The sequence below is a fragment of the Apteryx mantelli genome, chromosome 2 (genome assembly GCF_036417845.1).
Source record: "Apteryx mantelli isolate bAptMan1 chromosome 2, bAptMan1.hap1, whole genome shotgun sequence".
NCBI classification, from domain to species: domain Eukaryota; kingdom Metazoa; phylum Chordata; class Aves; order Apterygiformes; family Apterygidae; genus Apteryx; species Apteryx mantelli.
In genome coordinates this window covers 34,114,956-34,259,134 of record NC_089979.1, presented here as the reverse complement: position 1 = coordinate 34,259,134, position 144,179 = coordinate 34,114,956, and the positions used below count along the sequence as shown (strand labels likewise).

Sequence of the window (144,179 nt, the reverse complement as noted above, 5' to 3'; positions counted from 1 at the left end):
GCATTCAGTTATCTTCAGGCTGGTATATCACTGACTGATATAGAAATGTGAGGGTGGAACAGTGTCTCATAGCTAATGAAGGGTAAATAAAACAACAACCAAAGATTTTTCTCTCTCTTTTTTTTTTTGAAAAAAAGCATCTGTTGCAACATTTAATTCCCTCTCTTTTCCTTAGATTGAATTCCTTAGGGAATCCAAGGAATTTCTGTGTTTGGGTCATAGTTAATAGCAACTTAAAGGGATGATTTGAGACATGCACATTTATATCAGGCTGAAAAATATGCATATATGCATTTACTATTATTTCCAGTGCTATCCACCATAAGGTAATAAACCTTTAAAGATGTGTCAGGCAGTGCTGTGTATAGCTTAAAAGGATTAGTTTAAACAAGCACCCAAAACTTCAGACTTCTCTGAAGTCAGAACTTTTGACCTTTTTTTTTTAACTTTAGTAGACTCTAAAGAAGGGTTAGTTAAGACACATTTATCACATCCTCATATAACGACTCTTTTATTTTTAAATTAAAAGGAATGATATAGCATGTCTCAAGTATCAAAACATATTTAAATGATGACATTAACTTCTCTGTTGGTGAGGGGCACACACTGTGTTATGTCTGCATGTTTTCTGTAAAATTAACAGCTATCTTTCCTAAAGCTGTTATCTGAGTGTGACAGTGTGCTCCTTTCCCCCCATGATGTGCTCTCTTCCCCTCAACCTGACCTCCCTGTAAACAGCACGTATGCAGGAGCTAATTGAGCACAAGCCAACTAAGGCCCATCTAGCATGCAAATATGACTATGAGTCAATCATCCCCCCCCCCCCCCCCCATAAATAGGGGGCAGCCCAGAGCCCATGGAGCTCTCCTGCACAGCAGCGGGCTGCACTGCAGAACCTCCCCTTGAGCAGGGACGCCTCTCAAGGTTACTCCTCGAGGTTGAGAGATTCCTTACCTGCGACAGATCCTCGGTAAGTGATTAATAGCATGCTGAACTTTTGCGAACTTCGCAAAACTTTCCTGAGTTATATCTCTGATTAATTGCACACATAATTCCTTAGACATAAACCATTGATCAAGTCTGGGACTAAGACTGGATTCAGCCGCACCTAGGCTCCTCTCCGAAGGAGTTTAGAAAGCAAGGGGGTCCAGTCTGAACCTCGTGACTCAACGGGAGGGTCTCCGTTGCACACGCATCTGACCCTGTCCTTCACGCAGTAAATAACTGAGTGAACCTTGCCAATCGAACCTCATTAAATCGTTCTTATTTACGACTGAACTTTGTTAAATCGCTGTCTTACTGCAATAAACATAGTGCTGCTTCCCTCTTACGAGTGAAGTGCATCACTCCTTTCGTGACACTGAGTGAAGGAGAAGAATAATAAGTATATGGAAGTCTTATCCCTCTTAGGCTTTATCATCTTCAGAATTAAAACTGTGATCTATGTTACTATATGTAATAAAGTAAGGGGCTGTTGGAGCATTTTCATAGGAACACCAGGGTATTGCAATACTGGTGGAGAACCCCCAAGGCCAGTACCCTGTTTCTAACTGGTTGCAAGAATTCCTGGCAAGGTATATGGCCATACAAAGTAATGGCCACAATACTTTTCTGTGGCATTTCTATGGCCACACAAAGGTAATACCATAACACTATCATTCAGTTTCCTTTCCTCTCTTTTGGAGATCTGAAAAGGACGTCTTGCCATTCCCTATTTCTCAATGTTAAGCCCCATCATGCTCGGGGTGCTATCACTACACTTGCTTACAGGTTTCATAGTATTTTACAAGATGGATTAAAGGAGACTAGCTTTATCTCTTCTCCTCCCCCCACCCCCTTAGTCTCTTACTACAGGTAAAATTTTTGCGCCTACTAAATCCCTCATCCTTTGTGTATGGGGAAAAATCAAAACCTTTCATAAAGCAATCCTTTAGCCATAATTAATAATTTGTGCCTCAAATTTTCTATTCTGAAATTCAGAATAGAAATTAAATTGGCAAATACATACAGTATGGATTTTTTTTCCTCATTGAACTGTAGAAACAGATTGAAATGTTTTTTAATAATTTTTCAGGAACACTATTTTAAACTAGCAGCTTATAGTATTGCCAACATATTTCAGAAGCTGAAATGAATACTTTTTCTTTGTTTATCTCACTTAACAACACTGTTAAAAAGACTGGTTGTATAAAACTGTGTAAAACCTAACATCTTTCTTGCCAGTAAATTCAGGTTTGACCCTTTGAAAAGCTTCCTAGTTGCTCATTGTGCTCTGTAGAGAAAAAGAAATAAAATCAGTAACTTTTTTGTCAAAGGCATTTCATGCAAAAAAGCTACCAAAGTGAGGTATAGTTTCAAATATCTCAGCTGCTTGTTTTGCTGTCATAGGCAGCAGCATCTTCCAAATGGAAACAGATTTGACTAATTATCAGCTACAGCCAACCCAGGCAATTGATACGTTTTCAAGTATCAGTTTTAAGTATTAAGTTTTAAGTGTTAGAAAGCAACTGGAAATGTAGGAAGGACTCCCTCATAAAACATGTGCTATGTCTCAAAACTGGGTACAGGGATAAGGAAAGAGAGAGAATTTCGTTTTAAGGCAGAGAAGAAATTGAAATCTCAGAGGAGCTTCAGTCTTTAACAATAAGGACCTTTACAGGACATGACAGCACTAGGCTGTAGAAGCTGAAGAGTCTCTCCTACAAATGAATGGGATGACAGAAGTACTAAGCAAAATCCTCACTGTCCAGCGGAATCACAACAGTGTGGGGATTTTTTTTTTTTTTTTTACAATTTCATCACAGTGTTACAAGTCTGTGTTTTCAGAAATGCTTTTTATCTTTTAAAAATGTGTCTAGGGATAAAATTGACTCTGAGTTCTCTAATGCATCAAGCCATTCTATTCTTACCAATATCAAAATCTTTAAAATCATGGTAAAGGGAAAGCTTTCGCAATAAGGAGCACTGTAGGAAAAGTTCTCAAGGGTACCCAAAAAGATACATACTTGTGCCTCCAGTTGCCTTCTCAAGGACATTTGCCCTGTGTCCACAGCAGGAATCTGTTTCCCAGTGGCCAGTGTTACCCCAAAACCCCTCCATGGCATACAGAACACATGGGAGCTAGGAGAATTTGAAATACACTGGCAATGTCATGAAGACAGTCTAGGTTTGCATATGTCTCAGGCTACTTTTGCAAACCAATGTGCCTTAGGTATGTCTTATCAACAGTCTTCTGAGGCTGTTTATTCAATCCAAACCAAGGAGTCTTTTGAAAGCCTGTCCCTTCTAAAACAGATTCATAGATTCTTTGGTGACAGCCATTGGCAGGGACCAGCTGATTGTCTAACATACGTGATGAAATGTCTTGAGGAGTGCAAAGGCAAAGAACCTTACTACAGAAACTCTGCATCAAGACTATGCCTTTTGTTGAGAACTACAATGCCTCTTCTCAGACATGGTGAAAGACCTCAGCACTGTAGCCTCATTAGGATTTTTTTTTAGTGTATTTAGATAGCAACAATGTATATTCAATTTATGACCTTTTTTTTTTCTCTCTCTTTTTTAATGCAGATTCAGGAACTGTGAGTCAGAAGTTGGTCTCCTATGTAGGTTCTGATAGGCAGTGTTGAAATCATCCTTTAACCTGCTTTAGAAACAAGTAAATAATCCACCCTTTTAAAAACTCTAAAGCATATTTTTCTGACCCTGTAACTCCTTTCTGAATCCTCTCCAATTGATAAAGGTTTCTCTTGAAATGTGGTTACAATGCTGGGCACTGTGTTGAACCTTTGCTATATTTGACTCTAGTGTTTCTAATACATTCAAATGCCTTATTCCTAGCATTTCTGGGCATAACATTTGAAGTATTCCTTTTTGTTACTGTCATCTTTATTTACATTTCATAAGTTGCCAGTTTGTATTTATTTCCTGTATTACCCACGCGTTGCGTATTGGAGGGATGGGGAGTTTTGTTTTCTTGTGGTTTTCACTTCTACTCAACAGGTACAGATTTTAAACTAAAAATGCTTTCATTCTCTTGCATATGTTAAAATGTTTTCAGATAATTCCCCTTTATTATTCACAGTTATGCATTTATATTTTCCTCCTCTTTAATCTTGTGTGTGTACTCCTTCATGATAAAGCCTACTACTTTCCCATCCTATGACTTCCCTCCATAATGACTTCCTGAGGAATCATTCTACATATTAGCAAAGACTGTAACGCAGGTGTGTGCCTTGTAAACACTGCACTGTGAAGGAAAATAGATACATTTCCAAATAACACTTTCTGTCATATTTGCACCAAGGAAAGCAGGATGAATTCCTTTATTACACTCAGAAGGCAGTATATGAAAGTATTAATGGTATCCCTTGTAATTTTTTTATACAGTAATGTTCCTTGGTATAAATTTGTTCTTGTAGGAAAAAAAAAATCAGTGTCTGAAACATACTACAGAAAAAATAAAGTTTAAATTCAGAGAATTTCAATGTACCTCACTATCAAAATTCCAAGTCTATACAAGCAAGGTGAATTTTGGCAGGCTTTGTTTTTGTAACAGAGATGTTATCTAGGTGTTTCTGTAAAACTTAAAAGCAGTATTTGTAGAGACCCCAGCAAATTTATATGCTTAACTGTAGGTCTTCTTCCCTGAGCAGCTCTATACATCAGACAATCTGAAATGCAAATTTGGGATTCTTTTTCTATTACTGAGAATTAGTAGTTTTGCATGCAGATGCATCTATTGGACATCATTTAAGCGCCAGATTCTGTATTCCTTGTATATGTGCTTTGCTCATACATACACAAAAATCTACTTAAACTTAGGTTCTGGTTCAAATGCAGCAGCATTAAAACAGCTTGTTATAGAAAACAATAACACAGCTGCATATTGGTGGTCTTATTCAGCTGCTCTTATCATTCTGGACTCTACCTTGCTATACAGGTACCAATACCAATTGTCCAAACAGACCCTGTAAACCAGTGGGACTATGTTACGACCAGTATGAGGAATGGAGATAAAAGCAAGCCAGTACCTTGCACCTGCAGGACATTATATAGGATTTTCTTTTACACATAGAAAGCCTTCATTTTTCAGGGAAACTGGAATGCATCCAGCATACTAAATTAATGTTTTACTATTTCTCTTTAGAGCCTTGAGATAGACTCTTTCTTGAAAGGCTAAATGTGACATTCATTTTAATATTGTTTACTTAATTCACAATGGGTTATTGCCAGAGAAGCAAGACTTGCATGGGAGGATTTTTTTTTTCTAAATATAAAGAACCCTGCATTCTTGAGAGGTATTGTTGGAAAGTTGGAAATGGTTATGAAATACTAAGTCTGTGGAATTTAATTGAAATATTTCCACAGATTGCATAGGGCCCAGGTTTTCTTTTTTTTTTTTTTATTCACCTTGAGTTATGTTTCATTTTTCTAAAAAATAGTAATCATTTTTCCACCTTAAAGAAAGGGAAATAGAAATGAAGGGTTAATTTCTCACTGGCGAACATGAAATTGAGGCTTCTTATTACATCCATCTGGACCCATTATCAGGAACGTACATGCCAGAAAACCCTGTGTGTTATAAAACAAGAGCACTCTGCCTCTACTTTACTCATCTCTCAGTAAGCTGTTTTACAGTTCTCAGTCAAATGTCACTAAAAGTAAGCAATATAACTCTTCTCTGATGCTTGTCTCTCTCCTGCATTTCTTCTCCAGAAAGAAAAGCAAGCCGATTCATGCCCTTGCCAATTCTTTTTACTTTCTGCTAGTGTTATTACTTATACATCTGTTGTATGACGTTTCCAAAGTATTCACTACCATCAGGGCACACTGCCCCTGCCTAAGTCTCTGCAGAGACTGTCCTAGCTTTAGGGACTGCCCAGCTCTGGAAGGTGCTCATAATCCTCCTTGTCAACTGGCAAGAATATCATGAACAAATTATTTCTTTTCTGATCAGAAAAGCTCTTGACATGTCTGGGGAAGGGATCATCCCTTCTTAATTCAAACACACAGTAGGCCAACTCTAAATACACTAACTACCAAGGTCGTGTCAAATGCCATTCCTGAGCAAATTAAGGCCACAATGAAAACCTAAATGCCATCACATTTTTTTTCATCTTCTGCTCCAAGGTTTAGATGAATTTCTTCAGCTTTGCTTTCTTTATGATATTTGCACTAAATACAGACGCATTTAAAATAAACAGACAAAAAATCCCTGTCTAAACAAGAAGATCTTTACATGTGTCCTGTCTTAGGAGAGATTAAAAAAACCAGCATGTTTTCTCATGTTACTTATTGCTTTTCTAATAATCATGCAAGGCATGATAGTGAAGAGCACTGCTAAAAGACCTACATAAGATGACATCACCCAAATCTCATACCGAGTCAGAATCCACTCTAGGATCCTTTGCTCCAGGACTGCAGACATTAGACTGTGGTGCTACAACTGCTGTTACCATAGCTACATGCAGGACTAGTCCCTGTTACTTAAACAACATACTGTTGGTTTTATGAACATTATTGTTCTTTATGTCTTGGCTTGTACTGTGATTTCATCACAGCTCTCATTGCTCTTGAAGGAATATTTGATTGGGGGATTCAGTCTTCCCCTTTCTTACTATATGAACTTGTAGATTTCCCCCCCCCCCGAGTTTTTATTTTATGCAATATTGAACTTTTAGCAATCAATATAACTTCATGAATTGTATTTCTAGCTGACTGGCAATGGGCTGTAATTTAGTTGTGAATTATATATTAGGCAACTGTAGCAACAATGGAAAGAGCATACTCTTTACTTAAAAATATGGAAGAATATGTGCATAAATATAGTCATATCCGATCTGATTCTTCTATTATAAAAGCAGAATTAGGAGGCATTATTATCTTTTACAGCTTAAAAAAGCTTTATCTGTGCTTTGATGGATGAACTTTCATAGTTGCTCTTTGTAGAAGATAAGCACTGCAAGACACACTAGACTTGCAGAATTTTACTTTACACAACATTGTTCATCACTTATTAAATTACTGTCTCAAATAATTCATGTTCATTTACTCCCAAACCACATTATCTACATTCATGTTCACATTGTTGTGTGAAGTTAAACAAAACCCCTCAAAAACTATCCCCCTAGATCCATTATTTATGATTACAAGGACCATCATAAACAATAATAAGTCTATGAAGAATATTCAATCAAAATATTTCAGTTCTCCAGGAGTTATTTAATATGGAAGCAATATCACAGTGCATTTGAGGTACTGAAGGTTTGAACTCTAATTCTGGCTGCAATCTATCTTGAGATTATATACAGATGGTATCATAAAGAGTTTCTGACCTCAGTAGGAATTTTTGCATTTATAGTACATATACTTACGTTAACTATATTCAAATATCTGTAGCACCAAAATGCAAATAGCCCCGTACAGACATCAAGAAGCTTTTTTCAAGATTTACTAATGGTTAGTAACCGATTACTTGCTTCTCTATAGATTTGCTTTGAGTGTATCATCTGTTACTGAGAGAAATATCATGAATAAACCTAACAGAGGCATTAGTTTAACTAATCAGGCAGGCAAGAGTTTGAATGCTTGAAAAAAGGGGACCAGACACCAGGCTAATGGGAATTGTTTAACCTGCCTATTAGGAAAAATAGATGTACATCAAAAATTATGAGAAGATATGGTAACTTTTGTGAAAAGTAGTGTAGAAAAACAAATATCTTTTCTCTTAGAAAGGAAGGAAAGAAAACCAGAATGGTCATAATGCAATTAATGGAATAAACTGAAGTTCACTAAAGTATACTGCTCTTTTTCCTTTGATTCTTCATCATCCTTGAATAAAAGCATGCTGTTGTTCAGCTGGTATATGTTTTCCCTTGTTAGGCCAGACAAAACTTAATTCTGATAGTCTGCGCTGCTTTGCTTACCAGAGTACTACTGAACAGAGGAAGTGTTTCAGCACAGCAAGTACAGAATAATAGGGTCTTTTCTTTCCTTTGATTTGTAACCCTGAGGCTTCATCCTTACAGGAATCTCTTACCATTACCTGATGATTTCAAGATACCGCTGAATCCGCAACTATTCCTGTCCTAATTATATATTTGTTTAAACTTCTCTTGATAAAAGAATGGGAAAAATGTCACAAATTTACTAGTAAGGGGCTGATTTTATTATTCCTTTATGCATTTTATTTTTAAAAACTATTATCATACATCTAAGCCTGCTGCAAAGCTGCTGCTGCAGTTAGAGAGACTTGCAGAATTTTGCCCTGGGGCTTTGCAGAGCGCAAGGGGTTGTGGTGCCAGTGGAAGAGTAAACTGGCCCTTTAAGCAAGCTTATCGTGAAACGCCATATTTTCCCCAGAACACTGTAGAAAGTTTAGCTATTGATTAAGTACTTTTCCTCTTGTATTTTTTTTTAATCTACTTGTTTTACTCTTAAAATCTTATTGTAGTTCCAAGCTCCTACTCTCAGTTCTCATTGAATAACCACTGAATAGCATAACATCAAAAGCCTTACTTGACTGTGAGTACCAATGCTATAAATCTGCAAATCTTGGTAGTTAGCAAACTGGCATGAAGGATAAAAAAATCAATGCTTGGATGCCTATTCTATAAGCTGAAAATCAATGCAGTCTTTGTGTATGCTAATGTATCATAAATAGGGAATAAAATATAAAAGTTCAAAATCATGTGACTTTTATTATTGATTACCAGCTGACTAGGAGCCAGTGGGAAAATTAAATAACTGATTATAAGAAAAGATAAAATATACTCAATCTCTGGTTTGCTTTCTACATAATGAATTACATTTTAAATAACCAGACACTGTATTTTACTTGTGGTTTAATTTCCTATACTTGGAGCAGAGGGGCTGGCAGTAAGCTGTGGTCAAATCTGTACCACTGTATACATGGTTGTAAAAACCTCTTTTCTGTTGGAGAAGGGGAAGGAGGAAATATCATACACCTAATATTTCCTTCCAAACTGAATCTAACATCCAGCTATCTTAGAAAAAAGCCAAAGACAGGAGTCAAAACATACCTAACTTTGAAACCTTTCTGTCTCTGAGGGAAAAGTTTGCTTAAGACCCCTCTTTATTCACAGACTTCAGGGTGGACAGTTCTGTGATAAAGGAGTTAAACAATATACGTGCCATCACCCAAAGTTAAAAAGCATTTCATTTGAGGCTTGAGATCACCTCAGCAAACATACACTACTGGAAATGAGTTTTTTTCCAGATTTCTACAACTGATGAACAGCTTGAGGATTTTTTACTGAGGTAAATTTTGCAATGCCTTCATTTCTCTATCATCACAGAAGTTTACATGACTGACTTGCCCTGGAACTAATAAAGCCTGAGGGCAAACTGACATTGGATTTTCATTGGAGATCTGGACATGATTTATCATCTTAAGAACAGGCTTTAAAAAGTATGGTGCTTAAGTCAATCAAACAATTTTGTTTAACTTTGAACATGTTTAAATCATAGAACACTGCTTATGTCAAACCAGAAAATACATGGTACAAAGCAAATATTGTATTGCAGTATATTGAGGAGTCTGAACCACTCACGTTCTCAATTTCTTGCATACAGTATGAACTTTTAAAAGCAAGGAAGAAGCAAAGCAAGCACAGATCCATTTCACTTCCTTACCAAAATTACCAGTTTGTGGATTGTACTATGGAGAACACTAAATACTTCAGTGCACTGTGAGGCATGTTTGCCAAGGCAGTCTGACAACTATTTACCAGGCGTGATTGTGGGTAACACATAAGTACATGAGAAACATGCTCTTCTTATGTCCCGGTCAAATGCAAAACTGCTGCATTACATGGTTTTGGAGTTTCTTTGTTTCTGTAAAATAACAGTGACAACTGATGTATTTAGTCAACAAATGAGCCTGGAAATGCACAAGGGAAGAAGGATTTTTTTTTTTTTTCTTTTACATAAACTTTAGTCAATCATCTGCATTTTTTTGATATCTCTTTGATTTTTCTATCTTTCAAATATAGTCACTTATTTTTAATAGAATGTTTGTCTCCCAGTAGAAAGCCAGACTGAAGGATGACTAACTTGTTGGGTTTAGCTGCAAGGTTAGACCTTGATCCAATAGCACAAGTGTAACCTGCATAGTTGTAAGAAGGTTTGTGAAACATTGTCAGCCACTTGGGTGGATCTGGTAATGCGTATCTTCAAATCCACAGAGTGAAATAAGAAGCCATATTCTTAGCCTTAAACATGCTTAGAGACATAAAATGAGGATGGATAAAAATTGCTGCAGTCCTTTGGAGGGTCTCAGATTTTCCACAAAAAAAAAAATCCTTTAAGAATGCTTCTGATTGCATCTCTTTTTTAATCAAGAGCTAGTCTGATTTTTTTTTAATCTTAAAGATTAAAGTATTTGTCCTTAAAAACTTTTTTTTCCATTTAGATTTTTTCTTGATTTTTAAAGAACTACTAACAATGGAGATTTTCAGTAATTAAAGTATGTTCAAAAAAAAACCAACCAACCATTTTCTCAGGTAAAATGAAATCCTGTATTCTGTACTGCATGCTTTCATTAAAATGAATTGTGTTAACATTGAAAAGTAGTTCTCTAGATAAAAACAAAACAATAGCAGGAAAATGCCTTTATTTTGAACTGTTTTCTGGAAAAATCAGTTCATGCTGTTAATCACACTTTATACTCACTACTGTCTTCATTCAATGTAAAAGTGATTGCTCGGTGTATTTTCAGTAATGTCTTCTTCATGGTAAAGCATTACTGTGGGGTGAGATTATGTTTACTAGATAATTAAATATTGACTGAATCTTTAGGTAGCTCTGATCCTTGTTACAAATATTATTCAGTAGTATGAATTATGCTATTACCAGGGCTGCCACATCTTGGAATTCCTTAATTCAGCTTCACCTTGGTTTTCACAGCTACTTACTCATACTGCAAAACCATACCTTTAGGATCCCCCAACAAACATGCTTTTAGCAACTTAGCAAATTATATTATCCTATAACTTCTATTTGTAGAAGCATACTGATATATTTATAAAAGTGCATGCTCTTTGGCTGGTATCTGTTGGTATTTATGCAGAGGAGGAGTTAGTGGGTATACTGACCCCCCTCTTCCCATGTTCCCTCAGTGCATTTGGGGTCAACGGGAATTGGCTTGTGCATTCTTGTATTGGAACTGTTTCTTAGTCCCTTTTGCCACTTGAATGTGCTTCAGAGTATATTAATCATTGTCCTGATTCAAAAAGCAAGCAGACCCTCAATGAATGTGTCTTTCATGTATAACCGACCTTGTTGATAAACACAGACAGATTTTACAAGCTTGGCGTTAACAGTTCAGTGAGAGCAGGCCAACAGCAATATTTGAGCTTCTCTCAAATTGCCTCTCTGTCTTGGAGGCAGCTTCTCATAAACACACAAAATTAATTTATTACCTCAGTATTCTCTTCTGTGCTGTCTAGGATTTCTAAATCATCTGAGAATGGTTTGCTAAACCCACTACTTGTTGTGTTGACCAGCAGGGATACTGGTACATATTATGCATAAACAAGTAGCTTTTCTAGGTTCGCAGTATAGGAGGTGCTGCTCTTCCAAGGCAGTAACTCAGCATTGAGGTGAGAACTGCTGTGTGAGTGAGAGCAAACAGGCAGCAAGATTTATTCTGCCAGGGACTGTCAACAGTGTCTCACTGTTTCCTTGTACGCTGTCATTTGTCTCTTGCTTTCTGCTTACACTGCTAAGTGTTGAGGGCCAGAAGCTGCCTATTTATTTCTTGCGTAGGTATGGGTGCTCAGTGCAGACTTGATCCGTGACAGAGATTGCTAATTGCCATGGACTGGAAATAATAATTATAACGAAAGAAGAACTCCTTAAGCAGATGGATCTGATATCATAAGACAATAGGTCTTTCCTGAACTTGTAGCAGATCTGCAGGCTGCAAGCTAATGACAACAAACTATGCTACATAGGTGGAGCTGTATAGAGTGCACAGTCTTTAAGTTTAAAAGCATAGGGCTCTTCAATCTGAGGCCTATGTTGATTTTATTATTATTATTATTATTATTATTATTATTATTTTCTCTTTGTCAACACTGTCAAAGAGCAGTTGTCAGGCTGCTCTGTTCTGCAAAGGCTGTCATCATTACACACACCAACTCCATACATTGAAAACTTCCTTTTTACATATTTCTTTAATAATGCCAGAAGAAGACATTGTCAGACTCCAGAAGAGATCTCTTTAGCAGGGTTTTGAATAAAAAAGAAGAGTTAGTATTAATATGGTAAAAGAAATTCCTAAGACAAGTTAGAAAATTTTAAATGTACAATTTTTGCTTCTCATTAGTTAATCATATAAGAAAGCAGCATTTACTGTCCCCAGCAGGTGTAGGTTATAATTGGCTTAATTTTTAAGAAACAGATTCTGAAACAAAATTACTTAGAGCTAGTGATCATCACAGATCTAATCACCCACTTTTCAATGATAAGCTGAGTTTCTTTGACTGTCTTCTGTAATATAATTATAGAGGACCAAAAATGTTTCCTTTTTATGTATAATGAAAAAGAGAAGGAAACATTTTGTCCTACAAGACATACTTCATACCTGATATGTTTCTGGGCCTGAGGATAGGACAAGCCAACAAACAACAAATGATATTCGCTAGCCAGAGTGTGACTCTTCAAGGCAGCTACCGTGAGCATTTTAAGGTGTTCCCCGTGAGATGCACACTTCCCTCTGTCTTTGTACCTAGGTACTGTTATAAGTCTTGCACAGGGGTCTGTAGTACACTGAATATTTTATAGGCTTAATGCATGAGGAAAAAAATGTGTGGGATACTTTTAGTCCTTTCTCTTTTCACTGTACTCCTCTGTAAGAGGAGCTGAGCCTTAACTCAGAGCTTACTAGAAAAGTTAACTGAGAGAACCTATGCAAACAATATATTTAGTGTGGGTGTCTACCATATGATATCACACAGTTTCCATTAACATAGCTATCAAGAAAACTAATGTAGGCTGATTTCTTTTTCATTTTCTAACATCACTTCCAAACTTCAGCTTTGGCACCTCAAGCAAGTAATAACAGCTGTTAGCCTGTCTGGAAACACATTTGGCTTTGACAGGACTGTTGGATGCCAAAGCAAAGAATATCTTTTGTCCCCAGTGATATCTGGGTCTTTGCTTTGCTCTTTGCCAGCTGCTAAGAGGGAAAATGGTAAAAAAGTTAAATGATTTTTGGATCTAATGCAACATGATCTTTCTTCTAGAATTTTATGTTAAGCAGTTTAAAAACAAAAGCACCTTAGATAGCTAAAGGAGAAGGAAGAGGCTATCTGTGTGAATATTTTGTTTCCACATTTTGAAAGGCATTAAAAAAATCTAACATATTGCTCTATAGTGATCTTCTAACAAGAAGAGAGATAATTTCTCTTCTCTACCATAAGGTCTCTGCTAGTTTCTTCTGTTAACACATAGGAATGTAGTTTCATTTCAAAAATCTCCATGGGAAAAAATGTATTATGTAATGGCGCAACTGAAGCGATCATGCTGGAGCAGGAGCTGACATGGCTGTTCAAAGAAATGCAAAGATAAACAAATATGACTCCCCCCGCTTTGTCTTTATGAGCTGGATACAAATTCTCGCAAGTCAGTTTTACCTTTCTGAAATAATCTCTGTGATAGTTGTGAACCATCAGTTTCTGAAATCTAAAGATGTCAGTGTAAAAGTCCATGCTGCACATTGCTTCATCACTTATCATCCTAGCAGAAGCATGCAGCTAACATGTTCCTCTCATGATCCTGAATTTCCACTCCAAGGATTTGGAAATCAAACGCCCATTCACCACGCAACATAATTACCAAAAAAGTCTCAGGTCCCTGTTCTCTGACTCTATTTTTTCTCATGTTTCCTACATACAACTGTTACTGAGGAAATGAAAATTCAAGAGTTTCCTGAATATACATTTGCTGAAGTGCATATTAAGTTGGTTCATGCCAGCTCCTCTCCGAAGTGTATTTTTTGTGTAAAGATTATAGTTGAGTAGATATTGTCACATTTTAGCTTTCCAGAAATGTGTACCACCTTTATGAATAATTCTAATACATTGTTTTTTTGTTGTTTAATACCATAGTTTTCTTTTGCTTTAGTTTCCTCAGCTTTTCAGTAAGTTTCTTTCTTCCTGCTGTTTGATGTGATTATTGAAAATGCCTTGAAGACTGCATATTTCAAATCGCCAGCAAGCTACTGGCACTGAATAAAAGATGATAAACATGCTAAGACGGCTTCTTTTCTGCTCATTCTAACTCACAGCTGTAAGATCCTTTCAAGCCTGCATTAAACACTCACTACATGTGTTGGCCAGACACTCGAAAAACCTATTAAAGGCTCACTAATATCAGTACAGCTTATTCTTCTGGAGATATATATTTCTTATATATATATTAAAAAAGCTGTTATCCAAAAGAAACACTTTAAAACTTCCACTGTTAGTTCCAATTAGAAATGGCTAAAATTGGGTCTCTTTTCAGTAGTCTTTTGTAACTCAAAGTCTTTCAACTTCCCTTCTGTTGTAAAATTTAAATTTAGGATGTTATGATAAATGGTTAGTCTTATAACTATTAAATCAAATGGATATGGGAGTAAAGTCAGAGATTTTTAATTGTTTTTGAATAAGCAATTAGTTTTCAGGGAAAGAGGTCTGGTTTTCTGAGGTAAAATGGATGCAACCATAAATCTGTATTCAGGGACTACTTACAAAGGTATTACAAATTCAGTTAACACTCTAGCCATATCTCTACAGACTAATTCTCCTGTGCTTCTTCCAAACTTTTCTCCCCTTCTGCTTGTGCTCCCTTCTCCAAGCTCTATGAGAATAAGGTGAATATACTGTAGTAACAATTTATTACAGTAGTAAATTGTTACTACAGTATATTCTCCTTATTCTTCAAAAATTCTCTCATCTACTTGACTTTTTCTAAATGTTCTTTATTAAAAAAAGAAAAGGTTTGACAATGCTTTACCTGAGCATTTCCTTAATGCTGGAATGGGAAGAAGTATAATTATAGTTTTCAGTTTTGTTTAATATTAACATATTTAAATAAATTCATTTATCCATGGTAATGCATGAGTTGAAAATAACAAGGAAAGAAAGATTTTTTTTAATAACTTTCCCTTTTTAAAAATTTTCCTCTTTCCCAACCCTTTCCCAAAAGCATATATATGGGAAGACAATCTTTTTAGACAACTGTCTCAGCTGTTCTCTATTTTGACATTTCTAAATCAATTTGAGCACAGCTTTCAATACTAAGAAGTTATTTTCCACTGAGTTGAGCCTCATTCACCTTTATTATTGGCAGAGTGACTATCTGGAGGAGGGAGAAACATGCTTCTAAATGGATTTTGTACTGGGAGAAACAGCCAGTTGTCATGATTACAGTTCAGCTTTTCCCTTTCTCATGACGTGGCAACTTTGTAACTTGCATTTTGAACTTGCAGCTACATTTAGGTGCTTCCATGCAGGCAGCAGTTTGGGAAGACTTAGCTATGGGCTTAAGTGATCCTATTTGCCTAGTATCATTTTTACAGGAGGGATTTCATAAGCCAGTTCCTCTAGCACCAAATTTACAAAAGTACTACAAATTCAGTTAACACTCTAGCCATATCTGTACATGGTGCTCTTCCTCATCCTTTCAGGTATTTCAGTAACTCAAGCAATTTTCAACTTTTGCACATATCTTCTCTTAGCTTGCTAAGGTCTGGTAGTAAGGACACTGGATCTAATCAGTGAATTTGGCTTTTCTTAATATCAGCATGTAACATCCATGAAGGGGAAGTCCTGCACTTGGGACAAAATAATTCCATGCAACAGGAAAGGTTGGGCACTGGCTGACTAGGGAGGAGCCCTGCAGAAAATGCCCCATGATCCTGGCAGGCAGCAACTGAAAGTGAGGCTGCCTGCACCCCTGCAGTGATGATATTGGGCTGCATTAGCAAGAGTGTATCTGGAGGTCAAGGGAAGTGGTTATTTCTTTCTAGTCAGCATTTGTGAGGGTGAACCTGAATGACTATGTCCAGCTTTGTGTCTTGTTCCTTCCCAGTATAAAAGATAGTGAGAAACTGGAGAAAATCCAGCAGAAGGGCCCTAAGGTGGTTAGGGGCCTGTGGCATATGATGAGAGGCTAAAGAAGGTAGGTTAGTTCAGCCTGGTAAAGAGAAGTCTAAAGATGATGGAGCATAACTGTAGTCTTCAGCTACCTAAATGCAGATTATAGAAGACTCACTCCTGCTTCAGGAGTCCAAGACAAGAGCTAATGGCCACAAGCTGCAGCAGGTGAATTTCTGACTGGCTATAAGGAAAAAAAAATCAAAATGAGAGTGGTTAAGCATTGGAACATGTTGTGCAGAGAGGTTGTGGACTCTCCATCCCTGGACACTTCCAAAAGTTGACTGGATGAAGCCCTGAGCAACCTGATCTAACTTTGAGGCTGGCCCTGTGAGGGTGGGTTGAGGGGTAGGGGAGCTGGACTACAGAGGTCCCTTGTAATCTAAATTAGTCTGAGAATAAGTTAAGCAGAAGGGATCTCTGTTCTTTCCCAGGAAAGTAATAAATGGCAGCATTCAGTCACTCTGATAAGGTCAGTGAAAGCAATAAATGCTTTCTTAGAACTGCTAAAAATGAATTAAACACCACCTTCAGCTAACGCAGTGTTTGAACTACCACAATCTGACAAATCTTTGCCATTCTTTGGTGGGTGACACTTTTTGGCTGAGCCAATTTATTAGATAAATATATCAGTTGCAGGGCTGAAATTTGTTCAGTTTAGTGATACTTCCCTGAAACATATATACCATCCCTTCAGGGATGCCCTATTAGTAATCCATATACTATACTTAAAATTAATTTGTCTCAGAGTTGAGGGTGTTTTGTGAATTTTCTGTATTCTTTAAAACCATGATGCAGGCACTATTGTATTGCATTATGCTATCACTTATGGATAGAGATGTTCATTAGATGTAATCTTGACCCTGTTGAAAAATGTGTCAAAACATCCCCACTCATTGCTCAAAGAACTTCACCCCAGTGTTTCAAGTAGTTTCACTAATACATCAGCTCCAAAGGCTTGCTGCTCATTTGGTGACTATTTCACAATATGAGAAGCAGGGGACCTTTGCTGAGAAGAGGGGAAAAAAATAGTCAAAACAGGGTGCTTGTATACGTTTCCATATCTTATGATCCTTCCATCTTCATAAAGTTGTAATAACAAGCAGTTGCTACAGAAAAGAGAGGAGAGCAGGAATGGTATCTCAGAACTGATCCTCAGGTGCTTGAGAGAGCAAATTTGGTGAAGGATTTTGCCCTGTTGTCAAGAATGAGGTTTCCGTGAACCTATGCAGCTTGATGCAAACTCACTATGCTTTCTAGCCCTTTATGTGTTGGAAAGGCTATGTTAGAGTTAAGATGCTCTCAGCATATTCATAGATTTATTAGTAAGGCTAAGGTAATTCTCCAGGGAAGAGCAGTCAGATGCAGATATTAGAAAGACAACAGATGCTGCTTTTCATACCCCAGTACTACAGCTGGTAACAGTTTATAATTTCTGAGGTCAGGCACAATGCTGAACTGAAAATAGCGTCAAACTGTTGAGTGGTATTTTATATTTTCCCTAGACAATATATTTGGCTAGTCAGTGATTATCTCTAAAAACATTAGGAGACAGCATTAAATCCAAGAAACAAATATCACACTGACCAGTAGGTTTCAAGCCCACTGTCAGAAATTTAATTGGAACAGATAGTAAGAGAAAACTATATTAAGTGATTTTAGACTTCTTCCTACTGTTCAAGAATATTCCACTCAGTAGTGATATAAGTTCAGTATTCTCATAGTATTGAATCCATTATTATTTTTTTCCACAGATATGCTAAATACATCCATTTAACTGTTATGACATTCTCTGTGGGAAAAGGAAATACTGGAATATTTAGGATCTCCTCAATTATATTTCCTCTAACAGTCTTGAGAACTGGATCAGGTAATTGGACTGTAGATAGCTCCAGGGTGCTTATAAATGTTAGGTCATCTTCAGACACAGGTAAAACCACTAGTAGCATGGGAATGTCTGTTCTGTGTTTCTAGATTATCAGTGTTCAAGGGCTCTGCAAGTTTTTTTCATCACTTTTAATGTACATACTTGTAAGTATGCCTACAAATTTAAGTGTGCTTTTGATAGCCACAGTATGTAGGCCCAGTATACATAACTCAGTCAGACTGTGCTGCATGAGTGTTGAGCGCCTGGTTTTGGGCAAGTAATGTTGAAAGAGTTCTGGTCTGAAAAGAACACCAGTGAGTTATTTATGCTATGAAAAAATAAATATTGTCATGGTTATTAATTAACACACAGAAGAGAAGTGTGGTGGATTGATGGCACGGACTCAAGACATGGTGCATCTTGAGACATTTATTGTTTGTATCTGAGCATATTTATACTAAGAAGTTAGCCGCTTCAGCGGTTTTACAGATACACTTTGCTAAGCCAATCATTATGCAGATTATGTCACAGGTAGCCAACCATTACACTGATCACGCATGCAGCGATCATGTCTTGTTCGCTTCTTTGTTGGAGAAACGCTGACTTGTTCTTAGCCTTGGTTCCCACTAGCTTCTGCTGGTTTATCTGTACTTTCTCAAGATGTATCATTCCCAGCTGCACCGGTGTCCTTGGGTATGCTTGCTCCTGCTGAGACTCTTCTTTGTTCGAGCTAGCAACAATTTCCCCAGTTCCCCTTTTCCCATGGCGTGCAACTTTCCTCCAACTTAACCCTGTCATGACCCTCCACAGATAAGTGTGGATGCTCTTAATCATACCGACTGGCTTTACTTTAAGATCAAAAGGATGCTTATTTTAGGTAGTTTTCAGTCATTTGTTTGTTTTGACTGACTATAAAGCTGGTTAGGACTCATAATTCCCTCATTGTTAACTGTGATTCATGAAAGTCTGGAGTATTTCCAGATATTAGTTTATCATTATTGTTTATATCAAAGTGATATAACTTAAATATACCACACAACCCAGTCTTAGAAGTACTTGTAGCAATGCAGAGAAAATAGATTCTGAAACTTCCCACAGTGTTCTTGCATAATTATACTTAGGTGTTCAACTTACTCTTCCTAAAGTAACATATTCATGTGTACGTTAACTTTAGTCTCTTTCTTTCTTCCATTGCAGTCAGAATTAACTTCAACAAAATACCACAACATCAACATGTTCACAATGCAAAATCTTTCTTCTTTCAATACAAAATGTTTATTTTAAAGTAAGCTTTTATTTGTTGAAGCTGGTATTAGTTGTCATTGGGGGAAAAAAAATCCAACACAGTATCTAAAATGTAAACAGTGTATAGCTTATGAAATGTACTATGTTCATCTGGTATCTGTTAAAATTAATGGAGTCTTTTAGACCTATGAAAGACTACTAACATTTGCTTTGGCAACTGGATTAGATCCTAATAGGCAATGCACCTTATTCAATTTAGATCACAGAATCACATTTTAGATTATATCTGTTAAATTCAGCATTTACATATCTATATGTCACGTAACATCTATATTGTCCCTATTATATAATCCATGTCCATGAGTCTTTGTGCTCTCTTTATATAAAATAGTAGTTCAAGCAAATTCTTGGCAGATTTGTCACCTCAGAATTGAAATCTTATGTGGGTGTTTGAAGTTTGAAATGTGCATGTGAAATTATAGTTCTGTTTCATAAGCTTGCAGTAGTACTGCTTGGTCCAGATTCCTTATTAATTCTGACATTCAAGAATATCTACCTTTGACAGCAGTCTCAGCAAAGATTGGTAAAACAGGAGAAACAAAACAGAAAGCTCTTTCTGTTTAATCTAAATATTTACAGTGCTATCACTGTAAGTTATCAAAGTTCAAGTTATAGGTCATATTGGGTAGATTAGCAAGAAAAAAACCCCAACAGTTTAGGCCATCACTTCAGAATAGTTCTCAGTATCAGTATAGAGATTTTCTTCTCAGTTGTAACAATTGTGTCACATCATAAATATCTAATAGAACAAATATATGCACCTAATAACCAAAATAATGGAAGTGTATGAAAACAAGAACAAAATATTTTGATTTCAGACAAAAATAGCTGTTAGATTCTATAAGGGGACTGAATCTTTCAGTTCCAGTTTCATGGAAATGGTAGAAAAGGAAGAGTCTGCAGAAAAATAGCAGCACTGATTTCCAACACCCCAAACTAACCAACAAATGATGTTTTCCCCAGTCATTTGTTTGACAGTAATGGCTGCAGCAGTTTCATAACTACAAGTTTGAGATACCAATCAATACAAAATCAATTCAATACAAGTTGGAGATTCAAGTTTGAGAAACCAGTGCCACTGGAAATGGTGTTACTATATCACAAGTCACAGATCAGAAATCTCATGCCATTTAACCACAAAACTGTAGAAAGAAGAGGGCGTACATGCATGCAAAGGCAACTTTCCTGTTTTGTCATCTGTAAAACTGGGGGATTATTAATGCTTTAAAACTTATGGATGAAAAACAATGTTGAGCTTAGCATTATTTTATAATTATTTATAAATGTTTCTTGTTCCATATCTAACTTGCCACTACACCTACAACAGCATTAGGTCAGGAATGTCCACACCACACTTGAGTCACTACCAAATAATGACACAAACCTGTCTTACCATATTCTTATTTCCCAGGGATAGTATCAATTCTTCCTGCTCCAAAGTATGACTCCTGTTGAACAGTTTTAGGTTTTTCTCTTTAAGTCTATGATATAATGCTGATGTTGATAGGCAACAACCTGGGTAAAAGGCAATTAATCCCAAGCAAAAATCCCTGAAACAACTCATTCACTATCTGGCCAGTGATCGACTGTGGCTTTATACAGCCTCTAAGCAATAATATTTCAGGCTCAGCAACTCTTGCTGCCATGAGAGCAGGCTTAGATCCCTCACTGTTACACGCACCTGTAACATGTTCATTCTCCACGCTTAGTCCTTTAATCTAAAATGGAGTCTTGCAGTGAAAAGAGTTGTTTTCTGCTAGGCCCCTAGGAAGGCAACTGGGGAAGGAGGATTGACAGGCAGCTTGAAGAAAATATTTGTTTACTACAGTTGCACAGTAGTAAGAACTCATGCAGTTTTATTTCTAAAGCAGTGGGGAGATGTACTTTGTATTACTGCCTGTGTTTTGAATATGATTTTTGCTCAGACTACCTACATACTGCTTGCAGATGCTAAGGTCCAGCTGATGGTGCCTCAGGGATGAATCTTCTCTTACTTAAACAGGTGCAAATCCTTTGCGTAAATTCCAATGTCTTCTGTGACTTGACAACAGGACAAAACTTACCTCTGAACAGAGTAAAAGCAGACCTTTGACATTCCTTGGGACTGCTTCTGTAAGGACTGCTAACAGACTTTCTAAATAGCATGTGGCTTGAAAAGATATCTGTGTGTTCTGAAGTTTCACTTCCTTTTTCAGGAAGAGAAATGTGTGGAAATGTTTATTTTGTTTAACAGATTTCATTCTGCCTTTAAGTTTATTTAACTGAAAAGAATCAACCCTCTTTTCAGTTTTCCACGTAACTTTATTTATAAATTGGCAATTTTAATGGAGTTCGCTATTAAACGTGTCTGGGTGCGACATTAAAGAAGCCATTCACACCATACTGTTGTGCTACAGTAGGAATGAATTGTCACATGTGAAGACCTCTTTGCACTATCAAGGCAGCTTATACTGCTCTTTGGTACTCAGCATATTACCCCACTATGCTAAAACCAATTAAATGTTAACGGTATGTTAACAGAAAGGCATGCTTTCATTCATATGTTCTTGATTTATATTCACTGCAAAAATCTAAGGTAATCTTGCTGCTTGTCATTGGCCCTAGAACAGGTTTCATATAAAGGAAGTGCTGTCTTTAAGAATGATTATTGCTTCACATTGTATTACATTCTTTGAGAAGTGAGTATGAAACTCATCCCAGTTGCATTTCTATGAACTACTGGTTCTTAGCTTGTCAGTTTCCACACCCGAATAGCATACAGAATTTGTGTTAATTAGGGGAGGTGCTGATATCCAGGAAAAGGAAAGAAATCTGCTTTGCTGATATACTTACTCCTTTTATTGGTCTTCCAAAGAATTGTCCATGAGGTACTGTAGAGAAAACTGCAAGACCATGCATAGCAGATGGGGTCATTCAAAACACCTTCAAACATTTCAAACAGTCTTGAATTAAGAGTTTTGTGCAGTATTTTGGGTTATTGATGTTTAATTTATAGTAAAATGCCAGCCTGCCAGAAATTCTGGCAAAATAGACTTCAGTATCACCTGATGTTTGAGAAGATGAATACAGGAGAAGCTAGCTGGACAGACAGGAAACTGGGCAGCTAGGTGAGATTTCCTAGTTTGTTTGTTTTTTTGACACATTCTTTGACTAATGAAACTTTTTTCTATAACACACAAATGCTAGAGGGTATCAGCTCATATGAAGACCACAAGGCTTGACAGTTTGATGAAGAAGAAAGTAAAGTTTATCACTACTGTGAAAATCAAATATATTAAAGATGCCTTTGACACATTCTGCTTCTTTTCACTGCATGCATTCACATTGAATATTTTGAATTGTAAGCTGCACATATCTTTTCTAAATTGCCAACCTTGCAAAGATAGAAAATGGTAAAAATGTCAGTCTGTTTTTATTCTGGTGCTATCAGCAAGAAAACAAATGTCCATTGAGGGAAACCGACCTCTGCTACAGTTCTGAAATTTCCTTTGTTTTCTTCCAGTTGCAGAATTCTAATGGCAGGATAATGGCAACAACAGGTAGAAATTAAGCCCACGAAGAAAAATTAGCATGGTGACAGTAAGTGCCACCATATGTCAGTTGTGAGGGTCAGCTCTTACAAGAGAATTTACCTGTCTAAAATGAGGTCTAAATTCTCTCTGCAGTGAGCTGGGGGAAAACCAGTAACCAGAAAGAAGGTCCACAAAAGGCAGCATACTGAACTGAAGGGATTGCTAAACCAGCTGATAAGAAATCCCAGACAATGTATTAGAAATCCTACCTTATCCTTGATCTAAATATTTACCTGAGATTAAATTCACAGCACTAAACTCCTTCTGCACTTAGAGGTTTAAAATGTTCCTTTGAATGTCCTCCACTCATTCTTTAAAAACAACAGTAACACTTGTTGGCAAAAGTCATGTTAGACATTTATACTGTAAGCATTTGTCAAAAGTTTAGCACACACATCCAAGCAGCATGAAAGCTCTGCTTTGTGCTCTTTGGGCATTATCTAGAAGAGGTGGTGGCCACCACCACCCATGCGAGCACTCCAACTACTAGGTGAGGTTGCAGTACGAAGCACTATCCACCCCTTCTGCTGAAATTGGGCCTTTTTGCTGCAAAGAATTCCAGATCAATGGAGTCAGAAGGCAAACAAGTAAAAGGGAGCTAAAATGGAGATCAGTGATAGAGCCATTCATGGGGGAAAGGGAACAGAGCTGGGTCTGGCCCTTGGGTTTTGTCCAGCAGTGTTCATGAATTTTCTCCAATAACTCTTTAGTGAATAATAAATACTACATATTCTTCCCAGCTGAGAGCCTTGATCAATGGGCTGTGTTGCCAGACTTATTCTTGCTTGCTTTTTCTGTCTGGGAACAAGAATTTTGAGTTTCTTTTGCGCAGTTTCAACAGGAGGTGCGTACTTTCCTAGAAGCTGGGAAATGCATTTGAAGCCAGATCCATGAAGCCTGAAAGGGACAGGCCAGCTGCACACTGTCTCGGCTCCACAGTATACACTCTGCAGAATTTAACTACATCTTCCTGGCAGCTCCAAACATCTCTGCCCTGGGCAGTGTTGATGCTTCTGTGTACTGATCACTTGCATCGCAGCCTTCATACAGACATCCAGAAGAGTCTTGTCTGGACTGGTAAAATGGTATATGCTATTGCTGGCAGCAATCTAATTTTCTAAAGTGCATCTAATTTTCTTTTTTAATCTAATCTAATTTAATCTAATTTTCGAAAGTGCAAAGGTCATAGATGTGCAAACTCTCTGCAGCTGGGGAAGGCATTGAGTCCAAGACTTCGATTTCCTAAGTGACTACTATAATAATTAGGCTATCATATATTTATATAAAACTCAGGTATCTCCTCCTGTTTGTTTTTGTGAAGGTGAACCAAGCCTGTTGTAATTTATGCTGTTCTAGCATGTAACATGTCCCAATAGTATATACACTCAATCCATTGACAGGGAATCTTTACAATGTGAGTCCCACGTATCCTCAGGCATGAGAGGATGAAGCATGACCTAAATGAAAATGCCAATAGTACTTATTTTGCTGGACTGTGCCTGGGCTGCCCATCAGAAAAAAATCTCTAGCAGAACTGGAAGGGATCTAAGAACAGGTAACAAAAAATGACAAGTGTAAGAAAGACCTTTCTTTTTTTCCTCCCCTTTTTCATTGAGGGAGTAGTAGAAATCCCTGCAGTTTCTAGGCCAGGGATATTTGATGTTAAAGGAAAATTTTAACCATTTCAGGGCAGCACTTTATCTGCTGAAGAAATGCTTCTTTAGAGGGTGAAGGAATCATCCTTGCTATTATGAAGGTGTAATATACAGAAAGCGAAGTAGCAGCAGCTCAGAAAAGATATCGTGGTAGCTAGAACAGATGCCACTTGTTTGTTGTTTATATTATCCATTTTGCATCTCCTTTAGACCAGGAGGTCTCACTGTGATCTTGCACCTGACAGTGCAGAGCGTTCGCAAGTGACCAAAGCACACTCTGTGAGCACAGGTTTTACACAAAGCTCAGCCCTGTTCTGACTGACTGCTAGGCTGGGGCACCTCACCTCCCTTAGTGTCCTCTCTTTGATAAATTAGATCATTTTTAGTGGTAATTTTCAGAAGTATGTAGGTTTCTATTTCAAAAATGATGCAGAAGCAAAAACGTTATGACCTTCAATAATTCAAATTTCCAGCTATTGACGTTTCTGTGATTCAGGACTGGATCTTTAGTTTAAAGATTAAAACTAGTTCAGAACAGAACTTCATTTTTTGTGAAAGTGATACTACTGAATTTATGCTTGACCTCCAATACAATCCTTAAATTTTTTGCCTATTTTTTCCCCAATATATAGGATTTGCAGGAAGCTATACTTATTTAAAAAGAGGCAAAATAGCCAGTGAAATATATCACCTGCCAAATGTTGCTTTATTAAAGCAATATTTGGACCAAGAGAAGAAGGACCAGAGTGAAAATAAAGAACTTGTACCTTGACAACATGTTCTTAAGAACTGTTCAAATATTTTTGTATTGGTTAAAGATTTAGGAACCTCTGTTTTAAAATAGTGTATCATGTTTGTTTAAAATAGCCAGTCTTATTCCCTGTATACTTTTTGTATCCATTTTTGATCTTGAATGTATTTATTGTTTCCATTAAAGTAGCTTTAGGAATCTTTATTTTTCTACCTCAGAATAAAAAAAAATTGGTATACAAATTCTTGGTATCTCCAGATTCTCAGAAGTGGATAACTTTTTTTTCTCACTTGCTGCTGGCAAAGGGAGAAATTTGTTCTAACTTTCAAATAATATTTAGAAAATCCACTTTTAGGTTAGGACAAACTTTATCTCCCTTTTTTATCTGAAGAAGGACTCAAGAAGTCTATGGAAAATTTATTTCTCTTTTTGGTCATCGAGAATGTCACTTCAATTCTGTTTTTGCAATAAGAAGGTTTCTTTTTCTTTTGTGAAAACTCAGAATAATGCTTTGGTCTTTCCTAACCTTTCAGCTTCCCTGAGCTGTGCATGTGTCAGTGGTAGGTCCTCTCCTGTCAGCCTTCTCTACCTGTACTGCGTGAAAATGAAGAAGAGACCTCAAAATATCTACCAGACCTCTTTTCTAGCTATAGAAAATCATAATTAGTGAGTTATTCTCTTAAGGAAAAGAAAAGAAAACAAGCAAGAGACACTGCCAAAAATAAAGCTTCTTAAAATAATTAACTGCACTATAGACAAAGTTACATTTAAAGTAATCCATCTTGCTGCTTTACAGCATTTTCTGTCAAAATCTCAATATTGTTGGAGCGTATCTTGGGTTTAATCTATCACTTTATAACAGGCTAAGAAATAATACGTCCAGTTTCCCCTTTACGGGCTAAGTCAATCACCTGCCTCTCAGAGGAAGTGTTCTGCTACTGCACCTGGTAAAGTCTTCATGATCAAACCTCTGCAGCAGGGTACATGTTCTCTCTTGTGGTGGGAACTATATTTATACAACCTCTGACAAAGACTGTGCTTTCTAAACCTATTGTCCCAGTTCCCAGAATGCACGATGATTTTTAAATTAAAGTTCTGCTAGGCTTTCTCATCCGTCTAAAATACAGTACCCTGGGACCCCTTCTTATAGATTCATTTAACTTGGCCATTTTTTTGTGACCAGTGTACTGTTTTTATATCTGTCCTATTATTCCTTTTGTTTTGTTTTCCCTTGAAACACAAATATGTTGCCACTTTGTTTTTGTTTAGCGCCTTTGTGGGCTCTGCCCCTTTTTTAACATCTGACTTCATTTTGCACCTTGCACAGATGCTCACAAAAAGTGTACTTACTCAGCTATCGTTACACTAGTTTTATTGCTGATATCAGGAATGCCAACAGGAATTGGACTTAAGGAAAGACTAACACAGACAAATGCTTTTCGGACTTCAAAGCTGTACTGCATGTGAATAGATAAAGTATGTTTTTTATTCTAGTTTTTTAAGTCCTTTACAATGAGACTGTCATTGACGCCAAATTCTATGTTTTCTTTCCTTATTCAACAGCAGAACTTGTTTTTAGATGTAAAGACCCACAAATAAAGCACTCACAAGCACATTTCCTACCAGAGTATACTTTACCCTTATCTTAGTTGTTTAGGTCTGGCTGTGAGCTGGATGCAGATAAAAAGAGAAACTGGAAACCACTGGATAGTACCTTACTAGGAACCAATGTAGACCTTTGACATCTAAAATTCCAGATACCAGGTCATTTGTCAGAGGTAGATATCTAGTTGTAAAATGACTGTGAGCTAAAGCACAAGCTCACTTTATTCAGGGGCAGTGATTCTCAAAAATACCCACTGAGTACTACTAGGCAGAAATCTCTATCTCAGCATGTAATTCTGACCATGGGTCAGCCAGGATGTATTGTATTGCATGAAGCTGAAGGCCAAACATGTGCAATAAGTAAGATATATATTTGAGATGTGTGGACAACAGGCACTATTTTATGTTATTTTTATTTGTCTTCTCCTCTTTATTTAGGCTGTTAGGGTGAAAACACTATACCATGTGACAGAGCACTGCATAGCCTCTACCCCTACAGTACAGCAACCACACAGAAACCCTAGTTATGTCTGAAGGTGGCACAGTCACGTGAGAATGACAGTGGAATCATTCTACTGCAGAGGCAGGTTCCACTCTCCAGTTTCACAGTGGAGCTGACAGGAGGGGTGGATAACAGAAAAAGCAGTACATATCTGAATAGTTAAAAAATAATAATAATAATAATCCTCATTTTCATATCTTTGCAAAGAGCTATGTACAATCTAGAGACCATGTATTACTTGCTATTTTGAGTAATAATTTGGCAAATTTGAAATATTTTAGAATGCATTTAGAAATATATCGCATACTGTGAAAGTTTATAAAAGCTGGGTAGATAATTTTTTCATAGTACCTTTTTCCCTCTCCTCACTGAAAAGGATGACCAATAAAAATCAATAATAAAACAGTAAGCATAGTCACAGGAAAAAAAGTTAACATTTTAACAAAACTTCTGGAATTTGATATCCTCCATGCTATTGTAAATATATGCAAGAAATCACCTAAAATCAACAACTATGTCAGAGGTGTTTGTTTCCTAATAATTTCTATCTTGAGTGTAAATACCTGCTTTTCTGACTAGAGCCACATAACCAAATAAATCATCCTCTGAAAAATGCACCTTTTGAAAACAGATGGATCATATAGGATTAAGAAAATGAGATCTTTAATGAGTTCTGTTGAAAATGTACATACAGCCATAAGCAAAGAAGATGATATTCGTTCCTTTGCAAGTGTTTCATTAACTTGATTTCAAGTGTAAGTAAGAGTCAGTTCAAGCTTTTTTCCGGAATTATGGAAGTGGGATGTAGAAAGCCATTTTTGGCACTTAAAAGGTTCCTTCTACCAAATCCAAGAAGTGCCTTGAAAAAACATTTGAGCTAGCTATGATCAAACTAGCTAGCATACTGAGTGTGCTATACCAGCATCAGCACAGTGGTCTGCCCAGTATGGGCAGTATTTCTGAAATCCAGAAACAGTGGTTTTCAGCAGATCTCACTCACTGTATGGAGCTGTTCTGCTTCTGGTATATCTCTCTGGTACTGCAGTATGCTGTAGAGTCACCTGGGCAGTGGCTATATGGACATGGTGTAAGGCTACAAGGATCATCTGAAATCCTAAATGTCTGAACAGCTCTGTAGAAAACTGGAGTTCTTGGATCCTTAATGAAATAAGAAAAGGGAGAAAAAAAAGACAAAGATGTTTGCTTCTCCTAACCCTATGTCCTGGAAATGGCCAAAAATTTTTTTCAAAACTCAGTTTATAAAGGAGATTATGAGTGGCCATTCTCCATGACAATATGAGAAGGTTAAGCTAGAGGATGAATTAGCAATCAGTAAGATTTACCTTGAATATTATGAAAAAAACTAACTAAGTGGCAAAACACTAGAACAGCATATCTGTGAACATGTTTGAGGATGACTGGATATACTTGATCCTATCTCAGTGAACGAGTTTAGACTAAACAAAATGATTTTTCCATCCTACACTTCAGTAACTCCATGACATGGATACAACATCTCACTAGCTTTCTATTAGATTTGAGGTTTTAAATGCTTTAACAAGAACTGGTTAAGAAAAAGAAGTCTATGAGAAGTTTGAATGGAAACTTTTGTTTTAAGCTATGCTTTCTGTAAATAAAAATTTAAATTGAAAACCAAAACAGTTTTATTCTTTGTGATGGAAAATATATCAATAATTTAACACTATTTTCCAAGCTGAAGAGATTTTCTTTTGAAATAACATTTTAATGGGTAATTTTTAGCTATTTCTAGGAGCTTCTGAGATTCCCATCTATCCTTGAATTGAAACACTACCTAACTTCCTTTTTTAGGAAAAGAATGAAAGTTCAGGCATTAACTTTTTAAATATTAAAAATAGAAAATAATTAAACAAAACTGACAAGATAATATTCCCTAGTACATGCAAAACATCTAACTCCAGAAATAACATTAGCAGTGTATTAATGATTATAACAAGTAACCTCACTGAATATGTTTCTAATGATCTTCTACTTCAAAATCCTCTTTGCAATTACTACCCTCCACCGTCATCTAGTGTCCAAAAAACTTCCTGCAAGTACTCACACAGAAGAATGAAATATTACTTTTTTCTAATTTCATTTGAAAAAAATTAATCAGAAATTAATTAATTTGGAAATTCAAGGTTTTCTTCTGTCTATATAGATACTCAGCCTTGAAAAAGTCTACACAGGTGGACATGCAGCTCCAGCAATGATATATGAAAGGCTGAGAAAATACAAAGCTTTGAAAAACAGTGCCATTACAGAAGGTGTTTAAAGGAAGAGTCCCAGTTATGAACAGTGGATTGAAGGGAGTTGGAAGAAAGTGGGCTCAAAGAAGGTACAGTCAAAATATCTCACTACAACCGAACAGAAGAAATAAGTAATAGCTAGTGAAGAAAAATAATAGGACACTACTAGAAAAAAGAAAAAAAAAACAGCAACAAAAAGTAACTAAAACTCTACCAAAACAAGAACATGCACTATATAGATCCCATGTTTTCCCATGAATTCTCCCTCTTTGCCACATAAAGTAGTAAGAAAGTTAACATGACAGGTCGGAGACCAGTTCTCTAGCGCACTTGTGCGGCATTTTAGTGAGCATGCTGTTTCGGGTTGTATGTTGAAAAACAGAACTGCATTCATCTCTATTAGCTTTAAGTCTTACTCTTTAAACATCCATGTTCATCATTTTGATTAGTATTTCAATAAAATTTGAAAATATACTGCACTGAGAATATTTGACCACCACTTCATGGAAATATTTATTAGATTTCAAAGTGGAAGATCATGCGAAGCTGCCGTTTCTACTTCCAGGTATATGCCACAGCCACATGATCAAATTCAGTTTTCATTTCACATCATTCACATTCACACAAGACGCTCTGAGAAAAGTGAAGACTATGCTCACACATCTATAAGAAAACAGGAATTAAAAATTAACTTCGGTAACCTGATATAACCTAATATAATTTAGCACTACTAGGAATAGCCTCAAGGAACCATGGCACCAGATTCTAAAACTACAAAATTAATCCAAGGCATTAATATCTGTTCTTGAATGCAAGATTACTGCAAAATGTACATTATCTATTTATTTATTAAATGCTATTCCACGAGGAAAAGGCAGTAAAAATGAAGGCAAATGAGCTCAAGTAACATAAGGGCAATTTATTAACATTAAATATATTAACTAAGGGGCAATTTTTAAAAAGAGGTAAACATTCAACTTTGTAAAAAAAAAGCAAAAAACATATTAGTGTTTATGCATGTGAATGTGTAATCCAAAATATACTAACAACCTTAATTCTGCCCTCTTACGACCTTTTGAGGATATAAAAGTGCTAAAAAAAACTTCTCAGTCTTTACAAGTCACATTCATGTCACCTTTGTCTGCAAACAATTTAATCAGAATAATTATTCATTGAAATAAGTAAAGAGCTTTCTCTTCAGCTAATATTGCACTGATTTAAAAGTTTAAACAAAACAGATCCATATTCATCTGCTTATCCTTGCAACATGGCGGCAATATTCTTACAACCTCAGCTGAGGGATTCTTGATGTCCATACAATTTAAAAGTAAAAGAAAATAAACCTCTGATAAGAACTTGATTTAACAGATTTATTTGGCAGTTAATGAAATTTAAAACAAGACTAGGAGCAGAACAGATGTAAACTTTCTATTTAAAGACTCTCCTAACCTCAACAAGGATTTTACATAGGAATTAAATAGTAACTCCTGATATTGGCCTTTAATAAAAAATATTAAAAGGATAATTCATCCTTGCTAAATAAGAAATTGGGAAAATAATTAAGAACAGATTAGAAAGTAAGTAATACATTGCATAGGAATGATATACAGGTTGTTAGACCATTGCATTGCTTTTGATGTATACATTCCCTTGTCTATTCTGGGATTGCTGTCCCACTCTACTTGCTAAAACAATTTTTCTAAAAAAAAAAAAAATTCCAAAATAATTTGTGAAAACTTATGAAACCAGTGTTGTATATTAAGAGTGTGTTTGGAGCCCAGAGGTACCCCATACTGTGTATGACTAAAAAAAAAGGAAAGGTCCTGTCTTTAAATTTTCAGAGCTCCAACAGCTGCTTTCAAGCAGATTGACAATGTTAAGATTAACAATGACCTCTAGTGTTGTTTTTCCAGTACTGCAATATATTGTTGCTGCATCCATGTAATGGCTAGGTAATTCTAGACTGTATTATTCAACTATGCAGTACACTATAGAAGAAGATCTTCTAAAGAAGCGAAAATGCTTGGTCTATTAAATAAAGCTAACAGCAGCAGGAATAGCTCCTGTTTCTGACGATGAGGGGGGAAAGCTTTCTGTACTCATGTTCAAGAAGATGTACAACCTGTACTCAGGTTCAAAAATAAGGATTACGTAATAAAACAGTCTGCTCCAGCTTGCTCGTATGCACTGGACAGGTAGGATGGGGGAGCAGGAGAAGGTGCATTAAACCCCAACATCAAGAGCAAATCAGAGGCTACTATATTTCATACTATTGCTGGAACTGCACCATACAGAGCATTTATGGAGAAAGAACAGAGCAGCAGTGCTTTCTAAGATGATCCTAATGCAAAGATAAGGCTATTACTGCCCCCTACGCAAATTGTTGCACATTGGCTTCATCAACAATGATCTCGAATAGACCAAGCCTAGATACAAAGACTTGGTTAGAAATAGGCAGTATTAGGACCTACATCAATTGCCCATTTAGGCTTGAGAGGAGATACAATATTTCTCTTTGGTAATTTCACAGATATGCCAAAAATCTTTGGCTAACTCCTAGAGCTCAGACCCTGTTTTGAGATTTTCTGTGCAATTATTTAAGAAAAGGGATCAATTTTATTTCTACTAAATATTAAAAACGTCTGATGTTTCAGAGATGCAAAAATTTGTCTTTAGGAACAAACTGACACAGCAGGATGGTTAAAAAGACCGAATAAAATCTGTTGTGAAACTCTAGCACTTCCAGTCTGAGCATTCCAAAGTACTTCATAAACATAGTTGAACTGAAGTTACAAAATCATCTTCTTAGGTTCTTCCAGGCTTTTGCTCTAGTAAACAAACATGAAAGAGTGCAGCGTTATTCTACTTCATTCCATTTTGGGGTCTGGCTTGCTCTTACTTGCTCCACACTTTTTTTCTTCTTAGCATTTCCTTCTGTATTTATAATGACATTATAAAGCACACTGCTGAACTTTTCCTTACCTCTATAGGAGTTTACATGTGCTATTTAGCTCTTCAATTTTCTTTAATTGCCTTCATTTTAATGCAATTTATAAGTCAATGTGGATATGGTCTCTTCAGAGTACATATGTGCAAAACTGTAGCCAATCTGCATTTGCAATTTGAGATGATTTTTCCTGTAGAGTTTCAGAAATGTAATCCTGTAACTAGAGAGAAATTGCCCATGAACGTTATAGTCAAAGGTTTGACTTTGCTAGCCTGTAACTGATTACAGCATTACCAGTGGCATAGTTGCAACAACGCAGAGCTCAATTGTGAGTTTATCCTTTCCTGGTTTTGCAGCCCTAGATGAGCCATACGATGTTTCAGCTGTGCTGTCACCAATAAAATAAACAGTTAACGTAAAGCAAGTTCAGTTCCACTTCCACGACCTAAAATCTGATATATAGCACTAGCTCTACATGTTAGTTCTAAGACTAATTGTCTGCAGCAAATCACGAAATGTCCTTCTTCACGCTATGATGTACCTCACAAAACTTTAATTGGCACAATGATCTTAGGAGTGTGTGAAAAACAATGACTTTCTGAGATGGTAGTCTGAAGTGTGTCTGAATTGAAGATAATTGTAAGAAAGGCTTGAATTTCTGTATGCCTCTGGAGAGCATAAAGCAAAACAAAGCTTAGGAAGGCTCAGACTTCAAAAAGTATTTGGGACAGACTGGGGGTTTCTGTGCTTCCAGCCCTAAGCAAACTCTGAAGTTAAGAGTTACTACCTATAGGAATGTTAAGCAAAATTCTTTATGACAGCTTCTCCAGCTCTGTGTTTTCAAAAGTAACCTCTTATAAGTAAGCTGGAAAAGACAATTCCTCCTGCAGATAAATCTAGATTAATTAACTCTTCAATCAGAATGTGTGACTGTTTAGTCACCACCAATAATTTTTGTCTTATGCTCAGAATGGTCATATTTTGGACATATATTTGACATATATGTCAACTTGGCAAAGCCTTTATGCTAATTTTCCAATGTTACAGGTAATGAGAAAAACTGACCTGAAAAGACACTTACAAAGAAAGATGTGGATGAAAATTGAATGTTCTTTCAAAGGATTTAATAAACAGACAAAAAGCCCAAACTCCACAATCTAGAGAGAGCTACAGTTAAGAGCCTATTCAGGTTCACCAGTTGTATAAAAGAAATAATTAGAAACTAAACAGCAGCAGCAACAAAACTAAACAGTGTCATGTAACACACCAGAACAAAAGAGAAATAGATTTAAGAAGGTTACTAGACACTTGCTAGAGATTAACAATTTAAGTGAGGAAGCCCTGGTAACTTGTAGTCATAAACTGTGGTCCACTAAAGTTAATATTAAGAAATATTTGAAAATCAGGGAAACTTCAGAAGCCTGAAAGAGACTAATGTTAGCTCAATGTTCAAAAAGGGGAAATGGAAGAACTGGTTAATCTGTAGTTTAATGTGATGTCTATATCACCTTTCCTTTGTGATGCCAACAGTTGAATTCAGTTAATACAGCTAAAAAGATTAAGAATACAGTTAATACTGCTCTGTGTTACATGCAAATGGGTCCAGAACAATTTGATTTCATTGACTAAGATTACATTTTTGAGGAAACAACATACAGACTACCTACTGAAGTTCATGTTTTCACTATTAAATCAGGAACATAGTAATACTTTAGGCACATATCTGCTTTTGTATGTACAGTGTAAAAAAAAATAAAGAAAAGTAACCCCCCAAACCATTCTTCAGGAAAAGAATTCTCTTCACAGCTGTGCTGGGGTGGGAGTGTTGTAGAGTTCTGTCATATTTCTTGTTCTCTTTTTTTTCTTTCTTTCATGCCCAAGTTAATTATGTAGGTATTGATCTATACTATCTCTAACAGTCTTATTTCATTATAAGAGAATAATTTCCAATGATATTCCATAATAACCAATGATACACTTGGTGTTCTTTGTAAGTAGCAGAGATTTTTGCTTGTTAGTTTCCATTTTAGTGTCCTTTATACATAATGTATAAACACACTAAACACGATCTTTTCAGAAATGCTTTTTAGAATGACATTCATTTAAGAGCACTGGATAGTCTTAACTTCACAATATCCTTCCACCATCTCCATCTCTTTAAACAATTCCCTATCTACACAGGTTTCAGTAATCTTTACATGCTTTCAAAACACACAGAGAAGATAAATGATGCAATGACACCAGCAGTCATCCAAGTTGCTCTATTGCAGAGCAGGAGTGCAGAGCAAATTCAAGACCTGCAAAGCCCTGAAAGAGGATTCTACCAGCACCCATGCCTGATCTGATCAATGAATATGAAAAAGCTCCTAGAAAATGAATAATGAATGCAAGTGGATTCAGAATACAGATTTTTTTAAACAATTTAAGACCTCGTTTAAATTAGTCTACTCCTACAGTATCTTTTTAAATAATTTAACTAGGTACTTAGAAATGTTTGATAGGTGTAGTCTCTTCTGAAGATGCAAAGAATCATCATTTCATTTTATTCACTTAATTAAGGTCAATGACTAATTCTTTGAATTGAGGCTCTGGGAGCTGGGGAAAAAAATGACAGTTCTGTTTCCATTCCATTGAGGAATAAAAAAGAAACAAAAAGGGGTGAATGCTAGAGGTTACCAGACTGAAGGACAAAAAATTAATTCAATATGTTAACAGATGATATTTTCACTTAACAATTCATCTTTATGTAAGCACAAATGGGTTTTATATACTTGTTTTTAGGTTCTTAGTAGGTTTTTTATTATAATTAATAAGATACATTAAATGAAGAGTTTCTGCATCTTGAATTTCCAGTGTGTGTTGATATAAAGCTTGGGGGGGGGGGAAGCTTATATGATAATTTAAAAAGGCAATTATCTCATTTTTAACAAAATGTAAAAAATCCCAGACACCTAAATTACTGACCTGGATTATATTTATTCATCCCTTTCTAGTCTTTGAAAAAAACAGAGTGCACATCAAAATCAAAATATAGAAGGAGTGGATATAGGGTAGATGCATATGAGTCTCTCTTACTAGAGTGCCTAATGAGGTACATTTGCAGCCTGCGTGTTGCTATGTTAGCTGGCTTGTGGCCTGGGGTTTCAGCTGGACAGGTCTAAAATCCCTGTTCCAGAACAACACTGCAGTTTGAATCTGCCTTCCTGTACTTGGTCTGGGCTTATAGTGAGAGACAAACTTTACTACTGGGGCTAAGGGAAGAGCTGAAGCCTGCAGATAAGTCTGCACCTGTTTGCTTACAAATTAATTCTTTGTGCTCTAGGACAAGTGACTGATGTTAAAGCATGAAAGGATCAGAATATATTATCTGTGAATGGAATGACCATTAGATAATTAGAACATTATTTTGCAAATGGGGACGGTATATCCTGTGCCATAACCGTAAAATGAAAAGAAGTCTCTCACACTAAAAGAAAAAAAAATCAAGTTTCTAGCAACTCAGGCCAACTTAATTCCAGGCATAACTTCTTCAAACCAAATATCTGCTTATGTAATTAATTTTATTGTGAGTAGGTATTAGACTTAGCATTTAAAACTTCGAATGTACTATATATGTGAAAATGGCAAGTGCTTTAACATAAAAATAATAAAGCCGCTACAGAGTAAAAAATGGGAATTATATTCTTAGTAATATTAAAAATTTAGTAAATTTAATATAGCAATACCTTTGTATCACTGTAAATATCATCTCTGTTGTTCTATGCAGTCTTCAGTGTATTACTTTTTTGGCCTTCTTGTGTTGAGTATCCTCTGCGGGTTGTGGAGAGGTGATGCGGGAAGCTCCAGTTGTTACATTATAGACAAATGGAGTTTCTAAATGAAAGTGCACTACAGAGTTTTATATGATTACTCAGGCTGCCCGTTTTCCCTTCTGAGCTTCAGTTACTTTAAAGGGTATGTCCATTCTTATTATATTTTATCTGAGGTTCAAATGTCTTTTGTATATTTCTGCCCAGGAGCAATGACTGATCTTGTGACCTATATGTTAAATTAAAGCTAACTATCCCCTTCCTGCAAGGAGCTAGTGCAAGAAACAGGACAAATCAAGTTACTCACTTATGAATACAAAACCTGTGTAGTCAGAATTACTTACACATATTGGAAAAAGTCACATGATGTTAAAACCACTGGTTAGGAATGATCCATAATAGGGTCAGAGGGAGTGCCATGCTTTCAAAAATAGCATCAGCTGCTTATGAGTTATTGACCATTTGAAAATAAGAGAGCTTATGGACCACTGTTCTGGAGAAGAAGCAAGAGATGGGATAGCACTTGGTGTTTGCTATGGACTGCCATGCTATATTAAGAGATAATCAATTCTTTAAGTATCTCTATCTAGTACATAGGAGAACTTGCTATTTGCTTTGTTTGTATATACCACTTCAAAACAGTAATATATACTTTGTGCTTTAAAAATGACTATTTTATAAAATGATTACTATTTTATAAAGTGGTTAACTTGTTTAGCTGCAGGAAAACTTAAACAATGAGTAATTGTTCGAGATTACTCTATTAGATGTCACAAAGCCTCAAATGAGAAAGAAGGAACTTTGACTTAAAAATCAGCCTGGCTTAGCAGGGAGGTGAAAACAGATATTTCCAATGTTTAAAAAAAATGAAAAGACAGAAATGAATGGAAGTTGATAAAGATAGCAACTGTAAGGGAAGCAGAAGTACACAGGGAGAATTAATGGCAAGTAGAGCTAAAGAAAATAGGAAGATGTGGTTTTTCAAGTACATTTGGAACGAAATAAAATACTGCTGGTATTGGTCCCTTACGAGCTGGGTGAATTGCAATTGTCCATGAAAAAGGTACAGAAAAATTGATATACTACTCCTCATTTATCTGGTCTGATATTATCAGTTTAAGAAGTGTGCTTGATAAACTGGAGAAATATTACAAATAAACTGTATGAATAAACACTTAGAGTAGAACTCAAGAAGTTTAGCTTATTTTGTGCTACCCAGAAAACTAAGGGATGTCAAGGAGCTATAAGCGAACAGGTGTCTCCAGAAGAGAAGCATGTAACAAATTAAATGGCTGATAGTGAAACTACACAGTTGAGGCAATCATATGATGTTTCAGTGATGACAATTAACCACTGTAATTCTTGAAACTTTAGATTGACACTGGATGTCTTTTCTGAAAGATGTTCTAAATCAAACAGAAGTTTTGATAGTCTTGTCCCATTTGTTCTGGGAAAAAAAGGGAGTGCTCAGACTAACTCATGTCTCCAAATTTTCTGTTGGAATTTAATGAACTCGATATTTGTTTTCTCTCTAAAGCATTATCTCCCCCAAAGCATTCTTGTCCTGACTTGAAGAAATCCTCAACCGTTGGTTTGTAGCAATTAATCAACCATGCTTACAATTTTTTTAAATTTATATGACTTGGGTTTGCATTTGGAATTTTTAATTATAAATCACATTTTCAGTATCCAGTTTTATATACAAAATATATTGGGAAGTGTATATTTATAATAGTAAGAAGCAAAGTCATGGCAGTAAGCCATAAGGAGCCATGAATGCAACAGTTTGGGTAGAATGGACTACCGTATTCAGGAGTTAGGTTGCATATAAGAATAATTTGGGGAGTAAATACATAAAACAAACATCAATTTTGAGATTAACTATATAAAGGAAATGGTAATGTGTAACAAAAATAAATTTATTGATCTAGTCTATTGGGTTTTGTATTTTCACTGTTTTTTTAACTTTGCACATAAACCTACTTCAAGTCATGGTAGCCATCACAGCCCTGACAGCACTAACAGGCTCTCCAGCCCCTTCTGCTTCAGGCCTGGCTGCCTGCGCTTGAGGCCAGCTGTAATCATGGGACCTGGCATCTGGCTGCTGTGAACAAGCAGTGTGAGAGGTCGAGAGGCCTTCTTGGGGCTGCTTCCCCCTTGCTTGGGAGCTGCATTTAAGCTTAGGGCCTTGGCCCTTGCTTGAAATATCTCAGCTGTGCCTAGCCATGTACCCCAATGATCCTGATCCATTGAGTTGACTTCCTGGCTTGAGCCCAAACCTGCCTTGTCACTATGGACTTGAACTGCCTAGCTGAACCAGGCTATTGTCACCAGGCCTTACTCAGGTACTGAGGGACTGTGCCCCTTGGCTGTGATGGCACTGCCTTGCCTGCCCCACTGTCACCCTTGGCTCCCAGCTTGCCTTCCCTTGCAGGGCAGCCTGCTCTTTCTGCTCCCTGACTGCAGCTGCATAAACATGTAGTTTAAAAGAGAAACATGCTTTAGGTATACCAAATTAGGCATCCCAAATTAAAAGCACCCAGTGAAAAATTCCTTCAAACTTCTTGCCTTTTTTACAGAATGTGAAAATACATACAGGTTAATCTTAATCTCCTGAAAAATATGATGAAAGAATAATAAGCTAAATTTGGTATAGCACTTTGAAAATGTGAAGAATTATCAGCACCCCTGATTTAATCCCTTGTTTTCATACACTCTGGAGCAAAACAATCTTCATTAAAATACTATTTTTTCAGGATAGAAGTGCTAGATATAATTCTAAACTTTTGTTTGTTTTTGTTCAGGCAGGCACATGAAAGAAAACCATAATTAGCTGCTTGGCATAAGTGGCTGTGGATCACATTGAAAGGAAGCAACATAATGAAATGTTAAAAGAACAAGCCAGACCAACCTGCTTTCCTAGCAGTGCTTTGCTTACTCCTCAGTTCCTGCTTCAGTCCTGCCTGATCTTTTGAAATCAACAGTTGTTCCACATGTGCTGTAGAAGACCGAACAGCTCTTAAGTGCCTAGAGCCTCACTGCATGCAATTGCTCAGTGCTTGAATGACAGAGGTGCTTTGTCAGAAAGCGGCAAACCTGTTGGCAATGCTGCCTCAGTGCTTGAATGGCTGCTGTTGCTTCTCTTCTGTCAGCCCCTCAAACTGCAATAGGTCTCTTGCTGTAGTATCTCCACAAGATACTTGGCCAGACACGCTCATTGAGCCTCACTGGTGATTCAGGTTTACTAAAACTCAACATTTTTTTTAACTCCCTGTACCTCTGGCTTACTTCCCTGTTTATAGCATGGACGGCACTTGTTTTGTGAAGTTTTAGCTGATGTCATGCCCTTCACACTAGAGAACAGTCCTTCATCACATTCAAAGAATTGATGACAGAAGACGACCATTTGGGAGGATGCAAAAAGCAGAAGTTGACATCTGTGCAGCTAAAACAATACTTGATTGGCATAATCAAAGTTACACTACACCAAGTTTCCCTAAATTGCTTTGCTAGAAACTTGTACTGTATTTCCCATTAAATTATGTTTGCTCATCAAAAGCACCAATGACTTCTCTTCTCCATTTACTACTGTATTCTGACGTGCCAAAGATGTCTTTCTGAATGTGGGTAATTAGGGCATGTCTCTCATGAAGCTGCAAGAGTCACAGAGCACTTGTCTATCAAGCACCACAAGGAGGCAACTGAGGGTCATGAGGCTTTGTTTACCTCCAAAAGCCCTCAACTGTGGTGTTTTCTGAGAACATCTACCCATCTGTACAGGCTGTGACTGTCCATCAGTGTCCTTAATGTGACAGACAGGCAGGAAGCTCTTTAACCCAGCAGAAATAGCTACCAGAAGTTGTCTATGAAAACTACAAAGCCTGGTCCAGCTTGTGAGAAGTGGCAGACTGATGAACTGGAGGGAAAAAATAAAATTAGGTGAAGGTGCTGTGCATATGAGATAAAGCTTCAAAACAGGCCTAAGAGGGAACTGGGAGAAAATGCTCTGTATAATAAATCTAGTTATTTTACTAAATCAATCTGTCCTGCAGGGTGAGAATGAGATGTGCTCTCATTTACCTCTTCAGATGCACTTGCTTCATATTCTGGCCCCAGTACTGTGCTGTGAATTTCTTCTGTTCTATGACTCGCTGCCTATAGCATGTTATGGAAGAAGGAGTCACAGCACTGAGGGGCAGTGCAAGAATGGACAGCCTGGCCAGATTCTGAGCTTCGCTGCAGGATGTGCTTAGCTTGGGTGCTGTGATCCTCACCTGCTGTTATGAGTGAGACTCGCAACTTCCTCACGCACCTCCCCAGTCCCTTCTTTTCGGTTTAGGTGACTCTGCCCTCATCCAGTAAACAAGACTGAAAAGTTCAAAGGGCTAAACTACAGGAGGAAACTGAAAATGCAGCGTGCAAGGTTCACTCTCTTTTCTCAGGCCTCGAGAGAGAGGTCAGCCACTACCGAGGGCTTCGCTTCACGCCGCGGCCTCTGCGGCCCCACAGACGCCCTCCCGCTCCCCGCACCACAAGCTGCTGGGGGCAGCACCAGGGCCCGGCCTGCACCGCGAGCTGCCAGGAGGGGAATGAAGGGGAATGAATGCTTTTTCGTTTGGGCACAGAGGAGGGCTGCCGCCCGCGCCGTCGCCCTGCTATGGAGGGAAGCCGCTAGTCAGGCGCGGCAGGGCGAGGAGGGCCGAGGGCCCCGCAGCGGTCGACGCCCTGGCAGAGGCCCTCCATGGCCCCTGCGGACGTCACGGGAGGCCCCGCCTCCTTTCGCTTATCCCCGAGAACGTGACCGCCCCCTCCCTCCTTCCCCCCCCGTGGCCTGGGCTTCAACGACACACGGGGTTTCCCTGGGTCGGGGCGAGGGGCCGACTTCCGCCTCCCCCGGGCCCGCTCTCCCTGCGCCGCGCTTTCCGCTCTATGGTTCCGCCTCCCGGCCGGCCCACCTCCCAGCATGCACTCGCGGCGGAAGCGGGTGACGACAATAACAAACAGCGGCGGCGGCAGCGGCTGCGCCAGGAGTCGCCGTCCCCGCGCTGCCCAGCCCGCGCCGCGGACCCGCCCGCCGCCGCTCCCCGTCTGGGCGAGGTGACCGCTGAGGCGGCGCGTGCCCCCGCGGAGCCGCCGGGCCCGGCCGCGAGGGGAGGGGCGCCGCCGCCGCAGGATGCGCGGCGCCGCCGCGGGACCCTCGGGTGAGTGGCGCCGAGGCGAGCGGGGGACCCCGCTGCTCCTCCGCGGCCCCTCGCGGCCGGAGGAGGGGGGGCGGTGAGGCTGGCGGTGCCGCGCCGCCACCGGGACTCCGTCCCCGTCCGTTACCGGAGGGCGGAGCTGGCCCTGGCGGGGGAGGCGGTCGCGGTCGGGCCGCGGCCCCCCCCGTGGGCGCCGGAGACAAAGGGGGGGTGGGGCCGGGATCTCGGTCCCGGGGCGGCGGGGGGACCCGGTGCAGCCGGGGGCGGGCGGCGAGCGGGGTCCGGCGGGCCGGGGGGGGGGGCGGCTGCTTCCCGAGCGGGAGCCGCGCTGTCGAGGCAGCGCCCGGCGGGCCGGGGTGCGCCCTCCCCGCAACTCCGCTGCCAGGGCGAGGGATTCGCTGTGAAGTTACTACAAGGCATGACTCAGCCTGCCTGCGCCGTCGTGCTCGCCTCTGACAGCGCTCAGGCAAACGGTGTGCAGAAGTATTGTGTTTACAAATGCCCTTCTGCGTTTGTCTGAAGTGTTTATACTTATTTCTAGTCCGGAGGAAGCATATGTTGTGTACTGAACTTTCCCATTGTCTTCGCCTCGTTATTGCGTTCTAGTATTCTTTCAGGCTGTTTTGTCGATCTGTGCAGACTTTTCTTTCTTTGTGCCTCCTCCTGCCCCCTGTAAGTTCTCTCTGACTGTCATGCCAAGGGGGAAATTCTAATATGAATGATGGAGAAGTGAAATGAACTGATCTTTGCAACACCCATGTTCCTTACTTAACTTTATCTAGAGATTAAAAAAAACATGCCTGAACCTGAGATACTCAAAACCAAACCCAGATACATTAATCGTCTTGTAGTCATATGCCTTTTCCGCTGTACTATTTGTTTGTTGTCTGAAGTAATGAAGTGGTATGTTCTGTTGATGGCCCATTCCCTGTGGTACATATTTAAAGCTTTCACCTCTGTTCCCTTTTCCTTAGGGGAGAGAACAAGGAGGTCAAGTATCCTTTATGCCACTCATGTAAATGCGAGTTAGAAGTAGTTGGCAAAATTGGCTTTATGGAAGAATTTACACTTCTGAAATTTTCTCTCGTTTGCTCAGCAAAGGTACTTCAACTGTGCTGGAAAAATGAAGATGATTAAAAACATACTTACTATAGTTGAAGGAGATAGGAAGTATTATAAGAAATATTACATAATGTAAACAATTCATAACAATAGAGAACTTATGCAGTGTTGTGATATATTGCAGTTGTGAACTTGAGAAATTTTTAATATCTGTCATCTTGGGAAGTTTTTTAGAGGATGAAGGAAGTGAAGAAATGACCTTGCTGTTATCTCAAGTTTTAGCATAAATTTTTAGTGCTGAAGAGCAAATATTAACAAGGAAGAAATAAGACACTTAAAAATCATTGTTTAAATAAGGATAGGGAGGGAATACATTTGTGCTTATTCTAGATGCTGTCTAGAATTCAGTTTTATTACATTACATTAGGAGTAGTGAAGAAAACTGGCACAGTTGAAGTCCTTTGCCCCATGTTCTTGAGTAAGGGAAGCTATAGAGCTGGGAACAGAAACTGGTCCTTTTGGGATAATGGATTAGTGTACCTAAGTGGAATTTTGAGGTATATCATTGGTGTACAATTTATTTAATTTTTTTTTCAGTAAAAAACTGTATTATACTGTATTCTGTTGAACTAGCCTTATGCTCAGCACAGATTTGGGTTGCTAGTCTTTGGGATCTTATTAAAGGGGCTGGCCCTCTCCCCATGTCAAGTTACCATAGTTATAATTAGAAGTGCATGAAGCAGACTTGCACTCTTATTTGAGAAGAGGATAAGGGTTGTTTTGAAGTCTTTTGTAGTGTCTCTTTAAAACATTGTCCCTGTCTGTAGTCAGAATATAGCTAAGGTTACATGCTTTTGCAAGACTCTAGGTGAAAAACATAGTTTCTAAACAGCTTCTAAACTTCTTAGAATTATAATTATTATGGTTAAGTAGGGGAAGAGCTTATGTGAGGGAGATAGGAATAATGTTTTCTGCTCCTTTTGATAGGAGAGTGGAATTATGATGGGATTGTTTGAAAGAAGTTTTTTCCATATGTTAACCTGTAGGGTAAGTTGTTATCAGTTTGTCCTTACGTTTTTATTTGTTTTTAAACTAGTAGTTGAGTTTATTGAAATATTGTGGTAAAGTGAAGCAAGTCAAAATGAAAAGCTGTGAGAACTCTCAAGCTATAGCACACATACCTGGCTGTGACATGAGCTACTCCAGAGTCCTTTGGTCACTGTCCAAACAGTCACGTGTCTCCTTCTGCACATGCATATTGCCCAGGAAAGTTGTGCTGCTGATGTTGGTCCACCACACAGTGATATTGCATGAGGAGATTCTCAAGAGTGGGAAAAAAAACAGCTCAGCTTTTTATATCTAGTGCCTTAAATTTTGTCTGGAAGTGTTACTGGAGGAATGAAGCTAATGAGGAAAGGACCTTACTAGTAGTTATGTCTTAATGGAAAATTGCTAATCAGCAAAGTAGCAAACACTTGATTACAAGATGCAAGCTTCCATAATGGTACTATGTTATACCACAAGACCTGGTTTAATGCACTGATACTGAGAAGGCAAAAAAGCGGTATCACTAATATATAAATTACATGCATAATTGCTAGATTTAAAAAAAGTCTTATTTTGTAGCTGACTTTCAACTTGTTCACTGAAAACGTTGAGAAGGATTTTTGCATGAATTCTTTGTCATAAAAGCCTGCGAGATGATTGATGGTGTTAGAGAAATTGCTAACAATGATTTATTTTGTGAGCTAATTAAGGATTCAGTGGATGTTGTGCAAGTCATGTGACTATTTAATTCATTTTGCAGACCCCCTTGTAATTTAGTTTTGAGTTCAGTTGAAAGAAGTTGGAAGACACTATGGCCATGTATCAGCTACTTCTGTCTTCTTTCTGAAGCTTGGTTTGAAGTGGATTTAGTTTGGTAATGTGTCTTCTAAAAATAATGGGATCTGCACATTTCTAAATTATTGTTGACAGTTCTGGATAGAAATATCAAAATAAACTTATTAACATGAAGTTTTCAGAAAGTTTTAGATGGGCTTGCTGACTGTTGGCTGATTAGGAGAACCACCTATGGCATCAGGGGAATTCTTGCTGGCCTTCTGTCCATCTCTGGTTGTGTATTTTTCTTTTCTTGTTCAAGTTTGCAGTCTATGGTTCCAGTAGAGTTTTGAGCTGAAACTAACTGCTCAAGCAGCAGCAGTTGCTAGTGTAGCTTTTTGTGTGTGTCCAAGATGTTGACAGTTTCTTTTGGGAACAGGTTTTGCAGCTGGGCCTCTTGTGTTTACCACATCAAGATGATGTGCCATATATATATAAATAAATGTGTAAATTTCTGGCGGGTCTAGAAATTTAACTGTTGTATAATGTGGCAGCGTTTCTATGTGATATGACTTGTTTTAAGTGTTACACTAGTTTATCTCTGGTTTTTATTGGTTACCTGTTGATCTGTAAATGGAATATAAAACTACTTTTGTTGACTGGTTGGGTCCAAAATGTCCTGCATCTGTGACTTGCTGTATAATACCATAATTGTGATAAGCAGACCAACATGGGATATTTAAAAAGACAGCAGCACTGCTTAAGGAATGTTCTAATGGGTCTCTGACTTCAGAACTTTTTTTTCTTGTTATGAAATAGCTCTATTTTCTTATCTCCCAGGGATCATTTCTGAAACAATATTTTTACAAGGGAAAAGGAAAATCTTGGTAGTAAGGGAAAAGTAGTGAGTTCAGTATTTGAACTGCTTGCTCTTTTTATTTGGAGGGACTAGATAAAACTAGTGACTTTATGATATGAAAACAATATATCAATTTTCATTATTATTCTTGAAAAGATGTGGCTAAACACTTGTATGCTGTTTTCAGTTTGAACAGGTTGAAAGCAATGTATATTTTAGAGGTAAAAAGTGTTATTAAAGTTGGGATTCAAGGATTCAAAAATGGGGTGTCTCTTAGAACAAATTCTGTTCAGAATGGCACTTTGATACCTGATTTCTGTGACTGAGGTAGTTGCTCCTGAATTCCCAAAGTTTTTTTTATTTGGTGTTCGAGTTCTCTTTTGTAACTGTTTTAATTTGTCTGTCACTTTAAAATGTACATTACAATATACAATGTTTGTATTACATTCTGTCAAATATGCTATAGAAGTCTGTTATGAATATTGCAGATAGGCAATGTCCTTTTTATTGTTTGAACACTGTTTTGCCTATGTTGCAGGGATTCTAAATGTCACATTTTTTAGCTCGGATTGTATTTGGGCTATGTTGATGCCTAATAGCTGTGCTGGTATGTCAAGAGTATGGAGATCTGATCCTTATTTGGTGTAGTTGTGCCTAAGGTAGCCAAAGTTTCTACTTACAGATAGTGTTCGTATTGATGCAACTTTCTTTCTATCCTTCAAAGTATATATTTTTATTAAATTGATATGAAATGGAGATTCTTACATAAGGTTATATATTACATAAGAATATACTGTGTAACTGTACTATCAGCTCTCATCCAATATATTATGCTTATGCTGTATTGCAAGTATTCTGCTAGTAAACTCAACATGATTGTTATTAAAAATATTTAGCACAAATATTTGTATTGCCTTCTGACTGAAAGATACTTGTTTCAGACCCAATCAGCACTTACTTATTTAAACCAAAAATCCAGATACTTCTTTAAAAAAATTCTCATTTCTGTCTGAACAAAAATCAAAGGGGGGGGGTGAAGTATGTAAACTTTCCTTTACTTATGTAACTTCTCCTCAAAGGGATGAAATACCTATAAATTGTTAACAGTGGATGTAATATAACAAAGTAATTTCACATGCATGTTATGACTGCAAATGACACACCATGGTTGATTATGGAAAGAGTTCTGCTGTAATATATCAACAGTTGTTCTTTGTGAGGTTGTTTGGTTCTTAAATTGGTAATATTGTGGATTTGTTAGTGCACTTAATTAGCTGTTTTGAACTAGCAAAGATTTATCTAGAAAAAAAAGGAAGGAAGGGCAGCTGAAAATTACTAAATACCTTCTTGAGATAAGGTAAAATTTAACATTCTTCAAACCCATCCTGCAGCTTCTGATTTCTCTATATATTGCTGTTATCTTTCAGTTTGATGCCAGTAGAGACCTGAAGATGATTTGTGACTATGTAACATGCAAATACAGTAGTAAGGGAATTTGCCAAAAAAGCAGGTGTGATCTCTGAATATGTATTTACTGGGAGGATGGAGTTTACATTGAATCTGTATGTCACTGATGGTACTTTAGTTATCTGTTTCAGATAACACAGCTTTAAAGAGAATGTTGATAAATAGGAGGAGATTCATAGGAGGTTCATAGATGACACACAAATTATGCAGAAAATGAGAAGCTAGAGAAATTCCATCTCTAGATGATCAAAGTTCAAAGGCTAGATTCATAAGTATCCGTATGATGAAGAATTTTTTAAAAGTTTGGAAGTTGCTAATCATAACAGCTGATCAAGATTGTAGTAGATTTCCTTGTTGTTGAAAAACTTTCATGTTGTTCTAAAATACAGTTTTGTATAAATAAAAATTACTTAAGGAAAGTTGTGTGGCTTCTTTTATGCAGTAGGTCGGAGTACATCACAATGATTCTTCTTGTCTTGCAGTTTGTCAATCTTGTTCCATTTACTTTCTTTTCTATCTGTAATGTTTTCGTTCTTTATAATAAATGCCATTCAATAAATCTTACTCTGTCTGCTTTTATCCTTTAAAACAAGTCTTGTTGAGTTACCTTGTACTATTGGCATTAAAAAATACCTTCTAGCTTTGTGGTGGTGTATCTAGAGAGGGGATGGTGGGAGATGTAGCCTCGTAATATATATTTTGAGGAGCTCTGTCCTCAATCACATCTGTAGTAATTGCCCATTTTGGGTTATCTTAGTCTGCTCTTTAAGATAATGGCATTTTTTAAAAATAGGTTACAATATATAAGTTGGCTATTAATAACTTATGATGACATGGACAGTTACAAATTTGAATGATGACTTTTGAAAATCCTCGCTTGTCTTCTGGCATGACAGTGCTAACTTAAGTACCTCCTGTACCCATCATCTGCTTTCCACCCTTAGTGGTGGTGCAACAGTCTGTGGAGCTGTGTGGTGAATCGGATCATGGAATTAATTCAAGCTCACAGTAACCCAGGGAAGTAAGCTACTTCTAACGTGTTACAGCATACTAATCCAGTTTACCCCCACATAACTATGAAAAGGGGCACTACTGACAGTCAGCTCAGGGAGAGGAATGGAAGAACAGCTGGCTGAGGAAAGGGGTTGTTAGAGCTGGTACTCTTACCATAAAAGTGTTTATGTAATCATGTTCTTAGCTGGCCAGAGAAAGTCTTCATGAAGGAGAAGCATTGGTGTAGATATGTTGTCCAAGTGCAATGTAAGATGTAAAGGAATTTTTTGATTGTTTTGTGCAGAATTACTTGCAAACACCATAAGATATAATTGTTTTTAAGTGTTTATTTCTACAGGGGGAATTCCCTCCACTAGTATGGAGTAATTTGAATAAAACAACTTGAAATTGCATGTACCCAAGAGTACCATTTGTTGCAAAGTGCATGTATTAATCTCTAATTGGAGAGACGCGTATAGCCTGAAAATGCTTGTGAAGTGGCAAAATTATATGTTTTTTTTTTAAAAAGCCCACAAGACCTTTAGTTAACTTTGTTAAAGACGAAGTCCCAGACAGGTGTGGAAAGGCTGTTTCCATGAATTAAAAATAAAAGAATGAAAGGAAAACAGCACTTCTGTAGGCTGTGGGCTGTTTTCTAGCAATGCAAATGTTAGAAAACCTTATTTTTTCTGACTTGTATCAGGTAACTGAAGCACAAAAATTAGACTTTTTATCAAGTCAGAGAGGTGGGTTTTTTTGCAAAAGGTAGTAAATTTTCTTTCTATTAGAGGAGAACCACCTTTGTCTGGTCCATTATGTGGATTGCATTTTGGCTGCTCTTCAAATACAGTGAAAAGATAGAAGTGAACAGATGCTAACACTCAGAACTGAAGTGTTTTATAATTATATACATATGGAATCATGACATAGTGTCTAATAATTTGCTTGTTGCCTCATGAACATGTTTGAAACTGTTGTTTTCCTAGAGTACATGATATAAGTTCTCCGTGAATTGTAAGAAGCTGCATTGTTTTGGGCCCCGTCAATTTAGAAGCTACTCCTGAATGCACAGTGTTTTCTTACCTGCTCAGATGGAGTTGCTTTTGATCTCTTACTGTTCCACTATTGATGTTGTTGAGGAAACTGTAAAGGTATTGCTGCACTTACTTTGCTGGATGGGGAGAACAGAGGAGATTTCCACATAGTTCAGTGTTGCTCCTGCATTTATGTATAGTCATGTATAATTCAGTTTGTGAAAAGCTAAGTACTAAGTTAGCATTACGTATAATGCCCAATCTTTTCTCTCTCTTTTTTTTTTAAAGAACTCCTGTACTCTGAATTACTGTATGAATTTTGAAACTTCTTAGTGAATTGGAAAGTAGGGGCTTAGACATGTTTTCTGGCTGCTATGCAGAATTGCAGCTTCTTTCCTGTGTTAACAATGGTGAAAAGACTTGCTTTACTGACCAGTAGCTGAGCTTGAGAGCTGCTAACAACATAGTGGCTGTTAGAAATGCTGTAATTAAGTAACCACCTCTGTCTGTGCCTGATGCACATATCAATAAAGTATAAATAGAGCTCCAGATGACACCTTACTGATGTCAGAGATTGACGGTCCTTCTCAAGACCACACTGTGGTCTTGAGAATGTGAAGTTTTTAGGTCTTGATATCAGGAGGTAACGAGAGATGGGACCTCCATCTGGAATAACATGTGCCTTAGGGATTAGATGTGGTCTTCTGTTAAAAAAAAAAAAAAAAAAAAAAAAATTGGGGGGGTGCTAGGGGTTTTTTTTGTTTGCTTTTTGGATGAAATTTATTCTCTGCATCTGGATCAGGAGGGGCTCTCCTTGTATATTCATCATGCAGCTTAGGAAGTTTTTTGTCAAGTTTGATTTTTAAGGTTTTTAACACCTTAGGCATGTTTTCTTTCAGCAATCAGTTGTCCAGGTAAAGGTATAAATTTGCATTGTGATTTAGAAACTAAGGTGCTTCTGTTGCTAAAAGCAGTAGTAAAGAATATGTGCCATCATAATGAGGTAATTCTGTCCTTCTGGTGATGATCGTGGTCCTCTGTGAAATGGACATATTTCTGGTTAGGTGCGTTGGTTCCATTTTTGAAGGAGAGCTCCTTCAAACTTACTCTTAGCGATGATGATACTATATGACTAATGTGAAGAAAGTGTGTTTTCTCCCCCCCCCCCCCAGCTTAAATTCAGCTTGGAATCTTTATATTCCTTTTCCTTTGATATTAGGAAATACAAAAGGGCTGTAAACCCCTTTGATTGTGAGGTGTGCCAGCTACATGAAGAGAAAGGAGCGATTTTAGAGAACAATACCTGAAAAAGCAGGGGAAGTGGAGGTAGAAGACAGACCTGTGTAATGTGGAATAGAAGAAAGCAAATTGAAGTGGATGGAACATTCTATGTTAGTCTAGTACTCTGTCTATTACATAGTTGCCTAAACTGAGGTGAAACAAGAAATCCTGCTCCAAGAACAGAGGAGCTAAAGGTGAAATCACGGGGACTGCAGCATCTCCAAGACAAACTGTAAGTTTTTGCTGTGTGGAATTGCAGGACAGCTTAAAAAGTTGATATGCCCAGAAGCTGGTTTTCCATTCCCAGAGGTAATAAAGGTGTGTCCTCTTTGTGAGGAGATGTATTCCAGATAAGACTACCTGTTCCTGAAGATATTGATAATTAGTGAATGAGGAATAGTGCTTGAGTCTTTTTAGTGTGTGATGGACTTGTCAGACTTGGCCTCAGATGAATTGCCCTTTTCAACAGGTAGGAATTCTACAGTGCCTCTCCTGTGACACTTGTAATCAGAGGTCACATTTGTGACTTGTATTGGAGACGGTATCTGTTGCCTGCAATGTAGCCTCAACTGTTCCTCAGCTAACAGAAGAGAACCTTCTTTTATTAGAGTCATACAGATGATGTTTGTGAAGAGCTATGTGAATGTCTCATAACTAGCAATGTGGAATTGCAGGCTTCTGAATGAATAGTGAGCATATTGGCTTGCACAGGTAGTTAAGCTAGTTCTGTCTGTCTGCCGTCGGAGTGGAACCCCTTCCATCCTGGAGATATACCTGGCACAGGAGTATGGGCCTATGGGTCCTTTCTGGCCTGGAAGATGAAGCATTGATAAGTACAGCACTTACTGTACAGATATAAAACAATATTTCCCCAAACACTAAAAGCAAAGTAGCATATACTGCTGGCATGGTGGTATTCTAGAAAACAGTTTTAAATGTCAGGGATTTTACAGAAGCCATGACTGTGACATGGTTTAACGTAAATTCAGGTCGTTTAAAAATGGTGCATTAGTAATTTGGTTTGCTCAGGTTTGGTTTGTAAGCCAGTTTATAGAAGCGACATGGAGAATGAGGTGTCAAAAAATTTGTACTTAAACTTATTAAAAAAAAAAAAAATCAGAATATTGTAGATGAAATTTAATGGATTTAAAATGAAGTTGATAATGCCCCTATAAACCTAAATGGTGCACATAAATTTTGTTTTCCTTGTCCTACACTGAGTGCCATGTTTCAGTGTCTGAGTTTGTGAAGTTGGAAAGAGTTGTACTCCGGAACAATGGAGTGGTCAAAATAGAGCAGTGATTCAGCATGTAATGGCAGAAATGGATAGTTAATGTAGCCGTAGGATTATTTGTGGAATGCTGTGAAACCCATGACGTTTGTACTGTAATTACAGAAAGGGAAGGTCTGTAAACAGCCATTCATTTCCTTTTACAGATGTTGAAGCAATGAGCATGTTCTGAACTAAATAAGCTACATTACAAAACTTCTAAGCTGCGTTGAAAGTATTTATCAACACAGTATATTTCAAAACTATGGAATTGGTCTAGGATTTGTATTGGATGGAAAAAGCTTGCAATTTTTTTGTGAAGTGAATCAAATTGCAATGTAAACACAATATAGAGTAATGAAATACTTGTTTTATCACCAGAAAAACGCTTCCATGGATGATTTTGGTGTTTTGTTAGCTAATATAACAAGATATGTGTCTTCTGAATGAATTCTGGAAGCTTTTTCTACTTCAACTTTGTGCTATTTGTACTTTCATTTTTTCATCATTTTTTCTTCATTTCTACCATCTGCTGCTGTGGCAGTTACTATAGAAGTTTGTATTTTCAAATTTTCTATTTTTATGATATTAATGATACTTCCTGGCTGTTGATCATGCAAGCTTCCATCCCATAATTTGAAAGATCTAGTTTATATGATAGCATGGGTCTTCTGAATGCTTCAGATAGCAGATCTTAAACAATAAATGTGGGTGGACTATTCATTTTGTTACAGTTTATCTGATTACATAGCTAGTAACTATGTCTTCTAGTTGCTGAAGTTACTTTAATCCATTTTAATAAAGGTTAAACAATTAAAATTTGACAATGTAACACTAGGTGTAGAAACTCCTGAAGTTTTCTTAATGTCCTATTAAAATAAATGCAAAAGGAACAATAATAAAATGTTTATTGATATATTTCTCTTGAAGCTGTATGGTACCAGCTTTACACTCCAAGCTTGTATTAAAATCTTACTATGATTCATCAGTAACATTTGTGAATACTAGGAACTAGTAGACCTGTTTGGAAATGCAGCTGACCTTATTTATCATAATCTGTTTTAACCTGGCTTTTGAAAGAAAGGAGACTTAAGCAGTTGTGGCTAGTTTTCATGCATCTCCCTCAACTGCTCTTGGAATTTTTTCTGTCAAGTTCAACGAGATGTGTGGAGAGCTCTCAAATTAGTTTCTACCCGTGTTGTGTAAACAGGCCTCTGGAGAGGCACCCAGAGTAGTTGCTACTGAAGGAAGGGCTGCAGTCTACCTTTATGAGGCACCAGAGAATCTGCAGGGGAAAGCAATCTTCAAGGCATATATTTTTTGAAACCTAATTTCACGCAATTCCTCTGTTTGTGGAACCACTCTTTTAAATTTGTGATGACCTTGGGAGTGTGTAAATTCTACTTCTTTTTTCTCCTCTTCAAATGGTAACCTAATAGTGCGAACATACAAATGTATTTGTCCTGCCTACCTGAGTGTAGTTCTGTTTACTCAGGATTGTATGTTAGCTTGTTAAGTATTGGGTAGAAGAAGCAACACTTCTAATTTCTTTAAGACCATTAAGAAATCAAGAGAAGTGTAGAAATTATAGGGTTGGAGTCTTCATTTGTGGTTGAACTGTTCAATAGTTTCTTTATTAAATTCATGGCAATTTCCATTGCTTTGATCTAAAGCAAGCATTGTTAAAATGAGTTTGCTCAAGTACAACTACAGTCAGTAGCAAAATTGGATTTTAGTAGTTGGAGGACATTTCAATTTTTGGTTTTCCAATGGTGCTACTTAAACATGTTGCTCTTTCTGTTGCGCACTTGCTTCTTATATATATGCATTTTGAATAGGAGGAATGAAGGAGTGGACAAAAGGGAAGAAGGTAATTTAAAAACTGAATAGTATAATGTCAGGCAGTTAGTAATCTGTTCAGTGCATATATAAAAACAATTGTTTAATTACTTCTCTTATAAAGTTTGCAGATTTGGGATGAGGAGAGCTTATTTTTGATTTACCATTGGTAGCATAAGTTGTATAAAATAAGGCACATGTTCTAATGGTTTGGGGGCTTCAGCAGTTCTATTTTTAGTAGTGTATTATCACCCCGTACAGTGCCTGATCGATCATCTTCTCAAAAAGCTTGCTATGGCACTAACATGAAATAGGAAAATGTCTGTTGTAGTTGAGAATTTCATCATGCACTGCCCTCACTGTGGCTGTGCTGGTTGAACTGAACAGGTTACATATCCCAGCTGCTTGTCTCTACCTTCCTTTGATGGGGTTCCTCCCTTAGCATTGCTGCCTGACTGACAACAGTTAAAATGAACCAGCTTCGCTTAAAAGGACGACCTCTGCTGATCTGACTCGTTTTGATCATTGTAGTTTAAACAGCAGTCCTGAGGGAGGAGCCCCTGGCAAGGATGACAGTGACAAGCAGCTGGGAATGGCAACCTCTTCAGCTGATGATGAAAAGAGAGTCTAATGAATATACTGAAGTAGGCAAATGGCTTAACAAGGTGAACTTAAGGAAAGTGTTGTTGCTTCCTTCACAAATCTGTTGGATACATCCGTGAGATAAGGCTGTTCATTTAAAAAAGGTAGCATGAGAATGCATTTCCAGTCTGGATTTTCTTAGTTTAATTGTGTTCTGTCCTTTGAGACTCTGTGGTGTACTTAGCATTGTCTCAGCATTCTGTATCAGTTCTGAAAAATACTCCTTAGATTAGTTCATTCAAGTGAACTTTTGCTTTGACTCCTTGCAAATGCTGAATAATGTTACTAAGTTATTTTAAACTGAACTTATGTGTGTGTGGGGGGGGGGAGGAAATCACTTGTGTAGCAGTTGAGAGCAAAACTGTAACTGGATAGCGTTGTTAATTATGCAATAGTGCCTTTTTTTTTTAATAATGGCTTTCTAGTATTGACAGGCAGTAACTTCTATGTTAGGTGCAAAACTGACCATAAAATTCTTAGGTTTTAAGGACACTCATAATTGCATTCTGTATCTTTTCTTTTTAGATCTTCTCTCATTTTGAACAGCTGTGGTACTCTGTTGCCAAAATCAAGTAAAGCACATGTGTGCATTTGTTCTCCTGGTGCATTTGAAGAAGGTGATAGCTTCGTGTAGTGCCTGAAGGTAATATATCTATATATTTTTTTTGTTATGAAGTTGAAAAGCTTGAGATTACTGATACATGGCAGATGAATAAATGTGTTTGATCTTGATAATGTTTTTCATGCTTTGAAGAGTTAGCTTTAGTGCTAAGGATAGGAAAAAGGTGTTCAATTTAAAATTTCCATTTATTTACACGAACAAAATATGGTTTCCAGCCAGATTACCTGATAAATACCACTTGAATTTGTGAATTAATAATTATATGGAACTTATGTACTATGTAAGCCTTTTACTTTGTTCATGGTGGAAAGGAGGAGCATTTATGGTGAACAGTAGTGGGGGAGTTGCTTTTTTTCTTTCTTTAAGTGAACAACAGTGGTGTTTTAAGTACTGTATTTGTCAAGTTCATCTGTAACTCTACCTGGACTACAGTCATAAATAATACCCTGTGTGAGAAGAAGTTACCGTAATAACTATGCTTGTGAGACTGATTAATTCCAAAAGTTATGCCAGAGAATTAAATAATAAATGATTGCTCAGTTATTCTTGAGAGTCAGCAATTTTGCATGTCTGGTAGCTTTGTTTATAGAGTATATTCTTCTTCCTTCGGTATAAATTGGAACTGTTGCCATTGACTACAGTAGAATTCAGATGTGAGGACAATAAGGCTCAATTCATATGAAATTATTTAATTTTTGGTGGTGGTGGTGGTGGGTTTTTTGGGCATGTTTCTGTTTTTAAAACCTTGTTGTACAGACATGTCTTGACTAGCTTTTTTTAATCTCTGCTTGAAAAGTTTGCAGGGAAGTTACACTCTTGAAAGAAAGTTCTTTTGACTTTCTGGAATAATTCTGCTGATAGAATGTGTTGTCCTGTCCCGTCCCCCTGCCAGCCTTTTAGTGGAGTTTTTGTTATTTTCTATCCTCACAGTTTATCAGTTTTTCTCTGTGTAGACAAGGAGACGGTTGAAAATTCAAGCTGACTTTAAAATAATACGGTTAGCAGTTTAGACTTTGGGTGAGCAGTATAGACTTTGGGTGTGTCCTGTTCTCATTTCGGGGAAAGAGGGACTTCTTGCACTTCCTGTGAAGTAATTTAATCCAAAAAGCCATTTTCATAGTGATGTAAGAATATTGTTGAGTGGCTAGAACTTTAACAGCTTAACTTTCCATAACTTCTTCCACATCAAAATATTGCAGTGCAATAATGAGAGCAGTGCTAGTTGTACTTTTGCAGCAGCTCTATTAGCGTGGAGGAGATTGTTCGTAGACTTCTGAACTTCTGCTGAGGAGGAAAAAAAAAGTTCAGATGTATAGAGTATTTGGATGTGAATTCATTAAAACTTAGAATACCTTACAGTGCAGTTCAGTGTTTTTCTTCTGTTATGTAAAAGGGAGAAGCAAGGGCTTGCTTATAAGCCATTTATCCAGAAGCTTGTAGGGTAATGTATTGAATACATGTCTAATGTGTTAGACTGCACTGCCTTACTTGATCACCCTGTAGTAGCTAATAGCAACTAAGAAGCTACAGATTTAGCTACAGAGAAAACAAAAATCTGTAGATTTGCTGGTTGTATCTGCCCATAATTAGGTAATACTTTTGAAAAATAATCTTAGCTGTTTTTCATATAATAATGTTCCACGTGTCTGAGTGGAAAAACTATGGAATGGCTAGTAATCAGTAAATAGACTTTGTAGTTGTTGTGAGTTAAGGAATCAAGACTTACACCATAGACCATGCTGCTGTTTGTAAAGTCAGGGAAAGACAGCTGGAAGTAACTGGATCTGGGGCTATTAAAATGCATTTAATAATTGAGAAAAGCCAGATAATGATCTGTGATAGTGGCCTCTGCAATTGGAAGTCTTATCCCTCTCTTCCCCCTAGTGTGTATTTTCATGTGTTCTCCTAGCCCATCTGGATGTGTGGAGACCTCCCTTGCCCACGTTTCTGATCAGAGGAGAATCTGTGCATTTAGTAATGGGCAAAGAACTGTGGGGTATGAGCGCTGATGTATCGACCCACTATATATCTAGGAGTATTTATTCAAAAGCAAATGCATGCTTTTTTTAACTTTCATTTGTAAAGCTAACATTTGAATTTCTTTGCAGGTTCTAAATGATTTTAGCAGTGGAAGGTGTAAACTTCAGAAACCTAAAGAAATCATCATGAAGCTATATGTATTTCTGGTCAACACTGGAACTACCCTTACCTTTGACACAGAACTTGCTGTACAAAAGTAAGGAAATTATGTATTTTTTTAATAACCTTTTGTATCCTAAGTGCTGGACAGGTGGTACTCAGTTGTTTTTGAATATGTCTATGTGGTTTCTTTCTGTGTTCATTTTTTGTATTGGTGAATTTTGAGGATTCTTGAATTAGCACTGTCAATGCCTTGCAGGTGGTTGTGCTTGGTTAAGGTCCCAGAAAAGGGTGTAAAGGTTAGGTAGTCTTACCTGTTACTTTCTGGGACAGTGAAAGCAGAAGTAGGTATTACTGGCCTATTATTCTTAGCTGAGTCTAGTGTTAAGTTTGAATGCTTTTTAGAAAAATTGTCAGAATGATTTCTGATCTTCTGTGCTCTTTATTGGACGGCATTTTTATAGTATTCCTCTGTAAAAGGTTTATCTTATACTGAATTGAAAGAAACTGATTTCAAGGCTGTCCCGATGAATTCCTGTTAAGGGCATGGTTTTCATGTCCTTTTTCTGAACACATGCATGGTATGTTTGCTTTTTCTTATGAGGACTTGCAAGACTGAAAAACCTTCTTTGAAACAGTTGTGAAGATATGATGCATATTTCATATCTAGTGTCTGAGATGGGCACCTTACAGATGTTTGCGGAGATGATGTTAGTGAACCACTGCCTGAGGCAGACTTTGATGGAAGTGTTGGCAATAAGACTCAAGTAAAACTGAGTTGGAGATTACAAACAAAAGCAAAACCCTTGGGTCAAGATATTTGAGCAGTACGTAGTGCTTACAGGAAAAACAAACAAGTTGTGGTTTAATAGGCTATCAACAATGTCTTGGCATCAAAACTGTTTCAATTCGCTTTATCTGATGCCTTAAAGGGATTTAGGCTGTACTTAGTTTTCTAGATGATCCTAGACATGCTTCTCCATTGGCAAGACTTCTGAAATGGAAAGTGCCTCATTTCTTGCTAACAATTCTTCTTTTCAACATTAAAGTATTGAATTGCATCATCAGTAAGCCAGAAACCTTTCTCTGAGGTATGCTGAGGGACACTTAGGTATTTTCGGGGGGGGGGGGGGGGAAGCATCTGCTATTTAGTAGAATTGGTGGTGGGGGGTTTACAGTCTATTTTCCACGTGTTGCATGCTCCCTGATTTTTAATGTAGGTACTGGAGGTGAATTGCTTCTCTAGGCAGGAAGTTGGACTTCTACTTCATGAAAAAGATCCCCTCTTAGAGGCTTCCCTGGCTAGATCAAGGGTGCTGGAATATTAAGAAAATAGAAGGGTGCAGTAATGCAAGTCTGCTTTCTCTTTTCCCTTACAAAACTTCAAGAGAAGTTGAGAAACAAGAGAAATGTTTCTCATGCTATCCCTGGGCAAAAATACCAAGTACTTGGACATCAAAACTGTGATCATCTTGGAGAAATCCATGGATCATCAATTTTCTTTTTAAGCTGTTCATCTTGCCAGGACCTCCTTGTGTACAACTGGTAAAAACTACTAAATATGGCTCACACTGTTTGTAGAAGACATCACTTACAATGCCAACTATAAGGTTCTGTGATTTATTATTTTTGTATGTGCTTCCACAACTACTTCTGAACTTGGGCATTTCCAGATAGCTAGAACAAGAGTGTCAGATAAGACTGCTTCGATTCAACTCCCTTTCCCACATCCTGAATGTAATGACTTTGTCCAGAATATGTTTAAGATGTAGTCTGCATTTTGTGAACTTCCAAGGAGCAGCCTGAGGTAGAAGGGTTTAAGAGCGAGGAGTCTTCTCTTAGGCCTTGTGGTTGCTCTGTGAAAGAAATATCATTTTTCTTGTTCTTGGAAAAATTGAATTTCGTTGCTTTTCACTCCGCTTTTTCTGTCCTCTTCATAGCATGTGCAGTAATGCCTCCATTTCCATAGCTGTGTTTCTTCTTATATCTTGGGATAGGTGAAGTGCTATGTCAGAAAATGTAGTACTGTGGAATAGCAAATTTTCCTTCATCAACAAGGTAAACTTCCTTTGATACCTGGGTTACATAATGCTGCCTTCAAGACTGGCTTTTCTGCAAAGTCCCCTGACACTCAGCATATTATTGAACATGAAATAAAGCCTTTTATCTCAGCTGTTTCAGAACTACTGTTGGGTCATCTGCAGATGCGCCATTATCCTCATGCATTTTTTGGTAATTTGAGATATTCTATCCCTAAATCATGGTGGGATACAACATCTGAACTGCCAGTCAGTGCACATTACAGCCTGTGTGGGCTGATTTCTCCCTCAGTCTGGCAGTTCTTGAGAAAGAAGCCTTCCAACTCATGGATAATCTGTTCAAAATGCTAGACTCTTCAGCTGAACTGTGTAATGTATTGTTCTGTCTATCTGGAGAGACTTGCTCTTTCTAGCAGGATTAAGTTTTTCTTAGGCTCTTTGCCTATCTCTTAGTAAATTGACAGGCCAAGTGAATGTCTCAAAGCACATGGGGATGATAGGTGAATATTTACTCTAACAACACTAGTGAGTACAAGCTTGCGCTCTTGAGGTGCTTGTAGTGAATTCATGCTGTCATATTGAATCATAGTTATTTTAGGTAATTGATCTTTATTTTCTAAGTTGCATTTCTGTGTTAGTGCTTAATGTTTGCATGCATATGGATTGTCTAATTTACTGTCACTGCACATTATATTGCACTTTATATACAGTAAATCAGTGAGTTGATTAGGTGAAATTGTGTTTGCATTATGCATAAAAAAGTGTTAAATACTCTTGCTCTTCTGCAGTTTCGATAAGTCAGTTGTTGTGTGTTCATAAAGTAAATACTCAAAGAGCATAATATGGCTTTTACAGTTATCCTAAATGTTTGATATGATTCAGTCCAGAATTTCAGCCCTCTATCAGATCATCTTGGAAGAAGATTGCTGATATTATACCAGTTCTGTAGAGGAGCTCCTCCTTTTGCTCTGGGCTGGGTATCTAGAATGCCACAGATCATAGCACTTTAGAGTTTGTCATTATGTGGAATAAAAATGCAATAGATGAAGGAAATGAAGTCCTGCTTTGATACAGACAAGACACCTGTCTGTATATCAGGAATATGTAAAATTAGAGAAACCAAGACATCCATACTATTTTCTTCTTCCCTTCCACCTTCCCCCATCCCGTTCTTTTTTCCAGTGTGGCTGACCTGAAACATGCGATTCAAACAAAGTATAAGATTGCTATTCAGCACCAGGTACTGGTTGTCAATGGAGGAGAGTGTATGTCACCAGACAGAAAAGTCTGTAGTTACAGTGCTGGAACAGTAAGTGCATACTGCATTCTTCTATAAATCACAGTTTAGAAGAAAAAACTGTTACTAATGGATTTTTAGTATTTTTCTGTAGTGTATTGTGTTTTCTGGGCTTTTTTCTGTTTTGTGAAACTAATTTTTTAAGCATTCAGCTTACATGTGTAGATTTCAACATGTTCTTAAGACACATTATGCACACGATGGAATAATTGGTGATTGAAAAGTATATTGCATTTACTCAATGTTTGGCTTTGTTTTATTTTTGAGCACAGGACACCAATCCAATTTTTTTATTCAACAAAGAAATGATCTTGTGTGAACGTCCACCAGCTATCCCAAAAACCACATTTTCTGCAGAGAATGAGATGGAATTAAAAGTAGAAGAATCTCTAATGATGCCCGCGGTTTTTCATACAGTAGCATCACGGACACAGCTTGCTGTGGTAAGTAAATTCTTACTGTACTTTCACACCAAAGAAAAATAACCTTTTTGTATGTCAGAGGAGTTGCTTGCTATAAATTTGGAAATAGCTTGTTCAAAAGACACGAAAATGCCGTATTAGTGATGATATATTCTTGGGACTCTGTCATTTCGAGGTAGGTATTGAAAAGCGCTTGCTTCTTCAGTATCTTCAACATTTCTTTCAAAAGTAAATTGTAATACAGATTTGTGGAAGCATATATTTATGGCACTTGCAAAATAAAAACAATCTGTTTGTTTTGGACTCTTGGCTTAATGCTCTGTCTTATTTTCAGAGCCTTAGTCTGCCTCAACTCAAAACCAGGAAATGTTGCTACTTTGTAGACATTTTTAAACCAAGTAGAAAATTGGCAGGATAGTTTTTAAAAGTACCTATCCCAGCTTCCATTTTGTTTTACACATCTGAGCAACTGTTGAAGAATTGATAAAAGCAAGCTCCCACTTCCCCAAATGTCATCTTTTTTTATCATTGAGTGCTGGTTTCTATTTGTATAGAAAACAAACTTTTCAGAATTTCAATTTGGTTATCTCTGCATTACTTTGATAGGGGAAACTATATGCCCAGCAACAAGGGCAGTAATATATCAAGTGTGTGTATGAGTGGCTGCATGCTCAAGAGCATGGTGTAATGTGTTCAATAGCTGAACTGATTGCTTTCCTTCATATTGGGAAATACTGCTTCATTTTCCTTTTCAGATGTTACATTATAAGTGCATTAAGTGTTGTTACTGTCTCCAAACATTATTTGAACTTCTGTGGGCTGGGTGTGGTGGAAGAGGTATGTGTAGCACTTGGCACAAGATGAAGTAGTAGTACATGGTTTTAATATGTTGTCTTGGCAGTAAAGTTTCTCAGCTTCAGTGACAATTTTAATGCAGTCCAAAAGAACATTTTGTGTTTGAAATGGCTTTTTTAATATTGTACAGCTGAATTCAGTGAAAATTGCTGAGTGAGTGTATTTATTTACATAGTACTTTTTTTCTCCTTGGCCTCCTTACCTGTCATCAGGGGGAGAAGTAAGCTGAATAATCTGACGCTGACATATTGTCTGATTTTAAGCAAAGGTTATTTTGAGGCTAGTTGATTCTCCCCCCCACACCTGTTGACAGTTAATTGCTGACTTAGTAGACAGGGCCCTGAGTTATTAATGATCTGTGAATCGTATGACTATCCTACTGAGAAGAGTGGATATTGATGTGTATTCAGCTAGGAGTGGGAGACTTTTATTTGTACTCCTTATAAGGGAAATGCGACAATTCTGGTTTCAGCCACCGAGACTGCAAGTATTTTAAACCATTGTGTGAGATGTTAAGAGGACATTATAAAAGTCAGCAAGACTGACTTCTGTTAAATGTTTAACATTTTGACTGATAGAGTAGAAAAGAATTGTTAGTACTACCCTCTCTTTCCCTTTGATTCTGAAGGATATATATTAATATATGTAGAGCAAGCCTTAGTTTATTGCAGTCTTTCTGTTTTAATGACTTAGATCTTGACTGGCTTGTTTTGGTGACAAGTCCCCTTCTGTTAGGGAAGCCTGGATTTCCAAAATACTCCTAAAATTTCTGTGGCCAACTGGAGTTATAACATTAACCTAGAGAGATTGATCATGACTCACTAGATGATTTTCAAGAAAAAAGTAGTCTTTCATACTCAATGGCATCTGCTTATATTATTGGGGGAAGAAGATTAGTATTTAAAAGTCTTTAAACATGGATTTAAGAAGAATAGAGGTGTTATTTTTAGCCTCTGCAGGCTGATCTTGAAAAAGATTGTTCCTCGTGCCCCACTTCTTGCCCCTTCCAGTTCTTCCCAGCTTGTAAAAGGCCTACAGTGATAGTAGTTTTTGAGAGACACTTAGTCCCTAAATATTCTTAAATCTGGTATACCTTCTTACCTGTGGTTCATTTTATCAGAGATTGTAAATCTTTGAAAATTATAGGCTCTGTATGATGCTGTGGAAGTGTATTGGGTACTTCTTTGGGAGGTTGAGGAGATGGTACTGAAAACATCACTTATGATGAAAGATTAGTAAATAGGCTATTGTGATTTTTAGATGTATCAGGGAGTGAAAACTGTATAAAGGAGTACTAGTGTAGAATTAAAGCAGCTTTTCACAATGTTGTCTTGAAGTATATTAAGTGGTAATTCAGAAAAAACTGAGGGAAGACTGAGAATGTGGTTAGAACATTAATCTTACTCAGGGCTCACCATAAGCTTTTTGGGCTGAGAGGAAAAGGGAACATGGGATATTAATCCTTCTCAATATTGATTAAGATCTGGGGAGAGGTAGGGAGGCTCTGAACCTTTGTAGTAGTGAGAATGATGCATTCAAACCACACTGAGCATACTACACAGACTTCATACAAAATGTGCATGAAGAGTCTGCATTACAAAGGTCCAGGGTTTGTCCCTCTTAAATGAATAAGAAGTTGCTAACTCGTAAGCAAAATTAGAAAAGCAAAATTACAGTACTTGATATGAGTATTTTTGCTGGTTCTAATTATTTAGAGGACAGCATGACTGTTAGTATATGATGAAAATTCTTTGCATCAGGAGAATGGAAGTTAAAATCTAAAGTGTTACTCAGTTTAAAACCTTACCTATTCTTGCCAACAATAAGTAACACTGGCATAGAACTATGTTTAAAAAAATCAAGTAATATTTGTTATCTACTGGTTTCTATTTAATTTGATCTCTGCTCTGTCCAGAGGATATAGTATAATTTTATAACCAGACTCAATAGGAGATAATAAGCAGTAGAGGGATGAGGGATATGACAAGGTATACATAAAAGTGGGGTGGGTGTGTAACTTGCACCTTAAATTTTGAGATAAATTTTGCAAAATGGAGTTTTGTGAAAGTTTAGCATTCATATCTATTGCGAATTTACGGTATAAGTTGCTTTGGAAATGTTGCTAACTCATGATACGTCCATTCAGACTTCTTGGTTAGCTCTTGCAGCTCATGCTCTGCTTTATGAATAGGAAAACTTGGTTTCTTTTTGTGTGGAAGATTATAGATATTTTGGGGTGTAATGACTTCAATATTTGAAATCTTTTACCTCATTCTAAACCAGTTTGGAAACTTTTGAATTTAATCAGTCTTTCAATATCTGTGACTTGGCAAGTATGCTGTAGAACTATGTGAAAGGTGCACTGCCCGCACACCTTTTCTTTCATCTGATTTTGAGCTTTTCTGTTTGTACTGTGGAGAAAGGTGAACAGGTATTTCTGATTCACTTTTTCTGATCCATACTTTGTATACACTATTATATGGCCTCTTACAATTTTTTTCCACAATGAAAAGTAGTTCTAGACTCTGCTTTAAAAAGTATTTTTCTTGGTCCATATCTTTTTCCTCTCCATCTATTTTCCCTGTCTAAGAGCTTATTTTTATCTCACTTCTGTTAGGTGGGGCAACCGTAGCTGATCAGCATTGGTATAGAATCGACATTTGCTACCTGCATTTTATTTGTCACTTTCTGATATCCTTAATTACTGTACAAGTTGAACAAAAGTCATCTTTTAGTTCACGGTGGTTCCCCTGTCTTTTTCCCGTCTTACGGATAGCTTAAATTTGGGGGGTTGGGTAAATAGTCTTATTCTGCATGTTTAATTTAAACTGTTACTATGTTGTTAAAGTTATGTTAAAGAAAAAGTCCTTAGAAAATTTGAATAAATTTTGCTAAGTCATCGCTTGTTTCCTCTTTCAGATTTTTTTACTGCAGAATGTGTTGATAGAAAAAGTGCAGAACTGTAACATTTTCCATAACACAAATGGAATGCTATTTTTCTTGATTTGCATCTCCCCTTCAGATATTGCTCTTGCCTACATAAGTGAGTCATTGTCACCTAAATAGCTCAACTGCTTTTGACTTGAATCAACTTGGTTCATTTTGTTGTTTGTAAACATATTTTTTCCGGAGCTAGAAGCCTGAAGTATGATCACACTGGAATATTTGTATTTTTGTAACTTTGGGTATAGGAATGTGTAAAAGTCAATTTTTTTTTCAGATTTGAAACTGATTTCACTAATTTTAATATAACCTTTTTTAGATTTAATACCTCCTAACCGAAAATCATTCCTATGTCAAATTTATTACCGCCTATTTGGTTTTCCACTGTTCCATCATTATTATATCAAGATACCTCAGATTTATCTTTCTGCTTTCATAAATTTAAGCTATATTCAGATTTTCTCTGTTCTTATTTTTGGCCTGAGTCATTTGTTATATAGAATTCATAGTTTAAAGACTTAGTAGCTTTAAAGAAACTACGTCTGGGATCTTAACTTGTTCCTTTACCAGTTAAACTGAAATTCTTGCCCTAGCTTTTGTCAAATATAGCAGTGCTTCTGTTTTATAGGCTTTTCTGTAAGAACCCTTTGTTCAGTGTTTGTTGCATCTGCTGGCTGTCTTTTAAATCCTAGTTAAAGCAGCCTTTTAAGCCTATTTTCATTTTATATCCCAGTATCCTGGTTTCCCTTTGACTAAAAATTTAGCTGAGAGATGCCTGTGCATAAAGTGTTACAGCTTGCCTAGTTTCCCTCTTCTCTTCCAGTTCAGCAGTTTTGGCCTTGAGCTGCAGTATGTGGACAATGAGGTACACAGAGTGTTTGCACAAATTCATATACACACCAGCTTACGAGAAGACAAGCTGTTCTCCACACAATGTATTGTGCAGTAAACTACATTGTGTTAATCTTGTCTAATCTTTCGGTCTTTAGCACTGCTGCTAAAATGGAATTCATTTCTGTTAATTTAGGATTTTTTAATTTTATTTTTTATTGATTTAACTGAAGTTCCTTTTGTTACTTGTCCCAGAAGGAGGATGTTGGAAACCTGCACTTTTTATTAGTGGGTGCACTTCACATTTCTTGTCATATTTGGTTGCTGTCATCATCAAACTGTCAATTCCTGTCAGTTTACTTTTCTGAAGATGAATAATTGCATGATTGTTCCATTTGGTCACCTAAAACCATAACTGTAGTCATAGTATGTAGATCACTCTTGGTTTAGTTCCAAATGCTTTATAATACTTATCCAAGAAGCATATCCTGCCACCTAAAAGCAGCTGTTTATCTGCAGTTTTAACAGATACTGTTTCACTTTGACTAGAAGGCTGTTGAGACCCTCTGGAAAAGAGTTTCTTAAAGAACATAATTTTTTAGCATTCTAATAATTTTGTGGCTGGCTAAATTGCTAGTTTTCATTCTCTTTGGCTAAATTATTAGTCTAATAGTCAGACACACCTCTAGCTCATCCATAGAAATCCCAACTTTTCTGTAACTTGTTGGTAATTTGATAGGATCAGAGATCTATTCCATAATCTGTTAATGAGGTATGAGCTGGGTGGGATTAAAATGGAATAGCTTTTAGCAGTTGGTTCACTTTGGCCTTTGTAGCCAGAACTGTTGTTAGAAAATTCACCACACGAATATGACTTGGATGGCTTGGAATCAAGCTACTGGAAGTTGTCATTTATTTTGTACCTTCTTTTGATTCATTGGCTGTAGTGTTTTGTGTTAGCATCTCAGTGCTCTTTTCCAGGGGTAAATTCTGTCACTTATCTTATCCTGCTTTTGCTACCAAGCTAATGAAGACAGGACTGAAATGAAAAAGTTATTAAGCTATGAATAATTTGGGTCTGTATTATGCTGATGAAACAAACAGTTTGCAAGTATGTAATAGGTCCTGAACTGTGTGGACAAATGTCCAAAGAACACAATCACCAAAGTTGGCCAAAATTCTAAAATTGGCCAAAATTTTAAAATCTAAAGGGAAAGAATGGAATAGTGAACTGTCTAATGGAGAGAAGAGCAATTGCCATGAAATCTCTTAAATATCCATCCCAGTGAAGTTAGGTGTTTCAGTTACAGGTCTTTAAGAACTTCTCTAGATTTCAGTTTTTATGTAGTAACAATGATGCTTTATTCTGAGATATATGAATTGGGAATACTAGCCTTGACACCACCTTTTGTGGAATCATTTATTATACCGTGTGGGTGTTTACAAATTTCACTTTCAAAGATCCTTTTTGGTGGCCTGAGATTGTTCCTAGCGTGACGGAAACCTATAAGGAGTCCTTTATACAGAATGTCAGATACATGGCAGTAGAGGGCTTTGACTTGTTTCCTTTTACCACAGGATTGTAGAGAATGGAAAGAACACTGCATTTCCTGAGAACTTTTGTTCTTTAGAGGTAAGTTCAAAGAGCACTTCAGACAAACTGTACTTTCCATGACTTTTTTTTCCTTCAGATGAGCAGAATTAGGACAGTACGATGCATGGATGCAGTCTTGAAATTGGGAAACATTTTACCAACATTTAAACATTTTACCAACATTTTACCTGTTTTAGATAACATGTACTTAGTGTTTTTTCTTGCTTCTATTGATAAGCCTCCTGGTTCAAACTTACTAAACTTTAATTATTATAATCAGAAGAATCAAGTTATGATGATAGAAGAAAATAATTCAAATATTCTGTTAAAGCATCTGGCTACAGATAAAATCTTTCTGGTGAGCCTGTGAATTTCTTGACAGTTAAGAAATCAAGATGCCTTCATTTACTGTTCAACATACAGGCAAGTTAAGATTAGCCTGGGTTCATCTAGTGTTGTATTGGCAGTGGTGTTTCTTGAGGTTCGGGTTCCAGTGGTATGGTGAAATTGTCAGTGTTCTAAGTATGCTGGTGTATCTGTGTAAGATGGGCTTAGCTCTACAACTCAACCAAAGTCTTTATTGTAACTTTTTTTTTTTTCCTCAGCCTGTAAACCATTGGGTATCTGTGGGTATTGCTGAGAGGGTCTGTGAAAAATCAGTGACAAAAGCAAGCCTGTTATTAGCAGACTTTAGTTTTCTATGCTGGAGTTGGCAACTTTACTGAGAAGTGTTAAAACATATGTTGCATGTATATGCTTAAAATAACTCAATTTTTAGACTTGGTTCATTTAGTAGAGAACTGTCTAACTTTTCTCCAGATGCAGACATCCTGATTATGTGAAATAGAATAGTCTTGATCTTCTAAACTAGCTCAAGGATGTCTCCTGCAAAATACCGTCTATAGAAAAGGCAGGAAGAACAAGCCCACTCACATGAAGATGCATTTCAGTAGTGATGGAATGATAGAAAAGATTTGTGTAGATCTTAATTTCTTAACTACATTTAAGCTATATACAAAACAGTTTTTTGACCAGTAACAAATATTCCAAAGGAAGCAAAAAAGCTTTCACCACTTTATTCTAATCTTACTTCCAGCCCTCATGTTTTGAACACAGGATTACAGGATTGACTGAAAGAGTGCTTTTTTTCTCTTCCTTTTTCTGCAACGTTAAAAAAAGAAAATAATGGTTTAACATACTGTTCTTGCTCACTGCACTTGTATCTGCTTAGTATATCTGACTGAAGTGATTCTGATAGGTGCAAAAATAGTTACTCCTTGCGGTTTGAACTTTGTTACAACATTCATTAAATTCACAGTGATAGTCTTTTTTAGTTGAACATTTACTTCATGATACTGCCTAGGAAACTGGTGTCAAAAGGAGTACGAGGTTCTTGCAGATTTTGTATTCAGATTATCCATGCAGGCAGAATAGTACCTCTTCTCTCTCCACACCCACCAGGAGAGAATTTCTTGATGATTGGGATATACATGTGGAAATAACTTTGGGAGGATTATAATACAGAATTCTGTTGTATTATCTTATGTATCCTGAAACTGTCATGTCACTGTTCATACAATTTGGCATACAGTGTATTGGCTTAAAGGTTACCGTGAGAACAGATTACGTGATACCTTGAGAACACATTACTTCAAACTTAACTGTTTTCAGCTTGAGGAATTTTGAGCTCAATGCTAGTTCAGTCTGAGATCTAAATAGTTCAGAAAAACTTCTATTGTTTGTCAGTATCATATTTATGACCGCTTACCTAATGGGATTTTGTTTTAATGTTCACATCTCCAGTGTACACACCAGGGAATTGTAGCTCATCTGACACTGAAGAGATGCTAAATGAACCTGGTTTTTATTTAGATGACAGGTATTTTTATTTTTTATATAGCAGTTTTTGTGGGTTTCTCTGTTGCATCATAGATCTTGCCACCTATTAGAATGCTCCTCTGGTACGTGGTTTCTAAAGATTAAAGAAATATTAAGTTGTCATGCTGGAAAGTGCTGTCCTTTTACTCCTTAACTTTCCTAGGAGTCAAACTGCGGAGAGAAGTTCCCAATTTAGGTAAATTGTCACAGGTCAGACTCCTAGATAAAGAGCATCAACTCTGGACGTTAGTGTAATAAAAGATTTCAGCTGTAACACAACTTTTTTTCTCTCCTAAAATTTGAGGACTTGTGATTTTGTTTTGTGTTTGAAAGTGCTTCACTGAAGAAACAACCTTGGAAACAATTAAAACCTTAAATTGAGAACACTTACGTTCTCAAGGTAGCCTCCAGAATGCCATACAAGAAAGAACTTCATAGGATAAAGCTAACTCTGTAACTCCTGATTCTTATTGTGAACTCAGATTTAAGTAGAAAACCAAAGACTGGATGCTATTTAAGACTGTCCAAACATTGGATACTAGTTAGGAGTGTAACTCATGGCAGAACGTCTGGTCATAACAACCATAGTGTGTGCATTTCCTCATTGGACGGAAGAGCTTGTCATGCTCTGTTAGTTTGTCCAAAGGAAAAGGTAACCAACAAAAGCCTGTACCCAGCACTTTTAAAGAAACATTTTTGTTTAACAGTGAGAGAAGTTCAGTCTTTATTTTTCTCAGTGAACCCTGATACTCACTAGAAGGAACTGCTTAAAAGGTTTCGGGGGGGGGGGGGGAAGGGAATAGTGTTTGTGGGTTGAAACTAAACTGCTTGTTTACATTCATGAGATGTGCATTGGAATGCAGTGAGGACACTTGGTTGCCCTTTGAGCTTCATGCTTTTTGATAAATCTTTTAGTATATCTTAGAGTAAAATAGCCTGCTCTCTGGCTCTCAGTATGCTATTTGAGGAGACAGCAGTTCTTTTTCATAGGCTATGGAGCTTGCCTTTGTGCACCTTTTATACAAAAATGAATTTAAGCAAATACTTAAACTTTCTACTTGTCAATATTGCATTATTTTGCATTTGTGTTTAAATTGTACAGAGGGGCAGGAGATAATGACTTGTACGTTTCAGCTCTGCCTGGATGCTGTCCCAGTTGGCTTATTGGTTCCTGTGCTACTTTTTAGGGAAAAATGCAATTGATTTGGTCTTAAGAGATGAACTCTTGCAGAATAACTATTCTTTTCAAATTGGAAATTGTTTCTCTTGTGCACAAAAGATGGATGAAGTTCAAAAGAACAAAGGGCAAATAGTATCTGTACTACTAAGTGGTAGAAACTTGCAATAGTTTTTGATTTTCTTGAAATTGAATGTATAGGTATGTTTGCGTATTGTTTGTCTGCTGGTAGCTTAGATACCAGTATTGGAAAGGAGTGGAATTTTGTCACAGTGCTGGAGACAAGACTTGAAGGGTTTTATTATTAAAAAAAAAAAAAGTGGTCTGCCTAACTTTTAGGTTTTATCAATAAATTCTTTAATGTTTTGATAATGATTTGCAGTTTTGTGATTTATTTTGGGAAGATAAGCTGTCATTGTTGGGCTGTAAGTTTTTGTGTGTATGCATGTGGGCTGCTAACCATGTGGTCAGCAACAAATGAATTTTATAATATACTGATGTTGGAATTTTAACACTGCTTTCTCATTGTACTTGAACAATTTAAAAATGTTATTTCTCCACTCATGTCTTTCTTGCATTTACATTGTCAAAGGAAAGGTATGCATCAACCATAGTTTAACAGTATGTGCAACCTACAAAAAGCGGTAGTACTTTCTTTCTTGGAGGGTAGGTAACTAGCACCCAACATACAGGTGTTCTCAAGAGAATATTTACAGTATAGTATGTTATTGTAAAGTATTGAGCTGGAGAATTTACCATATGACTTATGTTTGTTTTGTTTTGTTTTTTTCCATTTTGATGCTTGAGAAGTACGTACTTTTCTGGGGACCGGTCTCTCTTTTCTTAAACTGGTAAACTTAAAAGTAGCTATTCTACTACTTTTATTAGTAGTTAAAACTTTAGAGTTAAGAGTAATAGGGCACTGCCATTAGCGTACTTCTAATAGAATATGGTACTTGCCTTACCTAGCTCTCTGGTTTAACTCTGCCCAGTCGGGCAGTAATAAAATTCTGACCTGTTTATAGCAGTTAAGTGACTTTTTGTCATCCAGTTGTTTAATGGAAAAGTTTCCATAGTAGTTTGGAAATACCAAGTTTTGGGGTATGTTCTTGGAGTTTTGTGGGCACTCTTCACTGCTACTCATCTTGTTGCATCTGGTTTATTAATCAGTGGAAGATTTCAGTTATATCTGCCCTGCCATTGCCCTCATGCATCTCTCCCTGCATCTAATGCACCTCTCCTTCAACTGGGTGATGCTACTGTTCATTGTCCTGAGTTTTTACTTGTTTCTTGTTTCTCCTTAATGTACCTCATTTGCAAGCTCCTTCCCATCAGAATAGTACAAGCATTATTATTCATGTATGTATGCACTGAATATTTTATATTAGCAGTATTTAATTTCATAAGGGGTTTTTTTGGAATTGCAACTTTCATCTCTCTGTTTTGAAGAAAGGTATTTCTTAGTAAATCATCTGTGTAGTCTTTTTTGTTATCTGTTAAGTGTTTTACATAAGAGTGAAAGAAGTTTGGTTATTCTTGGTTAGTTTTAAATTATGCTAGCCAAGAAGTTGTATATCTTTTAACACTTTCTATTTTAACACTTTCATGTTTCATTTTCTAAGTATTTCACTTCACTATGGTAGCAATATAGAACTAAAAATCTGTCTGAAGTTGTTTATATTTTCTGATTTATTTTTTTCTGCAGGAAATGTATGAGGTTGCTAAGAAGCTTTGCTCCTTTTGTGAAGGTCTTGTACATGATGAACATCTTCAGCACCAAGGCTGGGCTGCCATAATGGCCAATTTAGAAGATTGTACATACTCTTACCAAAAGTTGCTTTTCAAGTTTGAAAATGTATATTCAAGCTATTTGCAGTCCATAGATGATATCAAGTTGAAACTTACACAGTAGGTTTGCCATTAAACTTCAACCTCCAAAGTTACTTTATTTAAAAAAATTTTTTTTTTGGTTTCTGTGTCTGTTGCTAGTTTTAATTAATCACGCATGCATTGTTTGATTTTTATGTTCCTGAGAACACTTTTTGCTCTATGGCAGTCAATTTTTTTAACTGACACTTTCCTTTGTACTCATTAGCACACAGAAGCATGTATTGAATTATGTGGAAGATAAGCTCATTAATGAACAGCTGTTTAAGAGTTGGAATCCTTCCAAATGTACACTAGACATAGCTAGATAATAAATTCAGACCCTAAGCAGAATATTTTAAATATATATTTGCACTTCTAAATTACTTTTTAATACACCAAAACAGGTGTTAAGAATGATGATCTATGTTGAGAATAAAACATGAAGCTTATTTAAAGTTATTTATAAGACAAAATTCATCCTTGTATATGTGTACTTGTATCTTACAAATTCTGGCTATTACTTCAAAAAAAAAAAAAAACCTTTGAAATCTTTCTGGACACTAGTATTACATGGTTTTTCTATCTGTAATTTGCCTAATAGAATTTAGTTGTTGTTGGATGCTTGAAGAAATAAAGTATGACTATGGATTACCTTAAAAGTTGAACTTCATTGTTCTATACATACCAGTTATATAGAAACTATTTGAACTCCACAAAAGTAATCATCCAGAGAACATCAGCCCACTGCTAATAAGCACTGGTATCCATGCAGAATGCAAACATAAGTCTCAATTGTGTTTTAAAAAATTGGCATGCCTCAGTTTATCAAACTGTTTTGTTGTTTTTTCATTGTATTATAAACGTAAGTTGACTTGGAAATTTAGAAGAGTTCATATTTAGCAGTGGGAGAGAGCAAAAGTTGTAGTAACTTCTTTAGCCTTTCTCTCAGGATGCTGGTACTGACTTTCAAAAATACTGCTGGTATTTTTGAAAACGTAGTTACATAATTCATGTAAACTTTAAATTCATACAAACTGCATTTGAGTTATTAAGAATGTTTCAGTTTTAAAAGATGGAAATAGTACTTTACAAGTGGCTTACATCTAGACTATTATGTAATACTAGCTTCTAGGTACTGATGGTTCTTCATTTTTACCCTTTTTAAAAAAGCTTGGGTTCTGCTGTTTCTGTGATGGCCAAGATACCCCTGCTGGAGTGCCTAACAAGACATAGTTACAGAGAGTGTTTAGGAAGACTGGATTCTTCAGCTGAGCATGGAGGGACAGAAAGTGAAGAAACTGAGGATGAGAAATCTGCTGAACTGGTGCTTTATTCTGATGTGTCTAAAATGAACAATAAATCAATGTTAGCCTCATTTTGCAAGTCAGTTGAACGGTCAACTTTGGATGGCACAGATCCTGAAAATGTACACGAAGATAAGGAATCCAGTCAAAATGCTACTGCCCGGGACAGTGCAACATCAGTAGAATTGAGAGATGATGATCAGCCTTCCTTCAACGTGTCTCTGTTAGACTGGATAAATGTTCAAGATAGGCCTAATGATGTTGAATCGTTGGTCAGAAAATGTTTTGATTCTATGAGCAGGGTAAGTTAACATTTTTTAAATTCACATTGTAGGTTGAGAATTTCCCATGGAAAGTTGACGTTTATTTTCCAGTTGCCAAAGCTTTCGAACAGTCTTGACTTTCTGTAGCTTGTTTCTCTGCTAACTTTCTGAATGCAGAGCAAAGCAGAGAGTGGAGAAAAAAGTATTTTAAGAGTTCTTGAGTTTTAAGAATCAGACTTTTAATAAACTTTACAACTTCACAGTGAATGCTCATCATGTTGCTTTTTTTTCATTATCTTTTTACAGCTGGAAAGAAACAAGTTGTTCTTTTTGTAGCTTTTAAACAAAGCCACTTCTGTTCTTTGTTTTTGCTTTAATGGAAATTATACTTGTAGTGAAACTGAAAATTTTCCTGGACCAAAGTTAATGTTATTTCTCTGTTAAAAATACTGAAGTCTTTATTGAAATGCAGGACAAAGTGGTTAGGTTAATTTAATTGTGATAGTTTTATATACCATATGTGTACTTTTTTTAATAAACTGATGCAGACGTATTTGGAAGAGCCCAAAATGTTAGTTCATATTTCTGCAATCTCGCTCACTTTTCTCACTTTTTTTTCTGAATGACTTTAAAAAAAAAAAAAAACAAACCCCTTTTCCCTTGTGATTCCCTTCTTTTTTGCTGGTTTATAATTTAAGCTGTAGCTTATTTCTTAAAGTTGTCTAACCTAGTTTTGCCTATTTATAATTTTATATTACTACAGCTTAGTACTTGAACAAAGAATACAAGTTTTGTCTTGGGCACTTTATTTCCTCCTTAAAACAGCCTCTTCCGGTCCTACTTTAAGTCATCATGTCTAGGCCCCATCTGATGTAGGCAGCATCAACAAGCAGCTAGTTTCGTATGTTGACTTTTGAATTCAATCTCAAAAGTAATTCCCAAATTGGACTAAATATTGAGACAGCTCAAAATCTTAGGCAGGACTCAATTTTAGTAGTGGAGAAAAGGCTTAGTGAATGAGGGGACTGTAGAAGTCGTGTCTCTTCTTTAGTGAAAACAACAGTATTCAGTTTTGTAGGTGAAAGGCTTCCTAATCACTGAGATGATCCTCTGCCGTGTTTGTCTGGTAACACCATACGGTGCATTCTGCCAGTTTAAAACCTGAGTGACAAAAAACAGCAGTTTAGTTTGAGAGAGAATACATTCACTTTGTGCATGTTATTAATTGGGGACAAATGTAATTCTGAAAATAAATGTTTTAAGAGGCAAGTGTTAAACAATGACTTCCGTATAAATTCTAGTGATTCTAAAGATACAAATATGAAAAAATAATCATTTTAGTTAAATACGTGTATCTTTTTTTGATCAACTTGTAATCTCTGGCATATGCCACACATTTTAGAGCGGGTATCTTGTAATTGTGTGCTTTTCTGTCCTTGCCTTTGTTTCAAGACTAGTCAGAAACCCTTTGTATCAACTATTGTAGTTGTTTTACAACTTGAGTTGCTTTTTCTACAAAAATCCGATTGCTCCTATTAAAATGAAATTTCATTGTTATAAAACAGAAATAGGGTGTGAGGAAAATTGTCTAATTCAATCAGACAATTCTGGCCACAACCAGAACAACTACAGGCGATTGATCAATCTTGATCTATTTTGTTTCACAAAAAAACAAAAACTTTAAAATAATGATAGTTCCTAGCCATACTTAAGAAAACAATTTATTTGGCTTCAGTGACAGCACAAAGAATTGAATCTTTGCCTACCTTTGTTTTAGAATTATTTTGAAAACAGAATTACGCTGTAGCTGAAAAGGAAAAAAATTACTAAATAAATATCTTGCACTACAATTGTTCTTTCAATATTTAGTCAAGATGATGCTTTAACATAGAAGACTGGAATAAAATGGCACTTAATATTTTTTTGTTTTTCCCCCTTATCCCCCTGCCCTTTTCTTTTTGGAAATACAAATTATACAAATGGTTCATGACTGCAATTCTTATTTGAATCTCTCAATTCAGGTAAGATTTTCATTGAAGTATAAAACATGAGAATGTGAGCTTTATACCTTCGATACCGGTAGTCTTGGTAGAACTGGTGTGTTGCACAGAGTGCTGCTAAGCTTATGGCTCTTCTAGCCTTTTAAGTGTTTCTACAAAATGAAGCTTCTAACTGCAGAAACCTAGGCTGCAGCAGAAGTAGTAGGTCAGTAGGAGCTAACCCAGGTGTCTTTAAGTACTGCTGTAGGTGCTTAAGAAGAGTAGGAAAAGAAGAGACTTTTGAGAACCAGGAGAACAATAATTATCTACAAGTGAAAAGAATTGAAGACCACAGATGTGGTTAAGTCAAAAAGAGGATAAAAAGAATGGATAGAGGAAATAAACTACAAAGTGGAAGGAGAGGAATAGGTTTTCTTTGGTGGTTTCTTTTTTAATAAAAAACAAAACAACTCCCCCCACCCATATGCTCTTTATTCCCCCACCCCACCCCCCACCTGCAAGAAACTGTTCAGGCTGACACAGTGGACGCACAATCCTGAGCAGAACGGCAGTGAAAAACTAACCTATATTAGAGCAGTCTGGATGAATCCCAGAAACTCTGATTACTGGTTCTTGAAGACAATTTACTTGAAAGAGATCGTTCATCAGATACTCAAACTTAGCCCTTGCGTCTCAGGTTTAAGAAAGCCTTGAAATACCTTGTTGTTTTATTTATTATTTATTCTAGGTTAATTACCAGTGTTTAACGCTTCCCCTTAGTGCCCTTTTTTTCTTTCTTTCTTTTTTTTTTTTGTTTGTTTGTGCCCTGGAAGAGAATGAAAGACCTATTGTTTGTAATTGCTCTTTAATTTGTAGTGTTTCTCCTCTTCAGCTGCCTTTTCTTATACCCCGGTGGGGTGTTTCCAGAATGAAAAAGTGGTGAAGTAAAGCTTTTATACAGTTAGTTTAGGGGGAAACAGTGTTTTTATTCACGTTAATGTGGATATGTAAGTGGTTTTTTTGAGAGTTAATTTGTGTGCTCAGTGGTGTAAGTGACATGGTACAAACTCTCCATGATGACGAAAGAGCCAGTATTTTGACAGGTCGTATGGCCCCACAGGGCAGTATCTTTTTCACCAGCTTCTCACGTAACAGATGGCATACCATAGCCATTTTGGATAAACTTGTTCATATCCTGCTAATGCCTAATGACTCTCAGTGTGTTTCCAACTAATTTATTCCATGCTTAAATTAAACTCTGTCCTATGTAAACTGCTGCAATTGCTTTTTTTTTTTCCTTCTAAAACTAAATAAGTAAAGGCTCTAATTTATTTCATTGTTCTTGTAGTGAAACTTGAGGAGTAATCCTTAATATCTGTTGGCTTTGTAGCCTCTTAATATTCCAAAGTTATCTTTTCTGGATAATGGGCTGTAAAGGAATATGATAAAAAACTTTTAATTTTAAAAGATGTTATATTATAGCAAAAATATTAACAAGTATAACATGTATAACAACCATATTATTCTTCTGGAACTTGTTTTCCAGTTATCTAGAATTGATCTGCTTATCTAAGGAGCCATCAATTAAAAGTATTAATTCTCTAGAGAGAGACTAATAGGTCTTGTATCCTTTTCTCTCCACTTTCTGTTGCTCTTTCCATTAAGTCCAGTGGAAACTGGATTCATTTGCTTTAACAGCTCCCTTCTTCCCCCCTTCCCCTCCCCACACAATTTTTTTTTCCATTTTTAAGGATTTGATTTGTATGCTCTGCTGGTCCAGAATACTTTAAAGAAATTCATGCCGTAATATAAAATCCAGAGACTCATTAAATCAAAATTTTGAAACGGACAAAAGATGTAAGCATACATTGGGTTCAAATGAAAATCCTAGTGAAAAGAGTATGAGAAACTACAGAATTATGAAGGAAAAATATTAAGGCTTTAAAAATTCATATAGCGCTCTCAACTTTCCATAGGCTAAGTGCTAATAAAACCTCTCTTGTAGAACTTTCTTTAAAAGTGAGTTACAACCTGATGCATGTGCAGTATTAGGTATTCTATTTAAAACAAAAAATAAGGATGCACCTATCTTTCTCTCTCCTCTTTTTTTTTCTTTTTTCTCTTTTAGCTTGATCCAAGGATCATCCAACCATTTCTGGCAGAATGCCGGCAAACTATTGCCAAACTAGATAATCAGAACATGAAGGCTATTAAAGGTCTTGAGGATAGGCTCTATGCATTGGACCAGATGATAGCAAGCTGCAGCAGACTGGTAAATGAACAAAAAGAACTTGCTCAGGTAATACATGTATGGGTGGTGGATTTATAGATGTATGTATGCTGTAAAAGATTATGATGAAAAAAAATTGCATGTCTTACTGCAGAGTAGTTTTCAAATATTGCAGTAGAGATCTCTTAATTCTATATTCATTAAAATTTAGCATTAAAATATTGGAATTTTCTACATCTTATGTTTTCAGTGTGTAACTCCAATTACTGCATATTCATTTGAATATTTATTGTATAGCATCAAACCAGCCTAAAATAGTACAGTTGGTGATAGACAGCACTGGATCTAAAATATTTCATAGGGCTTATGTTCATGTCAATTCATATAAATATGTGTGCATGTGTGTATAATTATTCTAAATATATGTATGTGTATATATATATATATATATAAAAAAAAGCATTCTTCAAAGTAAAAAAAAAAACCTTTCACATGTAATATCGTAGACTTAAAATAAGAGTAAATGCATTAAGAACATGCAGAGCAGTAGTTCACTGCAACTTTGTCAACTGCATATTAAGCTGTATATTTTTATAATTAAGATTACTTCCATCGAGGTTCCCTTGGATATAAATTTGCAGAAATATTTAACTCTTCAGACAATCAAATATAAAAAGCGTCAATATAAAATTACTGCTTTGAGACACATCAGTGTCCAGTATTGTTTCTGGACTAGAATAGATCTTGTTTATTTTTTTTAGAAATCGGGCTTTTTCAGGGTGAGTAAGAATCAGTTAAAATATGGTGAAACAAAATCTTGGAAGATACCTATTAAGATGATACGTTGTCTTAAATCTTTTGAATGCTTTACAAACTGTACACACTTGTGCTGTATTAATGTGTCATTTTGCACGTTAATAAGGAAAGCTGCTAGTAAACCAGGATCTGATGAAGATATCTAACAGCTACAGACTTTGTATATGCTCCTTTTGAAAGTGGACTTTCAAATAGGTGGTTTTAGAGAGAATTTTTAGCTCATGGAAATGAAGGATGCATTTGACTTGAGTATTATCTTAGATTTGATAGCGTTATGTAGGGGAAAATACTATCTAAGTTCTAGCTGGTTTACAGCTGCTTTTTTATGTATGAAAATCCCATTTCAGTTGATAAAAAAAAAAAAAAAAAAAACATTTTATAAGATATGGTGCTTGTTTTGAGGTTTTAAATAATGTTCCCAGAATACAATTTAAGCACTTCTGGACTTCTGTTTAGAATGAGCAATTAGACTGACATTCAAAGAAAAGTGATAACCCTGTGTGCCATTTTGTTTGAGCGTTGTCTGGTAAATATATTGCAGCTGAGATTCTTGGGCCACCAGAACAGCTCCATATTTTTTACATATTCAGTATTGTACTGTGTGAGGAAGGCTTTCATGGGAAACTAAAGACATTCCCTCTCTGGCCTCTGTATTAGTGACTCGTTTAGAACACTGCATGGATGGGAAGACTTCCTGTCCAGCCTGGACAGTGTCAAAATTTATGTGATGCTGAACTGTTAAACCTGATGCTTTGTTTCAAGATACGACTGGTTCCTTTGACTTTTTAATGATCACTAAAGAAATCATAATTTTAGTAAATACACCAAAAAAGCCATGAATACATCAGAGTTGTGAAGAATTGATATAATATTCTGTTTTAATAATCGTGCTTATTTCTGTCCTGATAACTTAAAAAGTGCCTAAATGATACTTTTGGAGAAAACAGGTATATGCGTGGATGACGTGGGGGAGGGAATTTGTAGCAAGAATAATTTATCTAATTAAGGTAAGAGCAAGCTACAAAGTCCCCCTCAGTCTAGTTGCTACAAAGCAGTTTTGACACATGTTCTTAGTACTTTGAAGAGTGGACAACTTTGTGCCAATAGTAGATGTTCAGAGGTAGCCTTTAGTTGCTCATAGGCTGACAAACAGGTTGTCATGAATCTGTCTGCTAGTTCATCCAGTCTCATTAAATGTAAGGCAGAAACAGAAGGAGAAAATCAATAATGAAAAGCAAGAATGATGCATGAAATTGGCATCATGCCAAGATGGCATGTTTGTGTGACAGGCAGTGTTCAGAACTAATTTGCTGGCTTGTTTTTAGTGTGTTGTCTTTTTCTGACCCTGTACTAATTCCAGGATCAAATAAATACATCCAGTCAGTTGGTGAGCTTCTCCAATCCTTAATCCTCTTTCTTGATAATATTATTTAGCTGATGTGTAGCTCTATCCATGCTGATGCAGTTAGACTGTTTCCAATACTTCTCTTTTACTGAGCAGGCATGCTCTCTTCTTTTATGAGCAGAAAAGAGGAGCTGGGATGCCAGAGAACTGTGCTTTAGGAGTTAGAGAAGGCTTGGGGAGATCAAGTGTCAGTTGTGGAAGGATTTTCTGGTGTCCTTATGATCTAGATCTAGGAAAACAATAAAGAAAACCAGAATTTCAGTTAGAGATACAGAATAAGACATAGCTAGGTTAACCTTTTTTTTCTGGAGGGAAGCAGTGAGTCCTTGGTAAGTGGTCATTTCAGATAGAGGTTCAGGGGAAGAGGTAATGTGCTTAATGACTGCTCATGAAGCTCCTAGTGAGGGGGGAGAGTAGTGTGCCTGCACTAGACAGTGTCATTTGAAGTGATAAGAAATTTGATTTAAAACTATTTCAAAATGCATAACTCCTTTATTTTTAAAATGTTTTAATGACATAGTAAAGCTCCTTTTTTAAATACCATTTCTGTAAAGAACTTCTGTTAGTTTCATACCTAAGATTGTCCTTAATGCCTTGTTTACAATGGAAAGCATATTAAAATATGTATGATCACTATCTGACATTCAGGTTTTCACCATTACATCAGAACTGGGAGCATGAAGAAAGGGATACAAGTTTCTTAATTTTTGTTTACACAGTGGTATATCATTAGTGGGAGTAAGTGAACAGTGTTCTCTCCCTATCTTGCCAACACTGTCCCTTTCGAGACCCCAGGGGAGGAGGAGGCTGGCAGTCGCATAGGTCCCCAGGTTCCCGCTGCATCCTCTGAGCCATTGGCTGTCACACAAAGGTGGGTGCTACCAGTCCTTCTGGCAGCATTGTTTAGAAGTGGAACCTGTCTTGAAATGATTTCAGTGAATAGATTTAGGAGTAAGTTTGTGCTAAATCCCAGTCTTGCATAGGTGCTTAAATCATAGGTAGGTGGCTAACTCCAAGGGAAATTTAGCATGATGGAGAAGCTGCTCATGCACCCCTTTCCTCATTTCCCCATGTTGTGAATTGCATTCTTAGGTATGTTTTTTTCCTTCCTCATGTGAATGAGGAGCCTACCTCAAGTTTATTACTTCCACTTTTGAGAGGGACACCGAAAAGTCAGTTGGAAAGATACTTTCACCTTGTTTAAATGCTTCTATAAATTTGGGTATTGACACCTTTTGTAAAGTTATCAAAGATTTGTACCTTTCAAATTTTCATTGTTGCCTTGTTTTTTTATAAATCCTCTTTTTCTTTATTTATGGTATGAGTTTATTTGTTTTGTTATTTCAAGAACAATGAGATGTAATATGGTGTGTTTTCTGAGGCTTTGATTTGTTGAATGTGTGAGTTTAAACAGGTGACTAAGTATACTTCTAGTTGCTTTTATTTCTTGGTTTTATATTTGAGCCTCAGGAAGCATTTTAATACCAGTTTTAACAGATCATTTCATATGCTTGTATAATTTTGTAATATAAATCTTTCATTTAGTGCAGCTGTTTGGATACTATCTAAAAACCATTACAAACCTGATGTAAGCTATTAAAGCTGGTATCAAGTTATTCATTCAAATGATAGTCTGCATATAAATTTAAGAACAGCTGAGACAGCTGAGAACAAGGGGTTAATTTTATTCAACAACTTAGATGAGGACTTGTGTATGTTTAAACATAGTTCTCACGATTTGTGTAATTAGTGTTAATACTTGGTTTTACCTTGAAAGGACCTCATATAACTAGCACTTTAGCAGTTAATTAATTCTGTTCGTAAAGAAATAACAAGTGGGTGTACTTTATAGGACAGGGATAAGGAAAATCTAAATGGTAATCCTCGTGGCAATATATGTTTTGAAAGCTGTTGGTTTGTTTCCCTAGATGAGAAGAAGCTAATGCTCTATCTAGAATTTGACTTGACTATCCCTTCTGACCTCAGTCTCATTAAAATTCAAAATAAACTTATCTGCAGATGACTGTTTCATGGAATAAGTTAGAAGGCCACATTGCTTAGTTAATTTGCTTATTCCTACACCTGCGTTAAGAATTTTTTTGCTTTCCATAGGTCTTTTCCTTGAACTGACTAATAAACATCATCTTACACAAAAATTTGCTTGCATTATGCAGTTGAATAAGGGTTTGGATTTCTAGCCCCTAACATTCAATGTGGAAAGCTGCTTTGCTAAATTCAAAAGCTGCTTTCCTCTGTGGAAGCTGGAATTTGTAACGTAAGTATATGTAATTATGGTCCAGAGGTGGCATTACCTAATAAGAGAACTCTTCCAGGAAAATGTGGAGCCACTTTCACCTTTCAGTATGATTCTGTCTCCACTAGTTCAAATCTATACATTCTCATGCCTACACTGCCCTTGACTTTGGTCCCTGGTAGTTCTCTAATGCTTACTACAGTATCTTTCTTCATGGTCTTTGTCTTCCTTGGCTGAACAAACCAAGATCTTTTGATGGGCCTTCCTTTTTCTTGATCATCCTGTAACAGTTCTTCCCACCTTTTTTAGTTTTCATTCTTTTGGCTTGGCTAAAAAATATACTTAAAATGTTTGCAACCTGTTTTTGTTTCCTACAGAGTCTTCCCCCATTCAATGCCCAAGCTGCAGTATTCAGTAAACTGATAGCTGTTCAGTATTCTCTTCCATCTTCAGTGCACATCTTTCTTTTTTTCTTTTTTATTCCATGACAATTAACATGCTTGCTTGATACTTACTTTCTAATGATTTCTGCTTTGTTTTCACTAGAATATAAATACTTATTTCAGGCTTTGCAAGAATGTTTTACATCATCTCCTAATGTCAAGGTCTCCTCACATTCAGTATCAAACCAGCAATGATAGTGATTTCACTTTTCAGCATAACTGTGTATAACTCCACACTATACAGTACTTTTTGCTTCAGAAAAAAATGCTTAAAACTATTTTCTGGTCTTGATTTCTTTACTAAGAAAATATGAGCTTATGTGAACAAGCTTAAAGTACTTAATGACCACTCATGTGAGAGACATATGAATGTGAACAAAATCAAAGCTAGAATCTGGTTTTGTTTGGTGGTATTTTCTTGTCCAAGCTGCACCCTGTTTCCTACAATATCTTTTCTCACTTGTTGAATGTGGTGAAGAAGACAATGGCTTGGCGCAGTAGTTCTTATGCCAGCAGCTCTTTTCTCTGTCCCTGCCTTCCCTGTCTCTGCTGTATATGTATAAATACATTACCTTCTGTAACCTGCAGTTTGATACCCACTTCTTTAATGCAGTCCATCTTCCTTCTTCAGCCTCCCCACCCCTTCAGGAACTGCTTGGTACCATCCATGGTAGAGAACAGATAATTTCTTGCCTTGTCCATCTCCTACTTGAAAACAAGATATGTGGCTGCACTCTTGCCTCTTGTTCTTACATTCTCATTGTCTTGCTGAAGCCTTTTTGCTCTTTCTCCTTTGCTTCCTGGTTGCTCCACAGCTTCACCAGATATAGGGAAAATTTTAGAGCAGGCAAGCACTCATAACTAGAGAGAGTTGTCAGCTCTCCCCAGCATGAGTAGGACTTGCTAGAAACCCAGTTGTTGAGAGCTCATAGTGAGGTAAGTAACGTTGGTAAACTCCCTCACTTCTACTCATCCCAATACAGAGAGTATCTTGACACCAAAAGTGTGTGGACCACTGATCTTGCTATTCCTTCTAACTGGTTGTGGTACAAAGCCAGCAGCTTCTTAAGGAGTAAAGGAAGAAGAAAAATGTAGTACTGACAGGGTTTGCAGCTTCCCACCCATCCCTGCTGGACAACTGGTAAAATGGAAATTGTTTCAGAGAATCTGTGTTTCATTCCAGATTCTGTGGAGAAATGTGATCCTAATGCTCTTCTGTCCCTATCTCTTTTATCATCTTTTCTTACACCATAGAGGCCCAGGGTGAGTTTCTAATTCCTACTCCCATAATACAAATCACAGAATGGTTAAGTTTGGAATGGACCTCTGAAGATCATCTGGTTCAACCCCCCTGCTTAAGCAGGCCAAAGTCTGCTCTCCTGAAGTTCAGGGAAGGTTAAAGCTTCTGAGTAAGACCAATTTTAAGAATTTTTATGGCTTGTAAAACCACTTACTGTTCTTAAAGCTCACTCTTGGAAAAGGCTTAGTCTTTGTTACTCCCAAAGTTCATCCAAGAAGTCTGCTTCATACAACAGCATATGGAAAAGCTAATGCCAAGAAACTACATTTTGGAAAGGTTAAGAGCAACTGAAAATGTGTGCTTCTAATGGAAAATATTTTGCATACTTAAATATTAACACATGCAACAATAATTATTTGGTGTATATTTTGAAGACTATGCATTCTGCACTTCATAGGGAAGTTCAGTAATTTGTCTTAGTTCTTGGATGGCTGAAAACTTAGTGACAATGATGACGTACTTCCTAATCCAGTGGATAATTGAATGAAGGTCATGTCTGAATTCACACATATGTTCTTATGGGAATGATGGGGGAAATTAGCTTCACATATGAATTTCGTTGTACAAAAAATACATTCTTTAGTCCAAAGCAATGCTGAATTTGCTGTAAGTTGATGCAAGTCTTGCTTATGCCAGAAGTCAACAAGCTGGTTGTTAGCAGAAACTAGAATGCTCATTGATCCTCTCATTCCCAGTAGCTACTTTTTTACACTGCATCAACTTTGTAATCTTTTATTAATGTTGGCTAGTTGTTTAAAGTTCTTATATGGTTATGTTTGTAACTTTTTGAGAGGAAAAGGGTTTTGGATGAGGTTTATTTGGAGTGGATTAAGAGTGAGGAAAGCAAGTTTGACACTGTACTAAACTATGTAGCATTCTGTTATATACTCCAGAATAGTTAAAGTAAGTTTATTAAAACCTCTCACATTCTTACAGAAGAGATGGACCACTTGATCATATGAACATGGAATATCTAAAGGATTCAGTGCTTTTTGCTTGTCATAAAGCTTTTGTAACAAATGTCTTTTGTCCTCTAGGGATTTTTGGCTAATCAGAAGAGAGCTGAAAACTTGAAAGATCCTTCTGTGCTGCCTGATTTGTGTTTGAGTCATGCAAATCAGCTGATGATTATGTTAACTAATCACAGAAAACTATTAGACATTAAGCAGAAGTGTACCACTGCCAAACAGGAGCTTGCAAATAATCTACAAGTCAGACTAAAGTAAGTTACGACTTTTCAACTTTATGTTGCAAATTCCACTTAGATCAAGAATGTTTAAACAAAAGTGTCGTGAAGAAGACTTTAGTAATGTGTGTGTGTATATATATATATATATATATTTTTTTTTTTTTTTTTTTAATGGGAGAGAAAATAAAAGCTGCATCACTTCAGTTTATGAAGTTATGATGTGAAACAAAACATTACTTAAACAGAAACTCTTCCTACAGTTTTAACAGTCTTCACATCAGTAAAACAATATCCAGGAGCCTACATCTCTCCTCTGCCTCACATCAGCCTCACAAGCTGTCAGTCTTGTTTCAAATTTGACTGGCAATTATATTGATGTTTTCAAAAGAGTATAATGAACATAAGTAAAATGCTGTTCAATAGCTTGTGATCATATGAAAGCAGAAAAACCTGTCACTAGTTTGTGGCTTACTTACAGTTCATGAAGAATAGTTATATCCAGCAAAAATGAAAATGGCAGCTAGCAAAAATTAAGCTTTTTTCCTGTAAGTGTCATTTTTGTATGACATGGATGGTAATAAGTAGTTTGTATCACTCAATGGGAAATACAGTTCCCCCCCCCCCCCCCATTACTATACCTAATCCTTCAGCTTTAGTTAATTTGCCACATCAGATGCATGGAAAAGTTTAGAAGAGAGGTTAATAATTTCCCGGAAGAAATACTATTTACCCTAGCAGCTAATAATTAGGCCACACTGTGACCCTATTAAATGCTGGATAACCGTAGAGTAGAATTTTGTCTCCTTAAAGTTTACAGTTCGTATAGACAAGACAGGTACAAGGTGCATGAAGAAGTAAAGCAGAATCAGCAATGCAGTAGCAACAAAGATCCTGTTATAAAATAAATTATGGCTAGGTAAATCAGAATGTAGATTTTTCTCAACTGCCCATGCATGTTCTCTTATCTAAAAAGATAACTTTTCATGTGCCATTTTTCACTGTAACAAGTACTTGTGGATAGTATATAGCAGCTAGTTTGCCATAAATTTGCACTTTTACTTACTATGTGTTAAAATATTTGTGTAGCTATATGCTTAATTCCTGATTTATTAGAGGGGAAACATTTACATCCCTTTGGAAGAAATAAGCTTGTGAGGCGTGGAGAGTATAGCCAAAGAGCATAGATCTGAAGAGAAGAATAAAACACAGATTAAAAAAAACAAAAACAAAAAAAACCCCACACTCTACTCTGGGTCAAACCAAAGGTTCTTCTAACCTATCTTCAGTAGCAGCTAGTAGCAAATGACCATAGGTATAACAATAAGGAAAGGACATAAGGATATTTCTCCATGAGAATATTTGCATATAGCTTAGCTTATCTGATCAAGAAGCATTCCTCATGTTTAATTGCTGATGGAGGTGGTTTTTTTCCATGAATTAGTCCAACTTTTTAAATTCACATAAATTCCTGGCTTTTATAACAGTAAGTTCCTACAGTTTAACTATATGTTAAGTGGAAAAAGTACTTCTTTTTGTATTTGAATCTTCCTCTTGTTAGTTTCATGTAATCCCCTCTTTTTATTTCTTACTATTTGTTACTGTGAGATAAAATCAACAGTGCATGTGTTTGTCTTGTAGTTTCCATGTTGGGATGTGTTCCTAGTTGCTTAATGATAACTTGTCTGTATATGTTACTTCACTTTTACTCCACTTCTGTCAATAAAAAACATTTTTATTACTTTAGGGGTGTAGCTGCACCTTATAGAAGATTTGCTGCCAAAGAAGTTATAATTTTTCCAATCAAACACACTGGTCTATCCCCTTTTAAGTAGTCGTCCTGTGATGTAATTATGTTGGTGTCTGTGCTTTAAATTAATGTAATGATCAAGGAAAAATTACCTGTATTCAACAAGACCATTGAAGATATGATTATACAAAATGGGAATTTTGTATAGTGTCTTAGAAGAATAGTGTCTTCTGTACTCTTGACATACCAGCTTTTTTAATCCCTATATGGAGAAGGTTACAATATCGCGCCACCTAAGGTTATGTATGCTAAAAGCATTACTTGTCAAAACCAAAACTTAACTCATATAGTGGTAATTTTCATTTTTGAGCACTAAGTAGACTTCTTTCTAGGAGAAATTAAGAGGAAATTTTAAGGCAGCTACTGAATTCTGAATTACTTGGCATTTCCAAATAGCCTGTTGTCCCATGTAAAATGATGTCATTGTTCAGTTGATTCAGACGTTGTTAATCTTGGTGAAATTTTAAATAGAGATGTCTAAGTTGTTATCTTCTAATGTGTAACCTACTTTTATAGGTGGTGTTGTTTTGTAATGCTTCATGCTGACCAAGATGGAGAGAAACTACAAGCTTTGCTTCGTCTTGTAACAGAACTCTTAGAAAGGGTCAAGGTTGTAGAGGCTCTCAGTACTGTTCCTCAAATGTACTGTCTAGCTGTTGTTGAGGTTGTAAGGAGAAAAATGTTCATAAAACACTACAGGGAGGTAAGTAAGAAACTTTTTGAGACCAAACCTTTATCAGTGTATAAGCCAGTAACTAAATATGTATATTTTGCCTTCTGTAGTGGGCAGGAGCTTTAATAAAAGATGGGAAACATCTATATGAAGCTGAAAAGGCAAAAAGGGAATCTTTTGGTAAACTGTTCAGTAAGTATTTTCTGTACTGTAAAATCAGTAATAACTATGGTTTTTTGTCTCTGTAGTTAAAATACCTGTATGATACTGTTTTTTGCTACTTTAAATAGGGAACACCCACAGCATGCCAAATGGTGCTAGTATGAACAATATTTTTTTCTAAGTCATGTTGCCATCAAATTAATAAAATTTTCCATATCATTTATGCAAAATGCTGTGAAAGCTCTAATGAGTTTAATGCTTGTGGTAGGTAAGATTTCAAAGTTATTACACTTGAGTGCAGTTTGTTTGAATGTGTTCTGCGACCTTTACTATTCTTTAGTTACACTTTTGAAAGTGTTATTGAATATTCAAGTACAGGCACAGCTTCCTCTGTACTTCCTCAAAACAAAAAAAAATTAAGAACTGTGTCTGAAAAGCTGACCAGAGGTTAAAAATAAAATAAAGCCTGAAGTTGCTGATAAATCTCGTTCTTTCTCTAAAGTCTACAACGTATGTTCTGAATGAACTACTAAAATAAGAGAATTGAGCAAGAGAGTATCAGAAGACATTGGAACAGAGATTAAGAAAACTGCAAAGAAGAAAATTTGAAACAATTGTGTTTTTGTGATGGAAGTGAACATTATCAAAAAGGAGGCTTGAATGGGCGGCAGAGTTTATTTCACAGTCTTTTTTTGGTTGAAGTTCTGTGGTCACTTGCAATTTTTTTGTAGTCAAGAATGACATGCTTGGTAATGCTCTCAAATTTAGTCTAGCTGTTTAACTGGAGTAGCTCAATTGTTTTCCATTGAGGCATTGTTTGAATGTTGCATTTATTTCTTCTAAATAACTGATTTTTCTTTGCACAGGGAAGTCTTTTTTAAGGAATCGTTTGTTTAGAGGACTTGACTCCTGGCCTCCATCCTTTTGCGTATGTACTCAATATCTTTTTATGTTCTTTATTGCTTTTTATAAACTGTAGTTTCGTAAATTTAAAAAAATAAGCTTAATTCAAGCTATATGCCTGTCATGCTGCTCTGGCACAGGTGAAACAGCTAGGAGCTAGAATTCTTTGCTATGTAAAGTGACCTTTATTAACATTGGTTCATAACTTGCAGTGTGGTAAGAGAGGAAATGCCAACTTGATACTGCTTTTTAATAAGGAGTCTGTAGTATTGAACAAAAAACTATTAAATCACAGGAAACAGAGGCCAGGAGGGATAATCCGATTGTCTAATCCGTAAAATTAAGTAGTAAAAGGAAGTAAAAGGTTTCCATGTTTTCCTATAATCACTGGATGAGTGAAACGGGGTTTTCATCTCTGTTGTCTGATGCGAGTGGCAGATAACGTGAAGGGTTGAAAAAGTATAACTGTAATCAAGTATTGCCTTTTGACTTTGATTTGATACAGTTTGGTTAATTCAAGTAGCGTATCTCTCCTTGATTCTGATATGGCCATCTTGCTTTGCCTGCCTTGTTTAACCTCTTCAGGTGGTTCTTTGTGGCATTTTTTTTTTTTGAAAGGGTTTGTGGTAAAAAAGAATGCTATTGCTTTAGTGTTTTAACTACTGAAATTTGGTTTTAGAAATTTAAATACTGAACTAAATACTTAGCTGCTTATTTATTAGCACACTAAATAAAGCTTCGGTCCCATCTCTTATCCCCTAACACACTGTTTATGTCTAGGAAGCTTGGTAATGAGAAGGAAATACTGCTGCCAGAGGCATTATGGACAGACTTAATGACTAAAGATATGAATGGATTTTTTTTTATTAAGGAAGAGAGGTGGGAGTAAGTTCCTTTAAAAGGAGAAAGAAATCTTTCAAGAGAGATCAGAGTTTAACTGCAACTTCTGTTTAATGAATTAAGTTCTTTTTTTAATCCTTCCTTAGTCATCTTGATATTACTTTACAACTATGTGCAAATTATTTTCTTTTATACAGACACGAAAACCTCGCAGATTTGACAGTGAGCTTCCAGATATCTCATTAAGTGATTTGCAGTTTCTGCAGTCTTTTTGTCCTTCAGAAGTGCAACCATTACTCAGGTAAATCACCTTTTTAACTTTGTGTGGTATGGAAGTTGCTTCCCTTTCTGTCCAGCTCCTGCCTCTTCAATCCCCTCGCCCTCATTCATTGTGCATAAGAAAGTGACAAAGATGTTTTCTGAAGTGATACCATAAGCAATGCTCTCCACTGACTTACTGCAGATACTCGTGTTACCTTTGTGCTTCATGTACACAAGAGCAGATGATTTGAACACACATATTCCCTGCGTATTCTGTATTGAGATGTAAAGGATGTTGGACATTCCTCTGAACTGCCTCCCAGCTAAAACAAAAAAATCTTCTCAGTTTTAGACTGAAATAAACTCATGTTGTGTTTCTTTGTCAGATCAGAATTATGTTAATGGTATTCTGAGGCAAATAAAATAAACTTCTTTAGCCCAGCATGATATCATAGAGAACTCCTGTATTCAATTATTGCTCCCCCTTTGTCAGACTTATGCTGCTGAAAGATGGGTTCTCTAAGTGTTTCTGCTGTCTAGGGGAATTCATCATTTCAAGCAAAAGCTCTATTTGCATGTTTCTTACCTCCTATGATGAGACAGGCATGCAAATGTATGGAGGAAAGCGACAGTTTCATCTCACAGGCAAGTTAGTTGACAGTTTCTGATCTAGGACTTGGAGATGTTTTTCTGGGAAAGCTGTCAGAGTGAACTTCCAAACTCTTATGTCTTCAACCTGTAGAAATGTCAAACAAGATAATTGGCAAGAAATATGAGGGAGCAAGGTCCTGTCTAGGAGAAGATCTTTCCATCTGTTTCAGCACTATCAGGTGCTGCTTGTATCCATTGCTCTTCAGCTAGAAGGGATCTGCAGTTAGATTTGATCAGATTCTACTCTGCAGCCCCAGAGCTACAAAGAATAAAGTAAATCCAAAAGAAGATGCTCCACCATCAGCTTTCAGATTTGCCGACTGTATCAGCCTGATATCTGTTACTGCTACACACTGCAGGAGCTGAATTTGTTGTTCTCCTCTATTTTGTACTGGCATTCTGGTTTTGATTTCAGAATTGCTGACAATCCTTTTGGTATTATGGCTGCTGGCATTAACAATAAGTATAGTGAGTTTAGTTTGCAGGACAGCAGATTTAGCCTAGATCATGATGATACAGGTGACATACCCTGCTTAATTTCTGTTATTAAGCTCTTAGTTTTGCTCCTCAGTGATTTTGCAGTTAAGATGCAAGCTATTATGCCATATTGCTGAGGTTTACTGGATTTACAGGTTTGTGAGAAGCTTACAACTTTTATGGGCAAGTTCCTACTGAGTTCAGGGATAATTTTGCTTTGCTGTTGTCAGACCAGTCAGTAACCAAACTGGGCCTAATGTAGTGACATCTCTTTCCACTTGATGGCAATAGAGGTGAGATTGTCATGTGCGTCCTGGTTTCTGTGCTCAGGATTACATTAGGTGGAAGTGTTGATGATAGTGGTGGATTTTCAACTGCAGTGGGCAGAGCTGTCAAGCACCTTGATAAACGCTGACCTTAAGACCAAACTTTAGAGCAGTGCTCTCTTTGGTATTTTCATCTAATATCTAAAAAGGAAACTCAACAATCGGCAGACTAACGGTCTGAAGCCCAGTGCCAAGTCCTTTCCCATCAGCACTAATTTCTTGAGCTGCAGAGTTAATGGTACTTCTACTCATTTACAGTGCTTCAGTCTTCGCAGCTTCTCAGTTTAAGCAATTATTGAGATCTTAGTTCTAGAAAAATGCACTAGATGCCACTTGCTTTATTTTTTTGAATAGAGAATGCAAAATACAGTGAATTATAGTCTGTTTTTATTATACTGTGAATGTAAATAAAATCCTGATTTATCAGTGGAGCTATTCCAAACAAGTTTAAAAGTCTGGAAATACAGGCTCTCAAGAAAATTAAATGTTGCTTTTCTAGAGGTTTATAAAATTTACAGTTGGAGGATTGTTATGCAGCACTTGCATTGCAATCACAGCAGATTAATCTTTTAATTTAGAATACCTATTATTAAAATAGAATAATAGAGAATTAATAGCTACTCCAAAAGAGAAGCTGAACTGGTGAGAATCCAGGAGAAAAGAATCAAGTCATTAGTGAACATAAGTGCTTCAATTACAGATTTAATCGCTAGAAATTCTCTTCTATTAATGTTATTTTAATTCTAGGTAATACCAGTAAATATTTTCTCAGAAGGAAAGACTCCTAGATATTACTTCCCCATTATTGTGTTTATCATTATGTACTCCTTAAAAGTGCTGAAGTTTTTAATTAAAAATACAAATATCAGGTGTTTTTTGTGGGTTTTCCTTGTAAAATAGATGTAATGAAGAAGATAAAGGATAAACTTTACACAATGAGAAGTTTAGTCTTGTTTGAATATACACATAGCAATTTAATGTGTTTGAGTATTAGGTGTTATAATGTTGGGAAAAAAAATAATCCTATGCTGTCTTTAAGGGTTCCCATACTTTGTGACTTTGAACCTCTTCACCAGCATGTACAAGCTCTCCATAACCTGGTAAAAGCAGCACAGAGTTTGGATGAAATGTCACAAACCATTACAGACCTACTGAATGAACAAAAGGTATTTGTTTTTCTTTACTAAGACTTCAGAGAAGTAAAATATTTTCATAATACTGTTTTAACAACCTCTTCAGAAAAAAACTTTTTGTTTTTCAAAATGTGTGGATTGATTTATTGGTCTCACAACTGCATAGTCATGTAGTTTCCTTTCTAATCACATACTAGTAAATATTATGAGAATTTTGAGCTCTTCAGGGAGTAAAATGAGCCTCTTTAGGAAACAGTTAAAGATGTTAAATATCTTCTAAACATTTAATGGATATTAAATTCTACAGAATTTATAGAATTAATAGAATACATTCTAGAGAATTTAGAGTTTTTCTTTTAATATTTCTACTTTCTGCTTTTTTTCTTGAGTTTCTGTATGCAAAATGTGTTGGTTTTGCCTTTGTCACTTTGGTTTGTATTTAATGAGGTCGTTTGTTACTTCTGTTTGTGTTCGTGATTGCTTCTGAAGTCCTTCTGGCACAAGCAATTAATGAGAATTCCGGGCCTTGATTGGTTGTCCGCATTAACCTTAAAATTGATATGTCAGCTACTTCTTTCTTGCAGTCCTGTGGGTTTTTTTGTTTGAAATATATGCAGTCTTTTTCTTTCTGTATAGAAGGAACAGATGTCAAAAAATCTCTTCCTTACAGTTTCACTCTGCCTTTCAAGCAGACTCCTTCCCCTGGAAACTGTTCCTGTCAGTCACTTTCAATTGCTTCTTTATGGTCTGTCCCTAACTTTCATAATATACCAAACAGCCCTTTTAGCTTCTGTAGTCTGTCTGTTCTGACTGTAGCCTGTTCCAGCAAAACCCCAGGTGACACTAGAAATGCTTAAACTTTTATTTGAAGCTGACTGCTTCAAACTGTGGCTTCTTTAGCAGTTTTACTATAGGAAAAAAGGTGCAATTTTTATGGGACTCCATTTGGTCACATCTGAGTGATCAGATGTGTTTTGATGCTGACTAAAAGCACATTCTGTGCCTGTCCTTATATTGAACTTTTCCTAGTCCCAATTGAATTTAATGTTTATACATTGAATAAAATACTCAATCCAAGGGGAAAAAAAAAAGTAATTTTAAGAACACAAGCATTTCTGTATGCTTGTTTGTGGAGTGTCTTTCTGTAGAAATGTTTTCACAATGATAGTTTGGATCAGTTTTCCTCCTGTCGAGATCTTCTTGGAACTTTCACTTCCATTTTGCTTTTTTTTTTTTTTTTTTTTTTTAGCCAGTTCAACTGTGAACTCATGAGGAAAATCCATTGTTTCTGCAGAGTCTGCTTGTCTTGTGAGGAGAGGACATTCCCCATTCAGTTTTATAATTCAAATTTGTTAGGAGCAGAGGAGTAGAAGTCATTGACTCTCGTTTACTGCTACATCACACAGTCATGTTATGTAATGTAATCTTGTGCGTAGATGTTAAATTCTGTTTAAACAGAATTTTTTGACCACCATTACAGTAATTTCTTTTGGAACTCATCTGTCACCTCTACTGTCTGTTTGGAAGCAACCAGCCTGCTACTCAGTTGTCTTTATGAATATCTTCAGATTTGTCTTGGATATTGATTCCAACTACATTTTAGAACACACACAGTGTCTCAGTGCTATATAAGATCTGTCAAAAGGTTAAAATATCCTTCTCCTCCTTCCCATGGTGCTGTTGTATGTTATATCTTTGAGTTGTTACTTATTTCTATTTTTAATTTGTTCTTGACGTATGGGCCTGTTCAATTTTGAGTTGGAAAACGATGGTCTGAGATGCTCTGAGTTGAAGGTGGACTTCTACATACCATAGCATGGTCCATTGGAACACTTCCTGCTGTTTAGAAGTGAATCCTGTTTTGTGATATAAGCGGGAAGTGCTGAAGCAATTTTTCTACATCCTTATTGAACTTTATTCAAGTTGTATCATAATAACTGCCTACCTAAATGATACTACTACAATGACTGAAAGATTTTAGTGTGTTCTGGGAATGCTGTATTCCAGCATCACTGTTTACTAATTCTTTTCCCATGTATATTGAATCCTCACTTTGAAAAAGTACTAACTGCTGCAGATAAGCTTGAAGTCTTTAAATTCTTTATAGCTGGTAACTCTGTCTTATTTATTGCCTTCTTGTAGTAACTTGTGGTGGGCTTGTCTAGTACAGTCTCTCTCCTGGATTTTAAAAACAGCTGTTTTGATAGCAGCTTAACTTGAACCATTTTTTAAACTTTTTTTTTAAGGTAGAGTGTTTCCATGAAACAACACAGAGGCTTTCAGAGCTCACCTTCACTTACTTGTCTCATAGCTACGTTTGGATGAGATTCTTCTGTCTCTTTTTTCCTATTGCTTATTGCATGTGAAAACTATCAAATAAGATTCAGCTACCTAAACCTAAAATATCCCTGAGACTTCAGGTCTTGAAGCAATTTCTGGCTGCTCCCCTTTTTTCTTTTTGGTGGAAGAGCTATTCCAACCTGCAAAAATCTGACAGCTTTGTACTTTCAAATTATTTGATCTATTTTCTATAGATTAAGTGCCTTGTCATTGCAAGCGAATGGAAGTGAAAAACTGCTCTGATTGCTGCTTCTCAAAAGAGGGAATGCTGGGTAGGAAACCTGACATTTTGGGGGATTCAAAGTTTGGAAGCCAAGGTACTGCACAAGTTAATTTGAAATTTAATTATACCTAATAACAATGGAACAAATGACAGGAAAGGTGTCTTGTTCAGTCTGGGGCTTCACCCATCTTAATGCTCTGAAAGTCCATCTAAAAATTGGTTCAGACTTGTTTATCCAGGAAATTTTTATTGATATCTGGCTGCACAGAAAAGATATATTTGCCAAATCAGGAGAATCTCTTCTTTACCCTGTTCTCTTTTGCTGTGCTTTGAGCAGTTAGGGTTCTTGGCTGACTCCGAAATGTCAAATACTTAGACAGATTTTGATAATTGTCTCTTTTCTTAGAGTAAATTACATTGCACAGAGCTGGGCCACTCATGATGTCAGATAAGAATGACCATCTCTATATGTCATTTCAGTGATTCATTTGAAATTTTTTGAATTGAGCCAAATAGGTCTTTTGGAAAGGTTTTTCTCCTCAGAGATGTTGTTCTTATTACTTGATGAAAGAAATTAGTTGGTCTTCTCTGGGCCACTTTGTTCTATACATGATCCAGAAGGTTTTTTTTAATGTACTACTTTTACCCAAGTCTGCCCAGCTTGGCACAGAGTTGGAAGGGAGTGTGTAGGCAGGAAGCCTTGCTTATATAGCAGAATGTTGCTACTGTACCTGGCCAAGGAGGCCCTTCAGCCCCAGCCTCCCTTTCCATACTGGTGGCAGCAGAAGTCTGGTTCTCTAGATTGGACTGTGACAGCAGTTCAGCTTCCGGGGCAGAGGCAAGCAGGGTGGTGGTTGTTGTGAGTTTTTTTTGGTTTTTTTAGTTGCTTTGGGCAGGAGAGGAAAGCTGAGGCTGCAGACAAATGAGTAAAAAGCAGGTCAAACAGGAGATGGAAAATTTGGTTCCTGCGTGGCCATGAAGCTGGCTCATCTAATGTGGTGTACTAAGTATGCTACTAATTTTTTACTGTCCTCTTAACTCTTTACTTCAGCTTTCTGGTTCATAGAACATTAATCATTATATGCTTCTTTATCTGACTTGAGTATTACATCAGAGTAATTAAAGAACAGTAACTTCATTTTTAATGTGTTATTTCTTTGGAATTTGTTTTCCTTTTTAATGCTTTCTGCTTATTCTGTGTGTTTTAGTGGTCTCACACCAAAGCAAATGTTGTGCCCTCTCATTTCGATAATAGAGACAAAGTTTAAGCAGATCAGTGGTTGGGTTAAAGATATCCAGAAGAAAGTTAGTGCTGTAGGAGTGATGTAAGATGATTAAGGTGTTTTCTCCACTGTTAGCAGGTAATTAATGCATGCAATCCTGTGGTATTAAAAGTTTCCCTTGTAAGAGAAGCTGGCTTTTCAAATGAGATTATGAACACCATTTGTTATAGTCGAGTTTGAAGTCAGCGCTATTCATAATCCTTCAAAGAATTTCCCCATTCCCTGACTGTAAGTTAACCACAGTAACATAACTAGAACAAGGCATGCAATCCAGCATTTCAGAACTTGACAGTTAATTCTGCTCCTCTCTCTCTGCCTTCTGTTTTTTTCCTTGTTTGCTCTTGACTCCTTTTCCTTTGGGATCACAAGAATTACAGTGTATGATGCAGGCATACATTGTTACCTGTAGATTGTAAATAGGCAGGCAGGCATGGCAGACACCAGGTTCTCAGGAAAACAGGCAACAGTAATCAGTCTTCCACATAGTTTCAGCTCCCCAAAATGTGAGGTTTTACTCCTCACTAGGCAGTAATCTAATTGGAGCCTCAGCTCACAACAGCCACTGCAGAACTATGGAATTCATCATTGCCCCTAGCTGGGAGGGAACCATGATCAGTAGAGTGTTGCAGCACACAGTGATGGTCTTTTTTTCTTTTCATGCTATGGCCTTATTTTCTACCTTCTGATATCATCTTGTAGGAATGCCAAAAAACAGATAACATCTTCCCTTTGTGTGTGGCTCTCTGTATGACTGCCTCATATTTAAAGTCTTTGAAGTGATTTTTTTTATGTGCTTATTGACATCTGTGATGCTATCTTGTATTACCATTAAAGAAAGCTCTGGTTTATCAAAATTAAATGTTTGTCATTTAAAGCATATGCTTTGAATCCAGGCACTTATCAGTGTATACTGTGTCCTTCAACACTTTCTTTTAAATGTTCTCTTAGACAAATAACAAGCTGAAATTTGACCCAAGGGAAACATATTTAAATATGAACTAATACTACTTTTATCAAAGCAGCATTTCCCTGTAAGTTTCTTTTCTGTTCCTTATATGCTGTGCTCATTTTCAGTGACTAAAGACAATATTTTGTATATAGTGAAGAAAAAGTGGCAGTTTTCATCATCAGAGTTCAAAATCACTGTATGACTAACTTCCATAAATAGAGATGCAAAGGCTAATGGAGGTGAGGTATATATGCAGCTCACTATTTGGATGGGTGTCAGAGCTGGAAATAAATTCTTCCTAAATCTCAGTTCAGTATTCTGTTAGTCACACTATGTCCCCATTAAGAAGACACATATTTTGGACAGAGAAGGGTAGGATTCCTTTTTGCATAGCAGCAATTTGTGAAAGATTGAGAAAACAAAAGTTAGCTGCTTTTACATCAGCAATCTGGTATCTGTCACTTTTCTCTGTTGTTTCAGAGTTCTATTCCTGACTGTTTATTGCCCTGCTCCACTAACTGTTGTCAGTCTCAAATGAAGTAACTGAGTCCAATGGATAGCAAAAGTTTCTTCCATAAAAATTGATGTACTAGAAGAGAGTAGGGTCTCAAGAAAAGCACACAATTGAAATGCATGGAGACAATATGTCTGGTCCGGAAAACAGAGAGGCAAGAGCAGAATCATCATGGTTGTCAGCCCAAGGAGATTGTTTTTTCAGAACAGATCACCAGTCTGAAAGCTCTCCAGCACTTTGAAACTGAACACCTTATGTACTTTATTGCAAATATTCTGATGAGCCTTCAGGAACAGTTAAGTTTTTATGATGGTCAGATTCTGCAGAGAGATAAGATCAAACAAGTCCTTCAAGGATGAAGGACAGAAAAAGAAGGTAATGTTGGCCTATAGTCTTAAAGATACTGCATCTGAGATCTTTCAGAACACCGATCCATTCCAAAAACCCAACAAATCTCCAGTTTGTGATCTTGATGATCCTGCTCCTGCCTCTCCATCTCTGTTATAGATACTCCCTTTATGTATTTAAGCTGTGTGTATTTCACTATAATTTTCTTGGGGGGAAAATGCCTTGCTATCCATTCTATTATAAGTTGCTAGCGGTAAAAAGTGAGGCTGTATGTGTCTTTTAATGATTTCAGCTTTCAACTGGGTTGTGTTCTGCACTTGCTGAAGTTTAAGGTTTGCATTTTTTTCCTAGGATTCTGCAGATTCTAGTAATGTTAGCATTAGGGATTTGATATTCCCTGTTGTACTTGATAGTTAATAGCATAAGATACTGCAGGTTGACTGTTCCTAGTTCTGGTAGATGTGAAGATAGTAAAGGAAGATGACTTTAATTGTCACTTCAATTTTCCTGGCGAACAAAGCTGCAAGCAGTGAATTTATTATGTTAGATCTATCAGAAAGGAAAAATACGATAATCTATAACTAAAGTGTAATCCATAGATAAAGTATAATGTAAGTTAAATTGGTTTTCAGTAGTATTCAAAAATTTTGAGAAGCTTTTAAAATTAATCTCAGTAAGGTCTTACAATCTGTGTAAACAGCCTGTGTTTTGTAGTTTTCAAACTCTGGTGCTTTTCTGAATTTCAGGTGCATAAAAATAAATGCATGTAACTTTTATCCATTGGCCTGCAGTTATAATGCTAACTATTATAAATCATATTTTAACTGAATTCACTTAATTTATATATTCCATGGCAATACAGAAGAGCACTCATGTCTATGACTGCATAAATCTATGGTTTACAGAATGTATTGTAAAATCTGAAATCTTGTTTTATAATTCTTGAGTTCTTACTGAACAAGAACTAGTGATAATGAGATTTTAACATGTTATCTCTCTGTCCCAATTAATGAGAAGATTCACATGAAGAAAGTAGGTTTCAGCCTTTTAGATATCAAAAGGACTAGAGCTGATCAAAGTTACTTGGGAATAGTTCTGTAAAGGTGGAGAAGCTCACGTAATCTTTGTACTGTTTTACATGCTACTGTTACTCATTTAATTTGGATGGTTAATCTAACTCTTAACCTTTCAGTGCAGAGCAAAGGGCATGGAGCTACATAATCAGGTTTGACAGTATCTAGAGTTTATACAAAATGACAAAAATTGGGAGAGACAGGAATAGTGTGTGTGTGGGGGGGGAAATCCACCAAAACTGGGACCTCCTAAATTCTGAAGAATGAGAACATTACTTTTCATTAGAATGTGCCCTTCATTCTTCTCTCCATCTCTTTACATTGTCCACACTGCTGTTGATACCTGTTGCTGAGTTATTCTACATTTCTGAACAGGAAGAACAGTTTACATGCATGGTCTTGATACCCATATTAGTAGAAAACAGTTTTGTTGCAGTAAAACTTTTTTTTGTGAACTTTCTTTAATATTCATATTAATAGTGACTTCTGAATTGCACTGATTTTTAACAACAATATTAAACAACAGCAGTAAAAAATATATATGTTACCAGCAGTATTATCAAGAAAAACATTTTAAATAGGCTGTTAGAAAACAAAGGTTGTCTACTTCTGGCTAGTTTGTTACTTAAATTTTTTTGTATCATCTAAATTTACATTTCAGTCCTTTAGAATATAATATGTAATTTTTTTAGGATTTTTATACTTAATATTTACATACAATCCTTTTTATGAAACATTCTTGAAAATATCTTAATTTCTTCAACTTGCTTTTAGTTAAATTTTAGTCTTTCTTATTTTGGACAGTTATGGTGAATAAGGCTGACTTTTCTAGTATTGCCAGATAATTTTTAAACAACTTAAAATGCTAACACTTTTGCCAATCACTTTATTAAATATTTGTTTCATATTTTACAACTTACAGGCCTCCAATAGTCAAGCATCGCCACAATCTGCTACTACACCAAGGATGGAAAGTACAACAGGAACCACACTTGCTACCTCTTCTAGAACTCCTCCATCACTCAGTCTTCAGGGTCCCCTGTGTCCTCCTGTGTGTCCTCCAGCTCCATTAGAGGAATTATCTCCAGACAGCATTGATGCTCATACATTTGATTTTGAAACTATTGCCCATCCAAACTTGGAGCAAGCTCTTAAGCAAGGATCATTGGACTTGGATTCATTGGCAGAAAGTCCAGAATCTGATTTTATGTCAGCAGTGAATGAATTTGTAATAGAGGAAAATCCAATATCTCCTAATATAAGTGATCCACAAAGTCCAGAAATGATGGTTGAATCTCTTTATTCTTCAGTTATCAATGCAATAGATAGTAGACGTATGCAAGATACAAGTTCTTGTGTAAAGGACGTTTCAGTGGAAAATGCATCTCTCAGTGTTTGCATGGAGAAGTGTAGGATTATTGCTCAAGATTCAAAGGTACATTTAAGAGGTATAAAAGATGATCTGTGCCACTTTAGAACACTCGTACAAAAAGAACAGTGTGACTTTTCTAATTCTTTAAAATGCACTTCATTAGAAATAGTAAATGTTATTGAGAAGGTAAAACTTTCACTTGAAAAAACACTAAAAGATAAACATCAAAAAGAATTGCAATCTTTGAAAAGTGAATATGAAATTAAAATGAATAAATTACTGGAGGATGGTGAAGAAAACAAAAAAAAGATTAAAAAGTTAAAAAGTGACTTATTAGGCCTTGAAGAAGTTCTTCAGAATAAGAATAATGAATTTGCAATGGTGAAAAATGAAAAAGAAGCTGTTGTTTGCCTTCAGAACGAAAAAGATCAGAAATTACTTGAATTGGAATGCCAAATGAAGACGCAAAATTGTGAAATTAAAGAACTTAGGCAGTCACGTGAAGTAGTACTTGAAGACTTGAAGAAACTTCATGTTGAAAATGATGAAAAACTACAACTTTTGAGGGCAGAACTCCAGAGTTTAGAGCAAAGCCACTTAAAAGAACTGGAAAATAACCTGCAAGCCAGGCATTTGCAGGAATTTGAGAAGGTAATAGCTGAGCATAAGGACTGTTTAGATAAGTTAAAAAAAGAGAACCAGCACAGACTTGAACAAATGCAGGAATCTCATGCAGCAGTTGTCCAAGAGAAACTACAACAGGTGGAAGAGTTAAAACTCAAAGTTTCAGATCTGTCTGATTTGAGGTGCAAGTTAGAAGTTGAACTTGCACTGAAAGAGGCAGAAACTGATGAAATGAAGCTGCTTTTGGAAGAAAGCAGAAACCAGCAACAAGAGACCTTAAAATCGCTGATTGATAAGGAAACGGAAAACTTAAAAAAGGAGATAGATAAATTAAACAATAAGATACAAGTTAATAATGATGAATATCAAGTGGGCTTGTCAGAACTAAGAACTCTAATGACAATTGAAAAAGATCAGTGCATTTCTGAGCTAGTGGACAGACATGAAGAAGAGTCAAAATTGCTTAGAACTGAATTAAGCAAAATAACATTTTTGCATCAAAAAACTTCTGAAGCAGAAAAAAGACTTTCAGAGCAAATAATGGAACTACAAAGTAAGTTAGAGTTGGAAGTGAGTGCCCTAGAAAAGGCAAAAACAGAAAAAGTGGCTCTCTGTGAGCAGCAGGAAAAATATGAAGCTATTATCCATAAGCTTGAGGAAGAGAAAGAACTGTTAGTATCTAACCAAGAACAAGACAGGCAGTTTCTCATTCAGAAGCTCAATTGTGAAAAAGAGGATGCAGTACAAACTGCTTGTAAAGAGTTTGAATTACAGAGGGAAGCTGCTGAAAAAGGGCTTTTGGAAAAAATACAACAACTTGAGATGCAAGTAAATCAGAGGTACTGTAAGAATTAAGTTGCTGTGTTTTCATAGTAATCTAAAAATAATTAATCCGGTATATTCATGATACAATATGCAGTAAGTAAAATCTATATATATTTGTAATAGTACTTATCTGTTTTGGTTTTTATAAGTTTCAAGCAATTTCACTTTTATAGGTAGTGATATTTCTGTGTCAACAGTTAATCTCAGGGATCGTAAACATCTTATGCAATATTACTTTGGACACTAATAAAGGTTTTATAAAATTTCGATGTTGTAATGTTACACCGAAGGAGTGTTTCCACAGTCGTATGCTACTTTAAATTCAGGTTTAGCCTCTCTTTCCTGTCTGGTCCTTTGCTCTGGCACTAGCACTTGTGTGAGCATGCAGTAGCTAGCTTTTAGGCCAGTAACTTTATTATACTGGCTAACCATAACTCATGTGAGTTTCATGCTGGCATGAAAAAAGCATGGGGGAGTATATGACCAGCTGAGAATTGTACCATGGCAGCCTGCGCTTAGAGTGACTTTAGCTGCCATGGGTTTACATTTCAGAATCTTTGGTTTGAGCTTTGTAATGTTATGCAAAAACACTTGGGCAAAATTGTTTTAAAGAGCATCCTAACATCATCCGTTTTCTTTGTTCATTTAATTTTTGCAGTATTACTTTATTCCATTTTTAAAAGAAAATCCTATTTTTTTCCTTGCCATAAAAGCCCAGAATTACTTCTTTCTCCTTCTAATATCTTACCTATTTATTAGTTCATAATGCCTACCAGCAGAGTAATTATGGTACTGTGCAATGGAGATGCTTGAAATGACTGCATGTGATTGTGTGATTACTGCTCAAACAATATTCTAGCTTGAAATGCCTGAACTTGTCATTACTATTCTTGTAATACTTGGAAACGCCAAGGATAGATCTTGTTTGTACAATACATAAATAAAGCATTTGTTCTAGGTATTATGATTTGCCAGATACCTGAAATAAGAAAAGAGCAATAAAGGTGGACGTAAAAGCAGAATAGTGCAGAGCATGAATGCAGATGTCAAATAGCACTTTGAACATTACACTGATATTTAAAAGTTAAAAAAAAAAAAAAAAAAGGTGAGGGAGAAATTAGAGGGAATCCAACGCAAGATACAATTCACTTCTGTAGTGCAAAAGAGAATTTGAAATATCAACTTTAGTCACATTACGATTTTGATATGCTAACATACTGATGTGATGTTGTATCAGTCTGTTTTCACGTTAGTGTATGAAAAAATACTTTAAAATAATGTTAAGTTTTTAGAGTTAGGATTCAGTGATTGGCATGTAGTGAAATTAAGACTTTTTTTGGTCTTAAGTTAACAAAATATCCACTTCCCTATTTAACGAAATAGGGTGAAATAAGGAGGGAAAAAATAAATCGCACCCAGTTTTGTTTTTCTTTTGTTCATATTTATTCACTGTTCTGTAGAAGCTTTAAAATTTTGGCACAGAAGAAGAAGGTGTAGTTATGTGCTCAGACTTTTTAAAAAATAGATTGTCTACATTTAAGTTTGAATAACTTCTGAACGCAGCTGTGTATAGTCCTGTACAAACTGGATAAAAACAAATAATGTATTTAAGAGTTATCTGCTTCAGTCTGAGGAAGTGTTTTGAGTTCTATCAGATAATTTTCATCGTGTGACATTAAAATACATATTTCTGTTTTCCTCCTAAGGCTGTTCTTAATGCCTTTAATCTGCTGTTAGGCTTGCTTTTTCTAGGAATAAAGAAGTGATGTGTTTTATATTCGGAGGGCATTTATTTGTTATTTGAGTCTGTCTTAATATTTCAGAATCTCAGACTGTTTGGTTTTTGAGTTCTTAAAACCCCAAGCTATGTTAGTAGCAAGAGTTGACTTGTTATCCTCCCTCAGTTGTACCATTACAAATAAATTGCTAATGAACAAAACAACTTTCAGTTAGCATGTGTCTGTGCCAGGTAAATGTCCTTTTCTAAAGAGCAGTGTTATAGTAGCCTTCTGGAAGACATTGACAGGAAGGTAAATGGTTACATTTGAATTGAGTTGCACTGGAATCAGGAATCTAATTTTTGAACTTTTATGAAATCTAACAAAAACTTTTAGAAGCTACAAAGTCTGAACAAAAATGTTTATGAACCCTTTACTGATACATGACAAATAATGTGTTTTGGTTATAAGGTGCCTGGAATTGAAACCATCGTGATTAAGAAAGATGATAAAACTACAGAGCTTTTGTAACTTTCTTATTTAATCTTTCTTCTGTATGTGGTATGTACTATCCTCCACAAAATTAACTGAAAAATACAGTTTTTGTAATGATTTTCTCTATTAAGCAGCCCTTTTTTGCTGGTTAGTTTATAAATATTTATAACACTTTAAAGAACATTGTAAGCAGGATAGGAATCTTGGCTACACTGAACTCAATTACTGCCTTGGTATATTCCAGCCTTGGTATTGTCCAGCCATTTCCATCAGACCACAGTCAGTGACGAAGCTTCTCCACAGTGTGCATGTGCACACACTCTCTCTCTCATAGCTAGGCTTAATTTATTAATTGGAATTTATTTGAGCACAAAAATGCTTTCTCAGTGGCATTTAAAGATATGCCTTGGCTTCTCAGGGCTTGTTTCATTCTCTGCTCATTTTTCTCCTAATTTCTGGAACCTCAAAGCTTGTTTTGCAAGTCAGTGCACTTCAGTCTGCTTTCAGGGATTTTGTATTTACAGTTTCTCACAGGCTTTTTAAGTGCTTGGCTACTGCATCATACACTATGTGACCATGTGGCAAAACAGTGATAGTATAGCTAAATACATCCTTGGTCTTTTTGCAGTAGAGTGCTTTCTTGCAAATGGAACCCCAAACAATGAGAAAATCTGTTCTTGGTATCTAGAACACACACACACATGCGCGCACACACACACTACTGCCATAGCAGTTGAGACCTTTGCAGAAAAAATATGTAAACCCAATACCTGATGTAGTTAAGAGGTTTAAAAACTAGTTGAGTATGTTGGCATCCTTTACAGAAGAATATGCTTTCCTAGGGTATTGTTTTGCAAGCAGTTAGTAGTCCAGTAAGGCCACTTGCGAGTAAATGATATCTGCTTTGGTTTAGTGTGGCTAACAGGCTTGAGGTTAGGCTCATATATTAGTTTAGTGTTCAGACAGTCTGGAGTGATGCAAGAGTGAATTTTTATTACTTGCAAAGTAAGGTGCAGACATACTCTTATTTGTGCTTTGGTAAATCTATCCTCAACTCTGTTAAATTGTTAGGGAGAGCTCATGGGGAAAATAGGCAAGTATGTTCTGAATTGTATGATAAAGCAAAGGCTCTGTAGAAATGGCCAGAACTGGTAGTTCCAAGGTTCACCGAACTCCTAGCCAATGTGCAGCTATAGCTATCAGAATCTTCCATTCCCAGCCTCCTCCAAATTTCTTCTCTCATATTCTCAATGCTGAATTTTTCTGGTGTCTCTGAAGTTCTAGTCCTTAGTGTTAACAGATAAACTTTGCATTATGAAGCAAGAAGAAATCTTGGAGCATTTTTAGCATTAGGAGTTGTGCTTGTAGGTATTGGTGTCTTGACACATGATGTTTTGATTTGGCACAACCTACCTAATATTGTGAGGTGGTACCTCCAGACTGCTTTGACTAGAGAAATCCATTGACTCATATGTACATAGATGGAGAGTTAGGTTTTGAGGGCTTTTTTTATGAAAAGTATTTCCAGTGTAGAGGAACAATAGAAAATTAAAATACTACAGGCTTTAACAAAAGTTGTGCAACAAAGGAATTTCTGTCCCAGTGTTCCATAATGGTGGCTCTTGCTGACCCCAGCCAAAATACAGGAGGATAATGCTTTGGGTTCAGTGATGGAAAATATTTGGCTGATGTAAGATTGCTTTTTCAAGAGCCTTTATGGCTGCTATCCTTCATGCCCCGCCACAGGCACTGTTGATGCTTCCCTTTCTTTATGATAGTTATGCCTGTTCTCCAGATTCTGCAACTCAGTCTTGAGTTTTCCCATCTGGATTCATTGCCATCAGATTTACTGCTGAGTTGCTTAATTGTGAGAGTTCTGGAGGCTTTGCATTTAGGCACACTAAGAATCTACAGGGAGTTCACCTGTTATTCTTTTGCCGTTTTTTATTCCTTGTATTACGTTAGAGAAGTAAAAGCAAGAATTCCTCCTTTGACAAACAAAAATTCAAAATTAGAGCCAGTGTAGCACAGTGGGAAACAGAAGTGAGATGCCCATTATTAAAATGTAGAATTGAAGATTAGCAATAACTTAATTGCAATATAGTATTAATTAAATAGTCCAGAAGAATATCTCAATTAACTTTTGACTTTTGAGTTTATTTATGTATAATGGGACTCTGAATGCTGCAAATTTAAAACCTAAACGTTTTCTTTTAAGTCCCCCTACTGTATCATCTACTGAATCAAGCTTGGTTGCTGAACTTCAAGAAAAGCTTCAAGAAGAAAAAATGAAGTTCTTGGAGCAACTTGAAGAGCAAGAGAAAAGAAAGAATGAAGAAATGCAAAACATTAGAACATCGCTAACTGCAGAACAGCAGGTAAAGCTTGATTCTTTTTATTACTTCTGCTCCCATAAGAATGATGTGCTGCTTTAAAGTTACGTGCTTTCTTTTGCTAAGTAACAGTTCTACTTACTGAATTTACATTATTATCTAGAGCTAGGGCATGATATGTTAGTAGAATCCAAGACTTATAAAAATCTTAAATCTGTGTGAACGGAGCAGTCTAATGATTTTTTTAGTGTTATTTTGTTGCTTTTACTTGTGTTGTTAAGCTAGTGCTAAAAACTTTTATTTGTTATTTTACTGAACTCCAAAAAGATCTTGGTTAAGTATAATTAGAGTTAGTGATTTGTATTTCTGGACAACACAAAACAAATTTGTTGAAATACTGAATTACTTGGAATGCTATTTAATGACTTTTAAACTTTATTAGCCTGGACAGATGGAGTTTGAGGTTCAAAGCAAATGTTCTATTTTATTTCTTTATAAACTTAGAGACTTCTTATGTACCCATCACTTAATCCAGTGTAATATGATTTGGTATCTAATAGTAATTATTATCTCTATCCACTCATTTCTTCCTTTCAAACCATCTTGAATCTCTGAGACTTCATAAATAAGAGTTCGGTTCCAAAACTAATTCCCTTCAAGTAACAGCTATTATCTACAGCTTTGCATTTAAACAGTAAGAAAGGCTTTTACTTCAGCTATAGTAAGGATAAAGAGGCAGTGTAATAATCAGTGATGTTGGTGGATGAACAATGTGAATTACTTGGCACAGAGAGCAGAAAACTGGACTGTCATAAAAAAATATATTTTTGTAAATCTTGGGCTGCAGACATTTATACTGAGGTGGGCCTTACACAGTAAATCTTTTAGGAATGTTTTATATGTTATTAACTAACTTTTTTCTCATTGGAATCTGCCTTAGTATGTCATTTTTCTCATTATCTAATAATATTCTTGAATAGCAGCAGAGCATGGAAAGGAAGGTTCTGAGGTGTAAACAGCAATTTCCAATGAAACCTCCTATTTGTTTAAAAAATGTGTAGCAGTTTGTGCTGAAAACTGACTGGGCTGGCTCTGCTGATTTAATATTTGGGGTATTTAACTTCCCCCTTGATGTAGTTTTTGCCTCAGTAGATGTAGAGGTGTTATTGATTCTCATAGTGAATTATGTTAGTTTTGTTATGTAGGCATTTACCAAAGTCTGCTCTGCAGTATGGAGATGTGTAGCCTGCCACAAAGTTTGCAATTTAAGATTGAGAGATGATAGGCATAGAGCATCTAAAACCAGTCAAGGTCATGACTGGCTCATAAAATTCACAAAAAAGTGAAATTGTAATTTAAAATACCTTTTTTTATAGATTTCTGTTAATTTTCATCTGTCTCTTCAGTTTGTCCCTTCAGCAGAAGCTTAGGGTTAAGTGGGATGAAGGCATAATGGTTAGCAGAGGGATTCAAAAAGCAGAAAGATGCATCAGAGTGCAAAAGAATATATTAGTCTCTGTTATGTTAAAAGTTACTCAGGCTAATTAGCTTGAATTCCTATATGATTTCTGTATTAATTGTTCAGCAAGAAATTAATGCATGATTTGAAATCTATTTCTAATTCAGATTCTAGTATATTATTCTACTGCATTAATAATGTTATTTTTTGTTTAATGTTACATACCTTGGTGCAGTGTGGGTGTGTTTTAATATTCATCTTTGTCCCAATATTAACAGTTTTTAGTATACTGCATGCAGTTCTGGTATGTTAACTGGAATGTGACCCATTGTGTTAAAACACTTTACCAGTAATGAATATTTTTAATGATGATTTCCTTATAACGGTATTACATGTGTGTATGGGAGAGGAGGGGTGAGGAGAGGGACAGCAGAGATCAAAAAAAAAAAAATACAGCTGTTACAGAGAATCCTCAAAACAAAGTATCCAGACCAGCTATCTCTTTACCAAAGTAGTATGTAAACTAGTTTACTTCCTTCTGTATTATTACAGTTTAGGAAACTGAAATGTGTAATAACTTGTACATTTCTCTTTCTACTGATGTGTTTTGTATTCCATTTATACTACACATTTCTTGTTTCGATAATACTTCTTTTTGTTTTCAGACAAATTTTAACACTGTTCTGGCAAGAGAAAAAATGAAAAAAGAAAACATAATAAATGATCTTAGTGACAGATTAAAATCACTAACACAACAGCAAGAAAAAGATAAGGGTAAGCAAAGTTCTGAAAATGTCCTGTTAGAAAAGATACTATTTCATTTACTTTGAGCTGTTCTTGATCCTTGACGCTGCTTTTTTTTTTTATATATATATTTGCTCTTTTCATAGATTTGATTGAAACACTTTCTGAAGATCGAGCTCATTTACTTGAGGAGAAGAAGAAACTTGAAGAAGAAGTTAACAAGCTGAGAAGTAGTAATTTTACTCCTTCACCCTACCTAACAGCAACTTCAGAAGCTTGTGGAGCTTGTGCGCCTGATATTCCCACCGACACAGATAGATTAGTTTCTGACCTTGCAGCTGAAGGGAGGATGGACTCCACAATGGAAACCAGCATGATGGCCGTGCAGTAAGTATGGGACATTGCGGTAAAAATACAGAAAGCATACTCTAATTCTTTAGATATATATACTGTTGAATGTTTTAAAATACAAATGAGATGAGTATGTTTAATACTCCTTATCCCTCTGTTCTTGCTAAAAATATTCTTTTAAATGCATATGTACAATTACAGTGCCAAAGTCACTGGGAATGCATTCTGGTGACTTAGAAGCAGCTGTAGTTAGAGGTGACTCTTGGTCCCGCAATTATAAGATGAAAACATAAACCTAAGTATATGAAATGTAAATTGAGTGGGAGAAGAGCAATTGTAATAGCCTAGGATAAGCTAGTTGTTGCATGTTATTGGCATATCTCTTTAACAGTGGCTAACTCATATTTAAAAGAAAAAAAGTAGACATATAGTCTTTGCTTTTCTGTGTACACGATTGCTGTAGATGCTAAAAATGAGATGATGAATGGGAAGGGGCAATAGTTATGCTTGACAGGAATTAAGATGAATCCTCTGGATTCAAAACAAACATGGAACTGAGACAGATTAAGTAGCCTTGATGAATTGGTGTTTTTTTCTCATTGGAGAGAGAGAGTAGGTGTTCATCATCCTTTTATTTATATAACCTCTCTGAATCAGCACTGTCAGTCACGAGGTACTTAATAAGACTTATTAGAAAACAGTAATGGGTCTAGGACAGAAGACCTCTGCAATGGAAACCCTTATATGAGGGAAACACCCAGTGCAAGCAAGCAACACAACCTTCATAACTAAACTTTTCACTTAAAATTGGTTCTTTGGGGACTCTAGTATGTGTTTGGATCTGGTGGATAATCTGGATATGCAACGGATTTAAATGTTAGCATTATGCAGGTATCACACTTTTCTAACTATTGATCGCCTTTTTTCACTGAGGTACATGGCAGGGGCTAGTTTGTAGATAGTCTGAAGCTAAGCTTGAAATACAGAAGTGATGCTAGAGAGCAAAGGGACCTGCTACAGCTTTGTCACAGTCACTCACTTCACTCTGTTCTGTATTTTGGATACCCTACAGTAGCAGTGTGCATAGGTGTTGGCAGGTAATGCCTTGCTCAGTAAACTGTGACACTCCATATAATGCTAATAGCGATCTGATCTCAGTTACATCACTGTGAGCATATATGCTTGGATTTGAACTCTTCTGAAGTTAAAATAATTTTGACTGGTACAAAGCTGTAGGGTGTTTGTTCTCAGCAAACCAACCTACTATAGGCATGTTTTCTGCCCTTTTTTTTTTCTTTACCTGTTGACTTCCATGGAAATGTAAGTTAAGTTCAGAGCCTTGATTCTTGCTTTAGATGTACCTAATACTAATACTGAAAAGCTGCCTGGCTAGTAAAGTCTCCAACACTCCAAGAGAAGGGATTATTATCCTGTGAAAATTCTAATTTTTTTTTGTTTTCTGTTCTCTTAACAAATATACAATGTTATGCTTCAAAATTTCATACTAAAATGAGCACGTTCTGTTACATGAGCTTTCTGAGTAGAGTAAGAAAGTGTATGTGATACACATGCATTAAAGTAGGATTTGTTACTCCTAGAAGACACTTGGCTATTATCCTGCTCAGTGCAGTAGGAGAATCCATTCAGAATAGATTACAGGCAGCGAATTCAGAAAATAAATAGTTGAGTTTTGTCCAAGGCATTTCAACTGGGATGTTTTTGCTCTAGAGAAACCAGAGAAACTAGAAAAAATTTAAAATCCTTAGTATGCATATGTTTCTGCTGTGGTAGCCTAAGAAAATTGCAATAGTCAACATTTAGTTATTTTTAATAATTTGTGAGAGCTGTTCTTTATGCTAATATTTTCAGCCTTTTGGGAGCATCTCTTGCATTTCTTTAATTTCCTTATGTTAGGTGTTCTTGTTTTAAGACCCTCTTCTATCATAGTACGTAAGGAAATTTTGAGTTTGAACTGCAAGATGTTTCTAAATACTAGTAACTATATGAAATGTTTTATTTTATGCTTTTATATACTTGCAGTAGTTTTCTGGTAGTTTTTAAAAAGTAAATTATAACTGCTTTGTCAGATTTCCTTTCCTCACTTAATCCCCCCTAGAGCTTTAAGACTTTCTAATTCATCTGATAACTTCATGAATACTGTAGGCTGGGTCATATTATCCTGAATGAACAGCAAGCCCACTTTGTTCTAGTTACTTCAGTGCAGTGAAACACTTTGGGGAAGACAGATCTTGTAATCTTACTTAGAAGAAGAAAAAAGAGAGAGAGGGGGAAAAAAAGAGTTCATATGCTCTTATTTCCCTCTTATATCTGAGACTTCTTAAAATAGCTGTCTAATTTAGGATTCAGAACTGGCAGTCCTGTACAGTGTAACATTTCTGTTAGTTTGAATGAAAGAGACTTAGAATCCCAGATTAACTCCGTTACACCTCTCATACGGTTAAAGGGGACTTTAGCTTCATGAGAACACTTATATGAAGAAATTGGCTGCATCTTTGAATGACCCACCCCAATACCACATGCAAATTTTTATTGTGTGCTGAAAGGAAAAAAGAATAACTGACTGTAGACTCCTGGTTGCTATGCCTTTACCTAGAATCTTCTTGGAAGATGATTAAGCAATTTAAGCCTGTGCATTTTCTCACAAAAACAAATGCAGAGGTGTTAGATATTCTTAGTCACTTTAATCAATGCCCTTCACAACTGATGCTACCTAACCCAGGATAATTTATCCAGTACGCTGAATACCTTTATGGAAGCAAGGATGAAACAAAACAATCTCCACTCACCAAGCGGAACTTGCACTGATAATCAATAAAGCACTGAAATACCCTGTCATTAGAAGGAAGGTTATTTCCTGCAGTAATCATTCTCATCTTGGACCCTCAAGGGAAGCTTACAAAAAGTAAACTTTTTAGTTCACAGGCTTGTCTTCTAAATTTTGACTCTGTAGTAAAAATTGGGTAGTAAATAGGCAGATTGCTTTATTACAGGTTTCTTTTGACATCTTCCTGTTACATGAGAGCTAATCAGCCTTTTAACCGAAGTGAAGGAATGATTAGCATGGTTTAATTATAATCAGTTAGTTCTACTTTGCATTTGTTTGGATTTATAGTATGTCTCGTCAGACTCGATGAATGGACTGAGTCCAAAAATTTGTCCATTTTTTCCAACCATAGCAAGTCGGACTACAAAATATATTACTTCTTCCCTATTAACCTGCCTTTCAGAATAGAATTTAATTGTTTTAGAAATTACTCTGTGTTCTTAGGAATTTCTAATCAGGGTAGTGTTAGCATTATCTTACCATGCCCCAGCTCTCAGTCTATCTCAAAGATATATGGAGACAATTAATAAGGCAGTATTCACATTGGTCTCTCTGGCAGAGAGTCCCAGGACACAAAGCATTTAAATGACAAAGATTAGGAAAATAAAATGTTGTAGAGATGAACTGCAGTATCTGGAGTTAGCTGCTAAAGGATTTGGAGCCGTGTTTTTCATCCTAATGTTTTGAAAATTTTGCAAAATATGTAGAAATGGCCCTTTGTAACTTCATGAACTATTTATCAATGTCTGAAAATTGACTGACCTCTTCCAACAAAGGAACTCTGGTAAAAAGTGGTTCTGCCGGAAAAGTCCATGCTGATCGAGGTATCTTTCTGTACTGTTTTCTCCCCACCACCCTGCCCCCCAAATTTTCCTGATCATAATGCCTTTCCTTAGCCAATATATAATAGAATGGGTTCCAAAGTACTCTGTGAGCTCTTTTTTTTACAATGAAGCTCCCTATCATGCTAGCAAATGCATGGCATTCATCTGTGTGTGAATGAGAGGGGGGGAAAAATTTTTGGATGTGAAGAATTAATTTTTAACCTATCCATGTTGTTCTTTGTCTTTTAGTGAAAATGTCCATATGTCTGAAGAAAAACAGCGGATAATGTTGTTAGAAAGAGTGAGTAGTTTATCTGTGAGATTAAGCATTGTGATTAAGTACTTAAAAAGGTGTGGGTGGGTGTAGTGTTGTGGTCAGTTGTTATGTACTCTGGTGCAGTTTAGTATCTGCAAGACTTATTCCAAATAATGCTTTTTTGTTCTTCTCAACTATTCAAGTCATTCAAAATAATTATTAATACACTGTATTTATACTGGACCTAGGTTAAAGCCCATTTATGCTTTATTTTGTATTTATATAGTCTTTGGTATGAATAAGTCAGGTCTAATATATCTTCTTAGTGGTGACAGGTCATTGATCCATGGGAATTTCTGTAGCAAAAAAAGAAAAAAAAGATTGAAATAAGTTGTTTTTGTTTTTTTCATTTACTTTTCAAATCAAGGCATCTGAACTAATTGGATAGGAATTAAGATTGAGTTACCCGTTTCTTTTGCAGATGGGTAATTTCCACTCTTAGGCTGTTACTAGTTAGATTGTTTTAGTTCTGGCTGGGATGCATTATCTTGACAGTACTGCTTCTGTAAAAAAAATAAAATAAAGTAAATGTACTATTATGAATGTTCTTAAAATTGCAAGTTCCTTTGAAGTTATTGCTCTTCTCCTACTTATTAAGATTAATGTGCGGAATAGAATTGTATGTTTACACATACACCTCCCCATGCATACCTTAATTTAATTTTTGCCTGTATTTTGTGCACTTGTATTTTGAGCACAGCTTTCAATGTGCATTCAGAGTAAAGGCTAGACTAATCCTCAGCAGATACACTGAACTCTTTCAGATTCTAGTCATTTTTAGCGGTCCAGTCATACTTCCCTCAGTGTCGGGCTCCATTCCGGTTGCCTTTTCCTTACTTCTTCAGATTGAGCTTAAAAAGGGATTTCAGTCTTTAGGTTTTAGTTTTCTAGGATCAGTAAGTCTAAAGTCTGTGATCAGGAGGAGAACACTGAATGTTGTCTGTTAAAACGCGTCATTGTATGATGTAAGTGACTGGATGTTTCTGACGAAGAACACTTCCATGTTTTGTTTTGTCATCTGTTTGCCAAAGGTTTGTGAGGAATAATAGCTAGAAGCTATAAAACAGTAATATCTTAAATTGCTGCTGCTAGTTTACCAATGGATAGGTTTTTTCCCAGTTAGGGAAGGATGAGTATGGAGATAAGTGTGGTTTAGCAGTGGGCTTAGCAGCACTGTGGTAGTTGCTGGACTTCTAACTTTGTGTGTATCTTTGTTCAGAAGATGTTTTGATATTGTTTTAGAACTTTGAACACTATAGTAAATATGTATATTGTATAAGTAGTCAGTGTGGCTCTGGTCATATCAAAACATTTATTTAAATGTTTATACTGAAAAGGTATTAATTGGTTAATCAGATAACATGATTTTCTTTCAGACTTTGCAGTTGAAAGAAGAAGAAAATAAGAGATTAAATCAAAGATTGGTAGGTGTTTGTGCAATGCATATTTTGAGTCTTTTTTTAAAAAAAATTAAAGCTTACAAATGTTAAATTTATTAAAATGATAAAATGGCTTTTGCTAGCTTTAAAAAATATTCCAGATGTTAAGGCAAGTGAGAGAGGAAAAAGTGGTAAATAGATGTAATCTGATAACCTTTAAGAGGGTATATCAACTTAATAGTTTTCCCATGAAAAAGATTCGTAGGACTGGAGGGAAACACAACTTTTCTTTTGAAAAGAACACAGACCTATCCAGACTTACAAAAGTAAAGTTAATTCAAATGGATCTATGCTTTTCAACAGAAGTAAATTGAAGGCCAGCTTACAAGAATGCAAATGCCTGTACATTAAGCATTATTAGGAGTATTAGCAATAATTTAGGGGTTATTTTTAGAAAACAGTTTCTGATGGTAGTGTTTAAGAGGATTCTCTTAATTTTTCAAAATATGGACGTGAATGTATGCATTAGAATCTTGTGAAGAAATGAGAAAACTTAGAGCTTGTCATGTGGTGTTCAAGGTGAAGCATACATGTAAGTCAGCTTCAACCTATATGCAAACTTCTGAGAAGACTTCAGGTTAGGGCAGAGAAACTGCCCTGCAGTTTTATTTTACACAAAAACATACTTGACATTGAGAGCAGGTGTCTCTGTCACGCTTCTCGTATAAAATGCTTTTTAACTGACAGGCCAAAAATCAAGCTATGCTAAGAAAGCATTTCCAACAGTCAGAGACCCTCCCACCTGCATCTGCCATTTCTGGGAGGTGTGAAACATTAATACTGCTTAGCAACTGAAAATACTGACAATCATTTTAAACTTTTTATATTAAATACTCAAGCTATATCTGTATATGTAGATATATATAGCTAGATAGATATAGATACATACACATGTATACATGTGCACTATATATACTCTTAGCCTCTCTTATCTACATGAGAGGCTAAGAGAGCTGGGATTGTTTAGCCTGAAGGAAGAGAAGAATCGGGGGGGGGGGGGGGGGAGCGGTGTCTTATGCACATTGATAAATATCTGATGGGAGGGTGTAAAGAAGATGGAGCCAGAATCTTCAGTGGTGCCCAGTGACAGGACAAGAGGCAATGGGCAAAAATTAAAACACAGGAAACTTCATCCTTTTACTCTTTAAAAAACTTTTATAAAACCTTTTTTTTTTTTTTTTTTTTTTTTAAACCAAGCTGGTGGTTAAATAGTGGAACAGGTTGCTCAGAAAAGTTGTGGAGTCTCCATCCTTGCAGTTATTCAAAATCTGATTGGACATGGTCCTGCACAATCTGCTGTAGCTGACCCTGATGGAGCAGAGGGGTTAGACTAGATATCTCCAGAGGTGCCTTGCTAGCAGGTCTCAATCTTAAGCTGAAAAAAATTACTATGTGTGCGGAAAGTGGACATTTCCTTTGACAGTTTGCTTGGACTGTTCATGGAGATCTTGTTTTCTTTAAGTGGACAGATGATATGTAGGAATTGGGGTAGGAACTGATATCTGTGTAGTTACAGGTTATGTTTAGTAGCAAAAGTGTTTGATAAGTTTCTCCAGTTCTGTAGCAGTTGCCATTTTTCTGTCTGGGTTAGGTTTGGAACTTACTATATAACTTACTCCCCTTAAATATACAGGTATGAAATTGTTATTTTTTTCAAACTCTTTCTATTCCACATAAAAACCTGTCCATAACAACCCAGCTAATGTAGAGCATGAGAAAAGATTGCAGAGCTTGTAAAATATGTTTTTAAACATGAGGATTCATTTATTCAAAAGGCTAATAAACAGAAGGTATTTCAGCATAGCTTTTAAAAGAAAAATCAAAGACACTGGACAGTCTGCCAAACCTCTCTGTAGGTTTCCTCTGTTAAACTTTGGATCTCTGTTACCTAAGAGTAAAACCAAATTGAAGAATACCTGATGTTGTGCAAGACAAATGCGAAATTCTTATTGTTAGTGATTTATACCAAACCACGTAAGAGAAATCAGCAACCCATTGGTGTCTAAACCAATTCAAAATTGGTTCCTAAAAGGGTATAAAAATAGGATATTTTTTCAATTCCTTGCCTGTAAATTGGTCATTTCATGATGTTTGACAGTATTAGAACCCTCCTTCCTTTCAGCTGTTTGTAGAATTTTCCTCTTATTTCTAAAGCTAGACTTCTGAAACACTTTTGCTGAGAAAAGTTTCAAGTAATCTTCCTTTGCTCCCAACCTTTTAAGAGGTAACTGTCTTACGGATATTCAGCTTTAAGACAGTGGAGTATATTTTAGTTCTCTTCCAAAATTAGAACAGAAGTTGAAGAAAAATTTCTGTCTTTCACAAGGAAACTGGCAACTTGTCCTCTGAATGTCTCTGTAACCAACAACAGCAAAATTGAAAATCAGTTATTATTTCTTTCCTCTTCCTCCTCCCTTCCCCCAGCCCTTCCCAATATGCTTCTAAAACTGAAGTGGATTTGAACATTTAAATATATTTTCTGTACATCAACACTTAAATATATTAAATATATTTATTTGTATCCAGCTACTTAAAATAAGAAACCCAGAACACCTGTTTTGCATAATTAAAAAAAATAATAATCTTTTAAGGCCATTAGGTTTTGCAACAAAATTTGTGGGTTACTTCTGAAAGCAGTAAAAGATTAAAAAAAAAAAAAAATGTGTGTGGGGGAACTCCTTTTAATACCAGGAATGCTGATACAGGAGTTTTTTATTTTATATGAAATATTGAAAAGGAAACTTTTTTGTTTAAAGGCTATGAGAAATATCTTCTGTCTAGATTTCTAAACTTTTGCAAAACTGTAAATAGAAATATGGTTAACTGCCTAATTTGTTCTGTTCTGTTTCTTGAAGTTAAAAATTTCTGAAAAATACAGAAATCAAGCTAGTTTGTATTTAATTTAAATTTAAAACTTATTCTAGTTTTTAAAAGTGCAAGAAAAACTTTGGTTTTAATGTCTGAAGATAACTGTCAAACATTTTTGACAACGGTCTAAGGAAATTGTATGTACTTGATAGCATCCATGTTAGCTGTGTCTGTTCCAAGAAAAAAAAGTACAATGCGAATGAGTCAGACATGTCGTCTTTAACAAAAAAAATTGATCTGAAGTTGGACTGCATAAAGAAAACCGATTGCTGAAAATGTCATTAAAAGTCAAGAGCTTCTGTTGTGCTTTATTCAGTTTGGACTCATTTTCTTAAAGTGAAGACTAGTTTGAAGAAGTGATAAAAAAGGAGCCATGACTGGGCTTCAGCTCACATTAAGACAGGCTGATACTGTTTTCTAACCAAAAAGACTAACCATAGGAAATATGCTATAGTTAACAATATTTGAGTTATAGCTGAAAAATCATGTACTAAACTTGAAGTACAAATAATCTTGATTTGACTAGCCTGTATAAATGGTCCAAGAAGTGGGAACCTATAGAAAACTGCCACATCTTTATTCAGAGTTTCTACAGGGTAATAGTAAATTGTGTTCTGTAGGGAAGTTATCAAAGGGTAGCCAAGTATATAGGTTTACATCGGTCAGCTTCTCTATCAACTCATCTGTTTGTGTGTTATGTAGTCTTTTGTAAATACAAAGTAGCTTTATCCATTTTCATTTCTTAATATCACACTTACCACAGAAAGCGTATGCACATGTGTATTCTTTCCAGTGAAGCTAATATATTGTAAATTTGCAGCTAGCAAAAGTTCGTTCATGTGCCAGTATTAGGGGAATTCAGTCAGATTTAAATGCAAGTATCACATATATTTGAGAGAAAAAATATGTGCAAAAACTTACATAATTAAGCCTTTGTTTGCTCTTAGTGAATTTGACTCAAGTTTTGTTCCAGGGAGTCCTGCTCTGTCTATTACAGTAAATTTAAGATTGTGTGACAGTCCGCAGTAAAACTGAGAGACCATATTGAGTTCAACAGCCAACAGTTTAAGTGTAATAAACATGTTTTACTATTGTAATTCTCGTATGTCAATGGCTTCTGTGTTAGAATGCATAGCTATATCATGGAGTCTTGTGTATGCTCTGAACAAATACTCAGTGACGCTGATCTGGAAAGCACTTCTCATTGTTACATAATGAGGGAGAAATCACTTACATGATACCCTTCATAATCAAATGTAGTTATTAAAATATATTGAAGCTACAGAACAGGATAACAGAAAGGTATGCTGTTTTCTTGGGTAAATATAGGATCTGCAAGAATAGACAGGGTTTGAAACCAAGAATGATTTATCTAAAACATATTGTTACCTACAGTATACACTTCATAGCTTGCCAGTATTTTATAGATTTTTCTTTTTTGTTGTTTTTAGATGTCCCAAAGCATGTCATCAGTATCCTCAAGACATTCTGAAAAAATAGCAATCAGAGAGTAAGTACACTTTAACTTTCATATAAACAGATGATTCTGCCCTCAGTAGTATGTAGTTAAAGAATGTCCCAATTCTGTTGTTTTACTGTATGAAATCTATAAATCATCTCTAGTTTACCTGTCAGTTATTGAACCATCCCAGTTGAGCATAAATCCAATTTTATAAACATTAATTAAAGAAAAAAACCCAACAACCTATGTAGGCCTTTCTTATGTCAGTGGCTTTCCTAAATTTTGTGCCTTAACAGAGCCTTTCTTTACACTGTTCATAAGGATAATACCCCATGATATTGCTCCCAGTGTTTATTTTCCATTTACTTTTTGTTTATCTGTTACCTTTCCAAAATCATATTAAGAAAAAACAGAAGGAATGTTGTTCACCCCGAACGTGTTTAGTGCTCCATTGTATTCCAGTAGAAGTTGAAGCTTTCTGAAGTCTTCAAAATTTTTGGCTTACCTTGAGAGAATGAAAGTAAATTAATTATTCTATTCTGTTTACTCGAACAAATACTCATGCAAAATAGGAACAGCTGTCTGTAGTTTCCTTAAGTCAGATACCTATAAAAGAATGGCGTGGTTGTTTATATAGTGATTGTTAACTGAGTAATAGCAAAAATGCTTTTGGAAAGAAAAACAATTAATGTTTTCTGAATTACAATAATTGCATTTTTATTGTAACAAGAACAGTATGTGCAGAATCAGCTTTTTCTGTGAGCAGGTGAATATTATGGCAGATCTAATAGTCTTTGGGAGAAAAATGAAAAAGAGTTCACCTGTCCAAAAGATGTCTTTATCTGAGTCAGTATAGTCTGCCTTCATAATCAGTAAAGGGCAAAAAGCTTGGTGTGTTGTTTATTTAATCGGAAAGTGAACTTTAAAGGAAATGAACTAAATTTCTCTAGATTTGCATATTTACCCCTGACTGCATATCTGCAGTCTCCTTTTTTTAAAAATGTGTTTTCCTCTTCCTTTGCCACTCCCCCACACATACGTGCGCATACGCACACATGCACAGACTGTGTGTGTTTTAGAGCCCTCTCACGACCTGATGTTTGATTTGTGGTTATTTTGGACTTTGTTTTATTCACGGGTAAACAGATTACTTCAAACACATTTGTGCCTTGAAACAGAAGTTGGAGGCAGAAAAAGGTCTTTGAATTCTGCTACTGAATCTTGGCATAAGAACTTTGTGACTTGCTGTCCTGGTATCACGAAAAAAGGAGAGATTTCTGAAATTTTTTATACAGAGTCACCACAGTGTTTCCTTTGCTTTTGGCCCTTTGATCAAAGTTCAGTTGAATGCTTGGTCCCTTCTTTGTCCTGTATGCTTAAAATTTTAAGACTGAATGCCTATATAAATGCTTTGAAATTTGTGTGGTCAAATGAACTTCAGTTTAAATCATCAAAAGCATACTTATACACTGTTACAGCAATCATTATCATAAATATTAGTGAATATAAATTAACTTAAAATTGAAACCTTAGTATATTGTTAGGTATTTCTGTTTGTTTATCTTTTAAAGCAAGACTATCAGTTCTTTTGAAAAAATAATTTGAGCTATAGGATTGAGAAGAAGCATGTTAAAAACATACTTTTTAAAAGGTAGAATTTTTTTTGTTGACTTCAGAAAATATAAAATGTATACAAGTTGACATAATTAGAAATGTCTATGTTACTGTACAGCCGAGTCTCAGCCTGTGCAATACTTGAAAAAACATATAGTATAATTAATGTAGTGTTAAACTTCTGTGCTTTTTTAGCTAATTTCCTTGATTTCTTCAGTTTTCAGGTTGGCGATTTGGTTCTCATCATCTTGGATGAAAGGCATGACAACTATGTATTATTTACTGTTAGTCCAACCTTATATTTCTTGCACTCAGAATCTCTTGCTGCACTGGATCTCAAACCAGGTGAGTGTGGTAAGTGTCAGATTACTTTGAATTATTACATCTTCATACAAATAATACTCTTAAATTTCTAACGCTTAGTAAGTGATTTTATAAATAAATATGTGGTAGATACGATAAGCAATAATACATATAGCAAAAACTGCAGAAGAGTTTACATAGAAATTTCCGGAATAGCTATTTGTTTTGATACTTTTCAAGGCAGTCAAAACTTTATATAAATAGTAATATCTTGTAAAAATAGGAAGAAAAATATGCATCTAGAAATTAAGCTGTTTAAAGAAGTCATTTTTGTACACAGTGTACATTAACGTGTGTATCTGTGCATGCATGTGTCTGTCTCTACATATATATGTATACACAGTTCATGTAGCCTTCCTGTTGAGCCATTCCTCCCCTTTGATGTAGTCAAAGTTCAGAAACATTTTAAGCAAGAATTTTAGGGGAAATAGTTAGAAAGTATCTGTAAACAATTAAGAATTGAGAACTTACAAAACCCAAAATTGCATACTCAGAATGGCAAGGCTTTTACCTTATATATGTAAACCAACAGTAAGAAAAACAGAAGACAGCTTTGAAACAGTAACTAAATAATTGACTAAATTTTATCAGTCATATTTTCCGGAGCTGTGTACGCAATACTCCAATGCCATAGAGTTAAGACTGTTATGTTTATATCTTAGGTAGGAGTTCTTCCCATATGCTTCACAGAGCACATACAGCACAGATTCTTCAGCAATCTCAGAATTCAGTTAGAGCTTAGTGCTCTTTTGGAGACTATATAGTTATTTTAAAATTATTGGTATCATTCATTATACCTGAATAAATCTATGACAAGGTTTGCTGATTGACAGTAAGTTCTGTTGGCAGCTTCTGATATGCAACAGCATATGGAAACTTTTACTGGTAAGAAATGAAAATTCATACAGTAATTCCTTTTGGTGTGTGTCCTAAGAAACATTTCTGCAACAAAAATCTTGAGTATAGGGGAAATACAGATTTTGCAAAAAATACACTAGAAGCGAGACATTCATTTAAAGTTATTTAAGCAGTTATTTCATTAAGCATGTATTTGAGTCCAAAACATTAAATATTTCTGCTTATTTTTTTCTCATTTCAAAAGGATAATACTTCAGTTTAACTAAGCTATTTTTTTCATCTAAAATAATCATAAATATGCTGTCTCTTTAGCTTCAGGTGCATCTAGGAGACCTTGGGTGCTAGGAAAAGTGATGGAAAAGGAATATTGCCAGGCAAAAAAGGTAAGGAAATAGGAGTGGAAGAAATATGATCTGATAAAATTAAGAGAAAATCAGATTTAATGTTTGTAAGAATTGTGAAAAGTATACTCTCTATATTATGAGTGAGGGTACTTGGGGATGAAAGTTTTCCCAGGTTCTGCTATTCCTGCTCTGTTTGCTGCTCAGTGAATAGCAAGAGAAGAGAAACTAGGGAAAAGAGCAAGTGAGCAGTGGCTTGGATGGGTCTGTCAATACTACCAAGTAAACCTGTCTGCCCCTTCTTCCTGTGTGACAAACCTTTCCTCTCCCTTTCTCTCCAGATACTAGTGAACATTTCTGATAACCCTCTGCAATCATATTTCAATGACCTGTATCCTGCAATTCCTAAAGTTCCCTTCAGTTCCTAGTAAGGTTTTGGTAGCCTTAAATGTCAGAATTTTAAGGAGTCTGAGGAAATGATGAGGCATCAGTGGGGGCCCAGAGGTGGTAATATTTTAATAGGAGGAGGTGCAGAGGAACCTTGCTGGACTCCATATCCAGATTTGAAAAATGCAAAGGATGGGAATCAGTTCCTGCTCAAAAATATAAAAATGAAAGTAGAGGAATAACCCTACATTTCTAATTTTTTGTGTGTTTGTTTTTAGGCACAAAACAGATTTAAAGTTCCTTTGGGTACAAAATTCTACAGAGTGAAAGCAGTACCATGGAACAAGAAAGTATAACACAACAAAATCTTGGTTCATTCTGTCTCCATTCTTTTTTGGCTTGTCCTTCAGTGCTCATTCATCGCTCCAAGTACCAGGCCATCTTTTTATACTGAGGTCACGTGACAATATACTTCACTGATGTACTGCTTTTACTTTTTAACAGGTCACATTTTAGAAACAAGAATTTCATCAAAATCTCTGGCCCTAACTGTTCCAATTTTTTACCCAGATAACTTTAGGAGTGTGGACCAAATGAGTTCATTTTCTCAAAGGGCAACCACGTGCAACATGGCTTATTAGCCATGTTAATTGCCTGTTAAATATACATTAGCTTGTATTTAGATGTTAAATGTTAGTTACCATTATTACCAGCATATGTCCTTTTGTGAAATCATTATCAAAGTACTTGCACTCTTTAACAGATTCTTTATATGTGTAAAATTCATCAACTATTTAAAGAGGATTGTTCATTGCATGCAGATAATCATATAATTTTTCTTCAACATGAGTTTGCCTCAGTAGATGAATAAAAATAACTACTGCAACTTGTTTCATTACATGAAAATGCTCCCTAATGTTTAAAAAAACCCTTGTAATTTGATAGACTGATCTTGAAAATCAGTCACAGTTAGATCTGCAATCTTCAAAAGCACTTTCGATGGATTGATCACACAGATTCTGAAGGGAAGACACCTGTGCAGTTTGACGTGAAGCACTTGATCTTCCCAGCAAAACAGAAATCTTGTATTAATCTGTTTAGAAAAATCATATTGATGAAATCGTATTTCATGGTTGAGTTTCAGGAAAAAACTCATTGTACATTAACCATACAAGAGTCATTTAAGTAACAAATTATTGTAATTGTAAAAGACATGTAGAATTTTAAAACAATAAAGATTTGAAACTGTGTTTGAAGCATCTGTGTGCCTTTTAGATATTAATTTTCTGTAATATACAGTAAATCTGTTACAGCTTTTCTCTGACTACTCCTGTAAAATTTCATTACACAGAAATGACTATTTTCTCCAGGAGGCATTAATGTTCTGTAACATTCAGGAATTACAAGAATTACCTTGTAACAATAAAAAAGGATTTAAGTAGGCAGAAATGAATTTTGTCAGCTAATTAAACTGACAAGAGACACTTTTCAAACTAATTGTACTGACTATAATTCAAGAATGTAATCTATTCAGTTTTCTTTTCTGTTACAATATAAAAATATGTACCCTAAGCGTGTAACCAGTGGGAAAGTGAAATTCTGGTTTCAACAATGAACTTATGCCTAGTACTCCCTCCATAGAATTGTTCAACTGTGATTTATCTTCAGAAAGTGGAGAGTGGAGGAGGAGAAGAGAAAGAAGTGATACATGAAAATCTCAGTGCTTCTGCTGGTATGTTGCAAATAATATACCTTCAGACTACCTGATCTACTTGAATACTCAGAAACTCCTGTGTATGCTTTATTTAAAATGTCGTGACATAACAATTTTAAGTTCAGATATATTTTTTTTTAATTATGAGAGATGTGGGCTTGGAATTGTATCTTTGATAAACTAAAATAAATCTGACAGTTCAATTCTGGAAAATAGAATGTCATTTCATCAGGGCAGAGTCCTACTTGATTATTAGATTTGCTAGTAGATGTGCTGACTTTTTAAAAATTATTCACCAAAAAATCTTCCTGAAGAAAAAGGCACAATATTATCATAGCTTAGTACTGTCAAGTATATAAATAGCATATGAATCTACAGAGGAAAAAAAAAAATCATGATACAGCATTTTTTATCACTGACTTTTTGGTTTTCAACCAAATAGGAATTCAGATCTGAAATATTGACTCAGTCTCATTCATTTGGTCAGTTGAGACACAAGTAGTTTAAGGACATGCAAACATAGCACGATTCATTCCTCCTAATATGCAGAGTGTTCAGTAGCCTGGATATCTTTTTACTCCACTGACAAAACTTTTTCCACACTTGGATGATCTCCCTACTGCTCTGAATATTAATCTTTCAGGGACTAATTATCTCCCATAGCCACCAGGCCTGGCCAAGTTGCAGAGCCGCAGAGCTCTTCCATTTCTGGGAGGACTCCTTCACTAGCAGCAATGGATCTGCATAGCAACGTGTCATCTGGCACTACAGCATAAGACTTCACTCTACTGAATAGCTTATTTCTAGGATAAGTAAAGGGTCCTCCTGAATTTTCTTCACAGAGGAAAGGGTATGTTTTTAGAGTTCTTCCAGGTTGGATAAAACTGCAGACTCAATTATGGCCCTACAGAAACGTGTACCCACTGAGAGACTGTGGGTGTACTCCTTTCAGGGCACACACAAATTAAATGGTTTTCAGGTACTCTAACCTCATTAAGCACTGAGGTATGTGTCTTGCTATTCGTTATGGATTACACCGGGAAGGTCATTGCAGGCTCTGGGATGGTCCTCCTGACAGCTTCACTGCTGCTGCCATGACAGAAATGAATTGGTGAGGTGAGTGCGGAACTCTATGCTTAGACATGGACAAGTTAGGAATTCTTATCTTTCTGCCTTTGAAAAATCTGAGCTGTCATTTGAAATCAGACTAAGGTTGTTGATGGACAGATAAAAAGTATATTTAAGCTTATATGTAGACAGTGGCGGGAATGATACCTGGCACTGTGAAAGTTGATTTCCTTCTGATTTCTGTCTTAAAACAGATGAAAACATGACTGACATCTATATAACTCAGAAGCACACGAGCAATATATGCATGTGAACTGGTAAAGCACCTAAAGTACTGTAATGCAAACCACAAGGGGAGAAAAAGTCCTTTTCTGATGATATCTGCCACTTAAAAGAATACCAGGATGTATCTGTTATTGTTACATGACCATACTTTCAGAATATAAATAACCAGCAATGGCTTTGGTTTTTAGGAATATTTGTCATCTGCTTCATTTTATAATCTTTATGTGTATTCAAAATGGAAATTCTGTCAAACAAACTCCTAACATATTCAGTAATGATTCTGAACAGTCATTGAAAAAAATGTAGTTTACATACTTTTTGCATGTCACAGCCTTACTAGTTCTTGAAACTATGCTTGTTATGTACCACCTATGTGTTTCATCTTGCTCTGTAGTAATAAAACTTTGTATATAGCTCTATAATTTGGATAAGCAGCATATGCAGAAGGGGATGGGAGGATAGATCTGAGATTGTGTGTGTGTGTGTGTACGTGTGTGTGTGAAGCTGTGTGTTTTAAGCTTACCAAAAATCCCTGTTGTGCTACTGCTAATGTGTGTTTTATTCAGGAAGCCTGGCTTTAGGAACAGTATCTATATTTTTGAAGCACGAAAAGGAACTTGAGTGGAGGACGACATTGACTGAAAGCAAACTTTATCCTGTGTACCCAACAGAAAAATGTTGTGACAACTTTAAAGGGCCTTTTCAGTGTTCTTGGTAAGCTATATCCATTGGAATCCTCTGAGAAGTATATAGGTTTCTGCACAACTCTGCTGCCGTAGGTCTCGAGTTAGGAGCTCATTCTGTTAGAGTTCAGTTGTGGTTCATTTGAATCTTAAGATGGCTTGTGAGTAGGACCAGTGAAGTACAAGTACCTCAGACATATTTCCCTAAATATAGTTGTTGTTAAATGTGTCTCATAGCAGGACAGAGAAGTCTGTTTTCCACTTGGAAAAATTCTTTGCCTTTTTACAGTGCAACTTTTCTCCTTGCAACTTTTCTCTTTGTTACCTGATAGTCCACCCTTTCTTGTTTGTGGAGTTTTAACTAGGGTTGGCTATAAAAAGTTATAGCAGAAGTGGAATAGTACTTCATAGTGCTTATTTATTCCTATAGGTTTTCAAATAATAAGTTATAATGCTGGTAATTCTTTCTTCTTAGTGCCCAATTAATAATTTTGGAAAAAGTCTATTCACCACACAAGAACTATTGCTTTTCAAGGCAGATTTGGCTATTAAACTTCACTGAGATATTTCAGTGCTGCATTTGAAGGTCACTGATGTTTTTATGTCACTTTACAAGCCATTCTGCAGTCCTAAAGCAATGATGATAAGTTATAAATGATGAACAGTTGTTTCCTTTAGCTCTCATTGTAATTAGTTCATCCATATTAACAACATCCACATTTAATACTGTAGAGTACTGCAAAGTCTAGCCCCAGTATTCCAATTACATACTGGCTAAGAATTCAGTTTAGTAGTGTCAGAATTATAGTGACTTTTTTTGCTGAAATCTTGAGGTTACATCCACCAGGCATACATATATATATTTTTTCCTTTGTTATGAAGCCTGGGTTGGAATTGATGAATACAATTCTGAGGAATTTTTAAATTTTCTACTCTTTCTCTGAAAAAAAAAATTATCTTAGATAAATGCTAGCTTTTAACATACTTTCATTATGAAATGCTTTTTTGAATTATAAATAAAAAATTTGACTGGCTGCAAAACCAGTATTATGTCTATGTCTACTCCCAGCAAACATTTAATTTTCATTGTTATGTATGCAGATTAATTCCATTTCATAGTTGTAAAGAAAGTTCCTGGCAGTGAATTTGTGGTGAATCACTGCACTACTAAATAGTTGGTCCACATTTTTGTCTTAATCCTGTGAAACCGATTGTGGGTGTCAGCCTTGTTTTTCTTTCCCTAACTTTTGCTTGTTGAACTAAAGTGTGCCTTTTGCCAATTTGTCTTGAGGCTTTTCTTAAGCCTCACATTTAAGAGACATTTTCACTGTCTCTTGTACTTCTTAAGCAAAATTGAGTGAGCAGCAGATTCTTCTGCAGTGGGGGCCCTGCTAGTATGTTGCCACGTGATCAGGAACTTGTACAGTTCACCAAGGAGTGTTAAGGGGGAAGCGTTATCAACGCATTTATGTAGAGTAAGAAAGTTTCTGCCCAAGTCCTTCTACATGAGATGCACCGAATCTAAACACATATATATAGCTTGGGCAACGTGCTCTAGGTGACCCTGCTTGAGCAGGGGGGTTGGGCTAGATGATCTCCAGAGGTCCCTTCCAACCTCAACCATTCTGTGATTCTGTGACTGTGTGCACACCTGCTTTAACAAATGCTTTGAGTGATAATGACATACCTGTAGCCAAAGATGCTATATTTTGGTCCTATTTAGCTGTGTAGGAAGCATTAAAGGTCTAGGAAAATTCAGAAAATAACTTCTCAAAAGGGTTTTTCTTTGAGGATTAGCTACAAGACTAGGAGCCATGTGTTTCTATAACCAAAGAATGTCTGTTTCTGTTAGTTTAACATTTGGGAGCTCATTGATTCTGTAGTCACTGTAAGATAGATACCAAGGAAGAGTATATCCTAAAAATCCTGGATACTTAAAAAGGAGCCATCAGTTTTAAGTGTTTAAATAAACATTGCATATCTCAGCCTGTATTAATCGAAGTAGTTGAAATGTATTTGTGAGCACTGTTAAAATGTCTGATGTAATTGCAATGGTAATCAGGAGACTGCTGAGCTCTGCCTCTCACAGGAGGCTAGTCAACATTCATTATGCCTCTTTCTCTCTTGTGGATGATTAAATGTATTTTCAGCACATGGGTTAAAATAGCAGAAAAAAACACATAATGAGTACTGAACTGAAAGAAATTCCTGATACTGTTGTAGAAAACTGAAGTTTTTTAACTTCAAAAAAAGAGCTTATTTTCTGCATAGTATGTACAGTCTTCTCTAAACACATACACACACAGAAGTATTTGATTTGAATTGAAATCAACTGCCTAATATCTACTGAGCTGTATCTGCCTACTTTTTAGAAGGCTCTATGTTGGAAATAACGTTTTTGGTACATAGTAAGATTTCCTGAATTGGACTGAAACAATTGTATAAATGGAAAGAGATTGTACCTGTAAATGTATTTAATCAACAAAATGGCTAAGCAGTAAAATGCCCCTTTTTAATGTTGGTCCTTGAAATACTCATTGTATTTATAATCCTTATGTTTGTAGTTCTTAAGTGATCTAAGCACAGATAACTTGTCAGAGATATGATGCATGCAGCTAAATAAGCTTCTCTTGACCTTCTAGCAGTAATATACTGTTGAGCTTGTAAGAATTTCCAAATTGCAGTAAAGTGTAAGTTCATATACAGTAATATGCTTGATTCTTGGCTGTAGTCCAGAACATCAGTTCTTTTCAAACCTATATGGTTGCCCTGTGTGTATATACTGTGATGTAATATGCTTGAATTTTTGCAATGATTAAGGTTTTAAGCACTGAAAAATTAGGAAATGTCAGCTTGTGATTGCTTGTCAGATTTTGAAAGTGCTTTCGTATACATGAGGATACACTTTTTAATTAGCTAATTAGTTGCTCTTTTCCTGCTCTTGCCTCTTCCATATCTTTTCTCATAGTTCTACGTTATAACCTTTCCTTGAATGTATGATTACATTTTTGTCCTTTTTATGATGACAGTTTCTGTATCTTCTCCAATTCCCAATGGAATGAAATGTTTGCTATATGCCTCTTAGGTAAGAAGTGAGTCTCCAGATTTCTCAGTTTCCACTTATTTTTGGTACCTGAATGACAAAGTGACCAATTTGAAATCCTTGGACTGATGTTTCAGAGTATAGCAGTTTTATATCTTCAAAATACTCTGTTCTCGCTTTTTGTGCTCTCTCCATCTTGTAGGAGAGAAATTGCTATTCCAAGGTAAAATCATTTCTCAGAAAGCACAAGGTGAGTTGGCAGAGCCAGAATTAAAAAATAGAGCTTTGAGTCTCTGCCCTGTTTGACCATTGGGTCTCCTATCCAGGTACGGGGAAGGAATTCTCAATGTCTCTGAAAATTGTATGTTGATAGTCGGCGTGGGTCAGTTCTTACTCTGTAATCCAGTTTCCTGACATGCAGTTGTACTGCACTGTTGTAATATCAAGTCACATAGCTCTTAGAATTTATCTTTGAGAACTGATGCACATGATTAAAAAAATAAAATAAAATACAATCATTGTTGCAATGACTGGTCATCTTGATTAAAGACCTGTAATTTATTTTCAGCTAAGTTTTGTAGGTTTGTTTCTGACTGCTGGCATCTTGTGCATTTGTTTGCCTATTAGACTTCCATGTGTATTTGAAAACAGGTTTAGGAAGGAAAGATCAATCTCAATGCTTCTCCATCTGCCAGAATTATTACTACCTTAGTTCTTTCCTAATCTATCAGCATCACTCTGAACCTTCGGTCCTTCTGTGTATAGAGTGCTTCAACAATCATCTTTGAAAATTGCTAGACATCTGGCTCAATACTGCATATGAAACCTAGGGTGAGCCATGATTTCTGTATGGTGCCTTTTGACTGTTCAGAATGATAATCTTTCTGTCTTTTTAGTCTCACTTTACTCTTTCTAGTTCTTCAGTGAGTTAGGAAAGAGACACCTACTGTTGACAACTCAAATTCATTCCCTATATCTCTGTATGGCTGAATGAAGCAAATACACAGCTACATTTGCCTCATTGTGTAGATGAATCATATTTTCCATTGCACTTCTATAGTTTAACCTGTCCATAAATGGAGAAGAATAGTATGTATGTTTTAATTTCCTGAGGCTAGAGCTGGCTAGTAAGTTTTTAGGAGAATATTCTTTTTTTTGGAAAATCCCAGCTCTTCAGAACTTGAAATGTCCCATAGAAGTATATCTAACATGCAGGAAATTTTCTCCTGACCATTGAAGCAGACATACCAGTGTAATTTGGCATCCAGGAAAGGATCTGATGTTAAGAGAAGTCGCCTTGCTGTCTAACTACTAGGCCACTGATTAAATAGTCTTCTGCAGGTGAGTTACACAGTTCATTTTTCCTGAACTGTTTAAGAGAATTACAAGTGCCGAAACTGCAACACTTCCTGTGAAATGGAATAGTTCTTTAGCAACCAGTCTCATCAGTGGCACCAATCTCTCTCCTACTTACAAAACATTTTAATAAGCAACTATTTTTAATAGATGTAGTAAGAAATATCATGAGAAAAGTTAATGTGACTTTAATTTCTCTATCCATTAAGCAATGTGTTCTGTATCTTAAACTTTTTTTATCAACTCATTTTTTATAATGTTGTGTTCCTCCACTTGTCAGGCAATGGCTTATTATTTTTGCATTTCTCAGACAACTGAAATAAAAACATCTGTTTTGCATCTTTTGTATTAAATAAAAGGTTACATAGCAGTTTATTCTGCAAAAACATCTTAGAGTGAGCTGTACTGGGATTCAGCGGCAGGTAGTTCTGTTGTAATTTCACTAGCAATCAACTTTGGGGGTAAAAATTAAACATTTTAGAGAGAGCATTACATGTATGGTAATTCTTCCATCAAAGCACTGAGAGGAATGTTTCTCTCCTTGACCCCTGTCACAGACAGATATAGAAGATGAAATTGTAAATCTTTTAATGTGTTAAATGCCTAACTTGATTTTTTCCCACTTTATAGAAATTTTGTTCAATATGAATAAGGAGAACATCCAAAGTTATACTAAATAGTATTATCTTTATTGCAAGGAAAAGGAATTTTTAAAACAAGTCATGCACTTTTAAGCATAAAGTAATCTGGAAACTTCATGATTAGTCTGTTCAACCATTGCTTCAGAGTTATTCTTGGAAAACAGACTTAAAAGTTGAAACAAGAAAAAAGGTACAACTCCACTATGCTGTGCTAAGTGCTACATTTCTCTGTCGATGAATTTTACATGTTTACAGCGTGAGAAAAGTATTTTAAAGAATTTTAGGGTTACTATCTTCAACAATACTGAGAAATGAAGTGGATACTTTTTAAAGCTATGGTGATTTTGTGCAGCTCAATTTAAAGAATCGAGTGCCCTGGCCGAAAGCTTGTACCTACTGACGTTGGGTGCAGATAGGACAGTACTTCATGATGGTGGGGAGAAACTTGTGCTAGCACAAAAAGGGAAAAACAGGGAAGAGATGAAAATTGTTCTGTTTTCTAGTTGTCACAGAATTTAAACCATCTTCAATTAATACTGTTCATCTGCTCTTCATGCTTTCAGTTGCTCTGTATTTGCCATATTCTACCTGTTTTCATTATTTCCCTGAGTTGGGGATTTTTGGTTTGTATGGTGAGTTTTTTTGTTCCTGTTTTTTTGTGTTTTATTTCCCCTCAAAAGAAAGTCAAGTCATTATTTTACAGGCTGGATGCTATTTTATTTGATGCCTGTATTAAAATTCTTCTTCTTTTCAGTAAATATGGTGTCAGCCTCTTTGCAAGCACTGTTTATACCTGTGATCATGCTGCTGAACTTACAGGTGGCAAATTAATGGCATCACTGGTTTGCTGTAGACCAAGAACACTAGCTTTGGGCTGAGTTGTAACTGTTGTAATGGAAAGCCCTAACATAACAGTCTCGGCTCTACCTGCACTCTGTTCTGGTTTTATAGTGTGTTTTAGTTTTCCTTGTCAATGGCACCTTGTGCACATTCCCTGGGAGCAACGCATGTGCCTTTTATGGCCACTGCTGCTTCCTGTGCAACTTGTTTGATGTGTTTTCTCAGCAGGATATTAGTCTGATGTGGAAGTTGCCTGCTGCATGCTAAAATAATTATCCCCTCAATATTTCATTAGCCTTGTGGTGATTTAAATATTTGCTCCTAACAAAATGCTATTTCCCACGTGATGCTTTAACGCTGACCTGCTTACAAAATCTTGCTTCATCATTTCTGGAATTCAGTTTGCCTTTGAATTACGAGCTCTATCCGTTTCTTTGTAAACTCTCTCATTGAAGATCACTAAGACAGTTTAATGGAGCAAAGGAGGAGGTGACTATTTGAGTACGTGCTGAGGAGCAGCTGAGAGCGTTGGTGCTGGAGCCCTGGCTGCTCACCATGCATGGTCAATAGGCAGGTTCTTCAGGAGGTGGTTTTGCCTGATGCCTCTCCTCATGCTGAGCCAGCGTGCTGCAGTTGCATTGACCTCCAAATGTATATTTGGGGCAGAGGATGATAATGGAAGATTAAAAAAAACCCTGCCAGAAGCTTCCTGTAATTCCTTTTGACATAAACCCCCGGAATCAGTACCCAGACAGTCCAGATGTCAGTATCCTCCTTTAGACACATGCAAGAGACAATGTGTTAGGTCCTTGGCCAGCAGAACAAAAAGTAATTTCTGGAACTTTTCTTGAAGCATCACCCTTCAGTCTAGTGCTAAGAGTCACTCTGTACTCAGCTTAGCAACGTGTAGAATCAGTGGTGAAGCAATTCGGCACACCCTGTTCTCAAAGGAATTAGACCTAGAACAGTATTTGAGGCTTATACCTTTTCTGCGAAGCAGTGATTCATGAACCATCACTAAAATTTAGTCCGCTATTCTGTCTGTTCCAAGTGTTCCCAATCCCAAATATTCAGACTTCCAAACTTTTTCAGTTGCAGTGTTTATATATATTTAATAAAATAACAGGATAATTTCCAGAAGTTACAATCTTCCAAAATTTAGTCTCTTAATAAATGAATAGTCTCTACAGGATGATGTCTGTCACTGTTGCATAACCTTCTTTGTTTTTTTTCTGAGGCAATGTTTTGGTTATGTCTGTGAACACAGTTATGAGATAAATGACAGAGCAATAGTACCACTTCCATTTCTGTGTGCATAGTTTTTAAACAAATATATGTTTATTACGTAAAAGTTAGTCATTGATTTAGTAGGTATCTTCTCATCTAGAATGCATTTAAAATTCAAAAAATAGTTTGCTGAAATTCCAGTTCAAGAGAGGATTATTATTACATTTTTGAAAGTGTAAAGTAACTCTTGATAAGCTACTATTTCAAGTGTGCTCCAGGAATCCAGGAGTCTTTCTATAACACAAAAGGCTTGATTTACTTGCTTTTCTGAAAAGAAAAAAAGAAAACTATTACTCTCATACAATTTTTGATGTATAAGTAAATCTTAAATCTATTTTTTAAGATAGAGAGTTAGAATGCTCTCATTTTGAAATTAGAGTTAAAAATTAAAGCTCTTTGTTAACATACTCTATGCAATTATGTACACAGGATTATTAACCCAATTATTTTGTGTTTTTAAGACACTTTTTCATGTAAATTTATTAGATGGACTATAAAAATAGGCAATAAACATGCTAACAGCTAAAAGCTGCAGTAAATTTACTTGCTTTCTTCCTTCTGTGTGTTATCCATTAGAAAATTATTGTGACTGAGGCAGTAAACCTGCGTTGTGTTAGTGCCCTGCTTCTAACATGTTTTTGTATAGATTATATAGCATGAAAACAGCTATGCAGTGTGGATAACTATGACTGTGATGTTCCTGCATGTGTATAATGTAAAGCTGATAACTCCTGTAGCCTATTTAATCTGATTTGAAATGAATCTTTTCTCTAGACAAACTTCCCTTAGGGCTGCTTTTAAAAGTTACATGTCTCGAAGAAAGACAAAAAAAAAAAAAAAAAATCCTGTAAGGCATTAGTTTGAGTAGCCTGTGTTTCCTGTCTTTCTACTAAGTTCTAATTTCAATTTGTGAAGGAAGTTATCTCCTGTTTTAAAAAATTATAAGGAAAGCACAGGACCATACAGACTGCATTTATACTTTGAGAAGAAGCAAAAAGAAAACTTCAGAAAACAGAGTTGTAGAACAGATCATAAATGAAAGAAAAGAAGAACCATAGCTAGTGGATATATAGTGGATATAAAAGTAACTCATTGGCTTTTGGAATAGAAAATGACTGAGGATACTTTCTTAATTATAAGTATGATAATATTTAGCTTACTGTAGTTCCACTTAGTAATTCCAGTTACTCATAATTCCATTCATTTCGCTGTGTAGTGTTTTGGTAGATGGGAATAAGAATCTAGGGTTGAATTGTTTCTCCAACTCAATGTTTTCAGTTAACTCTACATGGACGAAACCATACAATCTACAACTATTTTTCATCCTATTCTTCTTCTTCCATTTCTGTGTTTAGTTTTCCATTTTCTACATTTTATTTTTAGTCCCTATTCTTTTCTGTCTCCTGATTTCTCACTTCCATTTTTAGATACTGCGGAGGAATATGTAGAACTTCTTTCCTTAAGAAGGCTGTATCATTTGCTTCCCAACACTCCTGAACTGTGAAAGAAGAGAAGGAGCAGTGCAGTGTCTGACAGTTAAAGCTCATATACCGAGCTTTGTCAATAATCTGCTTCTGACCTGAAGACTTTGCATTTTTTGAGTACCATTTTGATAGCAATTTTAAGGAGGAAATGGCTGCTTCCATTTCAGGGAAGGTATTAAATCTATAAAGAGGCAAGAAAAAATTTGCTGTCTCCAGTGCAGAAGAGAAAATTGATTATTCGTAGTATTAGCTGCTTGAAATAGTTTAGGTAGTTGTAAGAAATATCATAGTGGAAATGATGTAATTCAGTTTTGAGGTGGAAATTAACAATGTGAATTAGATTCTCAAATGATCCTGAAAATTCACTGGTTATATATGCAGTGTGTGTGTGTGTGTGTGTGTGTGTATATATATATATATATTTATTTATTTATTTTAATAGAAGTAGCTATCAACATTGAAGGAGGAAGGGAATTTCTAGGTTTTGCCTCAGCCAAGTCTAAGCTAAAAGCATAGACACAGGGAAGACTGTTGGGATGCAGGCTGCTGGAAGGAGCAAGCCAAGAGGTGGAGCTGTGATTGTGATGCTGAAGGAAGCAAATGGAGTTCCTTAGGCTCACCAGGTCTTGTTGGAGTGGCATGCACAGAGCTGTATCTACTGGTGTTTGTTTCCACACTGAAAGAATTACATTCTTTATAAATGTCCAATCTTGTAATATTAGCTACGTACATAGCCATGGTTCAGTGCAAGTTACACTTTTTGGCTTTTGTGTACTGAAGATTATGGACATTTTCCTAAGGCTACTGTGAGCTTCACTATATACTTATATGCATCCTATTTTCCCTAGTATTTCTAGTTTTCTAGCACAGAAAAAGGTTCCTATTATTAAAAAGAATACATGGAAGTCTCTAACCAGTTCAAAAATTTGAGAAGGCCAATTATTTTTTCATATTGCCTTGAACAGACAAACTGAAGAAATGCTCAAGGCTTTGCTATATATGCTAAAAAGGCCATAACAAGCAAAAGAGCCCAGGTTGGTGGATTAGGGAAGATCAAAGTTAGCATGTGCTCATTTGTGTTGAATGGGAAAAATAGGTATTTGCCTTACACCTTTACCCTTATTTTCTTGCACCATTATCTTTGTTTAGGTTTTGCTGTGATGTTACATAGTACAAATACCTACTACAGAAGAAATAGTTCAGTGGTTTCAGATTAAGGATATCTGATATTCTAATATTTGTAATAAGCCACATTTTCAGCATGAAATGCAGTATTTTGCAGTGAAGTTCAAGCTTAGATTTGTAATTGTAAGTGCTTGCTTACCTCATTCCATTCTGGGGAAAAAGATGATGGCCACAGTCATTAAACGGTCACTGAAAGTCTACAGGGAAACTAAGATTTACTATACTTTCAAGTTATTTTGCCTTTTTCAGATGTTTTGTTTAACAGAAAACCCAGAATGTTAGAAACTAATGTTAGAGGAACTGAAGATTGGTAGTAGTATCAAAAAAAAAAAAAAAAAAAAAAAAAAAAAAAGCCTGGATGATTTAGGGTGCCAGCAGCTGACACTGCTGCAGAAGTGTGATGCTGCCTGTGAAGGAAAATGTGATGCTTTCTGATAACTGTGCTTACAAATAAGATACCTTTGTTTTCTTATGAGGTTATCTTCTGAGATGGTCAAATGGAGGTTGAAGTGACTTCAAGTCACATGACAAAGTGAATGAAAAATGTCAAATCTTCCATTTTCCATTTCACTAAGGCCCAAGACCCCGTGCTGCCAGATGACATGGGTGTGGTGCCTCCAGATAGCAGAGTAGCTCTGTTTAAAGAAAGACCCACAAATCCCAGGAACAACAAAACATTACTTATAAACCTAATTTATTAGACGAGCTCTAAACATTCAGAATTTGGAGTTGTTTTTGCCAGTTTTGAAGAAGTATAGTTATGGATTTTTGGCTGGAGCAGTAAACTGTGATGGGATTTGTAACATTAAGCAATTGAGTTTCTCAACTGGCAGGAGAATGGAGTAGAGATTTCCATGTCAGGGAAGGCAGGGGCACCTGGATGGGTATCACTGAGGAAAGAGGACGTATTTTGATACTTTGAGTTCCTGAACATCTCAGCCACGATAGCTGGAAATTCCTGTGAAGCATCAAACTAATCAAAATCCTCCTGTTGCTTTGAAATACTTCTTTTTTTTCCAAGTTAGAAAAAAAGTCATCTGTTACAGGAAATACAAGCCAAAAGTCAACTAATGAAATTGCCTTTGATTTTTTTTTCATTATTCATTAGAAGCCTTATTTTCCATAAAAATGTTTTCTTTTAGTGTCTTGCTGAGATGAACTTTTGAATTCCCTAACATTTGCAATGCTATGGACAACGTAGTCTCTTAACTTATTTGGAGTGTTCTGCAAGAACTCAGCCAGTGCCTTGATATTAAACACACCATGGGAGATGTTGCAAGATCATTCAGTGGCCGGTTTGGTCAAAAAACATTGTTGGAGCCTCTTTTCAATATCTTTCTTTAAAATAATAGAATAAGTGAACAACTACAAAGAAATACACTTAGGTGCTAAGATAAAAACACACTTCAGGAGAAGAGCTACTTTCTGCAATTTTATTAAAGGTGTATCAATTCAGCAGGTAGGGATCCATTTCTGTAGAAATGTAGTATGTACATTCTGATAATTATGAATTAAAGGTATATTTTTATCATTTATGAGCTAGAGCACTCAATGTCTATCTAAAATACATGTTTGGTTTCTCAAAAGTTAAAAAAAAAAATCTAATTTCAAGTAGAATAATTTTTCACTGGTTTATGTCACACATGTCCTTAAAAATTAGCTTGTGCCCTCCATACTTGAGGACAGTACAAGTATTTTTTTTAAAGTTTAGCTTATGCTAAATGAGTCAGAAATGGGCTCATTTATCTGGTGAAAAGTAAAGTAATCACATTAAAGATTTATTGGCATTGTACTGTGAGACTAAGCAAATGCACATTAATTATAATGAGCTTTTAAGCATCTAGGTAAGTAATTCAAAATTGGCCCTTTAGAATGGTCCTCTACTACAAGCTAATTACTTTAAGTGCCCTAAACAGCAAAAACAGCCATTGAGCTGTGAACTTTAGCTAGAAGGTCTATTCTCAAAATTAGTTTTCATGGTAATAAAAAGTGTATCATTCTGGATGAATAAGGATTTGTTTTATGTAATTCAATAGGTTTCTTATATTAAAAACAATTAATTAGTTTGTCTGGACTGTCTGATTTATTTTTATGATGCTGAGGAATGGCTTTCAAATAATTGAAGATTCAACCAGTATAAGCAATTCTTCCATCTGCAGGAAAAGCTGATGATGTCTTTTTTCACTGCTGTTTTACTGAGTTTTTTTATTTGTAGCTTTTTGTACTTTTATGGGGTTTAAGTCAGAAAGACAATTTAATCACTTAGTTTGACCTCAATTTGGCATATTACAGGCCATTACATTTTTCTCCATTAGGACTGCATTGAACACAATAACTTGTCCAAATAAGAATAACTTAACACAAGTCTGTCTTCCAAAATGACACTCAGTCTTGGTGTCAAGACATCAAGGAAAGATGACTTGACATATTCCCTTGCTATTTGTTACAGTGATTAGTCTCACTTTCTAAAAAAAAAAAAAAGAACAGAAAAATGCATCTGGCCTGGTTTGCAGCCTTTACTTCTAGTTATGCCTGTGTCTGCCTGAGGGCCCATTGCACAGGGTGATGCATGCACAAATGCTTGAGTGACCCTGTTTGCGCTGCAAGAAGCAGGAAAGCATGTTCTCCTCCTGAAAATACTGGTATCTTATCCTTCATTTTGATTGATTGCATAGCTTGATCTCTTGAATTTGTTAAGAGATTTTTTCCCTTGCCTTGAAAAATTTGGGAGAGCAGTGGGGGTCTTTGGTACCTTCCTGGGAATCTGCCAGCTGGACTGATCCCTCAGATCAGATATATTCTGAGGCTAAGATGGGAATGGGTGGCAAAATTGATTGCTTGTTCAATTGGACATTACTTTCTAGAGTTGTTTTCAGAGCTCTTAGATACTGTTAAAACCTTATTTATATTTGAATTAACCCTGCCTATCTAGCTGGGAGAGTTAGTGCTTTCATATCTTTGCTCTCAGATATTTTGAGTTATACAGTTATCAAAATGGGTTTCTTTTTATTGCAATTCTCTTGCTCTATTCAAACATGCAAGAAAAGATTATTTTATTTCAAAGTGGATGGACATATGGAAAAAGTTGTTAAAAACTGAAATAGAGGCAAATATTCAAAATATGAAGATTAGTGATTCTCATGTTCCTTACCTTCCTGTTACTGTGTTCAGCTCTGGATTTTAAAATGCCAATGGTAGATGTAAACTAGTTGCTTTCTTGGTTCAGAGTCCTCTAGCAAACTTGTGCAGGTAGAAGTTAAAGTGCAGTTAATAAGTAAAGCAGGAGACTTGCATACAGTAAGAGATCAGCCAGGGATTGCATGCAAGGCACTCTCTCTAGAGCGTGCACACACTGGAACAGGACGTGTTTGAATTGCATGTTAGCAGATTTCCAGCAGCTCAACATTAGATCCCAGAAAAAGTAACAGTGTCTTCAGTTTTAAGATCTGTCAAGGTAAACAGAAAGGAGATCACTGGGAGGTCCTATGCATCACCATAGGATTTTGTCTGCATGCCAGATGTTACCTACCTGGTGGGAATGACACAGCTTTTGTAGGTGTCGTCGTAGGCATGATCATCTGTACTATTTTATTTCTTTGGGGCCTGTCTAGGACTGTGTACTGTATCCCCCTTCATGCTGCAAATCTCTCAGGTTCTCAGGACTCTGTGCATGCACACGTGCATACTAAGTGGTGTTAATTCTTTACAGTCGAGCACACTAAAGTGTCATTACCTCTGCTAGCTGTAAGATACAAGGCTGACAATGTAAATAATTGCTGTTAAGTAACAACAACCAGATATTCAACAATTAGAGCCTGATCCTGAAACTTCCTTCTGTTGCCACCAAATATGGGTGGTGATAGCCACTGAGGGAAACCATGGCCTAGCTGTGCATCTCACATAACAAGTTATCTTAAAACTCAAAATATTTGAAGTAGATCTAATCTCATAGTAATTTTATGTGAAAAGTCATCAGTGAGTGTGTATTTGACTACTTTTATTATATAAATGTTGAAAGTACTGGTGCCACTTACTTCAAAATGTGGAACCAAAAAGAACCTCAATAGCGGGTTCTCTTTGTGATTCTTTGATCTGCCTTTGGAAGTAATGAAGATAACTGATCATCTCTAATGAGGGAGCATGTGGTCTAATTCCTGTCTGTTGTGTGTATTTCTGCATATGCTATTTGGTATTTGTCTAGTCTTTAGCTCTGTCTAGAAGTCCCAAAACAGACACTATCATCCTGAGGGTAGTTAACAAATTATCTCTAGGACAGTTTTGTATTAGTTGAGTGCTGCTCTGTTACTGGGGGGAAAATGGCTGAAGGTGCTTTCTTATGGTGTTATAAGTGTAGCCCTCACTTCAAAATATTTATCTGGAAATATTACAAATGTTTAAAATTAATCTCTATCATGTATAAAAGCACCAACAAAAAACTGTGCTAGAAGAGTTAAATACCAATACAAAGTGACAATACACTGCCATTAAGGAATGTTTTTGAGAGACTTTGTTAGCTTCCGGAAGGGTGATATTCTCACCCTTTTTGTCTGGGTTTGCATCTCGGAGTTGCTGTTTTTATTGGCAAAAAAAAAGAAAGTAACTATTTAAGACTTATGCTAGTGGACTTATTTCAGAAAATTCTGAAATATATCTCTGCTGGTTTTGACAACACCTGCCCTATAGAAGTGATCTATTCCTAGTTTGGCTAATAAAGGATATTCTAGGTAGTATAGTAACTTTTATTTAATGTGTAAATGTTAGCTCTCAAACAACATTTGTAATCTTAAAAAAAAAAAAAAGTCTATATCTATATTCAGATCAGTGATGTATTGTCTGCACCACTGTTCCTTTTGCATCCATAGGATGTAAAAGTGTACTTTTTTCTTACTATGTATCCTTGCTCGCCTATATGAGATAAAGTGGGCTAATGACACTAGATATTATCTGAGCTAGACATTACCTGTCATATCTCTTTTTGCTTGTGTAGAATAGCTTCATCAGGAAAATCTCTCTCATCCTTTTGAGAATCTTCACAACAAATTCTTCTTCCCAAAATCCAGTATCTCAGATCAGGCCACCTTGATTGCTGCCCAGTAGTCTTTAGTATAGAAATCCCTATGAAAATGGCTGCAGAACAACTAACTGAAAACTCACAAGCTTCGAGCCTTGCTAGTCCTCTATAGAATGAATTTCCTCTTAAGGACTAAGTGCCTCAACTTGAATAGATGCTTGCTCTGTTTCTGTTCTCCTTAAGAACACGTGCTTCATAAAAGACAATAGGAAGGTGTTGTGTTTTGCAGTAATCTATGGGCCTGATATCACGTACAAGATTTCATGAAGACTGGTCACCTCATCCAGCAGCACTTTTGATGAGAAAGCTAGTAGCTTAGGTATCAAAATTAAGTGCTAATGGGTGTCAGTACCCTACAAATGGAGATATAAAGTTGATTAAGAAAACCTTCTGTGAGATTATTTCCTCCCAGTACTGTTACATGTGATGGCAAAACACTGCCTATGAGGTGCAAGAGGTGGAGTCAGATCTCCTCAAGCAGAAGCTGAAATTCAGCTTTTCGCCTTTGTTTTAGAGTTTAATGGCTTAATTTAATGGCTTAACTATTATAAACAGGACTTTTGGGCTGGATTTTTACATTATGCCTTGTTTTTTCCTAGCCAAAATTGGTCAACAGTTTTGTTTATCTCCAGGCTTGCCCAAGGCCAAAAATCTCCTTGAGGTATTTGGTATTCTGTCAGCTGCTGGCCTGTGATGGCCTTTCTCCTCAAAGGAATGTTATTTTTTTTCAGGGAATAAGTAATTTTTCATGAAAATCATTCAAGTCTCCTGTTTCCCAGGTCTGTGATCTCAATTTGTACATGAAAGGAGGGTTGCACTTTCTTTCATGGTTGTTTGTATTTTGTGAGGAAGAGTTGTTTCATTTATAGTAACTCCCACAAAAATAGTTGGTTGATGCAGGTCTTTACTGGGAGGAGAGCTTCCAGGTTGGCCCAGCTGGGTGGTTGGGGTGTGTCACCTAACGAGAACCCCGTTCCCTGAGATTCCTCGTGTTTTTCCTTCACGTTTCTTTCAGGCTGTGTGTGGACCTCTGCTCCATGTGTCTGCTGCTGTGAATTTTATACCTAGGTCCCTGACTCTCCTTAGCATTATTTAAGTTGTCAGGTGCTCAGCTCGCAACAAAATCATTTTGGGAATCTAGCTCCTACTGACAAATCTTGTGTACATGCCCTACACCAGGGTTTCCTTTACAGTGAAACCCTGTGACCAGGATGTCTCCACTAACTGTGTGGCCTGGCTGCTGTTATCTGAGAGCTGCAGAGACTAAAGATAAGGCTGCTTTTTGGAACATGAATTCTGAGTCGCTACTTCTGAAAGAGAGCAATATAATGCTTAAGATTGAATAAAAAGCAGTTCGTATAGGCTCTCATGGCCTTAGCAAGAGTGAAAACATAGCAGGGATCAAAGCAACCAAGGCAGTAGTAGTTAATAAGTATCACTTCTTGTAGCATTCAATAGACATAATGGTTTTAATACATCTTCAAAAGCATTTGCTGTTGGCTCAGCAAACCAAAAACTGATTTGATTTCCTCCTTCCAGACTCCTTCAAAACACTATTTAACAGTCTATTCAGACTTGCCTTCTCAAAATGTGATGGGCATGATATGTTTTCTTTTTCTCTCAGCTTGGTTTGAAGCCTTTTTTAGTCTTTTGATCTATCTCTGATCTGGATTTGTTAAAATGATGACCTAAGTATTTTGATGGTATGGCAATATTGGGGTTAGTTCAAACGGAAATAACATCCTCTGATAGCTATTATTGAAGGCCGAGACCCCTTGCTAGTCAAAGAATGGCAAAGCTTCCCACACCTTAGGATTTGTGCCTAAGCAGGACATGAAGCCAATCCCAGGAATGAGCAGTTAAGTGAAGATACTGCGCTCTTTTTCTGTGCGCAAGTCTTCAGCTTTTTCAGCAGCCAGCTGTGGAGAGAACTGCATGCAAGTTACGTCTTCTGAGACACTCACACTGTGGGAGGTGTTAAACTTCCAGCACAGTCTGAAGTGTTTCCAGGAATCATGAAAGATAATAAACATACTCATTTTTTCTTAAAGCCCTCTCAGATATTAATCCAGCCAGAGAATATGTCATTGGGGTAGCAACAGCCCTGTTTAGCAAGGTATAAAGTTCCCTTTTTCCTAAACACCCCAGGCGTTACGGAATTTGCAATTTAAACAGCTGAGAGGGTAGGAGCACATCTGAAGTATTTGAGGAACTGCATTGCATAGACAAGTAGGGTCATAACTTATGAAAACATTTGCAAAACACATTCTACATTCCAGTGAGGCAAAGTTAAACAGTGAGAGCATCTTTCTGCATAAGAGAGGCATTGGGGAGCAGAACATAATTGGGGAGATAATCACTGAAATACACTGCCCGGCACATTCTTCAAATGGCTGAACTTGCTTTTGATAACTTTAGATTCTCCAACAATGGTTTGTAGGGAAAATTCAGTTGGTATTACAGTATGAGTGATGCTGGAGCTTACGTAAGAATTTTTTCCTTCCTACGTCCCACTGTATTTCCAATCTGTACGCGATCATAGGCTGCTTTGCAGGATATATTTGGGTCAGAAAAAGACTAGTGTGTAATATGTTTTCTCCTGAAAATTGAGAATATAAACAGTAGAGGTGGGAAAGATGAGCTCAGTTGTCTTCCAGTTTAATGGCAGTCTGAAAATTGGTTTGACTGTCGCTGTGGGAATGATGTAATATTGGCAGTGGTAGGCAGGAGAAGAGCCAGGGATTTCGACTTAATACACAGAGCTCCAAGGCAGCTTCTCTGTGTACCATCCAACATGCAATTAGTGCAGCTGCACAGCCATGACTCCTTTCCCTCCCATCCCTGTTAGCTATTGCATTTTGAGGGACCACAACAGTAGATGAGGAGGCCTCTAAAAAAAGAGGCAAACTGGGTAGGAAGCTTCCTCCCTGCCCCCTGCTTCCTTGGAAAACTGCACAACTACATGCACTGAAGGTGCTTGCCCTCCTCCTTTAAAGGCAAAGGTAGCGTTAATACAGTGATGGTCAAGTGTGTCCTGCTGATGAAAATGAGAAGTTCTCTCTGCAATGTATAAAAGGCAAAACAGATATAAAAACTTGTAAGTGGTCTTCTGTGAGCCGGAGCAACAAATCACTTCAGAAACCTGCAGGCGCTGTTCTGATGGTAATACATTGTGTGCCAGTTGAGCTTTTTTCTGTTTGTCTTATGCCACACAAAGTTGTTTTGAATATTAAATAATAACCTGCAAGATGTATTAATACTTTATGCTATTAACCATTTAACCATGTATAGAAAACCAATTGCCATGCTAACTGGAAAATTCCATGTATTCCTGTATCACCTCTTTAAAACTTCTTTGAATAATGCTTGTACATGATAAGAGTAAAATCGGCAGATAAAGCAATAAATACTGTAACTTTAAAAAAAATAGAGATCCTAACTCTTACTGGTCAGTCCCTTAAGACATGCAGATTTAGGGTTAGTTATTCTTTAATCAGCATCCACTTCTGCAAGGCTGAGTGCTGATAAACATCACGTGCTGTTGTATTAAATATAAT

At 36.3% G+C, this 144,179-nt stretch overlaps 1 protein-coding gene across 6 annotated transcripts; it reads left to right on the top strand.

Annotated features, from left to right (window-relative positions):
- Window positions 1-41,476: 41,476 nt before the first annotated feature.
- RB1CC1 (RB1 inducible coiled-coil 1) lies at window positions 41,477-125,357 on the top strand. Of its 6 annotated transcripts, XR_010883280.1 has the most exons (25): window positions 41,488-41,650; window positions 54,441-54,558; window positions 56,646-56,773; window positions 59,898-60,024; window positions 60,285-60,455; window positions 71,418-71,620; window positions 72,752-73,187; window positions 77,256-77,426; window positions 84,613-84,797; window positions 87,088-87,274; window positions 87,355-87,436; window positions 88,273-88,334; window positions 89,347-89,450; window positions 91,904-92,030; window positions 99,650-101,562; window positions 105,980-106,139; window positions 108,219-108,327; window positions 108,444-108,684; window positions 112,567-112,618; window positions 114,010-114,057; window positions 118,392-118,450; window positions 120,234-120,370; window positions 121,550-121,620; window positions 122,244-123,697; window positions 125,002-125,357. XR_010883280.1 is itself a non-coding variant. In XM_067290451.1 (24 exons), the coding sequence occupies exons 3-24, from the start codon at window positions 56,703-56,705 to the stop codon at window positions 122,319-122,321; spliced, it is 4,785 nt and encodes a 1,594-aa protein (XP_067146552.1). In that variant the 5' UTR covers window positions 41,488-41,650; window positions 54,441-54,558; window positions 56,646-56,702; the 3' UTR covers window positions 122,322-123,915. The 6 variants fall into 6 exon arrangements, 4 of the variants coding, with proteins under 4 accessions (XP_067146554.1, XP_067146552.1, XP_067146551.1 ...); XM_067290451.1 differs by lacking the exon at window positions 125,002-125,357 and having other exon boundaries at window positions 120,234-120,361; window positions 122,244-123,915; XM_067290450.1 differs by lacking the exon at window positions 125,002-125,357 and having other exon boundaries at window positions 122,244-123,915.
- The last annotated feature ends 18,822 nt before the right edge of the window (window positions 125,358-144,179 follow it).

Coding starts and splice junctions, on each gene's coding strand:
- RB1CC1 (XM_067290450.1), top strand. CDS start 56,703: ATGAAGCTATATGTATTTCTGGTCAACACTGGAACTACCCTTACCTTT. Junction 73,188..77,255: donor GTTTTGATTCTATGAGCAGG/GTAAGTTAACAT, acceptor TTTCTCTTTTAG/CTTGATCCAAGGATCATCCA. Junction 87,437..88,272: donor ATCTTTTGGTAAACTGTTCA/GTAAGTATTTTC, acceptor TTCTTTGCACAG/GGAAGTCTTTTTTAAGGAAT.